Raw genomic sequence first — 120,244 nt, 5'->3', positions numbered from 1 at the left:
AGGATATTATCCAGGAGAACTTCCCCAGTCTAGCGAGGCAGGCCAACATTCAGATTCAGGAAATACAGAGAATGCCACAAAGATACTCCTCGAGAAGAGCAACTCCAAGACACATAATTGTCAGATTCACCAAAGTTGAAATGAAGGAAAAAATGTTAAGGGCAGCCAGAGAGAAAGGTCGGATTACCTTCAAAGGGAAGCCCATCAGACTAACAGCAGATCTCTCGGCAGAAACTCTACAAGCCAGAAGAGAGTGGGGGCCAATATTCAACATTCTTAAAGAAAAGAATTTTCAACCCAGAATTTCATATCCAGCCAAACTAAGCTTCATAAGTGAAGGAGAAATAAAATCCTTTACAGACAAGCAAATGCTGAGAGATTTTGTCACCACCAGGCCTGCCCTAAAAGAGCTCCTGAAGGAAGCACTAAACATGGAAAGGAACAACCGGTACCAGCCACTGCAAAATCATGCCAAATTGTAAAGACCATCGAGGCTAGGAAGAAACTGCATCAACTAACGAGCAAAATAACCAGCTAACATCATAATGACAGGATCAAATTCACACATAACAATATTAACTTTAAATGTAAATGGACTAAATGCTCCAATTAAAAGACACAGACTGGCAAATTGGATAAAGACTCAAGACCCATCAGTGTGCTGTATTCAGGAAACCCATCTCACGTACAGAGACACACATAGGCTCAAAATAAAAGGATGGAGGAAGATCTACCAAGCAAATGGAACACAAAAAAAGGCAGGGGTTGCAATCCTAGTCTCTGATAAAACAGACTTTAAACCAACAAAGATCAAAAGAGACAAAGAAGGCCATTACATAATGGTAAAGGGATCAATTCAACAAGAAGAGCTAACTATCCTAAATATATATGCACCCAATACAGGAGCACCCAGATTCATAAAGCAAGTCCTGAGTGACCTACAAAGAGACTTAGACTCCCACACATTAATAATGGGAAACTTTAACACCCCACTGTCAACATTAGACAGATCAATGGGACAGAAAGTTAACAAGGATACCCAGGAATTGAACTCAGCTCTGCACCAAGTGGACCTAATAGACATCTACAGAACTCTCCACCCCAAATCAACAGAATATACATTTTTTTCAGCACCACACCACACCTATTCCAAAATTGACCACATAGTTGGGAGTAAAGCTCTCCTCAGTTGGAAGTAAAGCTCTCCTCAGCAAATGTAAAAGAACAAAGATTATAACAAACTGTCTCTCAGACCACAGTGCAATCAAACTAGAACTCAGGATTAAGAAACTCACTCAAAACCGCTCAACTACATGGAAACTGAACAACCTGCTCCTGAATGACTACTGGGTACATAACGAAATGAAGGCAGAAATAAAGATGTTCTTTGAAACCAATGAGAACAAAGACACAATGTACCAGAATCTCTGGGACACATTCAAAGCAGTGTGTAGAGGGAAATTTATAGCACTAAATGCCCACAAGAGAAAGCAGGAAAGATCCAAAGTTGACACCCTAACATCACAATTAAAAGAACTAGAAAAGCAAGAGCAAACACATTCAAAAGCTAGCAGAAGGCAAGAAATAACTAAAATCAGAGCAGAACTGAAGGAAATAGAGACACAAAAAACCCTTCAAAAAATTAATGAATCCAGGAGGTGGTTTTTTGAAAGGATCAACGAAATTGATAGACCGCCAGCAAGACTAAAAAAGAAGAAAAGAGAGAAGAATCAAATAGATGCAATAAAAACTGATAAAGGGGATATCACCACAGATCCCACAGAAATACAAACTACCATCAGAGAATACTACAAACACCTCTATGCAAATAAACTAGAAAATCTAGAAGAAATGGATGAATTCCTCGACACATACACTTTCCCAAGACTAAACCAGGAAGAAGTTGAATCTCTGAATAGACCAATAACAGGATCTGAAATTGTGGCAATAATCAATAGCTTACCAACCAAAAAGAGTCCAGGACCAGATGGATTCACAGCCGAATTCTACCAGAGGTACAAGGAGGAACTGGTACCATTCCTTCTGAAAATATTCCAATCAACAGAAAAAGAGGGAATCCTCCCTAACTCATTTTATCAGGCCAGCATCATCCTGATACCAAAGCCGGGCAGAGACACAACCAAAAAAGAGAATTTTAGACCAATATCCTTGATGAACATTGATACAAAAATCCTCAATAAAATACTGGCAAACCGAATCCAGCAGCACATCAAAAACCTTATACACCATGATCAAGTGGGCTTCATCCCTGGGATGCAAGGCTGGTTCAATATATGCAAATCAATAAATGTAATCCAGCATATAAACAGAACCAAAGACAAAAACCACATGATTATCTCAATAGATGCAGAAAACGCCTTTGACAAAATTCAACAACGCTTCATGCTAAACACTCAATAAATTAGGTATTGATGGGACGTATCTCAAAATAACAAGAGCTATCTATGACAAACCCACAGCCAATATCATACTGAATGGGCAAAAACTGGAAGCATTCCCTTTGAAAACTGGCACAAGACAGGGATGCCCTCTCTCACTACTCCTATTCAACATAGTGTTGGAAGTTCTGGCCAGGGCAATTAGGCAGGAGAAGGAAATCAAGGGTATCGATTAGGAAAAGAGGAAGTCAAATTGTCCCTGTTTGCAGATGACATGATTGTATATCTAGAAAACCCCATTGTCTCAGCCCAAAATCTCCTTAAGCTGATAAGCAACTTCAGCAAAGTCTCAAGATACAAAATCAATGTACAAAAATCACAAGCATTCTTATACACCAATAACAGACAAACAGAGAGCCAAATCATGAGTGAACTCCCATTCACAATTGCTTCAAAGAGAATAAAATACCTAGGAATCCAACTTACAAGGGACGTGAAGGATGTCTTCAAGGAGAATTACAAACCACTGCTCAATGAAATCAAAGAGGATACAAACAAATGGAAGAACATTCCATGCTCATGGGTAGGAAGACTCAATATCGTGAAAATGGCCATACTGCCCAAAGTAATTTATAGATTCAATGCCATCCCCATCAAGCTACCAAAGACTTTCTTCACAGAATTGGAAAAAACTACTTTAAAGTTCATATGGAACCAAAAAAGAGCCCGCATCGCCAAGTCAATCCTAAGCCAAAAGAACAAAGCTGGAAGCATCATGTTACCTGACTTCAAACTACACTACAAGGCTACAGTAACCAAAACAGCATGGTACTGGTACCAAAACAGAGATATAGATCAATGGAACAGATCAGAGCCCTCAGAAATAACGCCGCATATCTACAACTATCTGATCTTTGACAAAGCTGAGAAAAACAAGCAATGGGGAAAGGATTCCCTATTTAATAAATGGTGCTGGGAAAACTGGCTAGCCATATGTAGAAAGCTGAAACTGGATCCCTTCCTTACACCTTATACAAAAATTAATTCAAGATGGATTAAAGACTTAAACCTTAGACCTAAAACCATAAAAACCCTAGAAGAAAACATAGGCATTACCATTCAGAACATAGGCATGGGCAAGGACTTCATGCCTAAAACACGAAAAGCAATGGCAACAAAAGCCAAAATTGACAAATGGGATTTAATTAAACTAAAGAGCTTCTGCACAGCAAAAGAAACTACCATCAGAGTGAACAGGCAACCTACAAAATGGGAGAACATTTTCGCAACCTACTCATCTGACAAAGGGCTAATATCCAGAATCTACAATGAACTCAAACAAATTTACAAGAAAAAAACAAACAACCCCATCAAAAAGTGGGCGAAGGACATGAACAGACACTTCTCAAAAGAAGACATTTATGCAGCCAAAAAACACATGAAAAAATGCTCACCATCACTGGCCATCAGAGAAATGCAAATCAAAACCACAATGAGATACCATCTCACACCAGTTAGAATGGCAATCATTAAAAAGTCAGGAAACAACAGGTGCTGGAGAGGATGTGGAGAAATAGGAACACTTTTACACCGTTGGTGGGACTGTAAACTAGTTCAACCATTGTGGAAGTCAGTGTGGCGATTCCTCAGGGATCTAGAACTAGAAATACCATTTGACCCAGCCATCCCATTACTGGGTATATACCCAAAGGACTATAAATCATGCTGCTATAAAGACACATGCACACGTATGTTTATTGCGGCACTATTCACAATAGCAAAGACTTGGGACCAACCCAAATGTCCAACAATGATAGACTGGATTAGGAAAATGTGACACATATACACCATGGAATACTATGCAGCCATAAAAAATGATGAGTTCATGTCCTTTGTAGGGACATGGATGAAATTGGAAATCATCATTCTAGTAAACTATCACAAGAACAAAAAACCAAACACCGCATGTTCTCACTCATAGGTGGGAATTGAACAATGAGAACACATGGACACAGGAAGGGGAACATCGCACTCTGGGGTCTGTTGTGGGGTGGGGGTAGGGGGGAGGGATAGCATTAGGAGATATACCTAATGCTAAATGATGAGTTAATGGGTGCAGCACACCAGCATGGCACATGTATACATATATTACTAACCTGCACATTGTGCAGATGTACCCTAAAACTTAAAGTATAATAATAAAATAAAAAAGGAAAAAAAGAAAATGAAAAAATAAAGCATTTAGGTGACAATATAGGACTTATCTTGATGTCCTTAAAGTAGAGAACACTTTTTAAAACAGAATACAAAGCATATCCATAAAGGAAAAGATATACTATATCACAATATAGTTTGAATATATGTTCCCACCAAATCTCATGTTGAACTGTAATCCCCAACGTTGGAGGTGGGGCTAGGTAGGAGGTGATTGGATCATGGAGGAGGATCCCTCATGGCGTGGTGCTGTCCTTGAAACAGTGAGTTCTTGGGAGATCTGGTTCTTTAAGTGTGTGGCACCTCCCCCTACTCCCTCTTTTGCTCCTGTTCTGGCCTTGTGGGACGCAGGCTTCCCCCTTCGCCTTCTGCCATGATTGAAAGCTCTCTGAGAAGCAGATGCCAGCACCATGCTTCCTGTGAAGCCTGCAGAACCATGAGCCAATTAAACCTCTTTTCTTTGTAATTTACCCAGTTTCAGGTATTTCTTTGTTTGTTTTGTGGTTTTTTGTTTGTTTGTTTTTTGTTTTTTGAGACAGGCTTACTCTGCCACCAAGGCTAGAGTGTAGTGGCACAATCATGGCTTATAGTAGCCTTGATCTCCTGGGCCCCCTCTGCCTCAGCCTTCAGAATAGCTGGGACTACAGGCAAGAACCAGTGTGCCAGCTTTTGTTGTTGTTGTTGTTGTTTTTAATTTTTTGTAGTGACAGGATGTCTCCACATTCTCCAGGCTGGTCTTGAACTCCTGGGCTCAAGTGATCTTCCTGCATTGGCCTCCAGAAATGCTAGGATCACAAACATGAGCTACTGTGCCTGGCCAGGTATTTCTTTATAGCAATGCAAGAACAGCTTAACACAGATTGATAAAGTGGACTACATTACAATTAAGAACCTGTTGAAAGACATCACTTAGAAAATAAAAGGAATACCATGTACATTAGTGGGGGAAGATATTGGCAATATATATAACCACCAATGGATTACATCTAGAATATATAACAAACTCCTTAAAATCAACTGAAAAAGGCAACAAAAAATACAATTGAACAGGAAATTTTCAAAAAATAAAATCCAAATGGTAGAACTTGCCCTGTGGAGAAAAAAAAAAATCCAAATGACCAAAAACATATGAAGCTGTGCTCCACCTTAATAAAAACATAGTAAGATACCAATGAACATCTGTCAGAATGGCTAAAATTCAAAAGGCTGACTATACCACGTGTTGGTGAGAATTTGAGTTACAGAAATCCTCACGGACTCCTGGTATATTGGTGAAATTGTAAATTAGTGTTTTTTTGTTTGTTTTTTTTGAGACAGAGTCTCGCTTTGCCGCCCAGGCTGGACTGCAGTGGCACAATCTTGGCTCACTGCAAGCTCTGCCTCTCAGATTCACACCATTCTCCTGCCTCAGCCTCCCGAGTAGCTGGGACTACAGGCACCCGCCACCATGCCTGGCTAATTTTTTTATTTTTAGTAGAGAGGGGGTTTCACCGTGGTAGCCAGGATGGTCTCGATCTCCTGATCTCGTGATCCGCCCGCCTTAGCCTCCCAAAGTGCTGGGATTACAGGCATGAGCCACTGCGACCGGCCCCTGTAAATTAGTATTAACTATTTTGAAATACTTATGTGCTAATATTGAAGATAAGCACAGCTTATGATCCAGCAATTCCATTCAAAGGTATGTACCTAGAGGAAGGGTGTGTCTCCACCAGGAAACATGAACAAGACTGTTCCCAGCAATGTTTTACAAGATAGTAAAAAAATTAAAAATAAAGTAAAACAATGTTTTTAAAGCAATAGCTGGACACAGTGGCTCACGCCTGTAATCCCAGCAGTTTGGGAGGCTCAGGCTGGTGGATTGCTTGAGGTCAGGAGTTCAAGACCAGCCTGAACAACATGGTGAAACCCCATCTCTACTAAAAAAATATAAAACTAGCCAGGCGTGGTGGTGCATGCCTGTAATCCCAGCTACTTGGGAGGCTGAGGCAGGAGAATCACCTGAACCTGGGAGGCAGAGGTTGCAGTGAGCCGAGATCACACCATTGCACTACAGACCAGGTGACAAGAATGAAACTCTGTCTCAAAAAAAAAAAAAAAAGGAATGGCAGTATTCATCCATTGAATTATAAAAATAGCTAGAATTAAGGGGGAAAAAACTGTGTGACACTGGAGATATGGTGAAAAGGTGAAATTTCTTCTCCCAATAAGCAAAAAGAAAGGCAATCAGAAATTGTGTTGAGGAAGACACTGTACAAGAAAACCACAGTCCATATGTAAAGCCAACAAAATGTGGCATGATTTTTTAGCATTTATTGAAGTGCAGGAAAGGAGAAGCTATTTTAACATTCTTCTTTAGTACAATGAATATGACATTGATACTGAGAAGGAAATGTTGGCTCTGCAGAAAACAGAAATTACATAGTAAAGCCTATGTATTGGTCTTAAACTTTTGAAATAAATTAATCTATAAAAGAGTAAGGAAGACTTATTGAGGGTTACAGAACAGAATATAAATGCCATATATCTTGAAAACATAAAAGTGACAGTACTTTTAACAGAATGTAGAAGAAGGAAATAAGGAAAAGAAGTAAATGATAAGAACACCGACATTCACATCTTCAAAGTGGGGAATCAACAGATACTGTCTGTACCTTAAGGAACAAGAAATAAAGATTAAAGTATTTGCTTAAAGTTATTAAGGTAATCAAGAGAGAAGCTAAAAATAGGGATATAACTCTATGGCAGTGTAAGGGAACTTAATCCCTACCTCTCATAATGAAGCTCCACAGATAATGTTTAAAGTTGGTTAAAAATAGCATGCAATTGTCTTTGAAAAAGAAAAAAAAAAAAGAGAAATATGGAGATAACCACTGAAAACTAAATTCCAAAATGGTTAAAATGATTACTTCTAGGGAGCAGGACGGGTGATAGACAGGAATCGGATAGATAACATTGCTTTTCATTATTAACCTCTTCTAAATTATTGATTTTTTTAAACTAATATTATGCAGTAAATACTTGTGTGAGACAGACAAAGAGGAGAACTATATTACAGAAGAAAGTTTAAAATTTCAAGATTGATAAATAATTGGCATAGGCAGGAAATTGTTGAAAGAATCTCTAAGCAAGGCATGCCGAATTTACTCAGGAACAGAATGCGAGATCTCTTTGCTGTGAAGAAACCTTGGGATACATACACTGGTAGTCCAACTTCCTGAGCATATTGCAACCAATTTACAATTTATTGTCTCTGATTTAAGAAAGTTTGAAGTTTTTGCTAAATACTCGAATAAAAGTATTTTTAAAATCCCAAGTATCTACATGTATACATGTATTTTAGAAGACATGTAAAACAATTCATCCATTTGCTAATTCATTTCCTCATTTGCCATTAAATGTTGCTCATCCATCAGTTTTCCTATAACGACCAACTTCCCCTAGGGAAACATGAGTCAATAATGATGTATTTCTTCCTCCAGCACAGGATTGTGCTCTCTAGTCTGATTATTACCATAATAGAAAAAAAGCACATAGTGTGACAAGTGAGGTAAGCATAGAAAAGAATTGCAGAAGAATTGTTTCTTACTTCTGGGGAAATCTATCTTCCAGAGGAGCACAATTATATGAGTGACCATGAACACCCCGCAAAAAAACTTTTAAATTCTATTCCAGTTTGTTTGGACATTCCAACCAATACAGACACAGTACAGGTATCAGCAGCAATCTATTTACATGTGAAGAACAAAGGAAAAATGTTTTTGAAAGTTACTTACCATTGTCAAATACTTACCACACATAACCAAAGTTAGTGACTATCAGTTAAGAGTAGATTGCAGGAGGAAATTTTTTTTCAATGTGGCTCCAAATGATTAAAATCCCCAGTCAGCTGTAACCAAGTGAAATGTAATGTCAGCCTAGTTCTAATTTTAGTTCATGGACAAAGCTGAGAATAGAAAGAATCACATGAGGCTTCTTTGCAAAGGATCAGCTGATAATGTATGTGAGTGCATTCTGTGGACTGCAAAACTACACTACAGACATTATAAAACTATCAGGCATAACTATTTCTAAGATCCTGAAAAATAATCCCTATTCAAAGTCCTTCTACTTTTCACAGCTTAATCATTTCACCGAATTTAATGCATCTATTCCATCCAAGCAGAGAAACTTGGAATATGTTGATGTATGCCATAACAAAAATTCTACCCAGTAGAGCATGGATGTGCAAATATTTGAACTAAAGACCCAGATGCTTTGGAAAAAGAAAAAATAAAGATGTGGATAAGCATGAGTAACACAGAAGCCCCAAACTTCTGCTGTACCTGGGCTTCAAATTAAATTACCTCTCACTTTGATCTCTTCAGCTTTCATAGATAGGACTTAATTCCAGGTTCTTAAAAAATAAACAATATCTTTCTTTTTTTGAATTTATAATATATGCACACGGAACAAAATTCAAAAGCTCAATCTCCACCCTCTCCATCCCCCACCCCTTCCACCATCTCTGCCTCCAGTAGGGAGGTTCTCTTCAAGCTCTCTTCTTTGAAGGCAAAGACTATTGCCAGTTCCTTGTGTACCTTTACAAAGATGGTCTGTGAATTTACAAGCTTAAATATGCCTATATCCCTTAAAAGCACACAGATGTGAAGGCATGCACACATACAAAAATGGTAGCATACTATATACATTGTTCTATACTGTCTTTTCTTCACTCAGGATATCTTGGAAACCGTTTCATATTAGTATATTTAGAGCAGCGTCATTCTTTTTAATGGCTACATAGCAGTTTAGCGTGTAGGTGGATCCTAATTTATGTAGTCATTTGGACATCTCAGCAATATTAGTGCTTTAAAAATTTATGCCTGATTATCTCACAGAAATTCTCTAACACTTCTATAATGAATTAAGTTCTAAGAGTTGTGGGACTGCTCAAGATCACAGAAAGAGTAAAGAAGCCATGGCCACAATCGAAACTCTAACTTCCCTGTCCCGAGAGTGTATACCACCCAACACATACAGAGGGCTTGGATGTGTTCATAAGTAAAAATCAAGATCTCACACCTGTAATCCCAGCACTTTGAGAGGCCAAGATGGTGGGATCGCTTGAACCCAGGAGCTGGAGACCAGCCTGAGCAACAGAGACCCTGTCTCTACCAAAAAAAAAAAAAAAAAAATTAAAGTAGCCAGGCATGGTGGCCCTGTCTCCATAAAAATAAAAATAAAATAAAATAAAATAAAACTGGCCAGGTGTAGTGGTGTGTATATGTAGTCTCAGCTACTCGGGAGGCTGAGGTGGGAGGATACCTTGAGCCAGGGAAGTCAAGCTGTGACGGTGCCACTGCACTCCAGCCTGGGCAACAGAGCCTTCCTTGTCTGAAGAAAAGAAAAAAAACGAGAGAGAGAGAGAGAGAGAGATCCAGCGAGTTTTGTTTCAGTTAAAAAGAACAATATATTGTTACCTTGGAGAAAATTTAGATTTCTTTCTGCCTTTGGCACTACCTACAATTAAATTTTAATTTGACAGTATTTATAGAGAACCCACAAATTTCAAGGCATCTCTCTTCTCCTTCCCTTATCTACCTTTTATTTCCCATCCCCATGGAGTGACTTACACTAAAGACATGCCAGGAAGGATAGAGAAAGTGAATAGATGCCTGAGCTATTTATGACACAAATTAGCCAGAATTTTGGTGACTTTGGAGGGATGTAGAAAGTGAATGCGAAGAGACAGGCACTATATAATGAATATCTGTCTGTCATTTAGGACTGTCCAAAATATTTTGAACACCATCCACATTTTTATAATCCCCCACATCATGAATCCTACCTTTCCAAGGTAGAATTTGAGGAGGGAAAAAAAATCCCAGCCTCCCTTGCTACTGGAATGGGGTATGTGACTAATTTTATACACTACTAAGGTTCCACTAATTATATACACCAACAAAGGGCTCTGTTGGGTGACTCGTGTCGCTGGTGTCCATTTTTGCTGGCATGGGTAGCAGCAAAGGCAGTGTGTTCTGGGGTTTGTTTTGGCAGCAAAAGTTGCCTAACGTCAGCAGATGTAGCTGGTTCTGGGGTCAGCAGCAGCAACTCCCTTACTAGGCAAGTACTGTAATGTAATTCTAGAATTCTGACAAAGGCTACAACATGGATGATTCTTGAGGACATTATGCTAAGTAAGCCAGTTACAAAAGGACAAATAAAAAATTATGGAGATAGATGGTGGTGATGGTTGCACAATATTATGAATGTGTTTAATACCACTGAACTGTACACTTAAAAATGATCGAGATGGTAAATTTAATGTTATGTGTATTTTATCACACAGAATACACTCTATGTTGTTCTCACAATGGCAGAATCATCAAATGACATATTTCTCAGAATGTATCCCCGTCATTAAGTGGTGAATGACAATATTCTGGATATTAATCTCTTATTAGATATAATACTTGCAAATATTTTCTCCCATTCTGTGGGTTGCCTTTTTACTCTCTTAATAGTGTCTCTTGATGCACAAATTTAAAAAATTTTATGATATCCAGTCTATCTTTTTTTTAAGAGACAGGGTCTCACTCTGTTACCCAGACTGAAGTGCAGTGGTGCAATCATAGCTCACTGTAATCTCGAACCCCCGGCCTCAAGCAATCCTCCCACTTCTGCTTCCCAAAGTACTGGGATTATAGGCCTGATCCACTTCACCTTTTCTTTTGTGGCCTGTGCTTTTGATGTCTTATCCAATAAATCATTGCCAAATCCAATGTTGTGAAGCTTTTCACCTATGTTTACTTCTTAGAGTTTTATAGTTTTGGATCTTACATTTAGGTCTTTGATCTGTTTTGAGTTAATTTTTATACATGGCATTGGGTAAGGGTCTGTCTTAGTCTGCTCAGGCTGCTATAAAAAAAATTTTGAAATAGGTAGTTTTTTTGTCTGTTTCCCCAACCCCTCCCCCAAGTCCCTGGTAACCACCATATTCTCTACTTCTATGAGTTCAACTTTTTTAGATCCCACGTATAAGTGAAATTAAGTGGTATATTTGTGTTTCTGTTCCTGGCTTATTTCACTTAATATAATGTCTTCCACATTTATTCATGTTGTTGCTAGTGACAGGATTTCTTCCTTTTTCAAGGCTGAATAACACTCCATTGTGTACATATGCATTTTCTTTATCCATTCATCTGTTGATGAACACTTAGGTTCATTTCATCTTGGCTAGTGTGAATAATACTGTAATAAGCATCAGGGTGCAGATATCTGTTTGACATACTGATTTCCTTTATTTTGGATACGTACTTAGTACTGGGATTAATGGATCCTATAGTAGTTTTTTAATTTTTAATTTTTTTTAGGAACCTCCATACTGTTTTTCACAAGGACTGTACTAATTTACATTCCCACCAACAATGTGCAAGGGTTTCCTTTTCTCCACATCCTCTCCAACACGTGTTATCTTTTGTCTTTTTGATAACAGTCATTCTAACAGGTGTGAGGTGATATCTCACTGTGATTTTTGATTAGGGGCAGTTTTTCATATACCTGTTGGATATTTTTATGTCTTCTTTGGAGAAATGTCTACTCAGATACTTTGCCAATTTTTTTTTTTTTTTTTTGAGATGGAGTCTCGCTCTGTCACCCAGGCTAGAGTGCAGTGGCACGATCTCAGCTCACTGCAACTTCCACCTCCCAGGTTCAAGGAATTCTCCTGCCTCAGCCTCCTGGGTAGCTGGGACTACAGGTGCCTGCCACCACCTCGGCTAATTTTTTTTATTTTTAGTAGAGACGGGGTTTCACCATCTTGGCCAGGCTGGTCTTGAACTCCTGACCTTGTGATCCACCCGCCTCGGCCTCCCAAAGTGCTGGGATTACAGTCGTGAGCCACCGCGCCTGGCCGATCCTTTGCCAATTTTTAAATTGAGTTCTTTGTTTTCTCATTGCTGAGTTGTTTGAGTTTCTTTTTTTTTTTTTTTTTTTTATGAATCCCTTATCAGATGTATGATTTGCAGACAGGTTGTCTCTTCACTCTGTTGATTGTGTCCTTGGCTGTGCAAGAGATTTTTAGGGGGGAGGAGCCAAGATGGCCGAATAGGAACAGCTCCGGTCTACAGCTCTCAGCGTGAGCGACGCAGAAGACGGGTGATTTCTGCATTTCCATCTGAGCTTTGAAGAGAGCAGTGGTTCTCCCGGCACGCAGCTGGAGATCTGAGAAAGGGCAGACTGCCTCCTCAAGTGGGTCCCTGACCCCTGACCCCTGAGCAGCCTAACTGGGAGGCACCCCGCAGCAGGGGCAGACTGACACCTCACACGGCCGGGTACTCCAACAGACCTGCAGCTGAAGGTCCTGTCTGTTAGAAGGAAAACTAACAAACAGAAAGGACAAATAGTTGTAGATATGTGGCATTATTTCTGACGACTCTGTCCTGTTCCATTGATCTATATCTCTGTTTTGGTACCAGTACCATGCTGTTTTGGTTACTGTAGCCTTGTAGTATAGTTTGAAGTCAGGTAGTGTGATGCCTCCAGCTTTGTTCTTTTGGCTTAGGATTGACTTGGCGATGCGGGCTCTTTTTTGGTTCCATATGAACTTTAAAGTAGTTTTTTCCAATTCTGTGAAGAAAGTCTTTGGTAACTTGATGGGGATGACATTGAATCTGTAAATTACCTTGGGAAGGATGGCCATTTTCATGATATTGATTCTTCCTACCCATCAGCATGGAATGTTCTTCCATTTGTTTGTATCCTCTTTTATTTCCTTGAGCAGTGGTTTGTAGTTCTCCTTGAAAAGGTCCTTCACATCCCTTGTAAGTTGGATTCCTAGGTATTTTATTCTCTTTGAAGCAATTGTGAATGGGAGTTCACTCATGATTTGGCTCTCTGTTTGTCTGTTATTGATGTATAAGAATGCTTGTGATTTTTGTACATTGATTTTCTATCCTGAGACTTTGCTGAAGTTGCTTATCAGCTTAAGGAGATTTTGGACTGAGACAATGGGGTTTTCTAGATATACTATCATGTCATCTGCAAACAGGGACAATTTGACTTCCTCTTTTCCTACTTGAATACCCTTGATTTCTTTCGCCTGCCTAATTGCCCTGGCCAGAACTTCCAACACTATGTTGAATAGAAGTGGTGAGAGAGGGCATCCCTGTCTTGTGCCAGTTTTCAAAGGGAATGCTTCCAGTTTTTGCCCATTCAGTATGATATTGGCTGTGGGTTTGTCATAGATAGCTCTTATTATTTTGAGATACGTCCCCTATCTGATCTTTGACAAACCTGACAAAAACAAGAAATGGGGAAAGGATTCCCTATTTAATAAATGGTGCTGGGAAAACTGGCTAGCCATATGTAGAAAGCTGAAACTGGATCCCTTCCTTACACCTTATACAAAAATCAATTCAAGATGGATTAAAGACTTAAATGTTAGACCTAAAACCATAAAAACCCTAGAAGAAAACCTAGGCATTACCATTCAGGACATAGGCATGGGCAAGGACTTCATGTCTAAAACACCAAAAGCAATGGCAACAAAAGCCAAAATTGACAAATGGGATCTAATTAAACTAAAGAGCTTCTGCACAGCAAAGGAAACTACCATCAGAGTGAACAGGCAACCTACAAAATGGGAGAAAATTTTTGCAACCTACTCATCTGACAAAGGGCTAATATCCAGAATCTACAATGAACTCCAACAAATTTACAAGAAAAAAACAAACAACCTCATTAAAAAGTGGGCGAAGGACATGAACAGACACTTCTCAAAAGAAGACATTTATGCAGCCAAAAAACACATGAAAAAATGCTCACCATCACTGGCCATCAGAGAAATGCAAATCAAAACCACAATGAGATACCATCTCACACCAGTTAGAATGGCAATCATTAAAAAGTCAGGAAACAACAGGTGTTGGAGAGGATGTGGAGAAATAGGAACACTTTTACACTGTTGGTAGGACTGTAAACTAGTTCAACCATTGTGGAAGTCAGTGTGGCGATTCCTCAGGGATCTAGAACTAGAAATTCCATTTGACCCAGCCATCCCATTACTGGGTATATACCCAAAGGACTATAAATCATGTTGCTATAAAGACACATGCACACGTATGTTTATTGCAGCATTATTCACAACAGCAAAGACTTGGAACCAACCCAAATGTCCAACAATGATAGACTGGATTAAGAAAATGTGGCACATATACACCATGGAATACTATGCAGCCATAAAAAATGATGAGTTCATGTCCTTTGTAGGGACATGGATGAAATTGGAAAGCATCTTTCTCAGTAAACTATCACAAGAACAAAAAACCAAACACCGCATATTCTCACTCATAGGTGGGAATTGAACAATGAGAACACATGGACACAGGAAGGGGAACATCACACTTCGGGGACTGTTGTGGGGTGGGGGGAGGGGGCAGGGATAGCACTGGGAGATATACCTAATGCTAGATGATGAGTTGGTGGGTGCAGCGCACCAGCATGGCACATGTATACATATGTAACTTACCTGCACGTTGCGCACATGTACCATAGAGCCTAAAGTATAATAATAATAATAATAATAAAAAGAAAAAAAAAACAAACAGAAAGGACATCCACACCAAAAACCCATCTGTACATCACCATCATCAAAGACCAAAAGTAGATAAAACCACAAAGATGGGGAAAAAACAGAGCAGAAAAACTGGAAACTCTAAAAAGCAGAGCGCCTCTCCTCCTCCAAAGGAACGCAGCTCCTCACCAGCAATGGAACAAAGCTGGACGGAGAATGACTTTGACGAGCTGAGAGAAGAAGGCTTCAGACGATCAAATTACTCCGAGCTACAGGAGGATATTCAAACCAAAGGCAAAGAAGTTGAAAACTTTGAAAAAAATTTAGACAAATGTATAACTAGAATAACCAATACAGAGAAGTGCTTAAAGGAGCTGACAGAGCTGAAAACCAAGGCTCGAGAACTATGTGAAGAATGCAGAAGCCTCAGGAGCAGATGTGATCAAATGGAAGAAAGGGTATCAGTGATGGAAGATGAAATGAATGAAATGAAGCAAGAAGGGAAGTTTAGGGAAAAAAGAATAAAAAGAAACGAACAAAGCCTCCAAGAAATATGGGACTATGTGAAAAGACCAAATCTACGTCTGATTGGTGTACCTGAAAGTGACGGGGAGAATGGAACCAAGTTGGAAAACACTCTGCAGGATATTATCCAGGAGAACTTCCCCAGTCTAGCGAGGCAGGCCAACATTCAGATTCAGGAAATACAGAGAACGCCACAAAGATACTCCTCGAGAAGAGCAACTCCAAGACACATAATTTTCAGACTCACCAAAGTTGAAATGAAGGAAAAAATGTTAAGGGCAGCCAGAGAGAAAGGTCGGATTACCTTCAAAGGGAAGCCCATCAGACTAACAGCGGATCTCTCGGCAGAAACTCTACAAGCCAGAAGAGAGTGGGGGCCAATATTCAACATTCTTAAAGAAAAGAATTTTCAACCCAGAATTTCATATCCAGCCAAACTAAGCTTCATAAGTGAAGGAGAAATAAAATCCTTTACAGACAAGCAAATGCTGAGAGATTTTGTCACCACCAGGCCTGCCCTAAAAGAGCTCCTGAAGGAAGCGCTAGACATGGAAAGGCACAACCGGTACCAGCCACTGCAAAATCATGCCAAATTGTAAAGACCATCGAGGCTAGGAAGAAACTGCATCAACTAACGAGCAAAATAAGCAGCTAACATCATAATGACAGGATCAAATTCACACATAACAATATTAACTTTAAATGTAAATGGACTAAATGCTCCAATTAAAAGACACAGACTGGCAAATTGGATAAAGAGTCAAGACCCATCAGTGTGCTGTATTCAGGAAACCCATCTCACGTGCAGAGACACACATAGGCTCAAAATAAAAGGATGGAGGAAGATCTACCAAGCAAATGGAACACAAAAAAAGGCAGGGGTTGCAATCCTAGTCTCTGATAAAACAGACTTTAAACCAACAAAGATCAAAAGAGACAAAGAAGGCCATTACATAATGGTAAAGGGATCAATTCAACAAGAAGAGCTAACTATCCTACATATATATGCACCCAATACAGGAGCACCCAGATTCATAAAGCAAGTCCTGAGTGACTTACTCTCCACCCCAAATCAACAGAATATACATTTTTTTCAGCACCACACCACACCTATTCCAAAATTGACCACATACTTGGAAGTAAAGCTCTCCTCAGTTGGAAGTAAAGCTCTCCTCAGCAAATGTAAAAGAACAAAGATTATAACAAACTGTCTCTCAGACCACAGTGCAATCAAACTAGAACTCAGGATTAAGAAACTCACTCAAAACCGCTCAACTACATGGAAACTGAACAACCTGCTCCTGAATGACTACTGGGTACATAACGAAATGAAGGCAGAAATAAACATGTTCTTTGAAACCAACGAGAACAAAGACACAACGTACCAGAATCTCTGGGACACATTCAAAGCAGTGTGTAGAGGGAAATTTATAGCACTAAATGCACACGAGAGAAAGCAGGAAAGATCCAAAGTTGACACCCTAACATCACAATTAAAAGAACTAGAAAAGCAAGAGCAAACACATTCAAAAGCTAGCAGAAGGCAAGAAATAACTAAAATCAGAGCAGAACTGAAGGAAATAGAGACACAAAAAACCCTTCAAAAAATTAATGAATCCAGGAGGTGGTTTTTTGAAAGGATCAACAAAATTGATAGACCGCCAGCAAGACTAAAAAAGAAGAAAAGAGAGAAGAATCAAATGGATGCAATAAAAACCGATAAAGGGGATATCACCACTGATCCCACAGAAATACAAACTACCATCAGAGAATACTACAAACACCTCTATGCAAATAAACTAGAAAATCTAGAAGAAATGGATAAATTCCTCGACACATACACTCTCCCAAGACTAAACCAGGAAGAAGTTGAATCTCTGAATAGACCAATAACAGGATCTGAAATTGTGGCAATAATCAATAGCTTACCAACCAAAAAGAGTCCAGGACCAGATGGATTCACAGCCGAATTCTACCAGAGGTACAAGGAGGAACTGGTACCATTCCTTCTGAAAATATTCCAATCAACAGAAAAAGAGGGAATCCTCCCTAACTCATTTTATCAGGCCAGCATCATCCTGATACCAAAGCCGGGCAGAGACACAACCAAAAAGAGAATTTTAGACCAATATCCTTGATGAAGATTGATGCAAAAATCCTCAATAAAATACTGGCAAACCGAATCCAGCAGCACATCAAAAACCTTATACACCATGATCAAGTGGGCTTCATCCCTGGGATGCAAGGCTGGTTCAATATACGCAAATCAATAAATGTAATCCAGCATATAAACAGAACCAAAGACAAAAACCACATGATTATCTCAATAGATGCAGAAAAGGCCTTTGACAAAATTCAACAACGCTTCATGCTAAAAACTCTCAATAAATTAGGTATTGATGGGACGTATCTCAAAATAACAAGAGCTATCTATGACAAACCCACAGCCAATATCATACTGAATGGGCAAAAACTGGAAGCATTCCCTTTGAAAACTGGCACAAGACAGGGATGCCCTCTCTCACTACTCCTATTCAACATAGTGTTGGAAGTTCTGGCCAGGGCAATTAGGCAGGAGAAGGAAATCAAGGGTATCGATTAGGAAAAGAGGAAGTCAAATTGTCCCTGTTTGCAGATGACATGATTGTATACCTAGAAAACTCCATTGTCTCAGCCCAAAATCTCCTTAAGCTGATAAGCAACTTCAGCAAAGTCTCAGGATAGAAAATCAATGTACAAAAATCACAAGCATTCTTATACACCAATAACAGACAAATAGAGAGCCAAATCATGAGTGAACTCCCATTCACAATTGCTTCAAAGAGAATAAAATACCTAGGAATCCAACTTACAAGGGACGTGAAGGATGTCTTCAAGGAGAATTACAAACCACTGCTCAATGAAATCAAAGAGGATACAAACAAATGGAAGAACATTCCATGCTCATGGGTAGGAAGAATCAATATCCTGAAAATGGCCATACTGCCCAAGGTAATTTATAGATTCAATGCCATCCCCATCAAGCTACCAAAGACTTTCTTCACAGAATTGGAAAAAACTACTTTAAAGTTCATATGGAACCAAAAAAGAGCCCGCATCGCCAAGTCAATCCTAAGCCAAAAGAACAAAGCTGGAAGCATCATGCTACCTGACTTCAAACTATACTACAAGGCTACAGTAACCAAAACAGCATGGTACTGGTACCAAAACAGAGATATAGATCAATGGAACAGATCAGAGCCCTCAGAAATAATGCCGCATATCTACAACTATCTAATCTTTGACAAAGCTGAGAAAAACAAGCAATGGGGAAAGGATTCCCTATTTAATAAATGGTGCTGGGAAAACTGGCTAGCCATATGTAGAAAGCTGAAACTGGATCCCTTCCTTACACCTTATACAAAAATTAATTCAAGATGGATTAAAGACTTAAACCTTAGACCTAAAACCATAAAAACCCTAGAAGAAAACATAGGCACTACCATTCAGGACAGCTTCTGCATAGCAAAAGAAACTACCATCAGAGTGAACAGGCAACCTACAAAATGGGAGAACATTTTCACAACCTACTCATCTGACAAAGGGCTAATATCCAGAATCTACAATGAACTCAAACAAATTTACAAGAAAAAAACAAGCAACCCCATCAAAAAGTGGGCGAAGGACATGAACAGACACTTCTCAAAAGAAGACATTTATGCAGCCAAAAAACACATGAAAAAATGCTCACCATCACTGGCCATCAGAGAAATGCAAATCAAAACCACAATAAGATACCATCTCACACCAGTTAGAATGGCAATCATTAAAAAGTCAGGAAACAACAGGTGCTGGAGAGGATGTGGAGAAATAGGAATACTTTTACACTGTTGGTGGGACTGTAAACTAGTTCAACCATTGTGGAAGTCAGTGTGGCGATTCCTCAGGGATCTAGAACTGGAAATTCCATTTGACCCAGCCATCCCATCCATTACTGGGTATATACCCAAAGGACTATAAATCATGCTGGTATAAAGACACATGCACACGTATGTTTATTGCGGCACTATTCACAATAGCAAAGACTTGGAACCAACCCAAATGTCCAACAATGATAGACTGGATTAAGAAAATGTGACACATATACACCATGGAATACTATGCAGCCATAAAAAATGATGAGTTCATGTCCTTTGTAGGGACATGGATGAAATTGGAAAGCATCATTCTCAGTAAACTATTGCAAGAACAAAAAACCAAACACCGCATATTCTCACTCATAGGTGGGAATTGAACAATGAGAACACATGGACACAGGAAGGGGAACATCACACTCTGGGGTCTGTTGTGGGGTGGGGGTAGGGGGGAGGGATAGCATTAGGAGATATACCTAATGCTAGATGACGAGTTAGTGGGTGCAGCGCACCAGCATGGCACATGTATACATATGTAACTAACCTGCACATTGCGCACATGTACCCTAAAACCTAAAGTATAATAATAATAAATAAATAAATAAATAAATAAAAGAGATTTTTAGTTTGATGTAATCCCATTTGTCAATGTCTGTTTTTGTTGCCTGTGCTTTTGGATTTGTATCCAAAAAAATCATTGCCCAGATGAATGTCATGGAGCTTTTCTTCTATGGTTTCTTCTGGTAGTTTTACAGTTTTAGGTCTTATATTTAAGTCTTTAATTCATTTGTAGTTTATTTTTTAATGTAGCGTGAAATATTAGTTTTATTCCTCTGTATATGGATATCCAGTTGTCCCAACACCATTGAGTGAAGAGAGTGTTGTTTGCTGATTGTGTGTTCTTGGCACCTTTGTGAAAAATCAGTTGACTGTTGGCTGGGCATATTGGCTCATGCCTGTAATCCAAGCACATTGCGAGGCTGAGATATGTGGATTGCTTGAGGTCAGGAGTTTGAAAGCAACCTGGGCGACATAGCAAATCCCTGCCTCTACAAAATAAAAAAAGTTTTAATTAGCTGGGCATGATGGGGCACACCTGTAATCTTAGCTACTCAGGGGGGTGAGGCAGGAGGATCCTTTGAGCCCAACAGCTCAAGGCTGCAGTAAGCTATGATAGCATCACCGCACTTCAGCCTGGGTGACAAAGGGAGACCCTGTCTCAAAACAAACAAAAAATCAATTGACCATAAATGTATGAATTTATTTCTGGGCTCTCTATTCTGTTCCATTGGTCTGTGTCTGTTTTTATGCCAGTACCATACTGTTTTACTTATTTGTATTTTTAGAGACAGGGTCTCACTATGTTGCCCAGGCTGGCATTGAACTCCTGGGCTGCAGCAATCCTCCTGCCTTAGCCTCCCTAGTAGCTGGAACTATAGGCATGTGCCTCTGCACCTGGCTATCATGCTGTTTTCTTGCAGCCTTTTTTGAGGCAGGATCTCACTGTGTTGCCCAGGCTAGAGTGCAGTGGTACAATCAGAACTCTTTGCAGCCTCAACTTCCCTGGCCCAAGCAATCCTCCCACCTCAGTCTCCTGAGTAGCTGGGGCCACAGGCACACGCCACCATACCCAGCATTTAAAAAATTTTTTGCAGAGACAGGTTCTGCCTGTGTTGCCCAGGCTGGTCTTGAACTCCTGGGCTCAAGCAATCCTCCTGCCTCAGCCTCCCAAAGTGTTGTGATTATAGGCGTGGGTCACTGTGTCCAGCTTTATCATGCTGTTTTGATTACTGTAGTGGTGTGGTATATTTTGAAGTCAAGTAGTGTCAACACCCCAGCTTTGTTCTTTTTGCTCAAGATTGCTTTGGCTATCTGAAGTCTTTTGTGGTTCCACACAAACTTTAGGATTGTTTATTCTATTTCTGTGAAAACTGTCATTAGGATTTTGATAGAGATTGCATTGAATCTGTAGATCACTTTGGGTAGTATGGACACTTGAACAATATTAATTCTTCCAATCTATGAACATGGGATATCTTTTCATTTATTTATGTCTTCAATTTTTTTCATCAATGTTTTATAGTTTGCAGTGGACAGATCTTTCATCTGTAGTTGAATTTATTTCTAAGTATTTTTTTTCTTTCTAGCTATCGTAAAAGATTTTTTTATTTCCTTTTTGGATAGTTTGTTGTTAGTGTATAGAAACACAACTGATTTTTGTATGTTAATTTTATATCCTGCAACTTTACTGACTTTGTTTATTAGTCCTAACAGTTTTTTTTTTTTTTTGGTGGAATCTTTAGAGTTTTTTTTAATATATAAGATCATGTCATCTGTAAACAGGGACAATTTAACATTTTCCTTTCCAATTTGTATGCCTTTCATTTCTTTATCTTGCCTAATTGCTCTGGCTAAAACTTAACAGTACTATATTGAGTAGAAGTGACAGGTGTGGGCACCTGATACGGTTTGGCTGTGTCCCCATCCAAATCTCATATCAAATTGTAATTCGAATTGTAGTCCCCACATGTCAAGGGAGGGACTTGGAGGGAGGTGATTGGATCATGGGGGCGGTGTCCCCCATGCTGTTCTTGTGATAGTGAGTGAGTTCTCACAAGATCTGGTTGTTTGATAAGTGTCTGGTGCTTCCCCCTTCTTGCTCTCTCTCTTGTCTGCTGCCATGTAAGACAAGCTTTGCTTCCCCTTTGTCTTCTGCTATGATTGTAAGTTTCCTGAGGCCTCTCCAGCCATGCAGAACTGTGAGTCAATTAAGCCTCTTTTGATAGTATCTTTATAGCAGTGAGAGAACAGATAAATACAGCATCCTTGTCTTGTTCCTGATCTTATAGAAAAAGCTTTCAACTTTTCACCATTGAGTATAATGTTGGCTGTGGGTTTGTCACATCTGGTCTTTGTTGTGTTGAGGTACATTCCTTCTATACCTAATTTGCTGAGTTTTTTAAATGAAAGGATGCTGAATTGTGTCAAATGCTTTTTTTACATCTATTGAAATGATCAAATGGTTTGTGTCTTTTAGTCTGTCAATGTGGTGTATCGCATTTATAGATTTGTGTATGTTGATCCATCCTTACATCTGAGATAGAATGAGTAATTCCTAGGTTTTTTGTTTGTTTGTTTGTTTTGTTTTTTGTCTCTGTCACCCAGGCTGGAGTGCAGTGGTGTGATCACACACTGCAACCTCCACCTCCTGGACTCAAGTGGTCCTCTGACCTCAGCCTCCTGAGTAGCTGGGATGGCAGGCATGCACCACCATGCCCAACTAATTTTTTTTTTTATTTTTGATAGAGTTGGGGTTTCACTATGTTGCCTAGGCTGGTCTCAAACTCCTGAGCTTAAGCAGTCCACCAGCCTCAGCCTCCAAAATGCTGGGGTTACAGGCATAAGCCACTGCACCCAGCTGAGACTGGACAATTTCTAAATGATGGAATTTATTGCTCATAGTTCTGGAGGCTGGGAAGTCCAAGATCAAGGCACCAGCAGATTTGGTATTTGGCGAGGGTGTATTCCTCATAGGTACTACTTTCTCCCTGTATCCTCACAGGTGAAACAAGCTCCTTCAGGGCCTCTTTTATAAGGGCACTAATCCCATTTATGAAGGCAATGTCCTTTATGATCTAATTATCTCCCAGAAGCCCCACTTCTTAACACCATCACCTTGGGGATTAGGTTTCAATGTATGAATTAATTGGGGGGACACAACATTCAGACCATAGCAGGGTCCAACTTCATTCTTTCATATTCTTCATTCTAGTGTTCCCAGTAGCACTTGCTGAAAAGACTGTTCTTTCCCCTTTCACAAGAGTGTGAATTGTCTTGGCACCCTTGTCAGAAAAACATTTGACCATATATGTGAGGGTTTATTTCCGGGCCTCTATTCTATTCCATTGGTCTTTATGTCTGTCTTTATGCCAGTACTACACTGTTGTGAACACCGATACTCCTTTATGTGGAAATCTTCCAGGTAAGGTTGGGTGGATGGATGTGTGTGTCTGTGTGTCTATGCAAGGAAAACTCTTAAATAACAGACTGTACACTTGCCAAAAGTTAATGGGTCATTCTTCTCCATATTTTGAGATTTATATTAGAAAGTTATGGCTACATCCTAACTTGCACCACTTGGTCTCACGAAACAGAGACTATTTCTAAGGAGAGGTGGGAAATGTTGGTGGACACCAAATGTCTTTCCCCTGGACCTTAAACTCTGATTCCAGTCAGTCTCATACGACTTCTGCTGCGTTTCCCTACAGTTTCAATCTTTTTTTTTTTGAGACAGAGTCTTGCTCTGTTGCCCAGGCTGGAGCATAGTGGCGTGATCTGGGCTCACTGCAACCTTCACCTCCCGGGTTCAAGAAATTCTCCTGCCTCAGTCTCCCAAGTAGCTGGGACTACAGGCACCCACCACCACGCCCAGCTAATTTTTGTATTTTTTTAGTAGAGATGGGGTTTCACTATGTTGGCCAGGCTGGTCTCAAACTCCTGACCCCAAGTGATCCGCCCACCTCAGCCTCCCAAAGTGCTGGGATTACAGGCATGAGCCCGGCCCACAGTTTCAATCTTTTAATACCTTAAATATTTAAGTTACTAAAATAGCTAAGAAAAATTGTTCATTTTAAGTGCTAATTATTCCCTTTTCTTTTTTCTATTATTAAATATGTATTTTATGAATAAAAAGTTAACGTTTTTAACTAGGAATTAAAATGTACTTCTGATTTTTAGGCTTGTTTTGTGCCAGTTGTCATTTTTCATGCACACACACACACATGCACACACCCCACCATCACCACCACCATCATTTCTGTAAATCAATCAACAGTGGAGACACTAGAGACTATTATATGAAAACCATTTATTCTATAGCCTACTGGGAAATGGCCAGAAGTTAGAAGGACATTGGAAATGACTTTTAAATCTTCATTTGAGAAAAAGCATGACATGAGTCTAAATAACCAATGTCATTTAGCAAACAAAATACAAGTGAACAAAACACAATTTCTCTGATGAATGAAGTGGTTGCCATAATTTTTCCCATTATGTAAAGATAGTTCTCATATGAAATATACCACCTAAGCAGTAGTAATCAGAATATTATGCAAACTTATTGGGGATAATTTAAACCCCAAATCAGAAGAATATAATAAAAGACATAAAAGTCTTTCTTCAAAAGAAAAACAAAACAAAACAAAAAACAATACCCCTTCAGTGTCAAATGATACAGAAATGGCACTGGTTTCCTATATGTTGACTGAGATACTTTTTACTGCATAGCAAATTAAAAAGATATGCTCATCCCACTTTTATTTTTATGCACTACTTTTGGTTCTGCAGAAATAAAAGCTATACCGAATTTACAACTTTTTACACACATAATCCTGTGCAAATTATGTAATACTTTGTTTGTAGGATATTAACCCAACTTTCTAATATATTTTGTATATGTCTCTTTTTGTTTGTTTGAGACAAAGTCTCACTCTGTCACCCAGGCTGGAGTGCAGTGGCGCAATCACAGCTCACTGCAGCTTCGACTTCCTGGGCACAGGTGATCTCACTTCAGCTTCCAGGGTAGCTGGGACCACAGGCGTGCACCACCGTGCCTGGCTAACTATTTGCATTTTTTTTTTTGGTAGAGACGAGGTTTTACCATGTTGCCCACGTGGGATATTTTGTATACATTTCAAAAGGCAACTACAAAAATTGGTTTTTCATATTTCTACAAATATTGTACGGAATGTTTAATATCTTGTAAATGTGGAAGCTGTGACAAATTTTTGTATTTAGAAAGTATGACAATCTGAAAATCAACATTTTACAGAAGTGACACCATTCTGTTGAAACTGGAGTATACTGCACTTATATATCATTATTTCTAATATACACCTAGTTATTAGAGAAATTAGTGCACTAAAGGACAGTGGTGGTTTTTAAAAATGATTTCTTCACTGTGGCAAGTTTGTCCTCCTCTGTCCAAAGCAACAATTGAACCAACAGGCCCTTCTAATCTTATGACAGCAACACAATGGGATCGAGGCCAAGTTCTTGTGCAATTTGTGAAACCTTTGGTTTGCAGAGTTGTTAGTGTAGTGGCTCGGCTCATCAGTTCTGAGCATTCGAATATCTAATGTTTCAAACTGTTAGTCCTGTTCTGATTTATATTCATCCCTGCCATTCCTATTAACTTAATTACACCTGCCCACAACTTAATTTACTTGCCTTTGTTACTACAGTTTGAACTCCAGCTACATTTTTCTAAGAAATTAAATTGCTAGGTTTTTATAGCTGACTGCACTCTTAGAACTTCTCTACAGACTTTATGGTCTTTTTGGACTTTACTTTTTAGCACATTTTGGGAACTATTATGAAGTTTTCTCACAGCACACTTGAAGTTAAATAGCTTTTTCCAAGTTTAATACAGTTTAATGGCTCTTCTCGGGGTGTAGATGGGTGGGGGCACTTGCGTTCCCTGTTGGAGGAGACTCTGCCTTCTGCTCAGCCAAAAATCAGTGTGAATCCCTTTGACTGTTCCATCTTTCCCCATATCAAACCTAAATTCTTGATCTTCCACCTGTTCTCATTTCTTCTGTCCTGTCTCTTGTTAAGACTCACAACAGCTGTTCCCCATGCTCTGCGTGGTAACATTCCACATGGTACTCCATAAAAGCCTGATATAGATGACCTCTCTATAACAGAACTGCAATTATTCTTGTCATGCTTTAGTTGTTTCTGTGGCTCTCCTCTGGACTGTCTCCAAATTCTCCTGCTCAGTTTTAGCAAGCCGGCCTGGAGTTCTCTCACAGGGTCTGGCTAGCACAGTAATTTGCTTGTGGTTAAAAGCCTTTGTGCTCAGTACTGAGACTGCCACACAATGAATTTTCATTTCCATTTTATTCTGAACTTGCAAATATCAGAGATTCATGCTATCTTCAGTGTTTAAATGGTAACGCCTTTTGTAAAATAAAGGAGACCGCAGGCCAGGCACCGTGACTCATGCCTGTAATCCCAATGCTTTGTGAGGTGGAGGCGGGCAGATCACTTGAGGCCAGGAGTTCAAGACCGGCCTGGCCAACATGGCGAAACCCCATCTCTGCTAAAAATAGAAAAATTAGCCAGGCGTGATGGTGCATGCCTGTAATCTCAGCTACTCGGGAGTCTGAGGAATGAGCATTGTTTGAACCCAGGAGACAGAGGTTGCAGTGAGTGGAGCCGAGATCGCGCCACTGCACTGTAGTCGGGGTGACAGAGTGAGACTCCATCTCAAAAATTAAAAAAAAAAAAAAGCCTGTGGTTATTTTGATGGGATAGCAAGGATAACATGAACCATGTAAGGTTTGGCATAAATAGTTTATAGTTGACCTGGTCTGTCTGACTGTCTGAGATGTCACTGAGTCATTTGATGACCTTGAGATGCTAAAGCATTGGAATGAATGTCTATAGATCAGGACAGAGGTGGGTTCAGAGAACTATTTAGGAGACATTTGGGTGGGAGTTGTGGCCAACACTGATTACAGGTGAGCACTGGGGAAAAAAGCCAGGATTGCAAGCAGTTAAAGATCACCCATTCAAGAAGTTCAGCAGAAGGAGCAAGACAGGAAATTTATTCATTTAGTGGCAGTCAGAGGTAACAAGATAAGAAAAGCATTCTGAGTCTTCTTTTAGGCAAACTGAAATTTGCCATTAGAGAAGAAGGGAGTTCTTTGTTTTTTGTTTGTTTTAGGGACTATTTTAAAAATAAGAACATTTCTGTCTTATTAGTTAAGGCAGCACTGTCCAATAGAATTTTCTGTGATGATGGAAATCATCTACATCTGTGCTATCCAGTACGGAGCTATACGCCACATGTAGCTATTTAAATTTAAATTAATTAGTGTGGCTACTGAGCAATTGAAATGTGGCTAGTATATCTGAGTTGAATTTTGATTAATTAAAATTAAAATTTAAATTTAAATAGCTACATGTGGCTAGAGGCTACCGCATTAGACAGCTCAGAGTTCGAGTTTTACTAACTAGACTAGCAGATTAATCTCAAAATATTAATGTCTTAAAACAATAAAAGTGTATTATTCAGCTGTATCACATCCAAACCAATTGGTGCTAGGGTGTAGGGAGGGGAGCATTCTGCTCTGTCTAGTCATTTGGAACACTGGCTCGTTCTATCTTGTGTGGTGCCATCTTCAACCCTGAAGCGTGCATGTTGGAGGGGAAGAGATAGAATATGAAGAATCTCTTGAGAAGTGTTATGGGCCATGTCTGGAAATGGCCTACATTACTTCAACCCATATACCCATATTCTAATAGTTACAAATAAATGACATGGCCCTACCTAACTGCAAGCTGAAAGAAAAGGAACGAAGTTTATGGACACATAATATTACCCTGCCACAATGAAATCTGTAGAGTTCTGGGATCAGTCTCTAATACCTCCTCCATAAGGAAATGGAAATAAATTTTAATCAGTGTGCTAAGGGAGTAAATCTGGTACAGTTCTGAATGTGAGGAAGAGACTGAAGGATCAAAGTGGGGCAATGGGGGTTCAACATGGGGCAGGGATCAGGAGGAAGAGATGGAATAAATAACAGGACAGAAAAAAGTTGGTATTTGCTGAGGGAGAACCACTTCTCGGAAAGAGAAACAAAAAGAAAGTGTGAGAATAGAAATTTTGAGGTGACAAGGAGAGAAATTTGAGGTTTTTAGATTGAATCACTTTGTCTGCTCTGAGGTTATTTGCTTATTATGACAAGCCTGGGAAGATATTTGGGTAGGTGCTTAAAATTAGAAGAAAAGACCCGAACAGGTACTGTAAAGAGTGCCTTAGGCATGCGCTGTAAAATTTGGAAGGCATTTGTTTCAGACTAATCTGGTAATCCAGATATTTCACAGAAAGTGTCATGTAAATTCAAATATGTATCTTCTTTTTCTCTTGATAAATATCCCTATGGTAAGCCATGGAGTTCTGTTAATCTTCTGTTTGACCAAATAACTAGGCTTGGAAATTTTAACTTAACCTTTTACCTTTTACCATAATTAAGGTGCCAGTATAAGAGTAGAGCATTAAAGCTAGTGAGTATATTAACAATGCAAACATTTTAAGAAAAATCAGATGAATAGAGAATATTGAAGTTAGTAATTCACATTTTGACAGCATCAGTTGAACTGTCAGCATAACATGAAGTTTGAGAGTAGAATTATTTCTCAGATTAACATTGAACTTAAACTGGGAAGAAAATACAAATGTTTTTTGTTGGAGAAATTATAAAATCTTGGAATTGCAACAAACAGCCTCACAGTTTAATAGCATCTTATGTATTTGCCTTCCACTCCCTACTCTACTGCCACCTCAGCTTCCTCTCTACCCATGTCATTAAAGAACTCTCTTAGAAAAATTCATAATTTAACACGAACTGAGGTGGGATGGGGTGGGAGGGTAATGCCTTACTTTACATAGTTGACTTCCTTTTTAATCTGCCCATAAAAAAATTCTCCCAGATTCCCATTCTTGATCCATGTAGTTGAATGAGGATGGCTGATTCCTAGGCTCCAAAGGTGACAGAGTATTCTCTTCTCCTGCGCACACTGACGGGCACATGAACCAAGAAAGACAAAAGCTCTCCTGGGGGTGTGTGCGTGTATATATATGTGTGTGTATGTGTATATATGTGTGTATATACACACATATGTGTATATATACACACATATATACACACGTGTGTATATACACACATATACACACACATATACACACATATGTGTATATACACACATATACACACATATGTGTGTATATACACACATATACACACATATGTGTGTATATACACACATATACACACATATACACACATATACACGTGTGTATATATACACACATATACACGTGTGTATATATACACACATATACACGTGTGTATATATACACACATATACACGTGTGTATATATACACATATATACACGTGTGTATATATACACATATATACACGTGTGTATATATACACATATATACACGTGTGTATATATACACATATATACACGTGTGTATATATACACATATATACACGTGTGTATATATACACATATATACACGTGTGTATATATACACATATATACACGTGTGTATATATACACATATATACACGTGTGTATATATACACATATATACACGTGTGTATATATACACATATATACACGTGTGTATATATACACATATATACACGTGTGTATATATACACATATATACACGTGTGTATATATACACATATATACACGTGTGTATATATACACATTATACACATATTATATACACACACGTGTGTATATATACACATATGTGTATATATGTATATATACATGCGTATGTGTATATATGTATATATACATGCGTATGTGTATATATGTATATATACATGCGTATGTGTATATATATACATGTGTATGTGTATATATGTATATATACATGTGTATGTGTATATATGCATATATACATGTGTATATATGTGTATGTGTATATACATATATACACACGTGTATATACACATATACACGTGTGTATATATGTGTGTATATATATACACACACACACACACACACACACACACACACAGAGTCTTGCTCTGTCACCCAGGCTGGAGTGCAATGGCACAATCTCAGCTCACGGCAGCCTTTGCCCCCCAGATGCAAGTGATCCTGCCACCTCAGCCTCCTGAGTAGGTGGCACACAGGTGCATGTCACTTCATCGGCCTAATTTTTTTTTTTTTTGGTGTTTTTTGTTTTTTGTTTTTTTTTGGTAGAGATGGGGTCGCCCAGGCTGGTCTTAAACTCTGGACTCAAGAGGCCCACCCATTTAGGCCTCCCAAAGTGCTGGGATTATAGGCATGAGCTACTGTGTCCGGCCTCTCTTGGTGATTTTGACTGGAAAAAATGTGGGTTCGCATACATGATCCAATCTCAAGAAAAGACAGTGTAGAGGGAAGGGGGCAAAACCACCATTAAGAACTGATTGGGAATATAGCTCAACTCTAAAAGCACTGCTCTTCTCTAGGTTATTGGCACAGACCCACTTCCAGTGATAGCTTTAACTATTGGCTAAAGCTTTTGCTGTGAGGGCAAAAACTTCACCTATCTAATTCACCTTTATCCATAATCTCTACCCTAGAGCCTGGAACTGAATATACAATTAATAAATAAGTGCAGAATTAACTACCTAATCACTTACAGCCTGAATTTTACAAATGCCTTTGAAGACTTCACGGAAACATTTGTATTCTTGGTACTGTAGGGCAGTGCTGAGCCCCGTCATTTCTTTCTTAAACCACAGTTTACTTAGAAATCAGCAAGGAAATCCATCAAGTGATTTTGGGGATCCACTTTCAGTGGGAAGCCATGAGAAACGCCCAAACAAGCCAGTGGGCTTTCCAGACTAACAGCTATCACTTTCACTCTTTCTACATAATCACTTCTTACATAGCTTTCAACATAGGGTACATTTTGATCTCTAAAATATAAATTCATACCAATTTTGGCTTCCATCCTCAGCTTCCTTTCCTGTTGTACTTCTTTTTCAAATATCAGAGGAATGCTCTACATAATGAACAGAGCCTTGATTTTCTTGCTGACCACTCACAGCAATAATTTTGGCTTCTTCCCCATGTACATATACCTTCTAATCTCCAGACAAGCTAGTAAAGGACTTGAATTTTCTGGCTTTTCCACTGTAATTCCAACCTCTAGGAGTACAGCAAGAGCCTTTTCCTCCTCCCAAACACCCATCCCTTGCTTTGTAGAGCCTCATGGACCAGCACTGCCACTAAGGCTGCACTCCTGCCCCTTTGGCCCCCTTCAGGGAATCCTGCTATCCTAAGGGCCGTGCACACTGTAGGCAACAAACCCTTTGCTGAATTCTCAATGCATGAGACCAAAGAGAAGATGGTAATACCCAAGGGTTGGAATAGAACCAGATAACTTAAGGGTTATTTGGGAATAGAGTATCTTGAGCCACTGATGCTGGACCTACATACTTACTTATTTCAGAACTCCCTTCTCCTGGTTTTTCTATTCTTTAAGTGAGGAGGACATTTTTATTGATCATGTCATTATTCATTTAAAACTCAATAAATGCCTATCAATAGATAATTGGTTAAATTATGGGACATCCATCTTCTGATCCTTCCAGATAAGATCAGTAACCTTTACTGGATGGCTCATAGCATCTGGGTTATTACCTACCAAGAACAGTGTTTTATGCAGTTATTTAATATCTGTCTCCTTACTAGACTGTAAGCCCAATCAAGGAAGCATGAAGGTGGCTATTGTATGCTTAGAACCATGATTGGTATGGTAGATGTTTAATGTTTGAATGTATAATAAATGCATACAATGCAATACTATGCAGACATTTATTTATTTATTTATTTATTTATTCATTTATTTATTTATTTTGAGACAGAGTCTCGCTCTATTACCAGGCTGGAGTGCAGTGGCGGGATCTCGGCTCACTGCAACCTCTGCCGCTGGGTTCAAGCAATTCTCCTGTCTCAGGCACCTGCCACCGTGCCTGGCTGATTTTTGTATTTTCAATAGAGATGAGGTTTCACCATATTGGCCAGGCTGGTCTCGAACTCCTGACCTTGTGATCTACCTGCCTTGGCCTCCCAAAGTGGTAGGATTACAGGCGTGAGCCACCACATCCAGCCTATGCAGCCATTTAAAGCACGACAATGTGGAATTGTTTATTGACATGTAAGGTTACCCATAATATAATGTTAAATTTTAAAAATCAAATAATAAAATAGTAGATATACTATGATCATGTTTTAATAAAAAAGAATAGCCATATATACAGATACATACATCAAAATGTTAATAGTGGTAAGATTATGAATGACTTTTTATTTTATTGGTTAACTCTTTGTATTATCTGAAATTTTAGAATAACAGTATTTATTTGACCTATTTTTTAATTTAATTTTATTTTTTTAGAGACCAGGTCTCACTCTGTCACCCATACTGGAGGATAGTGGCACAATGACAGCTCACTACAGCTTTGAACTCCTGGGCTCAATTGATCCTCCTGTCTCAGCTTCCTGAGTAGCTGGGACTATAGGTGCACACCACCACACTTGGCTTTTTGGGTTTTTTTTTTTTTTTTTTTTTTTTGAGACAAAGTGTTGCTCTGTCACCCAGGCTGGAGTGCAGTGGTGTGATCTCTGCTCACTGTAACCTCCACCTCTCGGGCTCAAGCAATTCTCCTGCCTCAGCCTCCCGAGTTGCTGGGACTACAGATGTGTGCCACCAGGCCCAGGTAATTTTTTGTATTTTTACAAAACTGCAGAGACGGGGTTTCACCACGTTGGCCAGGGTGGTCTCGAACTCCTGACCTCAGGTGATTTGGCTGCCTCGGCCTCCCAAAGTGCTGGGATTACAGGTGTGAGCCACCAGGCTAATTTTAAAAATAATTTTTTTTGAGATGGGATCTCACTATGTTCCCCAGGCTGGTCTCAAACTCCTGGCCTCAAGTGATCCTCCTGCTTCAGCCTCCCCTATAATTCGGATTACAGTTATAAGTCGTCACACCTGGCTGATTTATTGTTTCCAGATTTTAAAATTATTTCCATTTTGAGAAAAACCAAGTAGATATTAAAACAACCTTTTTTCTGTCACAAAACTTCACTTAAACAACTAATTTTGGCATACAGTTTTCAACTGGACAATATTAGAAACAACATGGATTTCCGAATGCAAATTGAAATGTTGGATACATTCATCTCGTTGCTATTTCTGATTAAAGTAGACCTTTAACAAAATGATCATTATGAAACCTTCATTTCTATACAAAATTTCTTATTTTTTATATCCATAATTACTATTAGACTCTTCCTTCTCCTCTTATTTACATTCTTACCCAGGATATGGAGAATGAATAGACCCTAATTTCTTATCCTATTTTTTAGCTGAAGACCAAAAAAGTTAAAAGGAAGTAGACTTCTGAAATTTTTTTTTAAAAAAGAAATGTCAGTGGCTGCTACATTTAAAGTACCTTCCTTACATGAGGCAAGTTTGCAAAGGTGAAGGTCTTCCCCAAGAAAATACCAAAGCATTACCACAAATCTAAAAGTATATCCATTTTAAACAAACACCTTTAATAGACTGGTTATAAAACTATAATTGGACATTTTTGAGGCCAGTTTATACTTTTCCCTTTTCAAAGACATTAATTAATATAAATAAGACATTATCAGATGATATTCTCTATACAGAGCAAGAATACACTCTTGGATATCTCAAAAGAGAAGTATAATTGCACTTATTTTATACAACAATTAGCATGATAACAGGGAAATGGAAAATATTTTTGTATATAAATTCCGTTTCTTAATTAAGTAAAATTAAAAAGTTTCATTAAGAGTCAGTTAAAAAAAAATAGGGCACATACTGTCTGTATATGGCTACCTGTCTTTTAAGTAACATGAATTTTGTCTTTTTTTGTTTCTGAGATGGAGTCTTGCTCTGTCGCCCAGGCTGAAGTGTAATGGCACGATCTCAGCTCACTGCAACCTCCACCTCCCAGGTTCAAGTGATTCTCCTGCCTCAGCCTCCCGAGTAGCTGGGATTATAGGTACCCGCCACCACACCCAGCTAATTTTTGTATTTTTAGTAGAGGCCGGGTTTCACCATGTTGGCCAGGCTGGTCTGAAACTTCTAACCTCAGGTGATCCGCCCACCTCGGCCTCCCAAAGTGCTGGGATTACAGGCGTGAACCACAGTGCCCGGCCTAATTTTGTTAATCTTGCCAGTTTCAAGCCATTGACACAAAAACGTCAGCACCATGTTAAGAAGTCACACTCTGACCTATAAAATGTGACAGCCCCAGGAGAACCATTACACCGTTATTCATTTTCAGTAAAAAGTCTAACAGAACAGTGACAAATATTGTGCCTTAGATCCTTAATCATACGATACAAATCATTTACAATATAAATTGTAAAGATGAACATGTGCTGGCACAGCTAGGGTTTACATACGCTTTGGAAGCTCAAAAAGTTCAAGAATGTCTTATCGGTCTTCATTTCAGATCTAGTAGCATAAAAGCTGGGTTTTCTAAGTAGGATTTCCACAAATTAGAGAAGCGTGACATTGTAGCACCATCAATAACTCTGTGATCAGCTGACCAGCTCACATTCATTATCTGTGCCTTATATACTTCTCCTTTCTGGTTAAATCGGGGAATGGCCTGGAAATGAAAAAAAAAAAAAAAAAAAAAAGAACAAAGAGTAAACCTTCACTTGCTCAAAGCTCAAGCTCTAACAATGGTGTAAGATCAGGCAAACCCTTCTTCCTACAGTAGAGAAAAAAATGGGCACCCCAATGACTTTTGAAAATGCTGATTCCTACTCTTCCCATCTTGGAGTATATGCCTGGAGCTTACAGAAGTTCTCCAAGGTACTTCCTATCCCTTGTACAATTTCCATACCTACATTCATTAACTTTCATCTCGGATTTCAATACTGTATACCCACTATGTGCCAAGTATTCTTCTAGGCTCTGGGGAGAGACAGACAATTAAATAAGGATTCCTCACTGAAGGCAGTGAGGAAATAAGCCATTATCAAGTTCCCCTGACCACTGAGTTGGCCAGGAGGAAGACAGAGGACAACAACATGCTTGTGTTCTTTGTGGATGTTAAAGCCAGTAAGCACCACATCGAACAGGCTGTGAAGAAGCTCTATGACACTGATGCGGCCAAGGTCAACACCTTGATCAGGTCTGATGGAGAGAGGAAGGCATATATTCCATTAGCTCCTGATTACAATGCTTTGGATGTTGCCAACAAAATTGGGATCACCTAAAATGAACCCAGCTGGCTAATTCTAAATATATATATTTTCACTATTAAAAAAAAGGTAGACAAAATATAAGCCCCAACTTATTATTAGATTCAATAGACATAAAATCATGCTGTCAAACTGCTATAAAAGTTTCTAAGCTCTACTCTGTTTTTCCATACTGATCTCCTCATGGCTGGGATACAACAGTCACAGCCAGATGTGGATCCTTGAGGACACTGAGTAGCATCTGTGTAAAGCCATGTAGGCCACTGCAACTACTTGTCTTCGATTCTGAGTGAGATGAGAAGCCCTTGGAAGTATCTGAGCAGACTGGCCATTCACTGAAAGAGGATGACTTTAGGAGGAGCAGGTCTGATGGTGGGGGGCAGTGAGGAAAGGAGCAGGAGCTCAGTTTTAGACATGTTAAAATTCAAGATGCCTTTATACATCCAAGCAAGATATAAGAGTAAGTTCAAAAGTGAGGTCCAGTCTAGAGATATAAACCTGGGAGTCATCAGTGTATAAATGGTATTGAAAGATCAGATAAAGAAAAGCAGTGAGAACTGAATCCTGGGGTGCTTCAATGTGTAGAGATTAGGAACATTAGGAGGTACGGGTAAAGGAGACTTAGAGGGAATAGGCAGTGACATAGGAGGAAAACCAAAATGGCCAGGTATTCTGCAAGTCAACATTAAGAAAGTTTTCCAAAGAGGTTGGATTGATCAGTCATCTCAAGGTCAACTAGCGGGTCAAAGAAAACGAATACTGAGAATTGAGTAACATGGAAGACTTAATGACTTAAACAATTTAGCAAGAAGGAATTAAAATTCTATAATGAAAACAAAATAGCAAAGGAAAGATGACACAAAGGGAGAAAGGAATTAAATACTATTTGTCCCTACCCCACAAATATTATTTTAAGTGATGAATAAGATTTCTACTCTAAGAACTACGCTTCATGGCTAGAAAAAAACATGGATAAAATGATTCTGTAAAAATATATCTATTGAACAGATATTTATAAATCAAATATTCATTTGTTCATAGCACCATTATTCACAAGAGCCAAAAAATGGAAATAATCCAAATATTCATTGACAGATGAATGTATAAACAAAACATGGCATACATGTATATACAACAGTATACTATTTACCCTTAAAAACTAATGAAATTCTGGTACATGCTACATGAATGAACCTTCAGCCAGATACAAAAGGACAAATACTGTATGATTCCACTTACATGAGGTACCTAGAATAGTCCAATTAATTCATACAGACAGAAAATAGAATGGTGGTTACCAAAGGCTGGGGAAATGGAGAGATTATTCAGTAAGTGCAGAGTTTCAGTTTGGGATAATGAAAAAGTTCTGGAGACAGATGGTGGTGATGGTGGCAAACAATGTAAATGTACTTAATGCCACTGAACAATATACTTAAAAATGGTTTAAATGGTCAATTTATGTTTATATATTTTACCATAATTATATACATATACACATATAATTCAGAAGGAAAGAGAACACAAAATTTTGTCAAACAGGTATAATGGTTTGGAAACTGCAGGAAGCCAGAATTTTGTGAGAATCAAATGTTGAATTCTTGTTGGAAAAGAGAATGAGTGATAGAGAGAAGTTATCACTCAGAGAACTCCTGATTTGGAAATAGTGACATACTGTGTCTTTTTGTTTTTTCTCCCTAACTCCTCTGCTTGCCAGAAGGGAAAGTGGATGTCAGGAAGGGGGAATGACTTAGATGCTAATTTACTATCTACTAGAAAGCAAATCAAAGGCTGAAGGAAAGAATTTGTGAGGGTTCCAACACGCAAGGAATAAACTCATGAGGACAAGTCCCAGAGATGTTCAACATGGAAGCATTATAAGTGTAGAAAAGAAAAGCTCTTCTTAAAACACACTCTTCTTAATGTAGTGACAATGACATTTAATAAACATGGTATTGAAGTGGTATCCAGGAGCTTATTTGCCTCAGTGGTCCTCAACCCTGAATTAATAGGGGGTACCCAAGTCCCATCCCTCAAAATTCCAATTCAGCTGGTAGAGGGGGAGCTTGGCCATAATTTTTTTCAAGCTCCTGTATGATTCTAACATGTAGCCAGGGTTAAGAATCATTGCAACCCTTATTCTAAGTCAGTGTCTTCTAAACCATGGTCACCGATCACCTTTTTGCACTCATTTGGGTTCTTGTTCAAAATCTAAGTTCGGAGGGTTCTGCCCCTAAGGTAAAGAAATCTGCACTTTTAACTAACACTCCCAATGATTCCTGAGCAAAGAATGTTCTAAATGAGTCTCACTTTGTTTAAAATAACATTTTCAATTGCTTTTCTATTATTCTTTGGTATAATGAAATGAAGATATTTTGATAGAAGTAGATTGGCTATATTTGTGATTATTCATAAAGACTCAGTATCTGTGCCTGGCATAATCCACAATGGTTGATCCATATAGAAACAACCCAGGTCATCACCATTTATTACACACAGAGGCAGCCACCAGAAGTGCAAGCCTAGCTCTTAGGAAGAAATAATAGGTTTTTGGATTCCCAGGCAAGATGGCAGAACAGGAACAGCTCTAGTCTGCAGCTCCCAGTGAGACCAAGGCAGAAGGTGGGTGATTTCTGCATTTCCAACTGAGGTACCCGGTTCATCTCATTGGGACTGGTTAGACAGTGGGTGCAGCCCATGGAGGGCCAGCAGAAGCAGGATGGGGCATCGCCTTACCTGGGAGGTGCAAGGGGTCAGGGAACTCCCTCCCTTAGCCAAGGGAAGCCATGAGGGACCGTGCTATGAGGGATGGTGCTATCCAGCCCAGATACTATGCTTTTCCCATGGTCTTTGCATCCCACAGACCAGGATATTCCCTCGGATGCCTACTCCACAAGGGCTCTGAATTTCAAGCACAAAACCGGGAGGCTGTTTGGGCAGACACCAAGCTAGCTGCAGTTTTTTCTTTTTTCATACCCCAGTGGTGCCTGGAACACCAGTGAGACAGAACTGTACACTCCCCTGGAAAGGGGGCTGAAGCCAAGAAGCCAAGTGGTCTTGCTCAGTGGATTCCAACCTCACGGAGCCCAGCAAGCTAAGATCCACTGTCTTGAAATTCTCGCCGCCAGCACAGCAGTCTGAAGTTGACCTGGGATGCTGGAGGTTGGTGGGGGGAGGGGTGTCAGCCACTACTGAGGCTTGAGTAGGCGGTTTTCCCCTCACAGTGTAAATAAAGCCACAGGGAAGTTCAAACTGGGCAGAGCTCACTGCAGCTCAGCAAAGCCACTGTATCCGGACTGCCTCTCTAGATTCCTCCTCTCTGGGCAGGCATCTCTGAAAGAAAGGCAGCAGCACCAGTCAGGGGCTTATAGAGAAAACTCCCAATCTCCCTGGGACAGAGCACCTGGGGGAAGGGGTGGCTATGGGCGTAGCTTCAGCAGAATTAAACCTTCCTGCCTGCCAGCCCTGAAAAGAGCAGTGGATCTCCCAGCATAGCGCTTGAGCTCTGCTAAGGGACAGACTGCCTCCTCAAGTGGGTCCCTGACCCCCATGCCTCCTGACGGGGAGACACCTCCCAGCAGGGATTGACAGACACCTCATACAGGAGAGCTCTCGCTGGCATCTGGCAGATGCCCCTCTGGGACGAAGCTTCCAGAGGAAGAAGCAGGCAGCAATCTTTGCTGTTCTACAGCCTCCACTGGTGATACCCAGGCAAACAGGGTCTGGAGTGGACCCCCAGCAAACTCCAGCAGACCTGCAGAAGAGGGGCCTGACTGTTAGAAGGAAAACTAACAAACAGAAAGCGATAGCATCAACATCAACAAAAAGGACGACCATGCAAAAACTCCATCCAAAGGTCACCAACAGCAAAGATCAAAGGTAGATAAATCCACAAAGATGAGGAAAAACCAGCACAAAAAGGCTGAAAATGCCAAAAACCAGAACGCCTCTTCTCCTCCAAAGGATCACAACTCCTCGCCAGCAAGGGAACAAAACTGGACAGAGAATGAGTTTGATGAACTGACACAAGTAGGCTTCAGGTAATAACAAACTCCTCCAAGCTAAAGGAGCATGTTCTAACCCAATGCAAGGAAGCTAGGAACCTTGATAAAAGGTTAGAGGAATTGCTAACTAGAATAACCAGTTTAGAGAAGAACATAAATGACCTGATGGAGCTGAAAAACACAGCATAAGAACTTCGTGAAGCATACACAAGTATCAATAGCCGAATCGATCAAGCGGAAGAAAGGATATCAGAGATTGAAGATCAACTTTATGAAATAAAGCATGAAGACAAGATTAGAGAAAAAAGAATGAGAAGGAACGAACAAAGCCTCAAGAAATATGAGACTATGTGAAAAAGACCAAAACTACGTTTGATTGGTGTACCTGAAAGTAACAGGGAGAATGGAACCAAGTTGGAAAACACACTTCAGGATACTATTCAGGAAAACTTCCCCAAACTAGCAAGATAGGCCAACATTCAAATTCAGGAAATACAGAAAACACCACAAAGATACTCCTCAAGAAGAGCAACCCCAAGACCCATAATTGTCAGATTCACCAAGGTTGAAATGAAGGAAAAAAATGTTAAGGGCAACCAGAGACAAAGGTCAGGTTACCCACAAAGGGAAGCCCATCAGACTAACAGTGGATCTCTTGGCAGAAACTCTACAAGCCAGAAGAGTGTGGGGGCCAATATTCAACACTCTTAAAGAAAAGAATTTTCAACCCAGAATTTCATATCCAGCTAAAATAAGCTTCATAAGTGAAGGAGAAATAAAATCCTTTACAGACAAGCAAATGCTGACAGATTTTGTCACCACCAGGTCTGCCTTACAAGAGCTCCTGAAGGAAGCACTAAACATGGAAAGGAACAACTGGTAGCAGCCACTGCAAAAGCAACCCAAAATGTAAAGACCATCGACAGTATGAAGAAACTGCATTAACTAACAGGCAAAATAACTAGCTATCATCATAATGACAGGATCAAATTTGCATATAACAATATTAACATCAAATGTAAATGGGCTAAATGCCTCAATTAAAAGACACGGATTGGCAAACTGGATAAAGAGTCAAGACCCATCAATGTGCTGTATTCAGGAGACCCATCTCATGTGCAAAGACACACATAGGCTCAAAATAAAGGGATGGAGGAAGATTTACTAAGCAAGAGGAAAGCAAAACAAACAAACAAAAAAAACAAAACAAAAAAACAGGGGTTGCAATCCTAGTCTCTGATAAAACAGACTTTAAACCAACAAAGATAAAAAAAAGACAAAGAAGGGCATTACATAATGGTAAAGGGATCAATGCAACAAGAATAGCTAACTATCCTAAACATATATGCACCCAATACAGGGGCACCCAGATTCATAAAGAAAGTTCTTAGAGACTTGCAAAGAGACTTAGATTCCCACACAATAATAATGGGAGACTTTAACACCCCACTGTCAACATTAGACAGAACAATGAGACAGAAAATTAACAAGCATCTTCAGGACTTGAACTCAGCTGTGGACCAAGCAGACCTAATAGACATCGACAGAACTCTCCACCCCAAATCAACAGAATATACATTCTTTTCAGCACCACATAGCACTAATTCTAAAATCGAACACACAATTGGAAATAAAACTCTCCTCAGCAAGTGCAAAAGAATGGAAACAATAACAAGCAGTCTCTCAGACCACAGTGCAATCAAATTAGAACTCAGGGTTAAGAAACTCACTCAAAACCACACAACTACATGGAAACCAAATAACTTGCTCTTGAATGACTGCTGGGTAAATAATGAAATGAAGGCAGAAATAAAGATGTTCTTTGAAACCAATGAGAACAAAGACACAACATACCAGAATCTCTGGAACACAGCTAAAGTATGTGTAGAGGGAAATTTATAGCACTAAATGCCCATAGAAGAAAGCAGGAAAGATCTAAAATCAACACCCTAACATCACAATTAAAAGAACTAGAGAAGCAAGAGCAAACACGTTCAAAAGCTAGCAGAAGACAAGAAATAAACAAGATCAGAGCAGAATTGAAGGAGATAGAGACACAAAAAAACCCTTCAAAAAAATCAATGAATCCAGGAGCTGGTTTTTTGAAAAGATTAACAAAATTGATGGACCGCTAGCTGGACTAATAAAGAAGAAAAGAGGGAAGAATCAAATAGACATAATAAAAAATGATAAAGGGGATATCACCACTGATCCCACAGAAATACAAACTACCATCAGAGAATACTATAAACACCTCTTCACATATAAACTAGAAAATCTAGAAGAAATGGATAAATTGCTGGACGCATACACCCTCCCAAGACTAAATCAGGAAAAAGTCGACTCCCTGAATAGACCAATAACAAGTTCTGAAACTGAGGTAGTAACTAATAGCCTACCAACCAAAAAAACCCAGGACCAGACAGATTAACAGCCAAATTCTATCAGAGGTACAAAGAGGAGCTGGTACCGTTCCTTCTGAAACTATTCCAAACAACAGAAAAAAAGGGAATCCTCCCTAAATCATTTTATGAGGCCAGCATCATCCTGATACCAAAACCTGGCAGAGACACACACACACAAAGAAAATTTCAGGCCAATATCCCTGATGAACATCGATGCCAAAATCCTCAATAAAATACTGGCAAACCAAATCCAGCAGCGCATTACAAAGCTTATCCATCACAATCAAGTCGGCTTCATCCCTGGGATGCAAGGCTGGTTCAACATATGCAAATCAATAAACGTAATCCATCACATGAACATAACCAATGACAAAAACCACATGATTATTTCAATTGATGCAGAAAAGGCCTTGGATAAAATTCAACACCCCTTCATGCTAAAAACACTCAATAAACTTGGTATTGATGGAACATATCTCAAAATAATAAGAGCTATTTATGATAAACCCACAGCCAATATTATACTGAATGGGCAAAAGCTGGAAGCATTCCCTTTGAAAACCGGCACAAGACAAGGATGCCCTCTCTCTCACCACTCCTATTCAACAGAGTATTGGTAGTTCTGGCCAGGGCAATCAGGCAAGAGAAAGAAATAAAGCATATTCTATAGGAAGAAAGGAAGTCAAATTATCTCTGTCTGCAGATGACATGATTGTATATTTAGAAAACCCCATCGGCTCAGCCCAAAATCTCCTTAAGCTGATAAGGAACTTCAGCAAAGTCTCAGGATACAAAATCAATGTGCAAAAATCACAAGCATTCCTATACACCAATAATAGACAAACAGAGAGCCAAATCATGAGGAAACTCCCATTCGCAATTGCTATAAAGAGAATAAAATACCTAGGAATCCAACTTAAAAGGGATGTGACAGACCTCTTCAAGGAGAATTACAAACCACTGCTCAAGGAAATACGAGGGGACACAAACAAATGGAAAAACATTTCATGCTCATGGATAGGAAGAATGAATATTGTGAAAATGGCCAAACTGCCCAAAGTAATTTATAGATTCAATGCTATTCCCATCAAGCTACCATTGACTTTCCTCACAGAATTAGAAAAAACTACTTTAAATTTCATATGGAACCAAAAAAGAGCCCACATAGCCAAGATAATCCTAAACAAAAAGAAGGAAGCTGGAGGCATCACGCTACCTGACCTCAAACTATACGACAAGGCTACAGTAACCAAAACAGCATGGTACTGGTACCAAAACAGAGAGACAGACCAATGGAACCGAACAGGGGCCTCAGAAATAACACCACACACCTACAACTCATCTGATCTTTGACAAATCTGACAAAAACAAGCAATGCGGAAAGGATTCCCTATTTAATAAATGGTGTTGGGGCAACTGGCTAGCCATATGCAGAAAACTGAAACTGGACCCCTTCCTTATACCTTATACAAAAATTAACTCAAGATGGATTAAAGACTGAAACATAAGACCTAAAACCATAAAAACCCTAGAAGAAAACCTAGGCAATACCATTCAGGACATAGGCATAGGCGAAGACTTCATGACTAAAACACCAAAAGCAATTGCAACAAAGCCAAAATTGACAAATCAGATCTAATTAAACTAAAGAGCTTCTGCCCAGCAAAAGAAACTATCATCAGAGAGAACAGGCAACCTACAGAATGGGAGAACATTTTTGCAATCTATCCATCTGACAAAGGGCTAATATCCAGAATCTACAAGGAACTTAAACAAATTTACAAGAAAAAAACAAACAACCCATCATAAAGTGGGCAAAGGATATGAACAGACACTTTTAAAAAGAAGACATTTATATGGCCAACAAACATATGAAAAAAAGCTCATGATCACTGGTCATTAGAGAAATGCAAATCAAAACTACAATGAGATACCATGCCAGTTACAATGGCAATCATTAAAAAGGCAGGAAATAACAGATTCTGGAGCGAATATGGAGAAATAGAAACGCTTTTACACTGTTGGTGGGAGTGTAAATGAGTTCAACCATTGTGGAAGACAGTGTGGCAATTCCTCAAGGATCTAGAACCAGAAATACCATTTGACCCAGCAATCCCATTACTGGGTATATACCCAAAGGATTATAAATCATGCTACTATAAAGACACATGCACATGTATGTTTATTGCAGCACTATTCACAATAGCAAAGACTTGGAACCAACCCAAATGCCCATCAATGTTAGACTGGATAAAGAAAATGTGGCACATATACACCATGGAATACTACGCAGCCATAAAAAAGAGTGAGTTCATGTCCTTTGCAGGGACATGGATGAAGCTGGAAACCAGAAAACCAAACACTGCATGTTCTCACTCATAAGTGGGAGTTGAACAATGAGAACACATGGACAGAGGGTGGGGAACAACACACACTGGAGACCTGTCGTGGGGTCGGGGGCAAGGGGAGGAATATCATTAGGAGAAATACCTAATGTAGATGATGGGTTGATGGGTGTAGCAAACCACCATGGCATGTGTATACTTATGTAACAAACCTGCACATTCTGCACGTGTATCCCAGAACTTAAAGTTAAAAAAAAAAAAAAGAAATAATAGACTTTCTAAGATAAACTCAGAAACTTAAAACCTACAAAAGGAGGGGGAAACCTTAGAAATGGTTACTCTTCATTGTGTTTAGTCCCTGAATTTGCTTAAACTCCATTTTTCAGTTATCTAATACATGTACCTTAATTGATCCAAGGGCCCCAATGGCTAATTCAGGTGGCATTATCACTGGTTTGGCATAGGTACCACCAATCTATTAAAAAAAAAAAAAAAAGGAGAGTATTAAAAGTTAAGATTTTTCAGGGAACAAATGCCAAGTGACATTTTCTATTTTTAATTAAGCATATGATCAGAAACCTTAAGTAATGGTTTATGTATTTCAACATTATTACTCACTGATCCAATGTTGGAAAGAGTAAATGTTCCTCCTGTAAGATCAGTGGTGCTGAGCTGACCCACAGAGCCCAATTTCTGGAGGCGGTTCAGTTCAGTGGCGATGTCAAATATAGAGCAGATCTGAACATTTTTCACATTAGGGACAATCAAACCCTGCTCAGTATCCATTGCTATCCCAATGTTATGAGAAGCCTAAAAAATAAAAAATTGTACAGTAGGGCTTTTAATGAATAAGCTAACAGCAAAGAAAGGATCAACCTTCACTGCCATCTAGAAACCACTACCAAAACTCATTTTTACCAGATTGGTAGTGATTTAAAAGAAATAATTTAAAAATAATTTTTAAAAGATTTTTTGGGCCAGGCACAGTGGCTCACGCCTGTAATCCCAGCACTCTGGGAGGCTAAGGTGGCTGGATTACCTGAGGTCATGAGTTCAAGACCAGCCTGGCCAACATAGTGAAACCCCATCTTTACTAAAAATACAAAAATTAGCATGGTGGCACAGGCCTGTGATCCCAGCTACTCGGGAGGCTGAGGCACGAGAATCGCTTGAACCTGGGAGGTGGAGGTTGCAGTGGGCCGAGATTGTGCCACTGCACTGCAGTCTGGGAGACAGAGTGAGACTCTGTCCAAAAAAAGATGATAATTTTTTATTGATAAGAATGTAGGCAATAGGCTATTTCCCAACATTGTTAGTGGGAATGTAACTGGTACAGGCTGAGCATCCCTAGTCCAAATATCTGAAATCTAAAATGCTCCAACATCTGAAACTTTTGGGGGCTGAAATGATGTCATGTGATGTAGCCAATTTCCTTGAAAACTGATTTATCACCCTGAGTCAAGATCCATCTCAGAATTCTGTATACTGACAAATATAGAAATGTAAAGTTTTTATTCTCAATTTATTGGATGGATTAAGCACCTCAGCATTCCTTACTATGTGATAAAATACATATATAATAAAAAGTATATTCAATATTTTGTCCTTAAACATTATGCTGCATAGTTGTTGAAATAGTTCTCATTTTGTAATATTTAATCATATCAGAGCCCATCAATAATAAAAAAAAAAAAACAGAAAAATGCAGCCATTGTTCTGGCAGGGCATAGTGGCTCATGCCTATAATCCCAATACTTTGGGAGACTGACACAGAAGGATTGCTTGAGGCCAGGAGTTCGAGACCAGCCTGGCCAACATAGCAAGACTCCATCTCTACAAAAAAATTTTTTTAATTAGCTACAAAGAAATTTTTTTTAATTATGGCACATGCCTGTAGTCTCAGCTACCTGGGAGGCTGAGGTGGGAGGATCATTTGACCCCAAGAGTTTTAGGTTACAATAAGCTATGATTATGCATGGGTGACAGAGCAAAACCCTGTGTCAAAAAAAGAAAAAAAAAAAACTTTGTGGCCGGGCACGGTGGCTCATGCCTGTAATCCCAGCACTTTGGAAGGCCGAGGCGGGAGGATCACGAGGTCAGGAGATCGAGACCATCCTGGCTAACACAGTGAAACCCCGTCTCTACTAAAAATACAAAAAGAAATTAGCCAGGCGTAGTGGCAGGCGCCTGTAGTCCCAGCTACTCAGGAGGCTGAGGCAGGAGAATGGCATGAACCCAGGAGGCAGAGCTTGCAGCGAGCCGAGATCGCACCACTGCACTCCAGCCTGGGCCACAGAGCAAGACTCTGTCTCCAAAAAAAAAAAAAAAACAACTTTGTTTCATGCACACAAATGTTAAAAATATTATATAAAATTACCTTTAGGCTATGTATATGAGGGGTAAATGAAACATAAGTGAATTTCATGTTTGGACTTGGGCCCAGTCCTCAAGATGTCTCCTTTGTATATGCAAATATTCCATAATCCAAAAAAATCTTAAATCCAAAAACGCTTCTGGTCCCAAGCATTTCAGGTAATGGATACTTAACCTGTATAGACTTTCTGGAGAACATATGACAACATGTACCAACATTTATAAAAATTTGTGTTAAGGAACTAAGTGCAGAAGTATGTAGGGATACACAGGGATGTTGAGTACACACTGTTGATAAGTTTGAGAAACTGCAAATAATCATGATGTTTATAAATAGGTCAGTGGCTAAATAAATAACAAAGCTATATTTGTTGACATATAATGATGTCTATAATATAGTAAATGAAAAAGAAGAGGCTGGGCACGGTAGCTCATGCCTGTAACCCAGCACTTTGGGAGGCTGAGGTGGGTGGATCACTTGAGCCCAGGAGTTAGAGACCAGCCTGGGCAACATGGCAAGACCCCATTTCTACAAAAAAAAAAAAAAGTACAAAAATTAGCTGGGCATGGTGGCACGTGCCTATAGTCCCAGCTACTCGGAAGGCTGAGGTGGGAGGTGGACACTGCAGTGAGGCGATGATTACACCACAGCATAGATATTCTCTATGGGGAATACTTTAGATAGGCAACAGAGTGAGACCCTGTATCAAAAAAAAAAAAAAAAAGGAAAAGAAAAAAGCAAGTTAAAGAAAATATAAATAATTCTATATCTTGTAAAAAGTATGTAAAAACGAAATCCTAGAAAGATGTATATCTCAACATAAACAGTGAGCTATCTTAGGGTCACGGAATTGAGGGTAAACATCTTTGTTTTCTTTTTTCTTTTCTTTTTTTTTTTTGACAAAGGCAGGGTTTCACTTTGTCACCTAGGCTGGAGTGCAGTGGCATGATCACAACTCACTGCAACCTCCATCTCCCAGGTATCATATGATTCTCCTGCCTCAGCCTCCCAAGCAGCTAAGACTATAGGCATGCACCACCATGCCTGGCTAATTTTTTTTTTTTTTCTGTAGAGATGGGGGCCTCCTAACTTTGTTGCCCATGCTGGTCTTGAATTCCTAGGCTCAAGCCATCCTCCTACCTCTGTCCCCCAAAGTGCTGGGATTACAGGCAGAAGCCACCACACCCGGCCAACATCATTATTTTCTTGCCTGAAATTTTTGTGATAAGTATATACTTAATCAGGAGATATTAAAATTAAAACTAATACAGCTGACTGTATTAACCATATGGGAGCTGACCTCCTAGAATATCTAAGCTCACTTTCTGGTTGTACATGTCTTTTCTTTTTTTTCTTTTTTTAATTCTGTTTTTGAAATGGAGTTTTGCTCTTGTCGCCCATGCTGGAGTGCAGTGGCACAATCTTGGCTCACTGCAACCTCCACCTCCTGGGTTCAAGCAATTCTCCCGCCTCAGCCTCCTGAGTAGTTGGGACTACAGGCGCTGGCCACCACGGCTGGCTAATTTTTGTATTTTTAGTAGAGACAGGGTTTCACCATGTTGGCCAGGCTGGTCTCAAACTCCTGACCTCACATGATCCACCCGCCTCAGCCTCCCAAAGTGCTGGGATTATAGGCGTGAGCCACCGTGCCCAGCCTCTGGTTGTACACTTCTAATGATAAGTAAACTTAAAGAAAGGCATCTCAAAAAGAGTTTTCGGTCTTAAGAAACTTTCACTCCTCACAGAACAGTTTACTCAAATTGAATTCAAACTTTTATTACTTTTCTCACTTAAATTATTCTTAATCTTAAAATTCCAGGAATTTGCCAGGTGCAGTGGTTCATGCCTGTAATCCCAGCACTTTGGGAGGCTGAGGCAGGAGGATTGCTTAGACCAGAAGTTCAAGACCAGCCTGGGCAACATAATGAGACCACGTCTCTATAAAAAATTTAAAAATTAGTTGGGCATAGTGGTGCATGCCTATAGTCCCAGCTACACAGGAGGCTGGGGCAGAAGGATTGCTTGGGCCTGAGAGGTTGAGGTTGCAGTGAGCCATGATCACAACACTGCACTCCAAACTGGTGACAGAGTGAGACTCTGCCAATAATAATAATAATAATAATATTAAAATTCCAGGAATTCAATTTTGAAAGAGCTGCTTCTTTTTGAGAGGGTAAGTAGAGTGGGTAACATAATCTGCCATACAGCTATGTATTTCCATTATTTTAAGCAGAAAACAAACAAAAAAAAGCTTAAAAATGGTTTTAAGAATCTCCATATCTAAACAGTATTATTAACACAAAAACAACAACAATGAATTAGACTTAAGTTTAATGTTTTACCCCGTACCTTTAATTCTAGTCTAAAAAAGATCACTATTTGAGGTACAATAGAAGTCTCTTTAATCTACAAGCACGTTTGCCCCATCTTCTATTAATAATAATAATATTTTCACTCTGCATAGCCAACCTTATATGTTATATTCTGGCAGTTTTCATCCACAGAAGCATTAAGGATAGGAAACTGTAGTAATCCCAAGGAAGCAGCCTGTTTAACAGAAAAAGAATGCAATTTTAGCACTTTTAACTCAGAAGGGATAGGGAATTTGAAACAATAAGAGGTATAAAAGGAGGGAGAGACAGAACTCTTATTTATGTTGAGTTTAATTTCAAGTCTACATGTACCTAGTCACATTACTGCCAATGTTACCTTCAAGCAATGTAGAACTAGGTCACCCTAATCATTAAAGAATAAAAGATAAAGTAGTCAGGTAGCTTGTAAACATCAAGGAGATTTTCAAAATAATGATACAGACCAGCCAAAGTTCCAAAGAAAATGTCTAAATTCTAGGTGATTTCCTCACTGACATGTTGATCTTAAGATTTTCATGAGAAGTAAACCTGTAGTTCAAAACTAGGAATCAAAACACAAAAAAGCAGGTAAGCTATTTCTCTGTGTGGAAAGAACATGTAATGAGGATTTCAAAGTGCACTGACCGGTAGATGCCAGTTTGTTACTTGGTGTCCTTGGCCAGCTGAAGGGCAGAGATAGCCTGAACATTTACTTTACAGCTCAAGTCTCACTGAATAGCATTTATACTTTCCCTCTCTGCTGCCTTCTCCCTTTCTTTTTCCCTTTTGTCACTTAATACCATTTCTTTCCTGTCCATATTCAGATTTCCCTAACTGTACCCAAAATGTTCTTGATAATCTGTTTTCAGGATCTAATAATCAAGTTTCATACCTTACATGTGGTGGCCATGCATTGTATTGAATTTAAAAGATAGCAAAATAAAAATGCTTAAGATCATTCTTAAAAACAATTCCCTCCCCCACTGCCCTTGTCTGGTCCCTGTTAAAGTTCTTTACATGCATTGTGTTATTCTTCTCAGTGTGCCGGGGTCTTGATGGAAAAAAAATCAAATTCTTGAACTAGAGAGTTAAGAAAAAAGTTTAAATATATAGAGACATTTCATTTTCATTAGTTTAGTTAGGACAGGTTAAGAGAGTAGACCAACTGAAGAAAAATATAATTAAAAGAACTTCTACGAGTTCCTTAATTTTTATGACTTGGAAGTTTTTCTTGTTTGTTTTTGAGACAGGGTCTTGCTTTGTCACCCAGGCTGGAGTGCAGTGGCGTGATCTCAGCTCACTGTAGCCTCAACATCCTTGGCTCGAGTGACCCTCCTGCCTCAGCCTCCCGAGTAGCTGGAACTACAGGCGTGCGCCACCATGCCCAGGTAACTTGTATTTTTTGTACAGATGGGGTTTCACCATGTTGCCCAGGCTGGTCTTGAACTCCTGAGCTCAAGCAATCTGCCTGCCTTGGCCTCCTAAAGTGTTGAGATTAGTCATGAGACACTGCGCCCAGCCAACTTGAAAGTTTTAGTAAGCATTTGATTCAATAACTGTAATTTTAATAGTCTTTATCTAAAAACCCCTAAGGTTAGTCTAAACTGTTACACATAAAAATATTTGAGTATAATCCAAATTTTGTCCAAGAAAATACAAGGTATGTGTCAATGGATTAGGTCATTTGTTCCCCTTCTACAATACTGTGTAGTATTTTTTTCGAATGTTCTGAAACTTATGTTTTATTTTAAAACAAAATAGCCAGGCATGGTGGCTCATCCCTGTAAGACCAGCCTGGGCAACACTGCAAGATACATCTCTACTAAGAATGAAAAAAAATTAGCCAGGTGTGGTGGTGCACACCTGTGGTTCCAGCTTCTCGGGAGGCTGAGGCAGAGGATCACTTGAGCCCAGGAGTTCAAGGTTGCAGTGAGCTGTGATTGTGCCACTGCACTCCAGCAGCCTGGGCAACAGAGCGAACCCTTTCTAAAAAAAATAAAAATAAAAAAATAAAAAAATAAAGAAAGGAAAAGGGAGATAAAGAATAGTTTCTGCCTCATGAGGCTCAGCGCCCAGTAAGTGAGTAAGTGAAGAGAAAACTGAGTAAGCACTCAATGCACTGAGATAAGTAACAGTGGGAAACAAGAGTATTTAATTCAAATAGTGACGGCCACAGAAGGAGTCTGTACCTGACCACAGTTTGGGATTTGCAGGTGTTTGATCGAGAAGAACGGGCACTTCAGGTGGAATTGTGTATTCCAGCAATTATGGGTAGCTTAATATGAGGGAGTGAGGTAAGAACGGAGAGGCAGGCAGCAGAGACTTATAACACATTTGTATGCCACACTAAGGAGTATGGCATACAAATTATCCTAAAGGTAATGAAAGGGAACCACTGAAAAGAATCAGAGAATGTTACAATAATTTGATTTACGGAAGACCAGTCTTGGTGCAGTGTAGAGAAAGGACTGAACATGCTGGCATTACAGACATCAGTATGTCCTTCTGAGTAAAACAGACCAGAACCTGAAAGAGCTTCTCCACCTGTTAGCTATAAGTTCTTAACAAGTTTCTCAACCTCTCTGAGCCCCAATTTCCTTAAATGGAAAATGGAGACAGTAATATTTACACGTCAGGGTTACTCTGAGAGTTAAGAGATAATGGGCCCCGCCCCGCGTCTGCCTCAGAGGGGCCCGAGCCACCCGGTGCGCCGCGTCCCCGCCGGGGCCGACAGAGCCGAGCCGAGCCGGGCCGGAGCGGCGGGCGCGGCCGGGCCGCCATGGACCACAAGGCTGCTGCAAGAGCGGCCGCCCGCCTACAACCTGGAGGCCGGCCAGGGCGACTACGCGTGCGGCCCGCACGGCCACGGCGCCATCCCCGCCGCGCCCCCGCAGCCGCCCTACTCCTACCTCGTCACAGGGACACCCACCCACCATCCCAGGGTCTACAACATCCACAGCCGGACCGTCACCCGCTATCCTACCAACTCTATCGTGGTCGTGGGAGGCTGTCCCGTCTGCAGGGTCGGGGTGCTGCAGGACTGCTTCACTTTCCTGGGCATCTTCCTGGCCATCATCCTGTTCCCCTTTGGGTTCATCTGCTGTTTTGCCTTGAGGAAGCGAAGATGCCCCAACTGTGGAGCCACCTTCGCTTAAAGGGAACACCAGGCCCGGCTTTCCTACACCCAGCTCTCTTTTTCTAATGTAAATGTTGTGTACAATAGTTTTATTTGATTAAGCTTCAGGACTGTTTTGTAAAGCGAGGTGGGACCGATGTGGCACACGCCAGCTGCAGTTTCCCGGAGCGTGGAGAGGCAGCGCTGCTGCTCCTGCCCCAGGCTCATGACAACTCAATAAAGCACTGCTTTTATTTTTTGCAGTCTTCAATTTAAGAAAGGTGAGAAATAATGTTTTCAATAAATGAGATTCATACCAAAAAAAAAAAAAAAAGAGAGATAATGTATTCAGCATGCTTACTATGGAGGCTGGCACATGGTAGCTGCTGCACGGTCACTAATGTGAGCTAGACTGTACGCTGCTCAAGGTCAGCTGATGGTCTTACTCCATTTTATACTGGTCCCAAGGCTTAGCACTAGAAATGATTCCCAGGATCCTCAATATAAGTTTGTTGAGTAAATGAAAATAAATATTAAATATATGTCAGTGATATTGCAAAATTAATATCAAGTCTCATTTTAGTTCAAATCAAGACTTGGTTGGAGTGATCCTTTTAGGATTAAAGGCTTTACTTAACTGGCAGAATTGTCTCTACCTAGCTCAAAGATAAGTGGCTAAAAATATAATATAGAAATTTCAATTTTATAATTTCCTATTGAACAAAGAAATGGCACATTTTCTAACTATCTGATGTTGCGAAAAGTATATTTTTATTCAAGGCCACAGTCAACACATTGCATGTTGGCAAAGCAAAATTTTAATGTCCTACTCGGGGCTGGGTATGGTGGCTCACACCTGGAATTCCAGCACTTTGGAAGGCCAGGGCAGGGGTGGATCACCTGAGGTCAGGAGTTCAAGACCAGCCTGACCAACATGGTGAAACCACGTCTCTACTAAAAATACAAAATTAGCCAGGCATGGTGGCAGGTGCCTGTATTCCCAGCTACTCGGGAGGCTAAAGCAAGAGAATTGTTTGAACCCGGGAGGTGGAGGTTGCAGTGAGCCGAGATCATGCCATTGCACTCCAGCCTGTGTGACAAGAGCAAAACTCTGTCTCAAAAAGACAAACAAACAAATAAATGTCCTACTCAAGCCTTGTTTGAAATGAATAAATCTCACCTTTAAGAAGAAAGGCATAAAGGAGAGTTTAATTCCACGAGCAAATGCAATGGGTTTTAATTCTTCTCGGAGCTTAACCAGTTCAGTAAGGTCAATCTCATCACAATAACCAAAATGAGGTATCTTCAGGGCTGCAGACATAGTCTTGACCATTGCTTTTTGAAAGCCTGAAAAGCATTCAATTGTTATTCATTTATTTAAATTCTCAAATCTCTTCATCCTTTTTTTTTTTTTAAAGAAACTAAAATGGAAGGTTCTCTAATGTCTTTTACTCTCTCAGTTAAACCCTTCCTCTTACTACTGTCTTCATTACATTACACTGAAAGTCACTAATTTCAAAGCTGGAACATTGACTGCATCATGACACTCAGTGGCAAATGCCACAACATAGCAGGTAACTGCTTTAAATGCTGTGTTATATAAAAAATTCAAAAGAATGCAAGCCATGTATTTCCCTAACAGCTTTCCTGCAAAGCCACTCTTCTGGAAGTTAATCATTTCAAGAGTTTATAAAAAACAAATCAGAACTAGTTATTTTGAAAGCTAACTACAAATAGTGAATGTTTAAAATATCCTGTGTGTCTTCAAACAGAGCAATTATCAGTATACAAGTTTATATTTCAAGAAACCTGCTAATGTATTACTCTTCAGAAGTTAATGGTACACATAAATTGAAAGTGTTTCCTGGAAAAGCTATGCTATTTCACCATTTAAAAATTATGGCCAGGCGCAGTGGCCTATGCCTGTAATCCCTGCACTTTGGGAGGCTGAGGAGGGTGGATCACCTGAGGTCAAGAGTTCGAGACCAGCCTGGCCAACATGATGAAACCCTGTCTCTACTAAAAATACAAAAAATTAGCTGAGCATGGTGGCGTGCACCTGTAATCCCAGATACTCAGGAGGCTGAGGCAGGAGAATCGCTTGAACCTGGGAGGCGGAGGCTACAGTGAGCCAAGATCGTGCCACTGCACTACAGTCTGGACAACAAGAACAAAATTCCATCTCAAAAAAAAATAAAATAAAATAAAATAAAAATCATATGCTGACTGAAGTTGAACTTTCCCTTCAGTAAGACTTGAAAACACCATATTATATACGTTTATCTACTGAGGTAGCTTCCCCCAAAATAAATGAACTATTGCCTTATATTATTGTTATTATTATCATTACCTTTTATGGGTTCTGTTTTGTCTTTGCCTGTTAATATCGGAGGTTTTGATACTGGTATAGGAACAGTCATGTCTTTTGGCTTTGGTGGAGGTGGCATAATTTCAACTTTGGGTGAAGGAGGCAATATAGCTCCTGTCTGCTTTTCCAAATAGTTGAGGATATCTTCTTTAAGTATTCTGCCATCTTTTCCTGAGCCAACAACTTCACTCAGCTTAATCTAAAAAATGATATATTTTAATGCCAAAAATACAACTACTTAAAAACATCATTAAAGTTTCAAAATGGAATTTGATCAACTGACGGTAAAATATATCTGTCCAATAAATTAGTAAAAGGAAATAACCTTTTCATTTTCTACTTAAGTAATCATAACTTTTGTATATACTGTTCACATATGCATGTGGTAACCATCAGGTATCTATATTATATATAATCTAGAGCTATTTATGAAAACTTACTTTTTAAAAAAATTTTTTGTAGAGACAGGGTCTCACTCTGTTGCCCTGGCTGGTCTTGAACTCCTAGCCTTAAGCTAGGAGTTCAACTCTCACCTCAGCCTCCCAAAAGTGCTGGAATTACAGGCGTGAGCCACTATGCCTAGCTAAAAACTTACATTTTTATACTCAAGTATTTTAAAATCTCTCGCATAATTCTTACTCGACCTTTTCTATTCTTGGGGACTACATAAGAAGAGGGAGAGCTGAGAATTTAAGAGAAACTAAATGCTATACCAAATTTAGACCAATGTTTCTGACATTGGCTACCAGTTAAAAACATAACAACTTAAATAATCGTAATACAAAAGCTCTCTCAAATTAGTTATTTTTCTGGTAGTTGCTTTGGAAAGATCAGTACAAAACATTTAATTCTATTTAAATACAAATAAACATAAAAGCTTGGAATGATCTCATATATAGTATGTATTAATTTCTTAGGGATAGGCCCCATTTCATTTGTATTAGTGCATCGCTAACGATGACCAAAATAATAAAGGACTTTACTAAGGCAAACACTAAGTTTGTAACAAATGGACTATGAAAATTTAAACAAATAATTTTTAGGCAGTTACAAACAACTGTAAATGCCACTGGTTCTTAATTTTAAACAAACTCAATTCATAAATATGCAAATTCAAAGAAAAAAGATGATTTCTGAAAACTAAATCCAATATTTAATTTTTAGTAATCATACAAGCACTCTACCCAAGTATTCTATACACATCTTTAGGGAGTGTCTTAGGAAAGCCAAATCATACATTTCTTCTATATATTTCTTTCTATATTATTAAGAAAAAAATTATTAAAATGCTTTATAGATTTCAAAGCAAAATGTTAAATCATTATTTCATCTGATGCCCTTAATAACCTAGTGTTCCACGTTACTGTACCTATTTTCTGTTATGCTAAATGGTCTTCATACTTAAACACATTTAAGGGTTACATAACATTTCATCAAGGATACATAACATAATTTGAACACGTATGCATCTTCTAATTTTTGGCTATATAAAATACAAGGAAGAATGATTCCTAGATTATTTTCTTGGGATAGTTCCCCAGTGGCAGGACAACTGGCTGAAAGAATATGAACATTTTAATGACTCTATTACATATTTCACAAAATATAAACTTTTTATTTTTTCCCCACAGCAACCTTACTTTTCTCAAAAAGAGACAAACAAAAAGTCTCATTGTGGGGGACAGTGGAAAGTATTCAGGTTTCAGAACCAGACAGATTTGTGTTCAAATCCCTAGTTCAGCTTACTTGGTTTTAGGTAAGTTAATCAACCTTCCTGCAGGGTCCCTGTGAGGATTACAGATAATGTGTCTATAGTGTCTGGCACATATGTGCTCAAATAATGGAGGCAATGATTGTTGAGGTTGTATATAACGTCTAAGAGCACAGGTTTTGGAGTGATATAGACTCACTTTTGAATTCTGGCTCTTGCTATGTTAGCTGTGTGACTTTAGTTACTTAAACCCTCCAAGTCTTAAAATAGCTCCTTATCTTACAGGGTTAAATGAGAATATGTAAATACCTATCCCAGTGCCAGGGAGCCACCCTGCCTGGCATTCCACCTTCCATTCAGTCAATGACTGGCAGAAGAAATACAAAAAGGCCAGCCTCCTTGCCTCAAAGCAGTAATTCTGTGGTTGTCCCTTGCACCCTCAGATCAGGCCAGAGTCTTTCTTTTTTTCCTTAGGACCATGGCAAGCTTTGGGACAGGCCAGATGCTTGATACCATAACCGTGTCTGGCCAATTTCCCTTCTCTTCCCTTTCTTATCCTGCTTCCTTCATTCCCTTTACAGGTTTTCCCTCCTTCAAATTCCTATCCCATGCTGTGCCTCTAGAGCACCTGACCTAAGACCTGGTATTTACAAGTGCTCAATAAATGGTAGCTCTTACTGTTATTAGGCTCTAAGAAAGAATAATAAAATCATACTGCTCAACTGATAGTAATAAGTTTACAACTTCTCATTTCTCCCATGTATTTTTATGCAACTATCACTTTTCAGTAGCAAATATTTTCATGTTTCCTTAATTTCATTGAGCTATTTCATCATGGGATAGTTGGCTAATTTTTCAGAGATACAAATGTACACTTCCTATACAATCTCAGACTTAAATATTAAGAGAACTTACATTGTTTTCCATTGCCAGACGGCGAACTGCAGGAGTTGCCAGTGTTTTTCGGCCCTTTATCTCTTGGTGTGTATGTTCATCATGGGACACTGCAGGAGTTTCAACAACATCTTCTTCTGAATCTGGTAACAAGGTAAAACTTAACTTCAGTTGAAATTTTTTTTTTTTTTTTTTTTACATCTTAGTGGCCTATAATATCTAAATAAACTAAAGTTTATAGTCTAAATGTATAAAAGTTGAACTTCAGAATAGAAAACACAACTATCCTAATGGTATGGGTAGAGTGGGGGTATGTGTGTGCTGGTACCTGGTACTTTTTAATTATTAGTACCTGGTGGATACGTCACTCCTGTTGAAATCATACGGCAGATACAAGTTTAAAAATGAGAGTTTTCCTCAAGAAATTTTAAAATGTGTTGTGGTTAGGTACAGTGGCTCACGCCTGCAATCCCAGCAATTTGGGAGGTCAAGGCAGGAGGATCAGCTGAGCCCAGGCATTCAAGACTAGCTGAGGCAACATAGGGAGACCCCATCTGCACAAAAAATTTAAAAATTAGCTGAGCTTGTTAGCACACACCTGTGGTCCCAGCTACTTGGGAGACCGAGGTGGGAGGATTGCTTGAGCCCAGGAGGTCGAGGCTGCAGTGAGCTGTAATTGCATCACTGCACTCCAGCCTGGATGACAGTGAGACCCTGTCTCAAAAAAAAAATTTGTATTTTAAACATTTTTCTAATAAAATTCTCATTTATATTTATAAACAGCATGGAATAAGGATCAAATGTAAGATAAATTATATGAAAGAATGGGCTGGGCACAATGGCTCACGCCTGTAATCCCAACACTCTAACAGGCCAAGGTGGGTGGATCACTTACTTGAGCCTAGGAGTTTAAGACCAGCCTGGGCAATAAAGTGAGATTCCCCATCTCTACAAGTGAATTTTAAAAATTAGCTAGGTACGATAGCACACATCTGTGGTCCAAGCTACACAGGAAGCTGACAGGGGAGAATCACTTAAGCCCAGGAAGTCAAGCCTGCAGTGACCCATGTTGGCGCCACAGCACTCTAGGTTGGGTGAAAAAGTGAGACCCAGTCTCAAAAAAAACCGCACAAGAATCATATAAAATCTATGACAATCTTAAACACTTTCCTGAGATGATATAGTACTTAAAAGTTTGCTCTGCTTTGAATAGTTTAAAAAATGCTGTGGTGGCTGGGCATGGTTACTCACACCTGTAATCCCAACACTTTGGGAGGTAAAGGCGGGAGAATTGCTTGAGGCCATGGGAGGTAAAGGCGGGAGAATTGCTTGAGGCCAGGAGTTTGAGATCAGCCAGGGCAACATAGGGAGAGCCTCTCTCTATAAAAAATTTATAAATTAGCCAGGTGTGGTGGTGTGTGCCTGTAGTTCCAGCTACTCAGGAGGCTGAAGTGGGAGGATCACTTGGGGCCAAGAAGTCAAGGCTGCAATGAGTCATGGTTGCACAACTGCACTCCAGCCTGGGTGACAGAGCAAGGCTGCCTCAAAAAGAAAAAGAAAAAAGGAAAAGAAAAAAGAACTGCTGTGGCTAATGCTAATTTGGTTGTTTTATTCTCTAGTTCTGGATTCCTGTTATTAGAAAAACTATCTCAGGCTACTAGCATATATTTCTGCAAGCAAAAAAAAAAATGTTTTTGAGAGCATTTAATTGTCAAATTCTGCTGTTAGGAAATCACCAGTGATGTATATGTATAGCATAATCTGCCTGAATTGGTAGATTAAAGACTGACAGAACTTCTGAAAATGAACAGACAACTGAATCTGCTTTGACAGTTTTGACATTCATTTCTAGGTAAATAAAAATCTTCTACTACTGCAACTATGATAAGATAGTCTATTCATTCCTCTTTACTAGTCTATGAATTGGCCCAGTGGAGCTACAAAGAAATTCTCCTAAAGGTGAGGAAGGGAAGAGAAAAAACCCCAAAACTTGTATTGAGCACCTATTATGTGTCAAATACTGTCCTGCATATGTAGTATCTTACTTTTCATTACAACTGTTTAAGATAGGTGTTATTATCCCCATTTTACAGACAGTTTAAAAAGTGAGGTTTGACTGAACAGATTGGCTCAAGGTCAGACACCTAATAAATCTAAGAGCTGAATTCAGTCCTAGGGCTGACTCAATCTGTGCTGTTTCCATTAGTTCATAGCCCTAGTAAATTTTCTTTCTGGTCAAAGTAGCTAGAATACAACTCCTATAGATCAAGGCATAATTTTGTTGAATTTTCAGAATCCCTGTATATTCTCTGCATCTGTTAAAGTCATTGGAGAAATGAGAAAGAAAGATTAGCATGTGGAACCAAGATCCAAAGGAAAATCAGGGGATTCAATGGTAGGAACCGCAATATGGTAGGAACTCCAATGCTAACTTGGATAATGCATATTTGCTGAAGAGAATGTATAAATATCCAAATATATAACATACAAAAATTATTACATTATTTCCAAAAGACCAAGTAATTTATTGCTACTCACCTTTCTGGAAAACATTTTGTGATATATTACCTACATAGTACTACCCTTTTAGAGTAACTTGGGTGTAAATATGAATGACAAACTTACTTGTGAGAAGTCACTCATATATTATTTCTAATAGTCATGTAGTTGTTGGAAGAAAGCTGTCTCTTAACCAAGTAATAAAATACCACCTTAATACACAGCAGAAGATTTTAAATAATCTTCAAAATGTTTATTTTTTGCTGTTTTTTTTTTTTTTTTTTAAATACAGACAGTATTTCACTACGTTGCCCAGGCTGATCTTGAACTCCTAACTTCAAGTGATCTCCTGCCTTGGTCTCCTTCAGTGTTTTTACACATATTTTCTCCTCTGATGACAAAAATGTTATGAGTATGTAGGACAGATTTCTCAATGTTACCAATGTAGAAACGAACTCTAAGGGGGACGAAGTTGACCAAACTTGAATTTCACAAGTCTCCCCAGTTGATATGACTTTAGTGTTTCTAGCATCACAGTCTAATATGTGAGATTTTAGCCTTTGATGATTGATCTTCAGTTAGGGAATTAGAGTACAGTTTTAGAAGCTTTAACTAATTTTAAGAAAAAGCAAACGAACTCTGCTAAGTAAGCACTTTTTCTTATGAAGCCTGTCAATTTTGTGTTAAGGTAATTCCTCGTAGAAAGCAAATTTATAATAAAACCACATTATTTCAGGTTAACTAAATAAAAGAATAATATGAATTGATAAAACTGTGAAACTGCAATATTCTTAGGTATTTCTAAGAATAACATTAAGTAATCCAATTAATTCACTCAGCTAGGAGAAATTCTTTTAAGAAAAATGCTTTGAAATACTAAAGTATTCAAGTGCGTTTGGAAGACCTTTCTTCATAGCACAAAAATAAACTTTAGTTCCTGTCCGAATGTTCATAAATTGAAAATTAAGGACATCCAAACTGAAAAGATTTCATTGCATTTTCTTTTTCACTTCAAATTATTAAAACAGCGAATCAATCAATTTAATCTACAATAGGCTATACAAAATGAACAGTTGTAGCTACCAAGAGCACCTACTATGCCTAGCATTGAACCATGCAATTTATGTTACTGAATGTAATTTAGTTAGATGATACACTACATTATTGGAATGGTTTTATGTCAAAGAGCTTTTCTTTAAAACATTTTATACTAATCCTGGTAAACATTTCAATATTATAAAATCTATGTATTTGTAAACTAAATTGTGTTGTTGTAGCAGAATTTTGTAAATATGCATATGTAAAGTGTTAGAATGTAAGTCCCATTACTCTAGATGCAAAATGAAGCTGATATCCATCCTCTCTGAACTAAATTATCAGTGTAACAAAGTGGTTAGGAGCATGGGCTTTCACATTAAGCAGAGCTGAGGTCAAATCCTAACTCCACCACTTAGTAGCTATGTAATCATAGGCAGGTTATTTAACCTCTCAGAGTCTCGATGGTCCATGTGTCAAAAGCAGATATTACATTTGTTAAATGAGATGTATATATAGTATTAGCACAGAGAAACCAATCAACAATACAAGTTGATGTTAAGGGGTAAATGCAATATAATGGCAGAATAATATTAGTTTTATAAAGTATTCTGCTAAAGCTCACGTCCCTCTTTCTCCTCCTTTCACTGCCCCATGGTACCTCTCAATTAGGTTCAGTAACTCTCCACTTATCTGGTGGTGGAGCATCCTGGCAACTTCATCTTAACATAGCTTCATGGCCCAGAGTACCTAAAATAGGTGCCACACAGCCTCAGCATTAAAACTGTGCACTTGACCCAGAGGAAAGGTATTTACACTCTCAATCAGCTCCTATTTGCCTTTGTTAGCAAATATTTCTTAACAAACTTGGTTATATGTCTTCTCAGAAAGTTAGGAAGGTGGGTGACGACCTGGCACAAGGACAATCTAAATGGGCCGAAAAACTAAAAATCAAACGCAGAATTGTATTGTTTCTAGTACAGTGGTGAAGTTTATAACATGTCTTTGCATAATCAAAAAAGCTTACTCAATATCCTCACTTTAAGAATTAACATATATGAAATTTTAAAAACAAAATTAATGATTTCTCTAAAAAAAAGTTTTTGAAAAGTTTTGGTACAAAGAGCCTTAGTTGTTTAGAAAAGTGAGGAATCATTTTACTGCATTAAATAAATAGAGGCTAGAGAAAGCATCTGTTACCACATCAGCTGTAAAGACAACTCGAGGTAACACAATTTAAACTGAGTTGGTTTTAGTTTTGTTTTGGTTTTGAGACAGGGTTTTCTCTGTCTGAGTAGCCAGGACTACAGGGGTGTACTACCACACCCGTCTAACTTTTATGTTTGTTTTGTGTGCGCATGTTTTTAAGAAACTGGGTCTTGCTCTGTCACCTGGGCTAGAATGCAGTGGCACAATCATAGCTCAATGCAGCCTCAAACTCCTGGGCTCAAGTGATCCTCCCACCTCAGTCTCCTGCATAGCTGGGACTACAGGTGTGCTCCACCACACTTGGCTAATTTTTAAAATTTTTTGTAGAGATGAGGTCTTGCTGTGTTGCCCAGGCTAGTCTCAAACTCCTGGCTTCAAATGATCCTCCTACTTGGGCCTCCCAAAGTGCTGGGACTACAGGCATGAGTGACTGCACATGGTCTAAACCAAGTTTACAGTAGACAAGGCACTGAAACATGGAATAGCTTTGATATAATGGTGATAATGTTAAGTAAAAAAAAAAATTAAGTAACTGGATTTCAACTTGTAATTTTTTTTGATAGTATATGCCTTCTTATATGTCACAGATACAAGTTGGCATAAGTGAGTCCAATAAACTGTTTTGAAGTAGAGGTCTGTTACAGTCAAAGGACTCATAGATAGGACTTGGAGGTCACAAATACAGTTTCCCTCACCAAAATTATCATGACCCTCTAGCTTTGAAAAGCAGACTACTACTATGTTACAAAAGACAGTACTGTAGAATATAATTAGCATTACAAGATAGGACTTAATTTCCAATACTACTATTAAGATGTCTAGTCTTGATCTCGTCTACCCTTCATGGCTCTATGCTATAATTTTCCACCTGTAAAATGTTAATAATATAATTTATACTTCTAGAAGACTCTGTGTTCGTCTTTTATGTAATTGGTTTTACTAGCATTAAGACAGGAAAAACATAAATTCAGTATTACTACAAATTCTTGCTTAAGAAAAGATACATAAAATATTTAGAAATCTTTCTTATTTCCACAATTAAAACGAAGCATATATAAATTTCTCTCATTAAGCTGAATTTAATTTCTATAGGCCTGCTTATTTGATACATGGACTTATGCTTCACAGTTTATTCTTACAATAAAAAATATAAAAAACAAGTCCAAATATAAAAGCAAAAAGGTACAGATGTGAAATAAAACTAGCATGCAAGATAATTGTTTAAAACATATTATGAATGGCAAATGAAATAGAATGGCTAGCAAATTATCAGTTCTCTATGAAGAATACTGTCAGATAATTTTTACTGTAAATATAACCTATCCAATGCCATTAATTTTGTTCTAAGCTTTACTGAGATACAGCTGACACACAATAAACTGCACATACATAAAATATAAAATCTGAGGCTGGGCACGGTAGCTCACACCTGTAATCCCAGCACTTTGGGAGGCTGAGGTGGGCAGATCATAAGGTCAGGAGATCAAGACCATCCTGGCCAACATGGTGAAACCCCGTCTCTACTAAAAATACAAAAATTAGCTGGGTGTGGTGGTGCGTGCCTGCCTGTAATCCCAGCTACTCGTAGGAGGCTGAGGCAGGAGTTTCGCTTAAACCAGGGAGTCGGAGGTTGCAGTGAGCCGACATCATGCCACTGCACTCCAGCCTGGCGACAGAGTAAGACTCCGTCTCAAAAAAAAAAAAAAAAAAAAAAAAAAAAATATATATTATATATATATATATACACACACACACATATATAATCTGATAGGCTTTGAAATATGTATATACACATAAACCATCACCATAATCAAGATAATGAACATGTCTATCAGTTCCAGAAGTTTCCTCGTACTCCTTGGTAATGCCTCCTTCCCAACCCTCCCTACCCTGCATACTCCATCACCAGGCAACCACTCATTGGTTTTCTGTCATTAGAGATTAGTTTGGATTTTCTAAAATTTTATGTACATGGAATCATATAGCATGTTTTCTTTTGAGTGGTGGGGTCTGGCTTCTTTCACTCAGCATAATTTCTTTAAGATTTATCATGTTATAGAGAATATTAATTTTTGTGAAAAAAAATTTTCCAGAAAAAACACAGGCCCCCACAAAATGCACTGTGATTTTATAATTTGCTATAACCAGACTTATTAAGTTGGATCTTACTTGAGATGTCAAAATGAACTCTAAAAACAAAACCAGCACCAGGTGTGGTGGCTCACACCTATAATCCCAGCACTTTGGGAGGCGGAGGCAGGCAGATCAATTGAGGCCAGGAGTTCAAGACCAGCCTGGCCAACATGGTGAAACCTCACCTCTACTAAAAATACAAAAATTAGCCAGATGTGGTGGCACATGCCTGGAATCCCAGCTTCTAGGGTGGCTGAGGCAAGAGAATTGCTTGAACGCAGGAGGCGGAGGTTGCAGTGAGCTGGGATCGTGCCACTGCGCTCCAGCCTAGAAGACAGAGCAAGACTCCATCTCACAAAAAAAAAAAAGAAAAAAAAAACCAAAAGGCCAATTAGCTGGGCATGATGGAATCCTAACTACTTGGGAAGCTAAGGCAGGAGCACTGCTTGTGCCCAGGAATTCAAGGCTATAATGAGCTATGATCGTGCCACTGCACTCTAGCTTGTACAACAGAGCAAGACCCCATGTCAAAAAACAAAACAGAACAAAACAAATAACAAACTCCAATTGTTTACTTGTTCATATAAATAACTGGCTTTTTTAGATGACTTAAATTGGTATCTAATCTGGTTTCCAGCTTGGACATTCTAATTTAATGACATCCATAGCAATGTTCAGAATCCTTACTTGTCAGTTTATGCCAAGAATGAAACACTCTTTCCTTTCTAAATCTGAATCCAAAAAAAAAACAAACAAAAAACTGTTTATTTCAGGTAATTCTAAAGGTGAATTTTTGTTTTGTTTTTCTTTAAATTTTTCTAAATCATGCCTCTTTTTTTTTTTTTTTTTTTTGTTGAGACAGGGTCCTGTTGTTACCCAGGCTAGAGTGCAGTGGCATTAACACAGTTCACTGCAGCCTCTACCTCCTGGGCTCAAGTGATCCTCTCACTTCAGCCTCCCAATTAGCTGGGACCACAGTTGCACGCCACCACACCTGGCTAATTTTTTTTTATTTTTTGTAGAGATGGGGTCTCGTTATGTTGCCCAGGCTAGTCTCGAGCTCCCAGGCTCAAGTGATCCTCCCACCTTAGCCTCCCAAAATGTTAGGATTATTGGCGTGAGCTACTGTGCCTAGCCAATAATGTCTTTCAAAAGAAATTTAGAATCAAAGTAATAGGAAGCACCCCTAATGCCCAGATTATAGCCTCTTATTCATTCTACACTAATACTTAAAGAAACAAGAGCCCCTGAAGAAATGAATGATTCCAGGTATGGGGTGGGAAAAGTATGAGGTGAATCCGAGAACATCTTTTGTGCAAGGAAGCTTTTAAAAGTTAACAGGACAATGTTAATAGAACGCATAGGAGCCAGGTTGAAGGGGTCACCACTATAATGATTTGAGCATCGAGAAGAATAATGATTGTAATCAATTAAACACATGAAATCAATTGAAATACTGTCATGCATTGCTTAATGATGGGAGCATGTTCTGAGAAATGCATTGCTAGGTGATTTCACAATTATCCAAACTTAAGTGTGCACTTACACAAATCTAGATGGTATAGCCTACTATGCACCTAGGCTATATGAAATAGCCTATTGCTCCTAGGTCACAAACCTGTGGAGCATGTTATTGTCCTGAACATTGTAGGTGACTATAACACAATGGTAAATATTTGTGTATTTAAACATATATAAACATGAAGTATAGTAAAGATGTGTTATAATCTTATGGGACCACTGTTGTATATGCAGTCTGTTGTTGACCATAACGTCGTTATGCGACATATGACTATACACTCATACATACACTGAGAATGCTGGAAAAATTACTATCAGCATTTGAAGTGACTACTAAAGGAACTCCTTACTTCGAGAACTGGCAAAGGGAAAGAATTAAGCATTATTTTCTTTCCAGTAAGAACTGTATTTCATACAGGCAGCATACAGATAGCCCCAACTGATGAGAGGAGAAAGGTCCACTTTACAGAAGAATGCCAGCTAATAATGTTAAAGGAATGACAAAATCCAAAAATCATCATTCCACAACCACTAAAGCAATTATTGATCTAGGAAGGCTCTCAGATGATATTAGAACCTACTTATTTAGTGTCAAAGCTAACACTACATACATAATTTTCTGGTTACAAAAGGGTAAAACACAACTCCACAATAGAGGGGTAAGGGTATCATTATCCTAGTTCAGTGTTTAAACTTAGCATCACTATGGCAGTCATCAGATGTTAAGTGTATCCTGATGTGAAGCAACATGAAGTACACAACACAATCTATGATGTATTCCACCCAAAATATTTGACTTGAATTCAGCCTTTATTTTTTAATTTTTTTTGTTTGTTTTTTATTTTGTTTGTTTGTTTTTAAGATAAAGTCTTGCTCTGTCTCCCAGGCTGGAGTGCAGGGGCGCAATCTTGGCTCACCACAACCTCTGCCTCTGGGGTTCAAGCAATTCTGTCTCAGCCTCCCGAGTAGGTGAGATTAAGGCATGTGCCACCACACCCGGCTAATTTTTGTATTTTTAGTAGACATGGGGTTTCACCATGTTGGCCAGCCAGGCTGGTCTCAAACTCCTGACGTCAAGTGATTCACCCACCCTGGCCTCCCAAAGTGCTGGAATTACAGGTGTGAGCCACTGAGCCCAGCCTGAATTCAGCCTTTAAAACTTACTTCCAGCTTACAGGAAATATAAGGACTAGAGGAACAAGTTAAATAACACCACAATGCAACAAGACAAATCCAAAAAGTTTGACATTCTGCAAAACAAAAGCAATCTCTTCAAATCAGTGTCATGAAACAAAAGTAGAGGAGGATAAACTAGACTAAAAGAGACTTAAGAGATATAACAACTAGGTGCAATGTATGGTCCTATATTGGATCCTAGTTAAAAAAAAAATCAATTGAAATATCAAGGACATTTTGGGGATAATTCAGGAAATCTAAATATGGTCTCTCGATCATATAAAATGGAAATAGGCCAGGCGTGGTGGCTCATGCCTGTAATTCCACCACTTAAGGAGGATGGGGCCAGCAGATCACTTGAGGTCAGGAGTTCAAGACCAGCCTGGCCAATATGGTGAAACCCCATCTCTATAAAAAAATACAAATATTAGCCAGGCACAGAGGCGCACACCTGTAGTCCCAGCTACTCAGGAGGCTGAGATGGGAGAGTCGCTTGAACCTAGGAGGTGGAGGTTGCAGTGAGCTGAGATCGCACCACTGCACTCCAGCCTGGGTGACAGAGCAAGACTCCGTCTCAAACAAACAAAAAAATAAAATTGAAATGTACTGTCATGAAAACATAGATCAACAAAGCAAACAGACTGGACTACAGCATATACAATATATTATTTTGGTTAAAAAAATACCTACATGTACACATAAGACCTAGAAAAATATCTGGAATGATATACACGAATGCATTGAGTGTGATTTGTGAACATTAGGGTTTTTGTTGTTGTTTTGGCTTTCTGTATTTTAGAACTTTCTGCAATGCACCCCTCCTGCTTTCATAATAATAAAAAGTAGTAGGAAGCCTTCAATAAATCACCTTCTAGCTTTTAGAGGCAACATATCATAGTAGAAAATATTCTGGACAAAGACTCAGGACATCTAAGTTCTAACTTTGGTCCTGTCACCAACCATTGAGCAAATTGTCCAACCTTTCTTTTTTTTCTTTTCTTTTTTTTTTTTTTTTTTTAAGAGATGGAGTCTCACTCTGTCACCTAGGCTGGAGTGCAGTGGTGCGATCTCGGCTCACTGCAACCTCCGACTCCCGGGTTCAAGCGATTCTCCTGCCTCAGCCTCCCGAGTAGCTGGGACTACAGGCACGCACCACCACGCCTGGCTAATTTTTGTATTTTTAGTAGAGATGGGGTTTCACCATGTTGGCCAGGATGGTCTCGATCTCTTGACCTCGTGATCCACCCACCTCGGCCTCCCAAAGTGCTGGGATTACAGGCGTGAGCCACTGCGCCCGGCCTGTCCAACCTTTCTAGTTGGGTTTAGTTTCTTCATCTGCTAAACTGGAATATTTCACAGAATAATAAGTGTAAAAAATTTCATAAATTATATGATGTGATTCTGGAAAAAAAAGATTGTAATATTAGTTATTGTTCTACCGACTGCAGAACTAAGTGTCAGCCAGACACTGTAATTCAATTACTCCTGCTAGACTTCTGAATTACAGTGAGATATCTTTATCTCAGCACTTCCAAGGTGGGAATGCTGGCCTAGGAGTTCTGCCACAGAACCTATTGCTCTTGCAGCCCCTAGTATCAAAACTGATTCCTAGATGACAAAACTTTGGTATACCACAACAGTGCTGTAAGGAACTTCTGAGTTAGCCAGCCAGCTGCCTGCCACCACTGGGACTGCCAACTGTTTTAGCTTTCCTCTGTAACATTCTCATGATGAATTCCCTTTTGACAGGACATCTATCACTTGTAAGTCCCATGGTTGCTGCTGCTTCTAAATGCTGGTATCTTTGCTTTCATTTTAATTTTCCTTCTTTTCTCTTCAACTTCTCTTGAAAATGTTTATAACCATCCCCAACAAGAGTGCTTTTTTTTTTTTGTATCAGTGGCAAACACAGCAATCCATTATATTAGATTTCATCTTTAGATACTCCAATTTTTGTTCTTTGTGGCCAGTATTTATAGTCTGAATCTTTAATTACTGAGAGAGCTTGTTGCCTCTTTGAACACTAAGATCTCCAGAAGGCAGGACTTCAGGTAAATGAAGTGTTACTGTACACATTTTTAACATGGCAACTGGCCAAAAGATAATCATGACTCACAGAGAACCTTTTCAATTTTCCTGATTTCGGCTTCTAAAACTCCAACTCAAATCCTGTAAGTTATTAAAAGCCCATTCCCACCCCTTCTTACCCCTCCAAAAGGAATAACATCACTGACTTATGTGGAACAGTGTATAATGCCACCTGAATGTTTGAGTCATTCCCCAGAGGAGAAAGGATGGGACATCCTCCATCTTTTTTGCAACATTTCATCTCTTCCTTTTGCTGTTGCCTTTTCCCCCCCACCTTTGGTTTTGTCTTATCCTACAATTCAGATTTCTATTTTGTGTTGAACTTGCTGCCTTTTTTCACATTGAAAAGATTACATTTCCCCAAGAGCCAAAAATAAATAGGAATAGAAAAACAAAAAAACAAAAAAACAAAACAAAGATCACTTTTAATTGGGACCCAATGACAAAAAGAGACCAATAATCAATTCGGTAAAATAGATTAACAGACTTACAATACCTTTTAAAGCTTCCGTTTCTATGTCTACTAATGGCTTCCCCACATAGGCAATATCATCTAGATTATAATAGAGTTTTTTAATGACTCCATCATAACGACTAGTGATGGTAACAGAAGCTTTATCACTTTGAACTTCACAGATGCTATCAAACTGAGACACTGTATCTCCTTCTTTTACATACCTAAAAGAAAAAGAAATGAGACACTTTTACAGAAACAGTCATAAGTACAGATCATATTAAGGATGTAAATGCCATGCTGAGTTAGATCAGTATTCATCTAGCCCAGCATTTACTTTCAGATGGTGTACTAAGAAATGTTTCAGAGATGACTATAATGACTTCCAGAGTCTCTTCAATGTATCTGCAAGAAATACTCAAAAAAATTTTAAGCAATTCATAGTCTATAATCTAAAAATTTAATTAAACTCTCAGGTTTTCTGTCTGACCCATTTATCGAAAAACAAGTTCTAAAAATACATTTTTAAAGTGGTATTTCCTTCTATTGTCTTACATTACCCTTTTCCAAACTTTAAGGGATGCCCAGTACTTCCAGAAGTAAGTTTAAAAATTGATGTCCTCAATACATATCCTTTGTAATTTCATGAATTTTAGATGGGAGTTCTCCTCGTCTTTCTTCCTAAAATTATTTTAGCCTGTTCTTATATAAAGTCCTTCTAACCCCATAATCATTTTAGGTATACTTTACAGGCTTTTCTAGATAGTTTTGGCAAGCAAAACAGGAGGAATGGGACCAAACCTGAAATAATACATCTAATTTTCATTTTAATGGCATTCTTAATGTCTCTAGCCCTTATTTCTGACTTATTGCCAGCAACAGATAATTGTTGTCATTCTTGCTTCTTGTCTTCCTGTCCTAACCAGTCCTCAGCCTATGATAAAACAGCACCCATGACATAGAAACCAGCTTTAAAAGCACATACTTTCATTTCCAGAATGATGGATTAAAGACATCTGAAAATCTGCTCTTCCATATGAGCAACAAGTACAGTGACAAAAGTTGTTAAAAATCAATTTTTTCAGAATTTTGGAAATCAAAAAAAGGCTTGCAACAACTGAGAAGGATGTATTCAGGAAAAATGGCTGAGTTTTGTAGTATTTTAACTTGCTCAATTTCCATCCTCCTTTCCCTAGTGCAGCAGGAGCCAAATCAGCAGCCTCGCAGCCTCTGTAAGGGGAATACTAGGTTTGGATCACCACAAAAAGCAAAATCCCTGGAGAACTGGCACTACAGATGGTCTCTGACTTTTATAATTTTTCAACTTTATGATGGTGTAAAAGCAACAACCCTTCTGTTTTTCACTTTCAGTATTCAATAAACTGCATAAGATATTCAACAGTTCTTTATAAAACAGACTTTGTATTAGATGACTTTGCCCAAATGTGGGCTAAGGTAAGCGTTCCGAGCATGTTTAATGTAGGCTAGGCTAAACTATGATGTTTGATAGATTGGGTATATTAAATGCATTTTCAACTTAAGACATTTTAGTTTTGATGGGTTTATGACTTATCCTCATCATAAGTCAAGGAGCATCTGGGTTGTTGTTGGCAGAGACAGGGTCTTGCTATGTTGCCCAGGCTAGTCTGGAACTCCTGGCCTCAAGCAGTCCTCCCATCTTGGCCTCCATAACAGGCATGAGCCACCACACCTGGCCACATCTGTATTTTGTTTTATTTGTAACTTTTTGTTTGTAACTTTAAAAAAAGCCTATCTGATTTACAAGACAACCACATTAAAGCAATACTTATAAAACTGTGTTGATGTGCTTTATGATGTTTAAAAATGGAATACTTTCAATATGGAATGATAATTATTTGTTTTGTTTTGTTTTTTGAGACAGGGTCTTGCTCTGGTTGCCCAGACTGGAGTGCATGGTGCAATCTCGGCTCACTGCAACCTCTGCATCCTGGGCTCAAGCCATCCTCTCACCTCAGCCTTCCAAGTAGCTGACACTACAGGCCTGTGCCACCATGCCAGGCTAATGGAATGATAATTCTAAAAAAGAAAAACAGGAATACATATGACAGAAATAGCAAAAGGAAGGAAGAGGCGATAGAGCTATATTGGAGCAAAGTCTTTGTATTCTATTGATATTAAGTTTCTACTAATCCAAATTATAGTGTTTTAAATTAACATGTTAATTGTAATCCTCAGGGCAACCACAAAGAAAATAACTTTAAAATATACAGTAAAAAGTTTACATACTCCAATAAAAAGGCAAAGATTGGCAGAATAGATTCTAAAAAAATGTTCCAACTATATGCTAAGAAATACAATTTAAATTCAACACCACAAATGGTAAAAAGTAAAAGGATTGAAAAAGATATGTCACACAAGGCCAGGTGTGATCTCAGGCCTGTAATCTCAGGAGTTTGAGACCAGCCTGGGCTACAAAGCATGACCCTGTCTCTCAAAAAAAGAAAAAAAAAAGAAAGCAAGCAAGCTAGAGTGGCTATACTATCAGACAAAATAGACTTTAAGACAAAAGCACACATAACATCTAAACTTGTTTTAGAAGTTTGTCAAAGGATTTGTGAAATTTAAGTATTTTTTTCTTTTTCCATACATACGCACCCACAAATTCTAAGAATGAGGTTTTATTTACCCTTACCCAAAACCACACTACCTTCTGTTAAATTATGCTTCCTTACATATTTAAATTTCTATTCTCAGGCTTCATTTTATAGAACAGAATTCTGCCCTTTAGCATTTTACCAAGTGCAACACAATACATATTTTTTCCTTAAGTTATTTATGGATATTGTTTGAAATGCTTGTTCCTCAGTGCCGTAAAGAAATAGCAGTTAAACATAAATTTAATTTACTCAGCAAGGCCATTTTTACTTCCTGCAGAAAAAGTACACTCACCAGCAGTTTTGCCACAAGAGTATATCGAACAAAGGAGACAGGGTCATTTATAACCTGACGCAACCAACCTACTGCTGTGTCCAGTTTCCATTGGCTGGAATGGGACCTCACACTCTGTATTTGTCCTGATTGGCTAGCAACTTAGCACTTTTTAAAAGAGGCAAAGGTAGAGGAGAACAAAGGAAGGAGGAAGTAACTTGTGGAATGCTGAGAAAGGTGAGAACACCTTCAAATAAGGAAGAGGAACAGCCTACGACCTAATGCTTGCTTGGACCAGTATAAGCATGCCAGGGCAAATTTTTAGGCTAAATTGTAGGAGCTAAGAACATAAAGTACATTGATTTCTTTATCACGGCTAGCAGATATTTAAGAATGTTAGCACAGGTCTTTGAATAAATTTTGCTTCTAAGAGAAGTTACTATTTATTCCTAATTAAATGAGGAAGAAAGTCTTTGAAGAGGAACCTCTACTTTACTTTTTACAATATTTAGGAAAAAAAAAACAGAATTCAAGAAAGCTCTTAATATTTCTTAAAGAACTTCTGAAAAACTAATCAAATGATTAGTTTCTCATTAAAAGAGCTTTTAGAATTTTATTAGGAATAAAATGATTTCCCCTTCCAAGAGCCGTAAGCCCTATACTAAGAATATGGGTCTAGAGAATAAGAGGTAGAAATTAAGAAATGGTTTTTTAAAACAATCAAAAAAAGCTGGGTGCAGTGGCTCATGCCTGTAATCCCAACACTTTGGAAGGCCCAGGTGGGAAGATCACTTGAGGCCAAGAGTTCAAGACCAGTATGGTCAACATAGTAAGACCTCATCTCTACCAAAAAAAAAAAAAAGTCAAAAATCTATACAGATTTTTTACTACTATCTTGGTCTTGAAAAGAAGGTATTATCAAATGCATTTCTTATACATGGCATTATTTTGATCCTTTCAACACTCCAGAGGTTGGCAGAGCAAGTACTATTATCCTCATATGACACATTAAGAGACCAAGTGAGTCACAGGTAGGACAGCTAATAAGTTTCCAGGTTGGACTCTTCTGATTTGAAGTCCACTGCTCTTTCCATAATCCCACAGTGCCACCAGAGACATAACCATAAGGTATGTTTATGTTATTACAGTTCTCTTCTAACTTACAAAGCAATAATAATAAGTACAAGAAAAGAATGTTCAGGTGGTTGAACCAGATTCTTAAAAGGATCTTTAATGGTATAAATCTAAGGTGGGAAGTAATCTATTTACTCATCTTAACTGCCACTTCTAAAAACCTCTAAAACTGAGTTCGGTACCCAGAGGTGTTTCTATTTTTCCAGAAGGTGAAAGAAAGAAATGGGGTAGAGGATGAAAGGCTTTTGTTTGTGTCAGGCCCTTTTTTGGATAATTTTTTAATGTTTCAAAATTTATTTTTTGATTCATGACTTTTGGTAAAATATTTTCATCTCTTCTAAACATACAAGTAAACTATATCAGGTAATGGTAAGTCAAACATACTTACATTCTTACTAAAGTCATTTTCAGTACAGTGAAGAGAGCTTAGACTACCTGACAGTTTAAATCACACTGAATAAAGTACCTTGATGTATGACAAATTCCTTCACCACTATATCATCAACACAAGGTAATTCTACCTTATTGTTTTTAAAAATGCATTATGTGTTTATAAAGACGTTTCTCAATTTAAATGGATTCCCACTATCCATTAAATAAAAATAAAAAGTTATTTTTACTCAAATTATTTTTAAATTTACTTAAGAGCTTTTTTCAGATTCACTTACCATTCTTTAACAGTTACTTCTCTAATCCCTTCTCCAATGTCTGAGAGCTTGAACTGAACAACCTGTCCACGGAGAGCTTCAAAGACAAATGAGAAACGATCTCATTAAGTATGTAACATAGTAGTAATATATACTTTCACATCTAAAATTAGAGAATGTTCTCAGGCAGAGGCAGAAATTCTTCCATCTTACAGACAGAAAAACAGCATTTTATAATTTTTAAGAGCATAACCATTATTCATAACCATCAGAGATTTAAATAAATTATTTTACAACACAGACTTACTGGCACTGCCACAGAACTTACATTTTCTAACTTCCAGAATGGTCTGTTATAAGGCTATAAAAGGCCCAACTAACAAATTAATTAAATTTTGAAACAATGCAATGAATAGAAAATAGAACAAAGATATACAAAGAGAGACCCAGCTAGATATCCTTGTTTTAAGTTATGAAACTATAATAACATGAACAGATTTCTTTTGAATTTATATAACTATTCTTTCTCATTCTTAATGGCTAAAAATCAGGCAGTTCGATATCTAGCAAACTTGATGGAAACTTGTTTGTCCAAGCTTATGTTCTGCCACCTTATCCCTAAGTCGTCTCTTTCCTCTTTCCATTTTTTACCCCTTTTCAAATTTCTACCCATCCCTCCTTTTTTTTTTTGGAGACAGAGTCTCACTATGTTCCCCAGGCTGGAATACAGTAGACATTTCACAGGTGCATAAATGCGTACAATGGCCTCAAACTCCTGGGCTCAAGCAATCCTCCTCCCTCCATCTCCTGAGGAAGCTGGGACCACCCACCACACCCAGCTTCTAAACACTCTTTGTAATACTTAGATGCCAATGATACTGTATGGTAATTATTTTTAAAAGAGAAAAGTATTTCTGGTCATTTGAAAGTATGTATGGACCCTCCCACTTTTCCAGGTTAACAAATGGCTCTGAATTAGTAATAAAAAATACAAAATACGTTTTGGTTATGGAGGTATTAGGTACCTCTTATTTCCTCTCTAGCAAGTTGGGTCCTCTCACAGCTTGCTGATTGGAGTATAACCTGGCAACTTTCTCAATGGTTTAGCATTAAGAATCAAAAGCATTCAAAAAAAATTTTTTTAAATCAACATTCTTGATTCCATAAGTAATCCCACCTGCTAAAAAATGGTTACTATAGGGTCATAATGAAGAACTGGAAATCAATCTAAGTAACACAAAAACAAGAAAATATACTATGGCACCTCTATACAAAGCAATATGCAGGGAACAGCAAGAGCATGAAAATGTGATGGTTCATGGCAAGGTTAAAGAACACACAGTTCTCTATAGCCGAAGATACGGTATGTGGCAAGAAATCAGCCCAGATTTAAAAGACTTTGTGCACCATGCTAAAATATTTGAACTTCATCCTAAAGGTGATCAGGACCCAGTGGTAAATTAACATGGTCATAAATTCTTTGCAGCTGTTTCCATCAGGAGGCCAAGTCTACTTCACCAGTTCTTAAATCTGTGCTGAGCTGTGACTGGCTTTGACAAATAGAATATAACAGAAGTGAAGCGTGCAGGTTCATGAGGCTAGGCCTCAAAAGTCCGCACAGCTTCTCTCTTCTCCCTTTTGGAATGCTGCCCTAAAATCCTCATGCAAGGAAGCTGATCTAGTCTACTGGAGGATGAGACATCAGGAAAAGGAGAAATGAGGTGCCCCATCGGAAACCCAGCATGAATTGTCAGACACATGAGTGAGACCATCTTGAACTTTCCAGCCCATATGATCCTCTAGCTGAATACAGCCATATTAGGGAGCCTGGGCGTAACCAGCAAGGAAATCACCCAGCCAACCTGCGGAATCCTGAGAAATGATCAGTCCCTGTTGCTTTAAGCCACTAAGTTGTGGGATTGTTTGTTATTCAGCAGTAATTAACTGATATGGAATCCTATTTATAATATCAGATCTGCAACTTTGAGTCTATAAGTTTAGGAAAAAATCTCTCTGGCAGGAGTGCGGTAGATGGGGTCGGGGAGTGGGTGGCAGAGGCAAAACAAGGCAGGGGAAGCAGGAGGCTACTTCAGGTAAGAAGCAGAAGTATATAATTTATTAATTTATTATTTTTTTAGAGACAGGGTCTCACTCTGTTGCCCAGGCTGGAGTGCAGTGGCACAATCAGCTCATGATAACTTCAAGTTCCTGGGCTCAAGTGATCCTCCCACCTCAGCTAGGACTAGCAGCTGACTACAAGTACATACTACCACACCCAAGTAATTTAAAAAAATTTTTTGTAGAGATGAGGTCTCACTTTTTTGTGGCCCAGGCTGGTCTTGAACTCCTGGCCTCAAGCAGGCCTCCTGCCTCAGCTTCCCAAAGTGCTCGGATTACAGGTGTGAGCCACTCTGCCCAGCACAGAAGTATGTGATTTATATATTTATATACTTTTCAAAGCTGTTTGAAAAGAAGGCAGATTTAAGAAAAATGTAAGATGTAAAATTAATAGGTTTTGATAATCAATTTGATGGGAGACTAGAGTCAGGATGACTCCAGGTTTCTAGCTTTCCTTCTTCCCTCCCTCCCTCAAGATGACTCTAGGTTTCCTTCCTTCCTTCCCTCCTTCCTCCCTCGCTTCCTTTCCTCCCTTCCTTCCCTCGCTTCCTTTCCTCCCTTCCTTTCCTCGCTTCTTCCCTCCCTCCCGATGACTCTAGGTTTCTAGCTTCCCTCCCCTCCCCTCCCCTCCCCATCCCTTCCCGTCCCGTCCTGTCCTATCACATCCCTTCCAGTCCCGTCCCGTCCTATCACATCCCTTCCAGTCCCGTCCCTTCCTCCTCTTCCTCCTCCTCTTTCTCTTCTTCTTTTTTCTTTTATTTCTCCTCCCCTCCCCTTCCTTCCTTCTCCTTCTCCTCCTCCTTCTTCTCTTCTTTTCTTTTCTTCTTAGACACAGTCTAACTCTGTTGCCCAGGCTGGAGGGCAGTGGCATGATCACAGCTCACTGCAGCCTCAACCTCTGGGGCTCAGGTGATCCTCCTACCTCAGACTCCTGAGTAGCTGGGACTACAGGTGTGGACCACCATGCTCAGTTGACTTTTTAAAATTTTTTGTAGAGACAGGGTCTCATATCAATGGTTAAGCTAGGCTAGTCTAGCTTAATGACTTACTGAGTTAGGAAATGTCAGAAGGAAAAGAGATTTGTAGAAGACTGAGTTTGGGGGACACTGGAATGGAGATGTTTTGTTAGTTGGTGAGAGATGTGAGCTACAGCTACAGATTCAGAAGTGTTCAATGAGGTGAGAGTTGAAGGCATGTGTGTAGATGTAGTACAAGAAGAGAGGGCAAAGGATGGGATCTTATGAAAAACTGAAGTTTAAAAGAGAAGCAGAAGAAGAGAAACCTTAATAAGTATCCAGAGAAAGCAGTATTAGTATATGTAAGCAGTATATCTAAGCAGTATTAGAGTATGTAAGTACTTTATATATTCTAATTTATTTAATCTACCCAAGTATAAGGATCTTTGTTTTGTGTACTGATATATCCCAAGCACCTAGAGCAGTGCCTTGGAACACAGGTAATCAATAAATATTAATTGTTGAATGAATGAATTCTCACAAGAATACAGTTAGCTAAATACTATGATTACTCCCATTTCCCAGATGGTGAAACTTGCTTAAAGTTACACTGCTAGTAATTTGTAGAATTACAAATTCCAATCCAGGAATTTGTAGAATTACAAAATCCAGGAATCCAAGTAGCCTGGAACTGGTGTATCCAGCAACCCAAAGCTCCTAAGTGTTTACAGACTGGACCAGGAAGTTGAAGTATTTACTTGAATGACTTCTATTTTCTCTGGGAAGTAACAAAAAAAGATCAACTTTAAAAATAGAAATTTTTGTAAAAGTAGTGAAGGTAAAGTTTACATATCTTAGGCTATAGTGGAGGATGACATAGAAAAAACATGGAAGATGGCTGGGAACAGTGGCTCACACCTGTAATCCCATCATGTTGAGAGGTGAGACCCTGTCTCAAAAAAAAAAAAAAAAAGCAAAAGAAAAGGCATGGAAGGCCGGTGCAGGGCTCATGCCTGTAATCCCAGCCCTTCGGGAGGCAGAGGCGGGAGAATCTCTTGAATCCAGGAGTTTTAGACCAGCCTGGGCACTGTGACAACACCCTGATAAATAAATTAGCCAGGTGTAGTGATGCACACCTGTAGTCCCAGCTACTCAGGAGGTTGAGGCAGGAGGATCATTTGAGCCCATGAGTTTGAGGTTACAGTGAGCTATGATTGTGCCACTGCACTCCAGCCTGAGCAACAGAGCGAGACCCTGTCTCAAAAAAAAAAAAAAAAAAAAAAAAAAAAAAGCATGGAAAGGCTGACTTAGGGTCTGCCTGGAATTCCCCCATTTTTCATTGCCAGCCCAAACTAAGCTCCCATATATCTGTCAAAAACTTAATTGTGTAACAAAAGTCTAGGGTTCTTTATCAGGGTTCTAAATAGAACATCAGGAAAAAAAACAGTTCTTGTGCCCTTGCCAAATCTAATACTGAATCCTTCAGGTTCTTTACAGAGGGTAGAAAAAGCTGGGGAAAAAGTCAGTAAATGGTAAAAGTCAGGGAACTTTCTATTTAGTACTAAATCAGGCTGGTTTCATCACACCATGTTCACATGACAGATTAAGTGCTTCTTTCAACTAACAATACCACAATATGTATGCCAACACAAAGATACCTCTATTAAGTCAACAATTTACCTTGACTGAGAAAGTCACATCAATGCTGACTATTGCACTTAGATGAGCCAGATGATAAATAGATGGCCCAACACAACCCATTCCCAACATTATAAAGACACAAGTGCTGGGCGAGATAAGTTAATGCCTGTAATCCTAGCTCTTTGAGAAGCTGAGGCAGGAGGATCACTTGAGCCCAGGAGTTCAGGTTATAGTGAGCTGTGATTACACCACTGCACTCCAATCTGGGCAACAGAGTGACATTCTGTCTCTAAAAAAAATTTTTTTTAAAAAGGGGTGCCAATATTAAGGAAAGTATGTAAAAGAGAGGGATGAGAAAAAAGAAAGTGAGAATTGGAAAAATGTGGGGAGATGGGAAGGGCCCGGCTAGAAATACAGAGTCAACTTTTTTTTGTTTAAAAAGTCTCAATCAACTACTAAAAAATATTACTGAATGAGGTACAAAACATTATTTTATACATGTTATTTTGAAATCATACTTACCAGCAGTTGTTTTCAGGAAGTGATGTGGATGACTATACTTGAATGAAGGATAACCAAAGAAACACATATAATTTGGCTTCAAAACATGAACATTACCACATGTTTGAAAATAGCGAACACAAATCTACAGATGAGAAAACAAAAAGTAAAAGCATTTATAAACAACCATACTGGCTTATCTCTAAGTATAAATTGAATTTCAATTCCATTCTAAAAGTAGAACCATTATCACAATAGAAATATTATATCCTTAGATTTAGATTTGTTACATTTATGATCCTTGCCCAAAATTCCTTCTGAAAGTAAAGACATTTTAACAGTGTATTCTGTATAAATACCTCAGCTTATAGGTATGCTTAAGTCATTGGACTTCCTGAACTAAAACTACTAAAGAATTCTAAAGTAATAGTTAGCATCTAAAAACAATGAAAAACTTGTATAGTATGATACCCCAAAGTTTACTTATAGTAACTTATAGATGACTCTTTAGAATTAACTATTTTACATAGTACCTTAGTATAATATTATTTTAAAATCTCTTACAGAAATAAGTAGGCCCAAATGTATTCAACTCTATATATCAAAACCTAAGTGTCTGAAAGGTATTGTGTGTGTGTGTGTATGTGTGTGTGTATTTGAGACAGGGTCTCACTCTGTTGCCCAGGCTGGAGTGCAGTGGTGCGATCACAGTTCACTGAAGCCTTGACCTTCTGGCTCAAGGGGTCCTCCTGCCTCAGCCTTCCAAGTATCTGGGAACACAGGCACGTGCCACACCACCCAGTTAATTTTATTATTTGTAGAGACAAGGTCTCAGTATGTTGCCCAGGCTGGACTTGAAGTCCTGAGCTCAAGCAATCCTCCCGCCTCAGCCTCCCAAAGTGCTAGAATTACAGGTGCAAGCCACCATGCCAGGCCATAATACCTTATTTGGAAAGTTAATATTTCAATGCTATTAGGCCAGGCGCAGTGGCTCACGCCTGTAATCCCAACACTTTGGGAGGCCAAGGCAGGCAGATCATGAGGTCAGGAGTTAAAGAGACCAGCCTGGCCAATATGGTGAAACCCTGTCTCTACTAACAATACAAAAAAATTAGCTGGGCATGGTGGCATGCACCTGTAGTCCCAGCTACTCGGGAGGCTGAGGCAGGAGAATCACTTGAATGCGGGAGGCAGAGGTTGCAGTGAGCAGAGATCGAGCCACTGCACTCCAGCCTGGCGACACAGCAAGACTCCATCTCAAAAAAAAAAAAAAAAAAATTCAATGCTATTAATACTTAACTACATCATACTGTAAACATAAACTACAGAAATTTATTTACTTAATTTTAAAGCCCTGAGCTTACTTCTCTGCAGAAATTTCTAACCTTCTTAGTATAAGAACACTGATAAGTGAAACTTTTTCATGTATGTAACACAGTCACTTTTACTTTAAAAGAAAAAAATCATGTACATTAGTGGTGATTAACTCTTAACTTTTAAAGGCTATGTTATAATAAACATCATATAGTACAGTCATGTTTTAATACATATTTATAAACTAGAATTTTTGTTTTTTTCTGATAGCAAATATAAAAGTAAAAGTTTGGTTTGCTGACAAGAACAATACATTTAAATTCTTATTTTTTTACTTTAAATTTCAAGCTATTACTGATTTCTGAAGGCAAAGAAAAACTGAAGATCCCTTTCCTAAAACATAAATAATCTTAAATCATTCATCTTAACTTTAGAGATCACCCTAAATCAACTAGTCTTTATAATATCAACATTTTATTCTTATTAACATTAATATTCAGGAAATATAAAGCCTAACTAAAATAATTAAAATTGATAACTTAAAACCAGAAGATAATAAAATAATTCTCTTTCCCAAACATTTCCATTTTGTTTGTCCTTGCTTTCTCCTTCAGCTCCCATAATCCTGACTCTTGGTCAACAATAAAATCAAAGGAGTGAATCAACCTCTGTTTCATCAGACATAAAACTTAGGGACAATAAAGGAAAGTTTTGAAGTATATAGATTCACCTTAATTTAAATAAAATTGTTCATATTTTTAAAATATTTGAAAGAAAATTAAACTACTAGAAGGTCTTACCTTCAACAACAACACAACTCCTATTGAACTATTCATGGGTCGGGGCAGCATAAACCACCAAGCTTAACATTTATTGCCTCCCATGTGCTGAGTACTTTCTTTTCAGATAGGCCAGGCATGATGGCTCTGGCCTGTAATCCCAGCACTTTGGGAGGCTGAGGTGAGTGGATCGCTTGAGGTCAAGAGTTTGAGACCAGCCTGGCCAACATGACGAGACCCCCTCTCTACTAAAAATACAAAAAATTAGCTGGACATGGTGGTACACGTAGTCCCAGCTACTTGGGAGGCTGAGGCACAAGAATCACTTGAACCTGGGAGGTGGAGGCTGCAATGAGCCAAGATCACACCACTGCACTTCAGCCTAGGTGACAGAGAGACCTTGTCTCCAAAAAAAAAAAAAGAAAGAAAGAAAGAAAAAAAGAAAAATAGTCTTTTCAGACATCATCTTTTTTTGTTGTTTTTTTTTGGGATGGAGTTTCACTCTGTCATCCAGGCTGGAGTGCAGTGGCACGATCTCAGCTTACTGCAACCTCCGCCTCCCAGGTTCAAGCGGTTCTCGTGCCTCAGCCTCCCAAGTACCTGGGATTACAGGCATGTGCCATCACGTCCAGCTAAACTTTTTTTTTTGTATTTTAGTAGAAATGGGGTTTCATTATGTTGCCCAGGGTGGTCTCAAACTCCTCAGCTCAGGCAATCCGCCCACCTTGGCCTCTCAAAGTACTAGGATTACAGGCATGAGCCATGGTGCCCAGCCCAGACATCATCTTTATATCTTACAATTTCCCTGTGGAACATACACGTTAGCCCTCTTCAACACACAGGAAACTGATGGGAAAGGTGAAGTAATTTGTCCAAGGTCACACAGCAAATAAGTGGAACAATCGAGCTCTGAAGCCAAGTAAATTTGATGTCAAAGACCCTAGAAATAGGAGAAATAATCCCTAATTTCAAAGAGTTTACAACGTATGTGAGAAAATAAACACACACACAAACACACTAAAGCATGGACATGCATGCTCTAACTTTTTGTAATAAGAGGCATAGGCTTCTTCAATATAATCCATAGGTTCAAGAAAAAAAAAAAGAGGCACAGGCAGTAAGTGATAAAGGAGTTTAAGCAGGCCAGGCACAGTGGTTCATGCCTGTAATCTCATTGCACTCTAGCCTAGGCAACAAGAGCAAAACTCCATCTCAAAAAAAAAAAAAAAGGAGTTTAAGTAGAGGTGTCTGGTGGGTTTTTTTCACGTTAGTGTGACCCAGGAAGGCTTCTTGGAGGAAGATTTAAGCTGCACTGTGCATAATAAGCATACATAATAAAAGAGCAGAAGGGCACTTTTAAGGCAGAGGAAACAGCATAAATAAACTACAGCAGAAATTGACTTAGCATATCTGCTGGGACACTGAGCAGCTTGATTGGCTTGACCAAAGGTATAAAAGAGAGCAATGGAGACAGCTCAAGGAGGAAACGGTTGATGACTATAATGTCAGTATAAGGAGTCTGAACTCATACATTATGGGTTATTGAAGAAAAAGGATTAGGAAATTAGTAGTGGTTTATTGAATAGATTACAACAGATAAAATCTGGAGAGAAAGGGAGAAGAAACTATTACATACCATAATTATCAAAAAAGGATTTTTTAAAAAAAAGAAACTATTACCGTATTCATCTCTTATCTCCTTATGTGCAGTGGACACGTTCAAGACCCCCCGGTGGGTGCCTAAAACCATGGACAGTACTGAATCCTACATATTCTACATATACCATGTTTTTCCTATACATACATACCTATGATAAAGTTTAATTTATAAATCAGACACAGTAAGACAGTAATAATAACTGATAAAATAGAAAAATTATAATAATATACTGTAATAAAGGTTTTGTGAATGTGGTCTCTCTCTCAAGATATCTTACTGTACTGTGCTCATCTATTTTCAGACTACAGTAGATCATGGGTAACTAAGACCTCAGATAAGAAGGGGAGAGTACTGTATAGTATTTGAGACGCAAAGCAACAGGCTCCTGACTGAGGTAATTAACAGTAGAAAAAGAAAAAAAGCAACAAAAGTACCATAGGCAGTATATGATTAATATAATAGTAATTGAATGGCTATGAGGAGAAGGCTAAAAACACTGTGAAGCTGCTGATGGATTAACAGGCAACAGGAAAGAGGAGAAGAAATAATTTTTCAAGCTAGAATTCTAAATTTTTTTTTTCTAGAAACAGACTATTAGACTAGTAAATTAATTTTTTAATTTTCTTCAAAGACAGGGTCGGCTGGGTGCAGTGGCTCACGCTTGTAATCCCATCTCAAAAAATAATAATAATAATAAAATAAAGACAGGGTCTCACTTTTTTGCCCAGGATGGTCTTAAACTCCTGGGCTGAAGTGATCCTCCTGTCTCAGTCTCCCAGAATGCTAGGATTACAGGTGTGAGCCACCACACCCAGCTAGACTAGTAAATTAAGCATAAGGCTTTAAACCTCCAATTTTAAAAAGGCATGCTTATGGAATTATCAGTTTTATATATTTTATATTTGAAGCAATTCTAAATTCATCTATGAACAATACTAAAGACACCTAATTCTATGGGGACCATCTGTACCAATTTGCCTGAGGTGACACTCAGTTCACCCCTAGTGATTCAAGGCAATTATTAATAATACCATTTTCATTCTCAAATACATCCTGGTTGAACAACTATACATGTAGTCTAACTCTTAATGTAATTATTTGACTAAAATAGGTCTTTCCTTTATTTTAAAAAATAATTCAGCCAGGTGCAGTGACTCATGCCCGTAATCCCAACATTTTGGGAGTCCAAAGCAGAAGGATCACTGGAGCCCAGGAGTTCAAGACCATATCGGGCAACGTAGTGAGACTTTGTCTACTAAAAATCAAAATAATTAGCTGGCTGTGGTGGTGAATGCCTGTAGTCCCAGCTACTTGGGAGGCTGAGGAAGGAGGACCACTTGAGCCCAGGAGGTCAAGGCTGCAGTGAGCCAAGATCATGCCACCACACTCCAGCCTGGGCAACAGAGCAAGAACCTGTCTCAAAAATAATAATAAATAAAATAAAAAATTAGGCCAGGTGCAGTGGCTCACACCTGTAATCCCAGCACTTTGGGAGACTGAGGCAGGCGGATCACGAGGTCAAGAGATCAAGACCATCCTGGCCAACACAGTGAAACCCCGTCTCTATTAAAAATACAAAAATTAGCTGGGCATGGTGACGTGTGCCTGCCCAGCTACTTGGGAGGCTGAGGCAGGAGAATCGCTTGAACCCGGGAGGTGGAGGTTGCAGTGAGCTGAGATTGCACCACTGCACTCCAGCCTGGCGACAGAGTGAGACTCTGTCTCAAAAAAATAAAAATAAAAATAAATTAATAATTCAATATCACAACCAGGACAGAAGAACATAAAGGGAAATGAAACTGTTCACCAAAGTAGCATATTAAGGAAATATTTAATAATAATTCAATAGGCAGCTGTTGAGCACTCCTAAAGTCAGACATTGTACTGGACTTGGAAATGCAAAGCTAAATAAGATGCAGTATATAGTTCCTGAATTCAAATTACTTACACTTTACTACAGGAAGACAGACACAACAGAAAAATTCCAAATGGCATGATTAATCAAGAGTCAAATGCATTATGTCCTAGGGAAATGTAAAACACAACATTATAAGGCTATTTTAATAATTTACTGTGGGGGTAAGAGCTGTTTTTGCTTACAACTTTTTACAAAAGTTTACAAACCTGACTTTTTTTTTTACTGAGTCATTTAAAAAATATTTATGCACACCTACAATGTGCCAGGCACTTGGGATTATACAGAGAACAAAACAGATGCAATTTCTTCCCTTATAGAACGCACAGTACAGTGAAAGGTAAAGACAAGTAAACCAGTGATTATAACACATGCTATAATGAAGGAAATAGAGTGTGTTAAGGGAACCTAGCTGGAGAAAGTTATGTTGAAGTAAGACCTGACGGATGAGTAGGTGTAACCCAGGGGATGAGGTATGTTGCATATAAGGCCACAGGGGAGTAAGGCAAGAGTCTTTAAAGCAGAGGAAATACATGTGCAAAGGTCTGGAGTTGAGAGAGAAAGCACAGTGTGTGTGCAATTAACTCAAGTTGTTCAACAAACTTCTAGTGTAGTTTAGTGTGGAACAAGGGTGGGGAAGTGTCAGAGTTGGGGTTGGGATGAGTAGGTTTTGGTAAAGAATGAGGTCTAAGAGACTGGAAAGGTCCAGATCATAAATTGTCTCATAGTCATTTGAATTTTGGATATTTTGCTGAAGGCAGTTTTAAGCAAGAAAATGACATTATCAAATGTCTCTTACTTTATAAGATCACTCTGGCTACACTATGGAGAATGGGTTGGAAAAACTATAAGACCACTGGAGGCATATAATCCAGTTAAGAAGGGACAAGATACCTCCAGTTGAGGGCAGGGTAGAAAAATCATGACTAGATTTCTTCGGAGAGAATTACAGGCTCAAATCAAGAGAAACTGGGCCAGGGGCAGTGGCTCATGCCTGTAATCCCAGCACTTTGGGAGGCCAAGGCAGGAGGATCACCTGAGGTCAGGAGTTCAAGACCAGCCTGGTCATCATGGTGAAACCCCGTCTCTACTAAAAATACAAAAATTAGCTGGGCATGGTGGCGTGTGCCTGTAGTCCCAGATATTTGGGAGGCTGAGGCAGAAGAATCACTTGAACCTGGGAGGCAGAGGTTGCAGTGAGCCAAGATGGCACCACTGTACTCCAGCCTGGGTGACAGAGAGAGACTCCATTTAAAAAAAAAAAAAAAAAAAGAAGAAGTTTTTCTAAGCTCCCTTGTGCTAGCAGGGGCCATGTAACACAGTTCTGGCCAGTGAGATTGGAACCTCCTCCTCTTCCTCCTTCCTGCCTTCAACATAAAATAAGAAGTTGTAGCAGCCCTCTTGTAAACAGTAGGAAAAGGACAAATGAACTACTAGGGAAATGACGACATTGATAATCATAAGCCACTTCATGCGAGCTGACATCTAATTGGGGATGCTCTGTATGCATGGATACTTAATTTCCTATTTATTGGTTGGGTTAATTGCAGCTGGAAAACACCACATACATATGAAACTGGAGATTTCCAGGACAGTAGGATATATGGGTTTGGAGTAGACCTGGTTGGAAGACTGGGGAACTTTAGGACTCATCAGCATAGATGGTAACTAAATCCAAAGAGTGGATGGGATAACGAAGAAATTGGGAAAAGTGCAGAGGGCCAAAGTCAGAGCCCTTTAGAAAAAGCAATATTTAAAAGGTGGGAAGGGAAAGAGGATATTGGGATGAAGTGGCCAAAGATGAAGAAAGAATAATATTGGGAAACTGGTGTCACAGAAAACAAGAATGGAAAGCTCTAGAAAGAAGAGAGACCAATATGTGTAAGTGTTGCTGAGAAGAGCTCTCTTCTCCTGGTTATCTCTTACTTAACCTTCTTAAATCTCAAGTCATACAGTATCCTCTGGGAACTCCTCTGACCCCCAAGTCCACCATAGGTGTCCACTCCTGTGTGTTCCTGTAGTTCTAGGCACTTGTCCCATCACAGTACCTACCTCTTATGCTGGGTTGTAATTTCTATCTGTCTCCCTCTCTTTTGTCCTCCACCACAAGGTTGTAATCTCTTGAGAAGGAAGATATGATGTCTATTTCATATTTGTATCTCCAATGCCTAACACAGTACCTAGAACATAGCAGGCTCTTGAAAGTTTTTGTAAGATCGGGGTCACCAAGATAGGAGCAACTAGGGAAAGAGAGAGGAGGCAGGAAGAAGAAACACTAAGCAAATAGGGTGTAACAGTATCATTACCGGTATGTGTCAGTGCTTGGTGCTAAGACTGGGAGAAAGAGAAGGAAATGCAGGCGAGATGGTGGTGGGTCACAGCCTTGGTGACAAAAGGGTAGGAATGATATGTGGTGCGGACATAGAAGTACAAGCCAAAAGAGTGACGCCGAGCTGCTCAGTTCTTCGGAAGCAGGGACCCCTGGTGATATTCTATAACTTGAACGGCCTCTTCCTCTACAACCTGTAGATTCCTTGAGGGTAGGGGTCGTGTTACCAGTGTTTGGCATACTGTGGGTACGCAATAAATGCTAAACGAATATATCTCTGGATCCACAGCGCCTATCACAATGCCTGGCACCTGGAAGGCGCTGAATGAAACGCTAGCTGGGCCTCGGGGTACAGATGGAGCAGGAGGACGGCTGAGTCGCTGCAGAAGCGCTTCCAGGTAAGGGGAGGGAGTGGGTTTCCACTCCAGACTGGTCGACTTGCTCCGTTCTCTGCCCTTTATTTTGCATGCATCCCTTCACCTCTCCATCACGCGTGCCCTGGACGCCTGGCACCGGAGGAGAAAGTAACACATCACTCCTGGATGACTCCGGACAAATCACTCCTTCCCGGCCTCAGATCTGCCCAAACGTGCTTACCAGCTTCCCCGCATTCCTGCTCCAGGTTCTCAGCATACGGACTGCAGCCATCTTACCCCGGAAATGACAACAGTGCCGCCGACTGGAGAGACTCTGCGCGGCGCGGCCTATCAGGAGATGGGAAACGCGCCTCCCCCTGGGCGACCAATAGGGAGGGAAGAAAAGAGCCTCCCACCCAACAGCCAACCAGGGAGTAGGGCGGAGCCTGAGCTAAACCCTAGGATCTGGGTCCCAGCGGCGAGTGAAAAGAACCTGGGGAACGGAGGCGGGGCAGAGGGCAGCCCAAATTTAACACTGCTGTGTAAATACAGATGCACCAAAGATAATCTTTTTAGTGTATGTGATGGGGAAAATAGAGAGTGTTAAGGAAACACAAAGAAGGGTACTTACCTCAAGAAAGTTATGTTGCAGTAGGACCTGAGGGATGAGTTGGAAAACGTTTCCCCTTCTTCATCTTGTAGTGTAACCGCCCCAAATACAGAAAATAGAATATTTCTATACGTTGTAGCAAGGCTCTGGACAACTAGTTGTTTCACAAGTCCATACAGCATTACTTCCCAATGACTGCCTTTTTTTCTCCCATTTATGTTTTTGATTACCAAAATTGGCCAATTTTTTTCATGAAAGATGAACATTACCTAATGTCTAAAATAAACATGTCATCATCTTTCTTTTTGCAGACTGCTATCAGATGCAGCTAACTAGCATATGCAATACATGTCACAGACACATGATCTTGATTTAGTTGTCTCTTAAAGAAATGTCAAATTCAGGTCAAGCGGAACTGGTAAAGAACAGATTAGAGCTTTCTTTTAAAAGGCAATCTTCCTCAGAGCAACTAGGAAACCAATTCCTGGAAATGTCCAGGATGACATTAGTCTGTTATTGCTTCTTACGTGGGAATGAAAATCTGCACAGATGTCTAAGGAATTACAGAGAAAAAAAACTGGAACAAATACATTTTAAATGCTCAACATTGAAGATTAGTGGTTATGAAACAAAATCTCAGGTATTTCACAACTTCATTGTTTAATATGACCCAAACACTTTTTCCCCTCATTTGCCATTTTATGTATTACACACCTACACACATACACAAAAAAAAATTAATGCAAACAATAAATCTTATTATCTTTTTTGTTTGTTTGTTTGTTTGGTAGAGATAGGGTCTCTTGGGCCAGGCGTGGTGGCTCCTGCCCATAATTCCAGCACTTTGGGAGGCTGAGGCAGGCAAATGGCTTGAGCTCAGAAGTTCAAGATGGGATCTCTCTATATTGCCCAGGCTGGTCTCAAAGTCCTGGTCTCAAGCCGCGGTCTTCCCATCTCAGCCTCCCAAAGTCCTAGGATTACAAGCATGAGCCACTGGGTCGGGCCTAAATAGCTATCTTTCTCAGAAAATCTAGACTAGTCAAAAGAATTTCAAGTTTTTACATTTCCTTAAAAATGTTTATAGACATTATTAATATATTTGATAATCCCACAAGCATGTGTTTGTATAAAAAGCAGTGGCAATTGTACCTTTGAAGTGGATCATCTCCCTTCCAAGCTGCTGCTATACAACTTTCTTTGTCCTAATTTCGTTTTTAACTGTACCTGCTCCTCAGAAGATAACTAGTTTATTTTCCTTTACCGTCTTTTTATGTCAATGGATTCTTGCTTCTATATTCAGTATAATATGTGTCCTTATCTTTCATTCCAGCATCTGGAAAGAAATACACCATCTATTCCCTAGTTAATTCTTTTATTCGAGTTTGAAAGAAACAAAGACCCCATTTCTTCTCTTTTTTTAGATTTAAAAATGGCCAGTTATGACCCACCAATTCCACTCCTGGATAGCTACGTAAGAGAAATGACAACAGTGTTCACACAAAGACTTGTATAAGAATAATCGTAACAGCATAACAGCCAAAATCTAGAAACAGCCCAGATGTCCATTAACAGGTGAATAAACAAAATGTGGTACATCCATATTCTGAAATATTATTCATCCTTAAAAATGACTGAATTAGCGATAATTGCTATGACATGGATGAATGTCAAAAAAATATTATGCTAAGTAAAAGAATACAAGCACAAAAGATCACATATTACATGATTCCATTTAAATTAAATGTCCAGAAAATGTTGATTTATAGAGATGAAAAACAGTTTAGTTTTAGTTATATTAGTTATATAATAAGATTATATTCATATGATTAATTAATAAGGTTAGCATTAGAAAACAAATTAGCCTAGGGCTAGAGGTGGAAGGGGCAGTGATTGCAGAGGCAAGAGAGATGTTTTTCGTCGTGATGAAAATTTTCTTTTGCCACTTTGTGGCAATGATTGCATAATTCTGTACATTTACTAAAAATCTTTGAATTATACACTTTTAAGACAGGTGAATTTTATGGTATGTAAAGTATACCATAATAAAGCTGCTAAAACTGTGTTATATGAGAGAATAATGAACATATGAATAAAAACAAATACATAAGGCTGGACGTGGTGGCTCATGCCTGTAATCCCAGCACATTGGGAGGCGAAGGCGGGTAGATCACGAGGTCAGGAGTTCGAGACCAGCCTGGCCAACATAGTGAAACCCCATCTCTACTAAAAATACAAAAATTAGCCGGGCATGGTGGCATGCGCCTGTAGTCCCAGATACTCGGGAGGCTGAGGCAGGAGAATTGCTTGAATCTGGGAGGCAGAGGTTGTGGTGAGCCAAGATTGTGCCATTGCACTCCAGCCTGGGCAACAGAGCAAGACTCCATCTCAAAACAAAACAAATACATACGTCACATAATAATGTAACAAAAACCCTTGAACCTACCACTCAACTTTAAGAAATAGAACCTATGGAAAAACACATTATGTAGGTTGTCTAAAAATAAAATACATTTTAAACTAAAAAAAAAGAAATAGAATCTTTCCTGTTAGTGAAGATCACTGTCTGCTCCTTCCTTTACCTCTCCCCTTCATAAACGTTATCTTGAATTGTGTTTATCATTCCTTTGTTTATTTTAGAACTGACCACATATACGTATATGGATGGATGCCTAGTAACATATTATTTACTTTTGCTTGTTTTTGAGTCTCATAAAACGGTATTAAACTGTATGTATCTTTCTGCAACTAGTTTTTCTGACATGATTTATTTATCCATTCTCTACTGAGTGGTTATTTGTGCTATTTCTAGTTCTTTGCTATTACCATCAGTGCTGTTATGAACATTCTTGATCATTTCTCCTGGTGCATGTTCTAGGGTTTCTTTAGCACAGTGCTTCTCAGACATTAATGAGCATTCATAGCAACTGGGGATCTTGTTAACAAGCAGATTCTAATTCAGTAAATGTGGGTAGACCTGCCATTCAGCATTTCTAACAAGCTCCGGGTGATACAAATGCTATTGGTTAGCCAACTACACTTTGATTAGTAGGCTCAGGATAAATACCTAAAAATTGAATTGTTGAAACAGGGGTTATGTTTATCTTCAAGTTTACTCTAGATAATATGAGATTGTTTTCCAATGTGATTGTACAAACTACATGCCTAGCTGCTGTATGTTTATTGTTCCTCGTTTGATATTGTCAGATTTAAAATTTTCCCCCAATTTAGTAATTATGAAATGGTGTTATAATCTTAATTTGAATTTCCCTGATTATTAATAAAGTTGAGCATGTTTCTACATGTTTATTAGCCATTCTTAGAGTGCCTGCTCAATGGTTGATATTTCTAAGATGGTTGTCTATGTTACTTTCTATAAATGTGGGACGGAATAAGATGAAACAATTTATCCTTAAGAAAATGACTGTGGGACAGGTACGGTGGCTCTGTAATCCCAGCACTTTGGAAGGCCAAGGCGGGAGGATTGCGTGAGCTCAGGAGTTTGTGACCAGCTTGGGCAACATGGCAAAACCCCATCTCTACAAAAAATTAGCTGGGGGTAGTGGCGTGTGCCTGTAGTCCTAGAGACTGAGGCGAGAGGATCACTTGAGCTCTGGAGCTTGAGGCTGCAGTGAGTTGTGATTGCATCACTACACTCCAGCCTAGACAACAGGGCAAGACCCTGTCTAAAAAAAAAAAAAAAAAAAAGGAACATAACTGTGGCTTCATTAAATTGACACTCTGCTCTATTCAATGGATTTCTCAGAAAGAGTGAAGTTTACCAAAATGCAAGATGCTAATTAATGAAGGTCTTAAATTACTTGTTTGGCTCCTTGATGTGACCTGACTGGTGTAGAAAAATCTGAGGATGACCTTCTGAATTCTGCTCTGAATTCTAAGTGGTCAGGAGATAAATGTAGCCTAGAGTCAGCCCCTGCATTGACCATTACCCCAAAATATACCAACACGTGCTTGCCTGAGCTACTGTAGTTTAACTATTTATGAATTTTGAGGACTTTTAATAGCTTAAGTATTTAAATATCATTACTTATTTAGAAACTGTTTCAATATATGCTTAGTCAACTATGTTAATATAGAGTTGTATGTATTGTATATAATACAGATATATATTTTGTTTAATATGGATAGTTTGTATTTGTAGTGATTCATTAAGAGTTTGATTTATATATAGACCTGCCTCTTTTTTGCCTATCATGGCCAAGTTTCAGTTTTCTTGTGTACAAGATGAGATTGACATTGATGATACCTTCCCTACCATCTTCAATATACCTTCAGGGATATTTTGAAGATCAAAGGAATTCTAGTATCTTGATACTACTTTATATGATGAAAGAGTCTATATAAATGTAGTATTAACATATTGGATGACTCATCAAGAAGACGAATAACAAATGTTGGCAAGGGTGTAGGGAAAATGAAACCCTTGTAAACTGTTGGTGGCAATATTTGTAAATTGGTACAGTTTCATGGCCGAACAATACTTCGTTGTATGGATATACTTTATTTTTGTGAAAATAGAAGTTCCTCAAGAAATTAAAAGTAGAACTACCATATGATTCAGCAATTTCTCTGTGAGCATAAACCCAAGGGAAATGAAATCAATATCTTGTAAAGATATCTGTAGCATTATTCACAACAGCTAAGATATGCAAACAACCTGTGTCTATTGATGAATGCATCAACAAAAAAAGTGTTGTTTATGTAAAAACAAAAAAAATTTAAAATAAAATAAAATGCCTGTCCATGCTTTTTGCCCATTTTCCCTCTATAGTGTATCTTTTTCTAGTTGATTATTTTAGGAGTTCCTTATATATTCTGGATTCTTCTAATCCCTTTAATTTACATGTGTTGCTAATACTTTCTTCCAGTTTGTGACATGTCTTTGCTTGCTTTTTTGAAGGAGTCCTTTGATGTGCAGAGATCTTAATTTTAGTGTAGTTAAAATATATTAATCTTTTCTTTTTTTGAGGCAAGGCTTCACTTTGTCACCTAGACTGGAATGCAGAGTCGCAATTATAGCTCACTGCAGCCTTGAACTCGTGGGCTCCAACAGTCCTCTCACCTCCGCCTTCCTAGTATCTGAGACTACAGGTGCACACCACCACATGCAGCTAAGTTTTTTTTTAATCCTTTTGTAGAGACGGGGTCTCACCATGCTGCCCAGGCTGGTCTCAAACTTGAGGGCTCAAGCGATCCTTTCACCTTGGCTTCCCAAAATGCTGGAATTTCAGGCTTGAGCCACCGTTCACAGGCCAACAGTATTTATCTTTTGTTTATAATTAGTGATTTTTGTGTCTTGAGAAATACATCCCACCTGGCACAGTAGCTGATGCCTGTAATCCCAACACTCTGGGAGGCCGAAGCAGGGGGATTGCTTGAGCCCAGGAGTTCAAGACCAGCCTGGGCAGCATGGCAAGACCCCATCTCTACAAAAAGTACAAAAATTAGCTAGGTGTGGGTGGCACATGACTGTAGTCTCAGCTGCTCTGGAGGCTGAGGTGGGAGGATCGCTTGAGCTTGGGTGGTTGAAGCTACACTGAGCCATGATTGTGCTACTGCACTCCAGCCTATGTGACAGAGCAAGACCCTGTCTCCAAAAAGAAAAAAAGAAAAAAGAAATACTTTACAATCCAAAGGTCCTAAAGGTAGTCTGCTATATTTCCTACATATGTCTTGTCTTTTGCAATTTAAAAAATTGAGATAGCAATCACATACCTTAAATTCACCCTTTTAAAGTGTAAAATTTAGTGATTTTTGGTATATTCAAAGTTCTGCAACTATTACCACTATCTAATTCCAGAACATTTACATCACCCCTCACCAGAATAACCCTCACACCCGTTAGCAATCACTCCGCATTCTAAATGTACCCCCACAGCCCTTGACAACCACTAATCTAAACTATCTCCATAAATCTGTCTATTCTAGACATTCATATACCTGGAATTATACAATATGTGGTCTCTTGTGACTGGCTTCTTCAGTTAGCTTCTTTCACTTATGTTCTCAAGGTTCATCTATATTACAGCATGTATGGTATCAGTACTTCATTCTTTTTCATGGCTGAACAATACTTCATTGTATGGATATACTTTACTTTTTGTTTATATACACATCAGTTGATAGACATTGTTAAAATAAAAATAAAAATGGGCGAGGTGTGGTGGCTTACACCTGTAATCTCAGCAGTTTGGGAGGCTGAGGCGGGAGAATCACTTGATCCCAGGAGTTGGAGACCAGCCTGAGCAACATTGCGAAACCCTGTCTCTACCAAAAATTTAAAAATTAGCAAGGCATGGTGGCATGTGCCTGTAGTCCCAGCTACTCGGGAGGCAGAGGTGGGAGGATTGCGTGAGCCCCAGGAGGTCAAGGTTGCAGTGAGCCGTGATCACATCACTGCACTCCAGCCTGGGTAACACAGTGAGACCCTGTCTCAATAAACAAATAAAAATAGAGCCACAGTTTAGATCTCTCAAGGCCAAACTGCCCATAGCAATGTAACTAAGACTTAATCCATCCTGATTTCCCCTAACCCTAAAGATAAACAAAACATAAAAGTAAGCTTTTTGTCTTTATCAATATGATTTCATGAAATTAAACTAATCAGCTATTGATAAATCAGCTTAAATAGCTCAATATGTCTTTAAATGACAGCCAGTCATGAAAAAAGTTACAATGTTGCTTCCTGTATGCTCTATAAACTCTGCTGTAATTGCTATAAAATGAGACCTGGCTGGGCTAGGTGGTTCACGCCTGTAATCTCAGCAATTTTGGAGGCCAAAACAAGAATATTACTTGAGTCCAGGAGTTCAAGACCAGCCTGGGCCACATAGCAAGACCCTGTTTCTATTCACATAAATTAAAAAACATAATTGTTTTAAATTGAGACTTCATGCTGTTTTCCAATTTGAGGTCTTTCCAGTTTGCAAACTGTTTTGTATGAACAATGAACTCTTAAAGTTATAACCTGATTTAATTTTGACATTTGTGTTGTTTCCACTTTTTGGATCATGAATCATGCTGCCATGAACATTCATGTACAAGCTTGTGTGTGGACATGTTTTCATTTCTCTTCTGTGAATATCTAGGAGTAGAATTGCTATTTATAGGTTACATGGTAATATTATGTTTAACTTTTTGAGGAACTGCCAGAATATTTTCAAAAGGGGCTCCAACAACGTTACATTTGTACTAGCACAGCGTATGAAGTTTCTGGTTTCTTCACATCCTTACCAACAGTGGTTACTGCCTGTCTTTTTGATTACAGCCATCCTAGTGGGTGAGAAGTAGTATTTCATGGTGGTTTTGATTTGCATTCTCTTAATAATTAATGACACTGAGCAACTTTTCATGTGCTTATTGGCCATTTGTATATCTTCTTTGCAGAAATGCCTATTCAAATCCTTTGCTTATGTCTTTTTGTTTATAACTTTTTTTTTTTTTTGAGACAGGGTGGTCTTGCTCTGTCATCCAGGCTGGAGTGCAGTGTTGGAATCATAGCTCACTGCAGCTTCCAGCTTGTGGGCGCATGCTCAAGCAATCCTCCTGCCTCAGCCTCTCAAGTAGCTGGGATGATAGGCACATGCTAACATGCCTGGCTAATTTATTATTTTTTGTAGAGGCAGGGTCTCACTATGTTGCTCAGGCTGGTCTTGAACTTCTGGGCTCAAATGACCCGCGTGCCCAGGCTTTTGCTTAACTTGGAAGAGTTCTTTATATATTCTGGATCCTAGACTCTTACCAAATAAATGATTTATTGATTGATTGATTGATTGATTGATCGATTGTTTAAAATTTTTTGTAGAGACGGGGTCTCTCTATGGTGCTCAGGCTGGTCTCAAACTCTTGACCCCAAGAGATTCTCCTGCCCTGGCCTCCCAAAGTGCCGGGAATACAGGGATGAGCTACCACACCTGACCCACATACATGATTTTTAAATATTTTCTCCCATTCTGTGGTTTGTCCGCCCACTTTCTTCATAGTGGTGTATGAATTTGGTGTAAACAAAAATAAAATAAATTGGGTGTAAACAAAAATAAAATAAAATAGTCTCCGAAGCACAAAAGTTTTTAATTTTAATTAAATTGGACTTCAATTTATCTAACTTTTTCTTTAGCTTCTTGGGCTTTTGGTATCATAACACAGAAAAAAAAGGGCTAATCCAAAGTCATGACAAAATACATCTAAGTTTTATTCTAAGAGTTTTTTGAATTTTTTTATTATTGTTATACTTTAAGCTTTAGGATACATGTGCACACCATGCAGGTTTGTTACATATGTATACATGTGTCATGTTGGTGTGCTGCACCCATTAACTCGTCATTTAGCATTAGGTATATCACCTAATGCTGTCCCTCCCCACTCCCCCCACCCCACAACAGTCCCCGGTGTGTGATGTTCCCCTTCCTGTGTCCATGTGTTCTCATTGTTCAATTCCCACCTATGAGTGAGAACATGCAGTGTTTGGTTTTTTGTCCTTGCGATAGTTTGCTGAGAATGATGGTTTCCAGCTTCATCCATGTCCCTGCAAAGGACATGAACTCATCATTTTTTATGACTGCATAGTATTCCATGGTGTATATGTGCCACATTTTCTTAATCCAGTCTATCATTGTTGGACATTTGGGTTGGTTCCAAGTCTTTGCTTTTGTGAATAGTGCTGCAATAAACATACGTGTGCATGTGTCTTTATAGCAGCATGATTTATAGTCCTTTGGGTATATACCCAGTAATGGGATGGCTGGGTCAAATGGTATTTCTAGTTCTAGATCCCTGAGGAATCGCCACACTGACTTCCACAATGGTTGAACTAGTTTACAGTCCCACCAGCAGTGTAAAAGTGTTCCTATTTCTCCACATCCTCTCCAGCACCTGTTGTTTCCTGACTTTTTAATGATCACTATTCTAACTGGTGTGAGATGGTATCTCATTGTGGTTTTGATTTGCATTTCTCTGATGGCCAGTGATGATGAGCATTTTTTCATGTGTTTTTTGGCTGCATAAATGTCTTCTTTTGAGAAGTGTCTGTTCATATCCTTCACCCACTTTTTGATGGGGTTGTTTGTTTCTTTCTTCTGAATTTGTTTGAGTTCATTGTAGATTCTGGATATTAGCCCTTTGTCAGATGAGTAGGTTGCAAAAATTTTCTCCCATTCTCTAGGTTGCCTGTTCACTCTGATGGTAGTTCTTTTGCTGTGCAGAAGCTCTTTAGTTTAATTAGATCCCATTTGTCAATTTTGGCTTTTGTTGCCATTGCTTTTGGTGTTTTAGACATGAAGTCCTTGCCCATGCCTATGTCCTGAATGGTATTGCCTAGGTTTTCTTCTAGCTTTTTATGGTTTTAGGTCTAACATGTAAGCCTTTAATCCATTTGAATTAATTTTTGTATAAGGTATAAGGAAGGGATCCAGTTTCATCTTTCTACATATGGCTAGCCACTTTTCCCAGCACCATTTATTAAATAGGGAATCCTTTCCCCATTGCTTGTTTTTGTCAGATAGTTGTAGATATGCAGCTTTATTTCTGAGGGCTCTGTTCTGTTCCATTGGTCTATATCTCTGTTTTGGTACCAGTACCATGCTGTTTTGGTTACTGTAGCCTTGTAGTATAGTTTGAAGTCAGGTAGCGTGATGCCTCCATCTTTGTTCTTTTGGTTTAGGGTTGACTTGGCAATGTGGGCTCTTTTTTGGTTCCATATGAACTTTAAAGTATTTTTTTCCAATTCTGTGAAGAAAGTCATTGGTAGCTTGATGGGGATGGCATTGAATCTATAAATTACCTTGGGCAGTATGGCCATTTTCACGATATTGATTCTTCCTACCCATAAGCATGGAATGTTCTTCCATTTGTTTGTATCCTTTTATTTCATTGAGCAGTGGTTTGTAGTTCTTTTTGAAGAGGTCCTTCACATCCCTTGTAAGTTGGATTCCTAGGTATTTTATTCTCTTTGAAGCAATTGTGAATGGGAGTTCACTCATGATTTGGCTGTCTGTTATTGGTGTATAAGAATGCTTGTGATGTTTGCACACTGATTTTGTATCCTGAGACTTTGTTGAAGTTGCTTATCAGCTTAAGGAGATTTTGGGCTGAGACAATGGGGTTTTCTAGATATACAATCATGTCATCTGCAAACAGGGACAATTTGACTTCCTCTTTTCCTAATTGAATACCCTTTATTTCCTTCTCCTGCCTGATCGCCCTGGCCAGAACTGCCAACACTATGTTGAATAGGAGTGGTGAGAGAGGGCATCCCTGTCTTGTGCCAGTTTTCAAATGGAATGCTTCCAGTTTTTGCCAATTCAGTATGATATAGGCTGTGGGTTTGTCGCAGATAGCTCTTATTATTTTGAGATACGTCCCATCAATACCTAATTTATTGAGAGTTTTTAGCATGAAGCGTTGTTGAATTTTGTCAAAGGCCTTTTCTGCATCTATTGAGATAATCATGTGGTTTTTGTCTTTGGTTCTGTTTATATGCTGGATTACGTCTATTGATTTTTGTATGTTGAACCAGCCTTGTATCCCAGGGATGAAGCCCACTTGATCATGGTGGATAAGCTTTTGGATGTGCTGCTGGATTCGGTTTGCCAGTATTTTATTGAGGATTTTTGCGTCGATGTTCATCAAGGATATTGGTGTAAAGTTCTCTTTTTTTGCTGTGTCTCTGCCAGGCTTTGGTATCAGGATGATGCTGGCCTCATAAAATGAGTTAGGGAGGATTCCCTCTTTTTCTATTGATTGGAATAGTTTCAGAAGGAATGGTACCAGCTCCTCCTTGTACCTCTGGTAGAATTCGGCTGTGAATCCATCTGGTCCTGGACTTTTTTTGGTTGGTAAGCTATTAATCATTGCCTCAATTTCAGAGCCTGTTATTGGTCTATTCAGAGATTCAACTTCTTCCTGGTTTAGTCTTGGGAGAGTGTATGTGTCGAGGAATTTATCCATTTCTTCTAGATTCCTTTTGGGTTTTCTATGTAGACAGTCACATCATTAAGATGATATCAAAATTAAGGTGTTGTTTTTGCCTGTCCTATCTTATGTCTTTTTTCTTTCTTATAAAATCTGTCTAGGACTTCTACCATCTGTTTAAAAAAAGCCATAATAGTGGGCATTCTTATCTTGTTAATAATCTTAAAAGGAAGGAGCCTAATATTTTACTACTAAACATGATGTTTGCTTGACTCCCAGTAGGGCCGAGAAAGAAAATGAAGTTTGATGTTGAATTTTTTAGATGCCATTTGTTATGGTTTGGCTGTGTGTCCCCACCCAAATCTCATGTCAAGTTGTAATCCCCAAGTGTCAGGGGAGGGACCTGGTAGGAGGTGATTGGATCATGGGGAAATCCCTTGCTGTTCTTGTGATAGTGTGTTCTCACAAGATCTGGTTGTTGAAAAGTGTGTGGCACTTAAAAGTGTGTACCTCGCCCCCATCTCCTCTCTCTTTCTCTCCTGCCATCATGTAAGTACATGCCTTGCTTCCCCTTTGCCTTCTGCTATGATTATAAGTTTTCTGAGGCCTCCCCAGCCATGCAGAACTGTGAGTGAATTAAATCTCTTTTCTTTATAAATTACCCAGTTTCAGGTAGTTCTTTATAGCCATGTGAAATGGACTAATACACCATTAATAACACTAAGGGGGTTTTATCCCTAGGTTTGCTTGATTTTGTTTCATCATAAACGGATCTTTTTTTTTTCCAATCCTTTTTCTGCATCTATTGGTGTGATCTTAGGTTTTTGACACATCAGCATATTTTTCCAATTTTAAATTGATCTTCAATCCCAACTTGGTTATAATGTGTTGTATTTTACAAACATTGTTGAATTTGGTTGTAAATATTTTGACTGAGACTGGTGCATCTAAATTATAAATAAAGTTGACCTATAATTTTTCTTCCCCAAGTTGTCTTTGGTTTTGGCATCAAGATCATACTAGCCTTATAAAATGAACTGGGGAGGTCTATGTCTTTTTCATATTACCTGGGAGAGTTTATATGAATTCAGAATGGTCTGCTCCTAGAAAATTTGGTATATTCATCCAGTAACACCCTCTGGACCACCTTCCTGCCTCACTGTCCTCTTAACTATTAGTTCAGTTAAATTTAATGGTGATAGTACAAATAGGGCTTTCTATTAATATTATACTTCTCCTCCCAGCTCTTTTAATCATACATTTTTAATTGTCTTATTTATGTCATAAAGTCTTTAGTTTTTACAGTTTGTTTCAACCAAGATCCAGATAACTACCATCGTTTTTTTTTTTTTTTTCATGCACTCTATTTGTTGAAGAAAATGGGTTTATTTCTTCTAGAGTCAGTTTTGCTAAGCGGTATTTTTCAATAAATTCATATATGTCATCTAAGTTTTCTAGTTAATAGGCAGAAAGTTGTTCAGGGTATTCCCCTGCTTTAAAACAAATCCCTGTTGTGTCTATACTTATGTTCTCTGTTTTCTAATATTGTTTATTTGCACCTTTTTTTCTTGATCAGTCTTCTCATTTTATCAGTTTTTAAAATAAGGAGCCAACTCTGTTTTATAATTTTTAAATTTCTGCTTTAATATTTAATATTTAGTCTTTCTTTGGATTTATTTTCCAGTTTTTTTAACTTCTTTTTTTTTTTTTTTGAGACGGAGTCTCGCTCTGTTGCCCAGGCTGGAGTACAGTGGCATGGTCTCGCCTCATCACAACCTCTGCCTCCCAGGTTCAAGTGATTCTCCTGCCTCAGCCTCCTGAGTAGCTGGGATTACAGGCACCTGCCACCACACCTGGATAATTTTTGTATTTTTAGTAGAGATGGGGTTTCACCATATTGGCCAGGCTGGTCTTGAACTCATGACCTCGTGATCTGCCTGCCTTGGCCTCCCAAAGTGCTGGGATTATAAACATGAGCCACTGCGCCCGGCTCCAGTTCTTTTAACTTCTTAAAGTTACACATTTTGCTCATTAATTTTCAGCCTTTCTCTTTTCTTTTTTTTCATTTTTGTTTTCGTTTTTGAGATGGAGTCTTGCTTTTTTACCCAGGCTGGAGTGCACTAGTACAACCTTGGCTCACTGCAACCTCCACCTCCCAGGTTCAAGCGATCCTCCTGCCTCAGCCTCCTGAGTAGCTGGGACTACAGGTGTGCACCACCACGCCCAGCTAATTTTTGTATTGGCCAGGCTGGTCTCAAACTCCTGACCTCAAGTGATCTGCCCACCTCGGCCTCCCAAAGTGCTAGGATTACAGGCATGAGCCACGGCACTTGGCCCTCTCTCTTTTTCTAATAGTAATATTTAGTGACATAAACTTCTGTTAATTATGTACTAGTTTCATTACATTCATAGATTTTGATTCATAGAACTTTCACTCTTGTTTAAATATTTTTATAATTTTCTATTATTTATTCTTTTATCCACATATTATATAGAAGTGTTATACATTTTGTTTTTTTAGTTGTTTTAGTTGTCTTTTTTAGAATTAATTTCTAACATAATTGCCATTTTGGTCAGGGAATATCAACTGTATGATACAAAATCTTTGGGTTTATTTTTTTAAACTTGCTTTATACCTTTGTCCTTTTTTTTTTTTTTTTTTTGAGACAGGGTGTCACTCTGTCACCCAGGCTGTACTGCAGTGGCATGATCATGGTTCACTGCAGCCTCAACCTCAACCTCCTGGGCTTGTGATCCTCCCACCTCAGCCTCCCAAGTAGCTGCAACCACAGGTGCATGCCACCACACCTGGCTAATTTTTTTGTGATTTTTGTAGAGATGGGGTCTCACTATGTTGCTCAGGCTGGTGTTGAATTCCTGGGCTCAAGTGATCCTCCTGCCTTGGCCTCCCAAAGTATTAGGATTACAGGCCCACTTAGCCTTGTCATTCTTTATAAAAATTTCATGAGTTCTGGAGGAAAATACGTAATGTGTAATAACTGAAGGTTATATATATATGTATCTCTCTATATATATCTGTATATATATGTATGTATATCTGTATATATATATATCTCTGTATATATATATACATGGCCAATTATGTATGTATATAATTGCCCTTATATCAAGTTTATTAGTTGTTTTATCTGTTGTCTTGTCTTTCCTAAATTTTAATTTGCTTGATCTATAATTAATTGAGCTAAAATTTCACAATGTGGTAGTGGATTCACTGGTTTCTTCAATTTCTGACTTACATACTTTGAAGCTATTTATTACACACAAAGGTTTGAATAACTATTTTCCTGGGGAACACAATTTTTATTATTTTGTAGTGACTCTTTTTGGTCAATGATAATGCTTTTTGTATTAAAGTCTAATTTAATACAAAATATAAGTATACCACGAATATAGGTATACCACCTTTCTTTTTGTTGGCATTTATACGGTGTATCTTTTCCATCTTTTTATTTTCAACTCCTTACAATCCTTAATGTTTTTGGTGCATCTCTTGTAAATGGCACTTTTTTTTTTTCAACCAGTCTCTGGCTTTTTTATTTTTTAAATTTCTGGGTATGTGTCATCCAACAATCTCTGGCTTTTCATCAGAAAGTTTATTTACTTTCATTGTTACTATTGATATATATGAATTTATTTCTATTTTGTTACTTTAGTGCTTTCTTTTCATCCTGGTTTTTTTTTTTTTAATGCTCATTATGATATTAGGTTTTTGTTCATTTAATCTGTATTTTCCTGTTAGTCCATTTTTTCCTTTGGCTGGATTAGAGGTTATACACTTTCATGGTTATCCTTGAAACTTTACCTTGCGTACTTAAAGTCTTGAATTATGTCAACTCTATTAATTGATATCTTAACTACAAAGAGAGACCTCAGAATTCTTTAACTTTGTCATCCACCTCTCGTCTTACATACTTTTGTTGTCTGGTGTTATTTCATGTAATGTTTGCTCAGATTCAACTATGTGTTTACAATTTCTTTGCCCATCACTTCTATCTCAGACTCTCCTTCTGAAGTAATTTTTCTTTCTGAAGTACATCTTTTAGAGCTTCCTTTAGAAAGTGTAGGTAGATGTTAAATTCAGTTTCCATGTATCTGGAAATTATTTTATTTCTATACTTTAATTCTTGAAAGATAATTTTGCTGAGTGCCCAATTCTAGGTTGATGGTTATTTTCTTTCAGCATTCTGAATGTACAATTCTACTCTTTCTAACTTCCATTGTTTTATTGAGGAATCGATTATTGGTCTGTCATTTGTCATTAAAATAACCCAGGATTTAACCCAACTCTGCCACTTTATTGTTCTGTCATCTTGGCAGGTCACTTCCAATTCCCTAGGCCTCAGTCCTCTTGACCAAAGAGAGATAAGAGCACCAACCTCACAGCTTTGTTATGAACATTAAGACAGATCATATATATGAAAGCACTACACAAGTGCTTTTATTACCACAATTAGCTCATCTCTACATTATATTACTGTCTTGTTCTTTTCCCCCTACCACTGGAAGTAGTTAGAATGGGGCAAATGGGTCATAGCAAGGAATTCATAGCCAAAATTAGAAATAAAAAGGTGAGGCTTCTTCTGGGAATGTTAAGTTTCTGTAATAAGAATCTAAGATGTGTTGGGGGAAGTCAGGGACCCTGAACGGAGGGACCGGCTGGAGCCACGGCAGAGGAACATAAATTGTGAAGATTTCATGGACATTTATCAGCTCCCAAATAATACTTTTATAATTTCTTATGCCTGTCTTTACTTTAATCTCTTAATCCTGTTATCTTCGTAAGCTGAGGATGTACATCACCTCAGGACCACTGTGATAACTGTGTTAACTGTAGAGTTGATTGTAAAACATCTGTGTTTGAACAATATGAAATCAGTGCACCTTGAAAAAGAACAGAATAACAGCAATTTTTAGGGAACAAGGGAAGACAACCATAAGGTCTGACTGCCTGCGGGGTTGGGCAAAAACAGCCATATTTTTCTTCTTGCAGAGAGCCTATAAATGGATGTGCAAGTAGGAGAGATATCGCTAAATTCTTTTCCTAGCAAGGAATATTAATATTAATACCCTGGGAAAGGAATGCATTCCTGTGGGGAGGTCTATAAACAGCTGCTCTGGGAATGTCTGTCTTACACGGTTGAGATAAGGACTGAGATACACCCTGGTCTCCTGCAGTACCCTCAGGCTTACTAGGGTGGGGAAAAACTCCGCCCTGGTAAATTTGTGGTCAGACCAGTTCTCGGCTCTTGAACCCTGTTTTATGTTATTTAAGATGTTTATTAAGACAATATGTGCACAGCTGAACATAGACCCTTATCAGTAGTTCTGTTTTTGCCCTTTGCCTTGTGATCTTTGTTGGACTCTTATAAGTAGTTCTGCTTTTGCCCTTTGTCCTGTTCCCTCAGAAGCATGTGATCTTTGTTAGACCCTTACTAGTAGTTCTGCTTTTTGCCTTTTGAAGCATGTGATCTTTGTACCTTTGTACCTACTCCCTGTTCTTACACCCCCTCTCCTTTTGAAACCCTTAATAAAAACTTGCTGGTCTGAGACTCAGGCGGGCATCATGGTCCTACCGATATGTGATGTCATGCCCGGCAGCTCAGCTGTAAAATTCCTCTCTTTATAGTGTCTCTATTTCTCAGCTGGCCAACACTTATGGAAAATAGAAAGAACCTATGTTGAAATATTGGGGGCAGGTTCCCCCAATAAAGATGTCAGATAGGGGTACAGCCTTTTTATATTCCATCCCTACCATCATTGCCTTACTTCAACTTCTCATTATTTCTTGCTGGATAATTGTATCATTGGCATTTCTCCCTTCAGGCTCTTAAGCCTCTTATTCACCCTCCTCCTACTGCCAAAGCCTTCATTTTAAAATGCAAGTATGATTACTTCTCTGATTAATATCTTATGGCAAATTCCAGATTTGGTTAAGTACATAGTCTGTGTGTTCCCTAAAACATTCTCTGTCGCAAAGCAGCAGAGCGTTGGGATTACCAGACAGTGGTGTTCACATCAGACCACCCAGGTTCACATCTCAGGCTTCTAGTTAAAATTGTGTGACTTTGTAGCAAATTGTTTAACACAGGAAGCTGTAAAACAGTAAAAACAGTAAGTACTTTATCATGTTATGAATGCATGCAGTGCACAACACCTAAGTGCTCAATAAGTGTTGCCTGTTATTGTTACAGTATATTATTAATATATTGTAATTGTCCCCATAATAAACTGTAAATACAGTACATGTTAATTATTATTGAGGATGACATTGTAATTGATTACGTCTCAGTCTCTCCATTATACCTCCAATAACTTCGGGGGTAGAAGCTGAATTACTCTTTTTTGCTTCCCTAGAGGTTTACATATTATTTGGTACTCAATTATGTAGGAACTGAGCCACAGGCAGAACCAAGAAGCTGGCTATTGCTTCTGCCCTCGCCTGAGGTGAATTGTTAGCTGCACTGTTCCTTGCAGTCAAGAGCTTGCACTCACTCTCAAGCAAAATGGCATAACTTTGGCTTTTCAGAATATTAAACGAGCGATTCAGCCTTGCCCGCCCCTCAAATAAATGGTGTGTCACCCTAGAAACAAAGATAACACACTCCACATACACAAACACGCACACCGCGAGGAACGAAAGGCCAAGAGTATCAATGCACCAGGGCGCATACACTTCGAGACACAGCTTCGGTGCATCGCAGGGTCCCGATCTTTCTTGCATCTTCAGCTCTAAAAGTCGGCACCTCGGGGTATGCCAGGATCCTCGAGAAAACAGATATAAACACATATTTACCCACAAAACAGAGATAAAGCACAAGCCTGCAGGATAACTGGAAGAGTTATCTTACAGTTGAGACTTTCTGCAACCTGCAGATTTTACCGTGTCCAGGGCACAAATCTTTCAGGGCTCCTGGACACCCCCGCGACCGTCATCTCATTTCTCCGGCAGCTTCCTCGCCGGGACAGCAATGTTCCCAGCGCGGCTCCTCTAAGCCGAGCTATGCGCATGCGCGCTGGCTGCGGACCTGGGCGAACCCGGAGGTTCGTTTCTGCTGACTCCAGTGTCCCGAAAGGCGACGCTTCTCCCGCTTTCTCGCCAGGCTCCTGCAGCCTCAGGCGTGAACCGAGGTTTCTGAACTACTGGGCGGGAGCCAACGTCTCTTCTTTCTCCCGCTCCGGCGGAGGCTTTGTCGCTGCGGGTTGGGCCCCAGTGTGCCCCCCATGGCGGGGCCGCGGGTGGAGGTCGATGGCAGCATCATGGAAGGGGTGAGTACAGAGCGAAGCGGCCGGGGCTGCAGCCAAACCAGGGAGGGGAGCTCTCACCATCGGTGTGCTTACGTCTCTTCTCCCTGTACCCCACCCTTTGCAGGGCGGCCAGATCCTGAGAGTCTCTACGGCCTTGAGCTGTCTCCTAGGCCTTCCCTTGCGGGTGCAGAAGATCCGAGCCGGCCGGAGCACGCCAGGCCTGAGGTAAATCTGGCTGGAGGGGGAGTTGGGCCGTGAAGCTGGGGGATCGGGGGGTCGGGCTGCCGGGCTGGGGCATCGGCAGTCCGAGTGGTGGAACCCAGAAGGTCCCAGACGCAGGTATGGGCGATCCAGGGCGGGGACACTCTGCCTGGGCGGTGGCCTGTGTTGTAAAGTCTTGAAAGCGTGGAGGGGTGAATTTAGAAATGGTCTCGAGTTTTCTCTATTTGACTAAATAGTCTCATTTGCTAAAGAGCTAGCTTTTAAAATGTTTTCCCACCTCACCGGGCATTCCAAATATCCAAATAGCACGTATGAGCTGGCAAGATAGATAGGGCAGAAATGCTTGTGAGGCCAGAGGAAACCCTGTTTTTTAACCAGTGCATTCTGGTGCTGCTGTCAGTTTTAGAATCATAAAACAGGAAAGGATCCTGAGATGTGTTATCCCAGCTTTCATTCATACCTCCAGAGATCTGTTATGACCCGAATTATCTGTTGTGGAGCGGGAAACACCTTGACATTTGACCTTATTTCTTCTGTCTGGGTAGCTGGGCATGCCAATAGTTGAGTTTCAGGTACATGCACCTGTTAGAAGAGGACCCAGGTTTGAAGCCACACTGATTGCTTTGTATGTATTCTGTATTTATTACATTTTAATAAATCAGCGGTCTCAGTCTTTTGCCTACAGTTTTGAAATTACCAAAAGGCAATTACTGATATATGTTAATGTTAATTGCCTTTGTCATAGTTGTTTGCAGCCCTCCAGTTCACCAACAGGGGAATCCAATTCATTAGGCTGTAGGTATTGTATTAGTTTGCTAGGGCTGCCATAACAAAATGCCACACACGGAGTGGAGCTTAAACAACAGAAATTTATTTCCTCACAGTTCTGGAGGCTGGAAGTCCAAGATCAAGGTCCTGACAAGGTTGGTTTCCTCTGAGAGCCATGAGAAAAGGATCTGCTCCAGGCCTCTCTTTTTGCCTCTTCACATGGAGGTTCCTCTGTGCACCTTGCCCCTAGCGTCTCTGTATGTTCTAGTTTTTTGTTTTTTTTTAATAAGGACACCAGTAAGATTGTATGGTGGCCCCATTTTAACTTAATTATCTCTTTAAAGGCTCTATCTCCAAATATAGTCACATTCTGAGATACGGAGGGTTACAGTCTCAGCATATGAATTTAGGGGGAACATAGTTCAGCCCATACAGGCACCATAGATTGTTCAGTCAAGTGCAGGCGAGACTGGTGGCACTGAAATAACTATTAGTTTTCTTCTTTTGCACACTTCTAATTTGCAGCAGTATATCAGGGTATGTATTTATAGTCAGAAATAACTGGTCTGCAAGGAAGCGTTAAAATGATACATACTAGCAGGTAGTCTAGGTGCATAAAAATCCAAAAGGAAGCTGACACTGAAGATGTGGCACTTACTGTGGTTAGACCTTGCTGTTTTCTTGCCATTGCAGTTTTATAAATTTGTCATAAAATGTGGGGATGTAGGCAGTCTGAATGCACACGTTTTGATGCAGTATTATGACCTGAAGGCCTCAACATTTATCTGGACTGGAAATGATTCGAGATTTGTGTGATGGGCAACTGGAGGGGGCAGAAATTGGCTCAACAGAAATAACCTTTACACCAGAGAAGATCAAAGGTGGAATCCACACAGCAGATACCAAGACAGCAGGGTATGTATCACTTAACATTCCATTTAAGTAACCTGGATTTAAGTCCAGGTTTTGCCACTTTCTGGGCAAGTTGCTTAACGTCTATGAGCTTGTTTCCTTACTTTTATGTTTTATTTTTTTGAGACAAGGTATCCCTCTTGCCCAGGCAGGGGTGCAGTGGTGCAATCACTGCTCACTGTAAGCTGTAACTCCTGGGCCCAACAGGTCCTCCCACCTCAGCCTCCTGAGTAGCTGGAACCATAGGCACACACCACCATGCCCAGCTAATTTTTGTATTTTTTGAAGAGACAAGGTTTCGCCATGTTTTTCAGCTGGTCTCGAATTCCTGAGCTCAAGCAATCCATCCATGTTGGCCTCCCAAAGTTTTGGGATTATAAGTGTGAGCCACCACACCTGTCCAATAAATATTTATTGAATTAATGAAATTCATTATTACTGATAGAGGCTTCCCAGTTCAATACTTAAGCATCATTGTGTAAGTGAGTTAAATAAAGATCTGTTTTTTAGTAGCTAGGAGGCTATGTTGAATTCCCTTTCAAACTACTTATGAATATGATTGCTTTCACTTAACTTTGGAGAAGGGAGATAATGGCTCATTTAGAAAACAACCAGGCCAGGTGCGGTGGCTCACGCCTGTAGTCCCAGCACTTTGGGAGGCCGAGGTGGGTGGATCGCTTGAGCTCACAAATTTGAGACCAGCCTGGGCAACATGGCAAAACCCCGTCATATATATATATTTATATATTTATGTATATTTATATATATAAATAAAAATTAGCTGGGCGTGGTGGTACATGCCGGTAGTCCCATCTACTCGAGAAGCTGAGGCTTGAGCCTCGGAGGTGGAAGGTGCAGTGAACCGAGATTGTGCCACTGCACTCCAGCCTGGGTGATGGAAGGAGCCCCTGTCTCAAAAAAAGAAAAGATAATGACCAAACGTTTCACTTTATGAAATTCATCATGTTACATAACTATTTCTTGTGATTTCTCACATTATTTGACTATAAGGACCAAACAGGCAAGTAAAGCAAGGATTACTTCACTAAAACTTCCCATGTGAAATATTTAGCTATCAGTCTTTTTTTTTTTTTTTTTTGTCTGCTAGGCTGGAGTGCAGTGGCATGATCATGGCTCACTGTAGCCTTGACCTCTTGGGCTCAGGCAGTCCTCCTAAAGTGCTGAGATTACAGGTGTGCACCACAATGCCTGGTTAATTTTTAAATTTTTTGTAGAGATGGAGTCTCACTATGTTGCCCAGATTGGTTTTGAACTCCTGGGCTCAAGTGATCATCCCACCTCTGTCTCCCAAAGTGCTGGGATACAGGCATGAGCCACCACGCCCGGCCAAGCTGTGAGTGTTTGTTATTATTAAAATTAATAATTATTAAAATTATTAAAATATTTTATTTATTATACTTTAAGTTCTGGATACATGTGCAGAATGTGCAGGTTTGTCACATATGTACACATGTGCCATAGTGGTTTGCTTCACCCATCAACTGGTCATGTAGGTTTTAAGCCCTGCATGCATTAGGTATTTGTCCTAGTGCTCTCCCTCCCCTTACCACCCACCCCCCAACAAGCCCCGGTGTGTGATGTTCCCCTCCCTGTGCCCATGTGTTCTCCTTGTTCAGCTGCCACTTATGAGTGAGAACATGCAGCGTTTGCTTTTCTGTTCCTGTGTTAGTTTACTGAGAATGATGGTTTCCAGCTTCATCCATGTCCCTGCAAAGGACATGAACTCATTCTCTTTTATGGCTGCATAAAATATTATTCTATCATATCATGAACTCCACAATGACAGGAACTATATCTTAACTTTATACCTGGAACAGTACCTTGTTATATAGTAACTACTCATATCCAGACCTTCACTGTTTTGAAAGCATTTTCATAAACTGCTAGTTTCAAGAATTCTTTTGTAAAACTTTTGAAGAAGGTTTTATTTTTAATTTTTTTCTTTTTTACTTTTTTGTAATATAAAGAAAAGTATCAGAACTTAGCCAAGGTCACACAGCTAATGTGTTTAGTTGAAGATTCAGACCCAGGTTTGGTTATCATTTAAAGCTATTTTTTTCTATGGTGAAATACTGTTTTTCTTTAAAATTCAGGATTTTACTATTCAGACACTAAAATGTTTTTTAACTAGAAACTCAATGGCGTATACCTGCCTTCACAGTTGTCTGTGCTTTAGTTGGTAGTGATGAACAAGAATATAGCTTATTTAAGAGTTTGAAAAGAAAATGCAGAAAAGAAAATGAAAATAAGCCCCTTCTGCCTTCTTCTTAGGAGTGTGTGCCTCTTGATGCAGGTCTCAATGCCATGTGTTCTCTTTGCTGCTTCTCCATCAGAACTTCATTTGAAAGGTGGAACTAATGCCGAAATGGCACCACAGATCGATTATACAGTGATGGTAAGGGCTTTTGTTGTTGACAAACTAAGATGATCTCATACATGCTTCTGAGCCTCCATTCTCTGAATATATCCTGAGTGTTTTTTTGTGACTTTCTTGTTTATCTCTTCATGGTGTCTTTTCTTTCTTTCTTTCTTTTTTTTTTTTTTTTTGAGACAGTGCTGTTGCCAAGGCTGGAGTACAGTTGCATGATCACAGCTTACTGCATACTCAACCTCCTGAGCTCAAGCAATCCTCCTGTCTTGGCCTCCTGAGCAGCTGGGACTACAGGCACACACCCAGCCAATTTTTTTTTTTTTGTAGAGTCGATGCCTCACTATGTTGCCTAGGCTGGTCTTGAACTCCTGAGCTCTAAGGATCCTCCCACCTCAGCCTCCCAAATGTGTCTATTGCAGTAGGGGGTGGGGAATTATGTTTACTTTAAGTTTGTTGTTATATCTTATAATAGTGTTTATAGTGAATTTAAAAAAAAAACTCAAGTGTAGGGCCCGGTGTGGTGGCTCACACCTGTAATCCTAGCACTCTGGGAGGCTGAGGTAGGCAGATCACTTGAGCTCAGAAGTTCAAGACCAGCCTGGGCAACATGGTGAAATCCCATCTCTACAAAAAAAACTATAAATAAAAAACAAAAAACACTACACACACAGAAAAATTAGCCAGGCATGGTGGTGCACACCTGTCCAAGCTACTCAGGAGGCTGAGGCGGGAGGATCACTTGAGCCTGGGAGGTTGAGTTTGCAGTGAGCTATGTTGGCACTCCATCCTGGGTGGTAAAGCAAGATGCTGTCTTTAAAAAAACAAAAAACACCTCGAATGTGATATAAATTATATCAATTGTGATGTGTTATTTTATAAATACAAGGATTATGATTTGGAGGAAAACGCAAACTTTTTTTTTCCATTAAGCCCCTTCCATTCTAGGATCAAACATTTAAAAAATGATTTAAAAAATACTGGCATGCTCATATAACTAGTGGGAGAGAAAAGTGGTATAATCTTTTTTTTCCAGATTTATTAAAGTGTAATTTTCAATTGAATCCACCCTTTTTAACATGCAGTTCTGTGATTTTTTGATAGTGATGTGATTCACAGTTATGAACCATCTACCACAATCAAGACATAGAATAGTTCCATTACTCTAAAAAATTCCCTTATACGTTTTTGTCATCAGTTCTGAGCCTCAGCCCCTGGCAACTGCTGATCTGTTTTCCGTCATAGTTTTGCCTTTTGTTCAGAATGTCATATAAGGAATAATACTGTACGTAGGCTTTGAGTCTGGGTTTTTTGCTCTCCATAATACATTTGAGATTCATCCATGTTGCTTGTATCTGCAATGAAAACTTGAGTTGTGTTCTCATATATGGATGTACCAGTTTGTATATCCATTCATCTATTGAAGGGCATTTGGGTGTTTCCAGATTTTGGCAATTATAAATTAAGTTACTGTTAACATTCATATACAAGTTTTTGTGTGATTGTACATTTTCATTTCTCTTGGGAAAATACTTGCTGGGTTGTTATAATAAGCAAATGTCTAACTTTATAATACATAGCCAGGTTATTTTAGCTTCCAAAGTGGCTACATTTTGCATTATTACCAGTACTATATGAGAGTTCCAGCTGAAGTGGGCACCATGGTGTGTGCCTATAGTCCCAGCTGCTTCATACTTGGTAGGCTGAGGTGGGAGGATCTCTTGAGCTTAAGCTGGAGTCTAGCCTGGGTAATAAGCGAGACCCCATCTCTAAAATAAAAATAAATATCAAATAGAGGGTTCCAGCTGTTCTGTATCCATCCTAGCACTTGATATTTTCAGGTTTTTATTTGTTAAGCTTTTTCTGCCTTTAAAAAAAAACACAAAACAAGGTTAATAACGTGGATACCTCCTGGATACATAGGAAACAACCCAGAGAAATAAGTAAATCTCTAGAGTAGATCTCAAAGAGTTGCCTTAGACATCAGGCTTAAACACCATCTTTCTCTGAAATACTGCCAATTCTAATAGATGGTATAATCTTTTTAAAGTCAGTTCGATGGGATGTATAATAAAAATTAATCTCCCCTCACCTAGTAATTTGACTTCAAGGAAACTACTCTAATTCAATATTGCAAAATGCAGCTAAAGATAAATGTTAAAGGTATTTGAACAGAGCATTGTATACTGTAATTATCGTTATATAAGATATATCATTATCTAATAATGAAAACTTGGAGAACCGTTAAGTCAATTAGTCTAGGATGCCATGGAGTCATTCAGATTTTGTTTAGGAATAATTTTATTATGTCAGGAAAATGCTTATGTTTATAATGTTAAAGCATTGTCTGTGGAATGAGATTTCAACTGTATAAAAAATTGAGATGACAGAATGGAATGCTCTTCACCAATACCCCCTCATTTCTTAAATGTACTATATTGAGATGCATGAGGAAGTATTGGCCTTTGGAGTAGAATAACCACTGATATAAAGTATCCTAAGTTCCAATTTTTTTCGTTAGATAGACTTGCATAGCTCTGATTAAATAAATGTCAAACTTTTAAATTTAGCTACATATCAGTTTTTTTAATTTGAAAAAATGGAACCAGCCTGCATATTCTTATAACACCGTTTGCCTATAGCACCCAGTTACTAGCCAGCAAAGCACTTTTGTTTAATAAATACACTTATTAAATCAGTGAATATTGCTGATTAACCTAATGATAAAAACTGATTTTTTTCAGGTCTTCAAGCCAATTGTTGAAAAATTTGGTTTCGTATTTAATTGTGACATTAAAACAAGGTAAGTTGCTTATTTCTTAAATGTTAGGATCTACTACTTATGCTAGAAGTAGTGGAAAAGTTAGACCCTTAAAGAACTGTCTTTCTGGTACCCACTTAATACACTGCATCTCTTGTAAGAAGTAATTGTACTTTGTGGCTTAAAAATAATGAACAGCAGGGGCATGGGGACTTGAGAGCAGCTACACATCATGGTTATTTATTTCTAGGGAAAATACTTTCAAGGGAATTTTCACACTGAGGTACCCTCATATCTAGTGTTATTTCATGCCCCAGCACAGCTTAAGTGCTCACTGTGTGTAGACAACTGGACTAGACACTAAGGGGTCATAAAAGGAATTATCTTCCACAATGTGATCAGAATTGTTTTCCTAAGAAACACGTTGGGCATTCAAGTTATTTCTCTTTAAGGTTTCCCTTCTGCCACACAATCACTAGGCCATATTTCTTGGTATGGCATTTAAGTGCTTTGAAGTCTTGCCCTAACTTTTCTAACTTCTTCGTCCCTTTCCTCCTTTCAACGTGTTATGTATTCTAACAATATGTTAGCTTGTTATTCCTTAAATATGCTTCGTGCCTTTGGACTTTTGTGTCTTTGTTCATGTTGTTCTTCCCCTGCTCTCCCAAAAGTTAGAAATCCTATGTTTTTTTCAACATGAAACTTATAATTCTTTATGAACTGTGATTGTGCCTCAATCAGAATTCATATTTGCACCTATGTTGTAGCCTTTCTTATAGCCTGACCTGTATTCTAGTAGATAGTGTGTGGAGCCATCTCCCTACCAGATAGTGAGCTCTTTGAGGGGAGGAGTACTGTCTTCTCACCGTCTGCTGTAGAATAAATGACACCAATTAATTGAATTAAAACTTTTTAAGTGTTTTGCTACTTAAATATTCATCATATATTTATTTGAGGACCTACCATGTGCCAGACATTGTTTTAGGCACAGGAAAATAGCAGGAACAATATAGGTAAGTCTAGCCCTCAAGGAGCTTATATTCTACAACAGCACTGTCAAATAGAACTTTCTGCATTGGGGTAAATGTTCCATATCTATGCTGTCTAATATGGTAGTCACTAGCCAAATGTGACTATTGAGCACTTAAAATGTGGCTAGTGCAGCTAGGGAGCTGATTTTAAAATTTTATTTAATTTTAATAGTTTCACATATCTCAAGGCTACCACATTGTATAGTACAGACAAAATTTTGTTTTTTAATGTGTAAAATTTTACAAAATACAGACCCAAAATATTTAGACCTTTCCATGGATTACGTTTGAATATCATTGACATGTCATTTTATTGTAATATAGAGCTTTGTTTTTGTCATGCAATCAGTTTATGTGGGCATTTGTTATACTTTTCATAGGGGATATTACCCAAAAGGGGGTGGTGAAGTGATTGTTCGAATGTCACCAGTTAAACAATTGAACCCTGTAAATTTAACTGACCGTGGCTGTGTGACTAAGATTTATGGAAGAGCTTTCGTTGCTGGTGTTTTGCCATTTAAAGTAAGTTGTCTAGATGTTCTTAGAAATAAAATATATGTGTGTCTTGATAAGTATTATGTCAACTAAATTTTGAAATAATTGAGAGAACTTAACATTTTTTTAAGGAAAGAAATAATGTCCTTTGTGGCAATATGGCTGCAGCTGGAGGCCATTATCCTAAGCAAATTAATGTAGGAACAGAAAACCAAATACCACATGTTCTCATAAGTGGAAGCTACACATTGAATACACATGGACATAAAGATGGGAACACTGGGGACTGCTAATGGGAGGAGGGTGGAAGGGGGCTGAGGGTTGAAACACTATTAGGTACTGTGTTCACTACCTAGGTGATGGGATCATTCATATACCATATCTCAGCGACATGTAATTTACCCATGTAACAAACCTGCACATGTACCTCCTGAACCTAAAATAAAAGATGAAATATATATATTAATGGATACATTAATTAACAAAAATAAAGTTAATTTGTGTAAGCATTTTTAAAAATTCAGTGCTGTCTTGAAAATCAAGTTATTAAATGATGCATGTAAAAGCTATCAATTATTTTATGTGTCTTTGAAGTCTTGAAAACAATTTTCCAAATAATCAGTAATTGTTTTATTCTATTTTTCTGTTTTGCTAAAATAGGTAGCAAAAGATATGGCAGCGGCAGCAGTTAGATGCATCAGAAAGGAGATCCGGGATTTGTATGTTAACATCCAGCCTGTTCAAGAACCTAAAGACCAAGCATTTGGCAATGGAAATGGAATAATGTGAGACAATACTTTTTCCTACACATTAGTTGAGAGCCCTAAAATAGTTATGTAATTAAATTAAAGATTTGTAGGGTTTCTTGGTTAAGTTTATAGTTTTAAGAAGTATTTATTTATTTATTTACTGAGGCGGAGTCCCGCTCTGTCATCCAGGCTGGAGTGCCGTGGCGTGGTCTTGGCTCACTGCAAGCTCCGCCTCCTGGGTTCATGCCATTCTTCTGCCTGAGCCTCCCAAGTTGCTGAGACTACAGGCGCCCACCACCATGCCCGGCTAATTTTTTGTATTTTTAGTAGAGACGGGGTTTCACCGTGTTAGCCAGGATGGTCTTGATCTCCTGACCTCATGATCCGCCTGCCTCGGCCTCCCAAAGTGCTGGGATTACAGGCATGAGCCACCACGCCCAGCCTCAATTTATATTTTTAAGGACATTCCTACCTAAAACACCAGTACAATAAATTAAGACAATTATTCTGAATTGTTTCTGAGGATGGCTTGCCTTTTGTTACCTTATAAGATCCCTTTCCCTTATATAGTGAACTTAAATGTTTAATCAGAAGTTAGGCTTTAAAGCTAGTCCTATGAGAATATTTCCAGTGCATAAAATACTTCAAATGTGAAATCAATTCACAAATAAATATAGCAAAGAGCTTTTTAAAACCAGACTAGAGGCCAGGCGCGGTGGCTTACGCCTGTAATCCCAGCACTTTGGGAGGCTGAGGCGGGCAGATCACAAGGTCAAGAGATCAAGATCATCCTGGCCAACATGGTGAAACCCCGTCTCTACTAAAAATACAAAAATTAGCTGGGCGCGGTGGTGCGCACCTGTAGTCCCAGCTACTTGGGAGGCTGAGGCAGGAGAATCACTTGAACCTGGGAGGCGGAGGTTGCAGTGAGCTGAGATCGCACCACTGCACTCTAGCCTGGCGATAAAGCGAGACTCCATCTCAAAAAAAAAAAACCAAAAAAATCCAGACTAGAACTATTATGTTAATTCAGTTAGGAGTTATAGATTTAGGTATCAGTACAAATTCTTTAACTGATGTTTTTGAAGTATAAAAGTACCATTTGTGAATATTTAAGTTCCAAATCCTCTCATTCAGAATTTCCGTTAAAAGGTTTAAAGTAAATGCTTGCTCTACTTATGATAATACTATCTAAAAACCATAGAACAATACCAAAGTCTCTGCATAATGACCTTTTTATTTAAGATAATTCTGAAACACTTTATAATACTGTATGCCTGTGAAATGGTACCACTTAGTGCTAATGACATGGTAACTTGTTGTGGGGCATGGTAGACATTTCTTAACCTGTGAATTAGAATCTGGTGTGACTTCTCCTGGTCAAGTGGTAAAGGATACTACTGGTCTGATTAAGATAGACAATGTTAATCATGCCACTCTGGATGAAGAATTTTTACTTTTGCAATTTGTTGCCCAGATTTAGTTCTGCCTATTTAATAGTCATTGTTCTCTTGTGTTGTATTTGCATACATTTAGAACATTTATAGCAAAGGTAGTAATAACTTTTTTTCTTGCATAGAATTATTGCTGAGACCTCCACTGGCTGTTTGTTTGCTGGATCATCGCTTGGTAAACGAGGTAAGATAAATGAAGGGGGTCCATAGTTCCCAGTGCTACTGCAGAATTCTTTAATCCATCAGGATTGGAATGTTATAGAATGATGGATGAAAGTTTAAAAGGATGTAGTTAATTGATTCTCTTTTAGAGTCAATTACACTTTCAGACTTTCAGTCTTTCTCCCACCTTTATACTTCGGAAAATTTCAAACCTATGGAAAAGTTGAATGACTAGTTCAACTAGTCATCCATACAACCTTCTCTTAGATTCACTAGTTATGAACATTTAGTTTGTTGTGTATATTTCTGAGCCATTTCAATATAAGTTGCAGGTGCCATGTCTCACCCCTGAATACTGCAGCATGTATGTCCAAAGAGCAATAACTACATAATTATAATACCATTTTTACACCTGAAGAATTTGTCTGTTTTATTCTGACACACCAGATAGCTTCATACATAATGAATTGTTTCCAAAATATTATTTAGAGCGATGTGGGATTTTTTTTTTTGGGGGGGGGGCACATAGCATTTGTTTCTCAAGTCTCTTTAGTCCCTCTTTTAATACAGAATCCTCCCATTACCTTTTTTTTGTTGTTGTTCTTTTCCTGATACATTTTTAAGAGTCCAGGCCATTTTCTCACGGTTTCCCACAATTTAAATTTGTCTGATTGTCTCATGATATATTCAGATTAAATATTTTTATTAAGAATATGACATAGATGATTTTGTGTACATTCCACTGTATCACGGCAGGGGGCACATGATGTTAGTTTCTCCTTTATTGGTGAGGTTGAGTGTGATCACTTGGTTAAGGAGGTGTGTCCTGCAGATCTGTCTGCTATGAAAGTTCCTTTTACCTTTATAATTAACTAGTGATCCAAGAAAATATTTTGAGGCCATCTGATTATCCTGCTCCCATAACAGTTTTCATCCAGTGGTTTTAACATCTATTGATGATTTTTCTCTGCATCAGTTATTACACTGGTGATTTCAAAATTCTGAATGTTTTTGTGAAGGGAAATTTGTTTAAGGTTTGGTATATTAGAGAGAGAAGATACATACATGCATGTGTTTGTTAATATTTAAAGTTACTTTTACCAACCAGGCAACTTTTAGGTGAACTTCTAGTTGTTTGCATGGTCATTGATTGCTTTATTCCTACTTTGTAGCATCTTTAAAAATGCTTACCAAGCTGGGCACAGTGGTACACAACTGTAATACTAGCACTTTGGGAGGCTGAGGTGGGAGGATCACTGAGACCAGTGGTTCAAGACTATCCTGGGCAATGTAGTGAGACTTTGTCTTTGCAAAATAAATAAACATATAAAAATGTTTACCCTAGCTATGCCGTTAAGCCACACTATTACTACTGAATACAAAAAAAAATTAGGAATTCTTCAGTTTGCTCAGTTGGTAAATCTAGAACTAGTTGGGCATCAAATCTGATCAAGAGAATAAATAAAATCACCATTTCCAGTTGAACTCACATAAATGAATTCTGTCTAAAACTGTGCTATTCAAAATGTGGTTGGCAGACAGGCAAACTTGTCAGCATCAACTGGGAGTTTGTTAGAAATACAGATTTTGGGACCTACCTCGGACGTATTGAATTAGAATCCGTGGGAGTGGGGCCCAGGAATCCATTTTAACAAACTTCCCAGGTGCTTTTAATGTATACTGAAGTTTGAGAAATAGTGATCTAAAATATGTATTTGGCATATACTAATTACATATTAGGTGCAGTGAGGAATCAGTGGGGATATTGAGCCACTCCATGCACTATCTACAAGAGTCTTTAGAAGCAAAGAGAATACAAATATAAAACGGAGACTAGGAGCAGACATATTACAAGTAATAAGTACTTAGGGAGAAGTGTGAGTTTGTTTGTATTACTGGTTACCAAATGTGCCAGGTACTGTGTACTAGGGATTCAGAAGTGACAGCTATGATTCCTGCCTCCTGGGTTATTCTGGCAGAGGAAATAGACCAGTTCTATGACAGTGGTATCCCCAGGGTACCATAGGGATACAGGGGAAGCAAAGTGAATCCTTCTGGGGACTGACTGATGCCAAATCTGCCTTCTGCCATTTAATGGTCCTCCAGTGGGTTCTGTGGGTAAATAGTTAGCTGGATAGAAAAGTGAGAGCTAAGGAGGAAGGACAAAGAAATTTGACATACAAAAGTATTCTGGGTGAGGTGGCATGCAGCTTTAGTCCAAGCTACTCGGGAGGCTGAAGCAGGATGATTGCTTGAGCCAGGAGTTTGACAACAGCCTGGCCAACATGGCAAGATCCCATCTCTTAAAAAATTTTTTTTTAATTAGCCCCACATGGTGGCTCACACCTATAGTCCCAGCTGCTCAGGAGGCTGAAGCGGGAGGATTGCTTGATCCTAAGATGTTCAAGGCTGCAATGAGCTATGATTGCACCACTGCATTCCAGCCTGGGTGACACAGTGAGACCCTGTCACCAAAAAAATAGTGTTCTGTGTTTGAGCAAGCAACTGCAAGTGGATAATAGATCTGGGTAAGGGAATGGAGAGGGATGACAACAGAAAGATCGACAGGCCAGATTCTGAAAGGCTATAGGTTATATCTAGGAATTTACATTTCATCCTGAAATATAGAGCATTTAATGAGGGATGTGATATGAGAGTTTTTGAAAGATAATTCAGAGAAGTAGAAGAAAGCCATATTGGAGGCAGGAAGATAAGAGTTTATTACAATTCAGGTCAGAATGGTAAGGGCCTATGCCAAGGAATGCTGGGCTAGAGAGGTGAATACTGATAAAAGGGTATTTGCAAAGGTGAATGGACAATACTTGGTGGCCAGTTGGGTATGGGAAGTGAGGAAGGCAGTGTAAAGTATGACCTTCTAGATGTCTGGCTTAGGTAACTGGATATATTTACCTCTTGTGAATATAGGGGGTAGAGTTAGTTTGCCAGGGTGGATGATAATTTTCAATATGCTGCGTTGAGATTGATTGTAAAGGGATCATTACTTTATCAGTAATACATGGAATTTTTTTACCAGGACTGAAAAAAATTTTCTAATGTTCTGTCAGCATTTTTTTCTCACTTTGTCACATGAAACAACTTGTACTTTGAAGTTGTTTTTGGATAAAACACTTGTAAGAG

At 39.0% G+C, this 120,244-nt stretch overlaps 3 protein-coding genes across 5 annotated transcripts in view; 2 read left to right on the top strand and 1 right to left on the bottom strand.

The window, feature by feature from the left end:
* Positions 1–34,098: 34,098 nt before the first annotated feature.
* DBT (dihydrolipoamide branched chain transacylase E2) lies at positions 34,099–87,656 on the bottom strand (the record flags this gene model as incomplete). Its single annotated transcript, NM_001134018.1, is given in 12 exon segments — positions 34,099–34,821; positions 44,577–44,648; positions 44,792–44,983; positions 49,017–49,094; positions 51,882–52,007; positions 53,194–53,360; positions 54,364–54,580; positions 57,008–57,129; positions 69,144–69,325; positions 73,814–73,889; positions 79,030–79,153; positions 87,603–87,656. Coding segments are annotated over 12 exon segments (1,575 nt in total). The 5' UTR covers positions 87,654–87,656.
* On the top strand, positions 51,559–52,347 carry LOC134760745 (membrane protein BRI3-like). The gene has a single exon (XM_063720387.1). It carries the CDS (start codon positions 51,559–51,561, stop codon positions 52,051–52,053), a length of 495 nt encoding a protein of 164 aa, XP_063576457.1. The 3' UTR covers positions 52,054–52,347.
* An 18,335-nt stretch (positions 87,657–105,991) lies between the features above and the next one.
* Positions 105,992–120,244, top strand: part of RTCA (RNA 3'-terminal phosphate cyclase) — a 25,545-nt gene continuing 11,292 nt past the window's right edge. Inside the window, exons 1-8 of one of the 3 annotated variants that reach the window (XM_054532509.1) lie at positions 105,992–106,184; positions 106,288–106,388; positions 107,925–108,068; positions 110,358–110,481; positions 113,199–113,257; positions 114,627–114,768; positions 115,402–115,526; positions 117,070–117,128. In XM_054532509.1, coding sequence (XP_054388484.1) covers positions 106,140–106,184; positions 106,288–106,388; positions 107,925–108,068; positions 110,358–110,481; positions 113,199–113,257; positions 114,627–114,768; positions 115,402–115,526; positions 117,070–117,128 — 799 coding nt within the window. In that variant the 5' untranslated portion in view covers positions 105,992–106,139. 3 annotated transcript variants of the gene reach the window in all.

Source organism: Pongo abelii, chromosome 1, assembly GCF_028885655.2.
Source record: "Pongo abelii isolate AG06213 chromosome 1, NHGRI_mPonAbe1-v2.0_pri, whole genome shotgun sequence".
Classification (NCBI taxonomy): domain Eukaryota; kingdom Metazoa; phylum Chordata; class Mammalia; order Primates; family Hominidae; genus Pongo; species Pongo abelii.
The sequence above is the reverse complement of the archived record's forward strand: the minus strand, read 5'-3'. Positions and strand labels throughout refer to the sequence as shown.

Excerpts from the sequence above, each read along its gene's own strand:
- LOC134760745 (XM_063720387.1), top strand. The coding sequence starts at position 51,559 with ATGGGCCCCGCCCCGCGTCTGCCTCAGAGGGGCCCGAGCCACCCGGTG.